The 141,960-nt window shown below is 50.6% G+C and overlaps 1 protein-coding gene across 3 annotated transcripts; it reads left to right on the forward strand.

Moving 5' to 3' along the window:
• Window positions 1-38,662: 38,662 nt before the first annotated feature.
• On the forward strand, window positions 38,663-87,755 carry RBM19 (RNA binding motif protein 19). 3 transcript variants are annotated; one of them, XM_085238351.1, is made up of 25 exons: window positions 38,663-38,813; window positions 39,553-39,735; window positions 40,433-40,564; window positions 40,788-40,826; window positions 41,495-41,711; window positions 42,201-42,475; window positions 42,953-43,033; window positions 43,843-43,921; window positions 44,642-44,713; window positions 45,386-45,586; window positions 46,081-46,211; window positions 46,921-47,042; window positions 47,649-47,745; window positions 48,252-48,362; window positions 50,448-50,648; window positions 51,530-51,647; window positions 54,010-54,158; window positions 55,416-55,476; window positions 57,211-57,290; window positions 59,012-59,067; window positions 60,331-60,447; window positions 76,002-76,107; window positions 80,455-80,575; window positions 84,041-84,156; window positions 87,482-87,755. In XM_085238351.1, exons 1-24 carry the CDS (start codon window positions 38,778-38,780, stop codon window positions 84,130-84,132), a joined length of 2,877 nt encoding a protein of 958 aa, XP_085094477.1. In that variant the 5' UTR covers window positions 38,663-38,777; the 3' UTR covers window positions 84,133-84,156; window positions 87,482-87,755. The 3 variants fall into 3 exon arrangements, with proteins under 3 accessions (XP_085094477.1, XP_085094478.1, XP_085094479.1); XM_085238352.1 differs by having other exon boundaries at window positions 84,041-84,152; XM_085238353.1 differs by having other exon boundaries at window positions 42,956-43,033.
• The last annotated feature ends 54,205 nt before the right edge of the window (window positions 87,756-141,960 follow it).

The raw sequence follows: 141,960 nt of genomic DNA on the forward strand, positions 1-141,960 counted from the left end.
GCGAGAGGTTCCTGTGACTCAGTGCTGCCTGCCTAAAGCCAGGGAGGTGCTGGGCATGCAGCTGTGTTGGTAGAGGTCTGAGCCCGAGTGTTTCCCAGTTACAGAGGAAACAAAAGGGGGACAGAGAGCTTTCATCAACCAAATCTGATTGGCTCCAGATCCAGACACCTCACTCATCCCTCTGAAAAACAGAGGTGCAGAATAATGCTGGAGAGTCACACAACTATGGATCTGGGTTAGGGTAAGGGATGCTGCTTGGTGCCAGTCCACCAGACTCAGTTCTTGGGGTTTCTTCCTTCCAACTGCTTCTGGGACAGTGCCACTCCTGTACTCCACAGCTGTCTCATGCTCACATAGTCACAGAAAGATGGCACCGTGTCTGGATCAGTCATGGCAAAAGGCACAACAGGCAGCAGAGAGACCAGGAAGCCACTGCTCACCTTTCCACCCCTACAGAGATGTCAGCCCCAGCATCTCAGGTTTATAACTTGGAACTCCAGCACTGTGGGGGCCACAGGCACTGGGCTCTGTGAGTTGAAGGCTCAGCTTACCAGCATACAAATGATTACAACGTGGTCTGAACAGATGACTGCACAGCCTGCAGCACCAGGAAGGATCCCCACTGCTGTGTACACCAGGAGTTTGGGAGTGGGCAGTGCTGTTCCTGTGCAGGGTCACACTCCTCCATCAGACACCCACCCTGGTGTTCCTTTGAGATGTTTGTGAGCTGCTTCAGCTCTCTGTGAATTCTGAAATTAGGGCTGGCTTTTAAACCTTCAGCAATGCGCTTTGGGGTACTGGAGGGCAGGGTTTGTTCAGGTTGAACACTGCTGAACTCTCATGGCACTGCCGAGGTGCTCCAGCCCAGTCTATCTGCACTGACCAGTCTCACTTTCCAGAGGCAGCTCTAGGATCTCTGTCACCATACCCATCTTCAAACCTGAATACAGACAAACTCAGTGCAGGGCTGAGGGTGTCACAGAGCCAGGAGGAGCTGCTGCATGGACAGAACCCATCTCCATCCATGACAAACTATCCTACACTCCACGCCCCGAATCAAACCCCTGCACGTGGTGTGCAACCTGCTGGATGTCCCTGTGCTCACACCGGGAGCAGGGAGGCCCTGCAGCCTGCCAGGGAAGCACTTCAGCCCCAACACAGCTCCTCCTGCCACGCTTTTCAACAGCTCTGAGCCCCCAAGCTCGGTGCTGCGCTGGTGGCCAGTGGGCTGGAGGCATTTTCCCAGCGCTGTAATCTAACAGCACCAGTGGGAATGTTTACAGCACACTGCCACTTGAGGGCTTATCAGCTCCTTTCCTATCTCTCACCGCTCCAGCCTGATAAACCGAGGTGCTGGTGGCAGCCGGGGGAAGTGCCCGCAGCTGGGGATGGAGCTGGAAGCAAAGCTGGAGGTGCTTCGGAACTTCCTTGCTTCATGGAGGGAGCTGAAGGAGGAGCTGAAGCCCTTGGGGCAACTGGGCTGACACCTCCTCAAGGAGTGGCAGAGAGCAAATTGTGCTTGGGAGCAACGTGCGTCCAGGCTTGGCGCAAAGGGAGAGTGCACAGGGGACGTGCTGCTTCGTGGGAGGAAGGGAGCACATCCATGTAAGGATTACAGGCGTGCTGGACAGGCTGTGATATTCCTCGCAAGGGGGAAGCAGCCACTGACACCTGCCTATCGCGGGTGGGAAAGGGTTTTCTATCATTAACCTCATAAGCAGGGGGCAAAAAGTGTCTCACCTCCCTTCTTTGCTGTAGGGGTGGCTCTGAGCCACCTGCAGTGTCCTGGATGCCGGCACGGACCCAGCAGCGGTGCCCGAAATGACCAGAGAAAGTTCGAAAATACCTTCGTGCCTCAAAGAAAGAAAAGATGCCCCGAGGTGTCCGTACGGACCGCGCGCATCCCCGCAGCCCGGCCGCGCTCCCGCGTGGGACAAACCTCTATTGCCCCCTAGTGGTCCCGGACCGGGCCCCACGCCCCGGGTTGGATCGCTTTAATAGTTAATTAGATGGTTTCCTCACTGCTTTGTGTGAAGCTCACCTGGACGACAGACCCCAGCACAAGCAGCGTGCCAGCACCTCCGGCCGGCTCGTTTCCCCGTCTGGTTTTCCCCAACAAGGGAAACTTAGATTCGAGATTTCTGAGAACAATTGGAACAGGGAACTTCTTAGAATGCTTAATTTTAAATGCATTTTAAGCCATCGTGATGAGAAATGCTGTGTGCTGGGAAAATGCACAGCCAAGAAGTCTGGTGCTCCTTGTGACGACGTGGCCAATGGAGAGGTAGCAAGGCTGTGCAGGAGCTGGGGACTGGGAAAACAGGGCAAGCTCAGGGAATGGAGGGATATTTGTAATGGAAAGGATGTGGGATTGATAGAGAGCTATTCTTCCGTGGCAGGGCTTGTGAAATGTAGAGGAAAGAGATGGGCTGGAAAGTCGCCATGCTGAGAATGCTGAAAGAACTGTGCAGGACCCACTTTGTCAGCATTCCCCTTGGATCACCCCTTTTATCTTAATACATAAGGACCCTTTGGAAACCAAAAATACCCTACTCTTCCTAGAGCATGTTCCCAAAGTGTCCTCCTGCAGTTAATCCATCCGCTAGCAGAACTGTGGTGGGGTGATGCTATTCTGGTCCCTGCAGGAACTGGAACAGTTTTGCGTGACTTGTCAGGACCTGCTTGTCAGGATCCCAGACATGAGATCACAGCTTCATTTTTCATTTATAAATAAATACATTCCTCCCAGAGCTAGATGCATGAAGTAAGCATGATCACAGACACCCTGTGCCTGCTGGCAGCCCCAGATGTTACCTCCTGGGTGCAAGAAACCCATCACAACTGTCCCAAAGGATTTCCCCTTGCTACAAATGCTGCAGGAGAGGATGGAAGTCGCTGTCAGACCATTCCTTTGGAGCTATCTGGAAGTGTCTGAGATCTTGGTTGGGAATTCTGTAGCTCCATGGGACCCCCAGAAGTATTTTATGGCCCAGGGCAGGTCCTGGTGCCCACCAATATCCACAGGTGATGGCCCAGCATCTGACAGAGGTGTCCTAGCCCTGTCTGAGACCTCCAGGCTGCAGAGCGAAGGTGTCAGGGTTGCAGATGCTCTGGGATGCCAGAGTCCACGATGTCCATGTGTGATCATTCCCTCTTGGAAGATGCTGTCCCCACATGTAAGCTGGCAGATCAGGACACATCAGCACCCTGTGGACAAGATTAAACTGCTGTTGATGGTCTCTTGGGTGGCCCTGGCTGACTGCAATACAGGGAGCACCCCTAGGACTGCTTCCATGGGCAGAGCAGAGGGAGCAGGGAGGTTCTGGTGGCACAGTAAAGAGCTGGGCAGGAACATCTCCAGCACACTCCTGTTCCATTTTTGAATTTTTACATCCCAGGACGGTGAATCCCATTTCTAAAGCTGTAGCATTTAATTCCTTTGTCATCTAGCTGGACAAGCTTCAGTGTTTTCCCTTTTTCTAACCAAGACACGGAGAGACCAATCTTCCCCACTCAGTCTCCTGTGCCCCCACTGCCTATCTGCACACAGCATCTCCCAGGCACCTCCACCACCCCAAATACAGATAGCTAATCCCCTACCCCATACCCCCAACTCTCTCCATTCCTCTGGGGCTAATTGGGGCACCCAGTGCTGGGCATCCAGCAGCAGCTCCTGCTCAAAGCCCACTTTGATGACCTGCCAGTCCCAAGCAGTGCTGAGGGCACCCACAGCACAACGGGTGCTGTGTGGCTGCTGTTTGCCCTCCAGGAACTGAAAGGAAACTTGGCACAGAGAAAAATCTTTAGAAGTTACCAGGAAGAATAGAGATTTATGTTTCACTCCTCTCAAGTGGAGAATAAAGGGAAACTCGAATGTGAGCAGGTATAGCAGCAGTGATGTAGGCACTTTATTTGTGAAGTGCCTATCTGAGGAGAGCAGCAAATGAGATTTGTCTCCATATATCCAAGAGGAGCGTCTGATGGTGCATATTTGTATTTTATATCTTAATAAATTTTCTTTGGCATCTGGAGGAGGCTGAATCTGCTCAATTGAGAAAGTGCTTTTAGTTTTCCACGAAGGGAGGAGGCTGTCTGGAAAAAAAAAATCTCAGCCCTGTATTTTTGACCTGGATGTCTTTTTCTTTAGATTATGAAGAACAGCAAGAAAGATTAAAACAAATAAAAAAAAAAATAAAAATCTCCCTGTAAAAGAGGGCATGGTGCATGTGTATGCAAGTTGCAGCAGCTCGGAGAACAAAAAGGCTGCTGTTGGGAATTTGGGCAGAAGTACAGAGAGTTTAGAGGAATGGCACACAGAGAGCCCCATTGCCAGCGCTCCCCGAGAAAGGACAACTCTGTCCCTGTGTCACTGCACCGGGCTCAGGCAAGATGAACTTCCCTGCAGCTGAAAAGCTGTGTTGTGGATTGATTTCATGCTCACGTTGCTGAAGAGCTATGTCATGGATTCTTCTGAGCTCTGTGGTTAAGCGCAGACCTTCTCCAACCCAAGTGCCCAGCTCAGCCCGGCTGTGCATGGAATGAGCCTCCCATGGTGCTGGGCTGGCCAGGCAGACTGCAGTGTGAGCTGCTCCAACAGCACAGAGCTGTCCTTCAGAGATGGGCTGCAGCAGTGATGCCATACTGACCGTGAGTCTGAATTTCCTTCTCACCATGCTCTGCCCGATGGTTCAGCTCTCAGAGCCCTGCTGTGAGCATCCTCAGCCAGAGAAAGGGAAAGTGTTTGCTACAGCATCCTGTGACTGCTTGCTGCAGTTAGATGGGTATGGTGATTTCTCCTGCTCTTTTCTGCCATTGCTTAGATCCACTGACATTTCCCACAAGGATCTGAGCCCCCATAACAAAGGGCTCTTCACCCCACAGCCTTGCATAGGCATTCTCTGCAGCCTGCAGGCTCTGTGAGGTTAGTCAGCTCAATACTTCATCTCAATCCTGAGCTCTACATGGTCAGGAGCCTCTGATCTAAGGACATTGGTCCCTAGATCAGGCCAGTGGTGCCCATCCATGCTGCTGGGCTCTGGTCTGTGAGCTCACCCTGCACACTGTGGTCTGTTGATGTGGTCAGAATAAGCACAAAAACAACATTTAAGAGCCGAGGATGGCTCCAAGCTGAGCTCTCCCAGCTGCAAGCCATTCTCACGAGCTGCTTGCATGAACTAACTTTTGCCACCAAATGTCCATATAATTTTATGGCCCTAGTCTATCCATCACGCCTAATACATGGATATATAACCCACGTTTAAGTAATGAGATATGACAGCTTGTACATTTCTTTGTGATTATGGCATGTGTCATAAAGCAAAAAGCTGAAGGCAATAATCCCCTGGAAACACATTGCCCTGGGGTGTCTTGTTACTATTATGAAATAAAATCACAAATGAAAAAATAATGAAAACATTCAAGAAACTTGTACACTTGAGCTGTAGGTGTGGCAGAACTGACAGGCAATCAAACCTCCAGCCCAGACTGCAAGGATTGCAGTCGACTATGCATGCATCTCCCACGCAGCCTGGCTATGGCGCTGTGGTCGCTGCAGTCAGGGGGAAGCAGCTTATCCTTGCTGGCTCAGGGGTTTCACCTGCATGCGCCTTGGCCTGGGCTGATGTTCTACTTCAAAACCCACAGAAACATTAAACTCATTTGATAGAAAGCTTTTTTTAAATTTCTTTTCCTCATTTAAGACACAGTATCTTGTGCATTCTTTGGGTTTATAATCTAAACCCTATTTAAACTAGGCTCCAGGCAGAAGCATTCTTACAGAATGGACCTTCTGTAGAGTGTGAGGAGTGTGGTATCACAGGATGGAACAACTGGGAAGCATTCACTCGGGTTTACTTTGATTTCTCTGTGGGGAATCTCCTCCAAACCTCTGATCCCACATATAATCATACAATCAGAATCGTTAAGGTTGGAAAAGACCTACATGATCACCCAGTTCAACCATCCACTTTCCTACCGCCAGCCCATTTAAACCATGTCTCCAGGTACACCTGCATGTTTCTAATACCTCCAGGGATGGTGACTTCACCACTCCTTGGGCATCCTGTGCCAGTGCATCACTGCTCTTTTGGAGAAGTTTTTCCTAATATCCAACCTGTACCTCCCCAGGTACAACTTGAGGCCATTCCCTCTTGTCCTATTGCTGTTACCCAGAGAAGAAACCAATGCCCACCTCACCACGATCTCCAGTCAGGAGTTACAGAGAGCAATAAGGTCTTCCCTGAGCCTCCTCTTCTCCAGATGGAACCATCCCAGCTCCCTCAGCTTCTCCCCAGAACACTTGTGCTCCAGACCCTTCACAGCCTTGTTGCCCTTCTCTGGACGCACTCTAGGGCCTCACTGTCTTTCCTGTAGTGAGAGGCTCCAGACTGAACGCAGCACTCATGGGACTCGGCCTCCTTATCCAGTCAGTAATCAGATGTTTTTCAGAGAAGACAGGGAACAACAGCTAGATAGCTGCCTGAAAGCACCGGGACATGTCTGTCCTGCCTCTTGTCTCTCTTACATATGTGTGTATGTATGCATATGTATATACACATAGTAGTGTTAACATGTCAATTTCCAAAGATTCTAGGTGGTCTGTCCTGCAGGACCAGAGAGATGTGTCAAGAACCAGAAGCAGTGTGGTGATGCCGGTGCTTGCTGGGCAAGGGCTGGAGCTCCCACCAGGCATCCAGCCCAGCTGCAAGCAGGAAGCAGAGTCAGGGCCCCAGCTGAGGCATTGTGAGAGTGGGAATTGCTCTCCTGCAGTGCTTCCTCCCAGCTCAAACTGCTGCTGTTATGAAGTCAGTGGAACATTTTCCAAAGCAGCTTGTCTTGGTTGTGTTGTAAAGCTAACAGCCAATAATGGAGAAAGAGGCTGATTGCAACTCCATCAGGGAATTCATCGTAGCTCTCCTAGTGGGTGAGTAAAGCAGGCACATCAGCCCCTTTCCAATAAAAACCTCACAGTGTGCTCTGAGGAGGCATGTCACGTGAGGTGACTTAATAATTACGTTGGCAGACCAAGAGTGACTGCACCCTCAGGTTATGTCCCTTGTTTTGCTTGGTGGTTGATGCATCATCTGGGATAAAAGAGAGGCGCCCAAGGCTGGTTAAAAGCACAGTGCTGCTGTGGGACCATCCTCTGTCCCAAGGTGGAGATGCAGAGCACGGTGCTGTGAGGTGCTTAGTGGTCTTCAGAGCCAAGGATCTCATTCACACCCAAGAGCACATCTGAAAAAAAAACAAATGAACCAATCAACAAAAAAAACACAAAACCAAACAAAAAATTCACCTATTGGTCATGAAGGAAAACTGTGGATATGATCATGTTGGGAAAGGAAGACACTTCCTGGGTTAGGGTTAGGAGAATGAGAAGCAGTGGGTACAAGTTGAGGTGGGAGGATATGACTGGCTTCAAGTAAAGCACTTTTACTCTGAGGATAACTCTTTGCTGGACCAAAGGAAGTGGTGGGATCTCCGTCCTTGAAGACATGTGAGGAACCAGCTGGACAAAGAAGACGTGTGTTTTTTTATTATTTCCCATAGGTAGAAACAAAAAGCACCAGCTAATAACCTTGCTAACCAAAGACCATGCTGTGCTGACTTCCATCCCAGAAGGGCAAAATATCTTTGATGTTTGGTATTATTCAGCATTTAGGGATGATCCAACTTTGGCCATCCTCTGCAGTACAGGACTGGAAATCTTTGTCCAACCTGAGTCCTTGTATCAAGGGGTACCTGGCACTCCAGATGAACACAGGTCTGTTGTACTTGCATACTTTTGGCTTCTGTGAGAAAAATAAATGTTTGCCACCCGTTCCATTTTCTCGGGTCATCAGAGACTGAAATCTCTTCTATCAACTGCCCCAGTGTTTTCATTGGTAACCCAAAAACAGTGATGGAAATGAATGTCTTTCTTTCCTTCTTTTCCTTGGAGGAGAGAAAAAATATTCCAAGAAGTTCCAGTAGCTTGAGAGTTGATTGAGAACTGCAGTTTTTAGCTGAAAACAATTGAAAAGGAAGTTTGCACATTCTGAAAAGCAATTAGAAGTCAGCATTTTTCATGCAGTAAAAATTGGACAAAAGCAAACAAGATTTTTGTAAAGCCTTGGAAGCTTCCTGACACTTATAAAAGAAAAGAAAAAAAAAATCCATTAGTTTAAATAAAAATCTGACATTTTAATATAAGAAAATATTTTGCTTGGGCATCTGTACACATACTTTAAATTTAACATCATATAATATATTTTTGCATTTAACATGCAATAATATGACTTCAAATATTTTAGTATCATTCAAACAAAATGCTCCAATGAAACAATGTCAAAAATAAAAAGAAACATTCCAGCACTGCCCTTGAAAAATCACAGTGAATGCTTTGACACTCTGGCTATGAAAATTTAGTAGAAATCAAAGACTTTGTGCAAAATGTTCTGATTTTTATCCAAATGTGGTTTTGGAAAGCAGACCTCCACCAATAATGCTTACCAACCACTTTTTGATGTGTGTTCTTCCAGTGCGACAGCTTTGCTGGACTGTACCCCAAATAAACCAGAGTCCATGCAGCTGGCTCTTATTGCACCTTGGCTTGGTATTCCAGTGTGTTGCAATGACCAGTCCCATTTTGCAGTGACGTTGATTACCCCAGCAAATTGCTGCACCAGCAACATTGTGTTGGGTGCTCTCTACAATGTTGTGTTGAGTGCTCTCTACAGCTTCGTGTTGGGTGCTCTCTGATGCTTGATTTTCCCATTCTGTGCTGTGAAGATGGCAGTGGGGACAGTACCGGCCTGGAGAAGACTCAGGGTTGAGCAAAGGTTGCATCCCGTCTCCTGAGGCTCTACTTGATCTTGATGTCTGGAGAAGCTTGCTCAAAATAACCTGACAATTGTCATTTGTCCCATCACAGCTGAGGTTTGTCCCATCAAGTTACCTTCAATGGATCTGCAGCGGATGGGGTGTTGACAAGATTTCTGAGAGCTGGAGCATGTGTTTCTTTTTTATTTTTAAAGTGCCTGGTACTACCGTGAGGAAATCTCTGCAGTACTCAGTACAACTAACCGGAATTAATAGCTTCTATTTCTGTATACAGAAGAGTTAAAATCTGATTGAAGCTGAATGAGAATGTTAAAAATCTGACTGATTTTTCTTTGAAATTTCTGTTAAGGACAAACATAGGGTCACACTGGTGCATTTCCCTACTTGGAAGGATAAAATCTTGATAACCAAACCCTTGCTGAAGACATTAATGAGCCAGTGTCAGCCTGAAGCTGCTCACGAATGTAACCTTCAGCACTGAGCCTGTCTGCGGTTGCCTCTCGACTGCCACTCCATGCAATCAATCTCAGCAGTGCCTTTTGGGCTCTGACCTTGGTCACGAGGTCCTTTGACCTCAGACAAACACGCTGGGTTTAGTTTGGAGAGACGGGCTCTCTGAGGGCACAGTTTTGGGTATAGCAGCACAGTGGGATGTTCTGCCTTCTCAAAGCGCCCATTTTACTCTTTGGAGGAGCCCAGTGCCCTGCTTGTTTTGTAGGGATCATGGTCCAGTGAATCCATATTTTCTGCCTTTGTTTTTATTTTATTTTTTATTTTTTATTTATTTATTTTGTAATTGTCCCTTTCTAATGTCCAAAGCACTTGTTGCAGTTTTGAGCCATGCAGTCACAGCAGCAATGGCTTGGAATGTTCATGAACTCAAAGCTGTGCTTAGATTCTTCACTTCTGACTCAACGGCTTTTGAGCAGCTTTGTGGGTTTCATGTGACATTAATGATAGCACAGTAACGAAATCAACCTTGCACAGAAACCCCTTATCTGTTCCGACAGGAGGAACATTAATTCCAACTTGTTTCTAAACATACTGACAATGGGCAATCTGGGAAGCAAGAGAAGCAATATACCTAGAATTTGGCCATAAATGAGGAATTAATTGAACACTTTCTTTTAATTTCCCCCCTTCCCCAAGGCTGAGCTGAACTCGCATCCCTTTGGCTGACAGTGTGCTTTCTGGTGGAGAGGTGTGTGCTGATTGCTTTTCTCTGTTGCCTGATGTTTCATTGATCCCTGCTTGCTTTGGGCAGTTCTTTGCTCCTTTCACAACAGCTCTTACCTCTTGGTGCTTCCTTCCCAGGGATGATAGAGCTGGGAGGAATATCCGAGCCACATTTTGTGGGTGCTGTGTGAAGGACAGCGGGGATCTGGCCCTGCTTTTATCTCCACTGCCTCAGGTTGCTCACTGCATTGCTCCTGACTTTGGGGAAGTGCATGGAGCCAGCCGTCCTGTTTTGCAGCAAAACTTGAGTTTACAGGGAGGAAATCTGTTGCTGGGAGACCTGGAGATTCCCTTTCCCTTTTTGTCTCTCTCTGATCCCCAACAAGTCCCTGCCTGGCCCCAATTACGGGGGACGAGGAGCACTTCAAACACAGCAAAGCCCCATCGTGCGCCTTTCCTACAAAGACATCTTCTGGCCTTCTGCCCTAATGAGAGCAAATTTTTTGTCCAAACATTTGAAGCGAGGAGGTGCCTTCTCTTGCCACCCCCTGCTGGGATTAATATTATTATCCCGTTTGCTCCAGTTAGAAATTAAAACAAGGGTATTGGCCTCTTTTAATGAGACGTGACAGTGGCTCCAGCACTTCAGAAGGGAATTAGACGAGGAGGGCTGGCTGCCGAGCCTGGCTGCACACTGCCGCATCCTGCGGCCCCACTGCCCCAGGATCAAAGGTCTCCTCCTGCTGCTGCAGCCTTCCCGGCTCCCCTCCTGCACAGGAGCAATAGCAATTACCCACTGCACTAATTCTATCTATTGCGCCTATTCTTTCTATTGCATTATTCCATCTAATGCATCTATCATATCTATTTTATCTATTCTACCCAGTGCCTCTACTGCATCTATTGCTTCTGTTCTATCCAATGCATCTGTTGTATCTATCGCATTTATTCCATCTAATGCATCTATTGTATCTAAAACATCCACCTATTGCATCTATGCTATCAGATTCCTCTATTGTATCTATTGCACCTATTCTTTCCAACATCTCTATTCTACCCATTGCATCTATTCTAGAATCAGAAATGCCCACCAAATGGTCCTCAAGACACACCAGTCCTATCATGGAAAATTAGTGATCCAAACCTGTCCTTGTGTTTGTCTCAGGATAGGTTTGATTAGAAATGTCAAAAAAATATGGGGCAAAAAGGTGGATTTTTAATCCCATTTTAGAGGGCCTTTAGCCATGCGTGAACTCCTCATTTGAAGTGCTGTGTTCAGATCTTCTGTGCTCCACACCCCACAGCCCGAAGAAAGGGTCCTGGCAGGAGCCTCTGAGCAGCAGCACTGGTTGCTGTGCAGAGCAGGACGCCACAGTGCTGGCTCTGTGAGCTGTGTACTTGGCTGGCATCTGGGACGTGAATAGAAAGTCAATTTACAGGCATGGCACGAAATATCTGGTTCTGCAGGGGTGTGAGGGATGGTGAGGAGCCATCCGTAGCAGTCTAAACCCCATAACACAGTCCTTGCGGCGTGAAAGCTGTTTGAACAGGCTGCTGGCAGTGATTGCAATGAATTCTGTTGTCTTTTTTGTGTGTGTGAGAGTATCTCCTAGCTGCTGTGTGAATGGTGGATAATTTTCTGTGCTCCAGTTCCACAGAGGATGCCTTTCACACAGCTGAACTGCAAGGCTGGTGTCTTATGAGCCAGGATCTTGCTGCCATTGGTACTGAGCTGGCACCAGATAAACTCAGCCCAAACCTCCCCCAGCTCGTGCAACGGTGCCCTTGCAGGGTTGAGCTCCACATGCTGCTGTTGCCAGCATGAAGCTGTGTTTGAGGGGGGATGCTGAGTGGTGGGTGGGGCCAATGCGGCTGGGGGCTCAGGAACACAGTTACCACTGTCCCCGTGGCAACAGGACCCAAGGGCAGGAAATAATGGTGGTGGCATCAGGGCACTGGGAAAATGGGAGCAGACAAAAATCCCTTACCCCTATATCCACCACAAAAGAAAATGTCTCTGCTTTGTTTTATTTTTTAAATGAAAAGAGGAAAATAAATGCAGTTAAAACTTTAGAAGGCTTTAGAAAGAGACACATTTAGTGGCATTGATAAGGACGTATCCATCCCTCACTCATCCCTGTGTGGGGCCGGGGCTGCTGGCAGCACAGGGAGCAGCACCACTGCACTCTGCAGCACAGCTCTGCTCAAAACAATCAGCCTGTCAGAAAAGAAGGGAGATATGTGTCAGGTTGAACTCGGTGGATTGAGCTGAGCTGTATGCATTCAGGAGCCCAGGCTTTGGGAAAAAGAGGCTGGTGCTGAAGGGAGACCAGCACAGAGACCAGGTCTGGATTTCTGCGGCTGCTACTGTCCTCTCCGTCACCTGTGTGCCTGTGTGCTGAGATCTTTTTTCTTTGGAATTATGGGGGCTGTTTTAAAAACATAAGCAAATATTCCATTATCAAAATTTGAAAAACTTTTTATGCAGAAAACATCTGAATATTTTGTGGATTTCATTTTAATGTCGTGTTTTAAAAAGGTGAAAAACATTCATGTCTAAATGTATGCTCCTAGCTAACCTAACCGTCAGTGAAAAGTGACAAGAAGTCATAATGAAGGCAAATGAACCAGCAGTGGCAACGCTCTCTTATGATTCCTCTGGCTGCAGCTAGTGGAGATAACTCTGCATTCAGCCTGGTCATTAAAGCCCAGCTTCTGAGATACTTCAGCTGCTTTTGATTCTGGAGAAATACCTGAACTCCCAGATGACAGACTTTGGCTTCTTACCCGGCAGGAACTTGTTAGACTGTCAGCCCCAAATGTTCAAACATCCCAGGTTAACCACCTCCCATCTTCATTTAATTACATATCCATACCCATACATGCATGTAAACGGCTTTGGAAGGACTGGGTGTAGGAGAACGCTGGTCTTTCCTTTTGTTCTTTGACCACCGGGCAGATGTTAAGCTGCTGATGAATTTGTTTGTATCAATGAAAGCAGCTTTTCTGCTTGCATGCCTGGTGTGTATGCAGGAGATGTGTTGAGCTGCTTAAATGTGGGGTTTCTTGCTTTGTTTATGGGTTTGACATCAAAAAAGGATGTGTTCTTAATTTTAGTGATGGTTTGGGAAGGGAATAAGAGGCTTTCCTGGTTTCAGAAAGGTGCTATTTTCACTCTTCTTTTTGTAATTTGTTGGGCAATCAGGAAGAGAGAACTCTGCGGTTTTGTTCAAACCAAAAGCAAATGGGAATATTATCAAGGGAAAGCTTCAGGTTTGCTTGGGTGGTGGTGGTTTGTCTGCATGTACATAATGCTGTTCAGTTAAGCCTTGCTTCTCCAGTGCTCAGTGTCTGTGTGCAGGAGGGGCAGTCACAGGCAGTGCACTTTGGGGCATCACTGCGCAATCCTGCCAAGGCCAGGGGCTGCCCAGGTTTTGGGGAGAACAGGGCAGAGCTTTGGCAGCCAAGCACGTTTCTTTTCCTACCAGCTGCCTGCATTGCTGACTGCTCCCTTCCAGCCTATCCCGTTCTGCAGCACGAGCCCAGCGATGTTATTTCAGCAATCAGCTGCAAGACAAAACAGCTGGCCCTGTCAGCCAGCGTGCAGAGGTGTGGAAAGTCCGCGGGGGGATTAAGCTGGTCTTACCATCAGTCCTCACTTGTGAAAATACAACCTACTAAGTTTGCCTAGATGATGCAGTTTTCAATTGCTTTTGTTTGCTTTGCAGACAGGTCCTAAATCACACTGTCAGTCTGCTCCTCGCCTGCCCCAGCTTCCAGGCAGAGGACCCGCAGTGCCTGTCTTGCTGCCGGCGCTGCCCTGGCCCTGCTGGAGGTGCACCCTGCCCTGCTGCCTTCATGCCCGATTCAAGGCGCCGTCCAAATTTCTGCTTTCACAATTCAGATCTGTAGCAAAGTGCAAAGTGCGTTCTCAGCCCCAAGCCCTCTCTTCACAGGGGTTTTCCACAGAGTGTTATCACAACTCTCATCCTTCTCCCTTGGCTGCTACATCCATCTTGCCGGCTGCAGTAGAGACCTGTGCTGTCCCATAGGCAGAGAAGAGCTGGCTTTGAGATCCCGGCCGGCTTTTTGTATCTTGACTAACGGGGGGGGGCAGGGCTTCAGCAGGGGAAGAGTTTTGCAAATTGAGAGGTTGGTGGGAGCCGCCAGAGAAGCTTTGTGTCAGTGGACACTTCGCTCCATATCTGTAGGTGCCTGAGCACAGTGTTGTCAGTGCCCGTGAGGGGAGGTGGTCCCACCTGCATGTGCACAGCCAATGCAGAGCAGTATAGGGATTGACTGCTTGATGCCAGAATGCAGAGTCTTGAGGATGGGTGTTTGGGGCCATGCTGGGTGTGTGCTGCATGTTTCCATGATCAGCTGGCGGCTCACAGCCATAGCAGGCAGCTCCCAGTGGCAGATCTGCAAATACCTCTATAAATCTGGTCTGAATCTTGTAAGCAGTCACGGCAACATCTCTTCCCCCCACCCCGGCCTCACTGTTCCAGGTGTTTTCTTCCGCCTTTGTCTCGTAACATAATACACAAAGGACAGAGCCCTTTCCAGAGCTGGGGATCTGCACGCCAAGTCCACTCCCAGCAGCCCACTAAATCCTACCCTCCATGTAATTTAAATCGCAGTCCTTGTGCCTAGAGGAAGGTGGGGGAGGTGGTTGTATGTGGACGTCACCTGATTACTGAACGTGCTGCAGTACTGTTTTCCCTCTGCCTACAGCCATGAGGACAAATACCAGGGCATAGAGTAGGATGGGGCTGCTGGGAGTGCTGCTTGCTGCGCCAAGCTGCTGACACAGCGCTGAGCGTGCTGATGGTGTGGAGTGGTGCTGAGGCACAGAGAGTGGGACAGCATAACAAATGTTCCCCAAATGATTTTGCTGGAGGAAAGGATGGGTATCTGAGCAGACTGAAGGCGTCTGAGGATGGGGAAGAGCTTGGTGTCAGCTGGGGATGTGTGGCATGCTGGTGAGGGGTGATCTTCTCTATGTGACCACAGGAAAACTACAGTGCTTGGCATGCAGGGGCAGGAGGAGGCTGCAGGATGTTCCTCCCACTTGTATGACCGATGTGTGCTGACTCAGATGCTGGAAAACCCTCGCACCTTCCTAGTTAAAACCACAGGAGCTCCTCACTCCCAGCCTGACACTGGTTTTACGCCTGGTTTTAGCCAAGCCAGAAGAGAATCTGCATCTTGGTGAGGCTTTGTTTTTCTTCTGTCTGCATGCCCCGCCAAGCAACTTGGGGGCAGTTGGAGTAAGCTGTGTCCTCCATTGAGGAGGTGGTGCTGGGACCAGACAGGACTCTTCTGCCAGGATTTCCATCCTGTTTCTGCAGCCCTGAAGGCCCAGAAAGACCCAGATTCCTGCTTCTTCGTTTGCATAGCCAGCAGTAAATCAGACTGTTCTGCAGGAGGAAGGAAGAGCTGTATGGGAAGATGGAAGTATCCATGCTGATAAAGCACTCAGCCCCCAGAGAGAAAGGTGTGTCAGCGCCTGGAACCATCTGGGTGTCTGCAGTGCACGCTGGTGCTGACCTGGAAGCTCCCTGGTGAAAAGAATGCCTGCTCACTTCTCTGCTTTTCAGGTGGAAATGATATTTGCAGTGGGTATAGATTTGGGACTTGTTCCTCTTGCAGTCCAGCAAGCAGAATGGCTGATCAGTGTCTGTGCAAAGCAGCTGGATGGATTACGTGAATGATATGTGGCTTTACAAAGTCTGCTCAGGAGTCTTTATGTATGAGCTGGGCAGTGGTTAGAATTAGAAGCACCTCGGGGGAAAAAAAAAAAAGAATTCCTCAAGGATTCCTCCAAAATAAGAGCCATGGGGATACCAAAGGGTTAAGGTTTGAGCTGAACTCCTCCTCTTTCTGAAGCCAGCCTCCTTGGGAAATAGTTTTTCAAACTGATATAGAAAAATAAAGAAAATGGCACACATCTTACATGTGAGGGGGATTAACCTCGCTAGGAGCACCCAACGCAAGCACTATTCCTCAGAGGGGCTCTGGCGGGGAGAGCTGGAGGGAAACCACACCGGGATATGTGCTGCACATGGCATTGCCCTCCTGCCTGCAGGGGATTTTGGAGTACCTAGAAGCAGATCTGGCTGGGAATTTTGGATAAAACATGTAGTGGAGCTGTTTTGGTCGGATGAGACTGCTCATAACTGCATGCAGTTTCTGCTGAATCTGGAAGAGCTTCCTCCATCAGAAAGAAAGAGGAAGCATGCATCCAGGAGAAGCAATGGCTTAGGGCAGTTGTGTTCAGGAGCTCCAGCTACTCCAGGCATGTTGGACCTGCCTACCAGTGCATGATCCCTGAACTGGTGCCACAACCCACCACACAGGGGCTGCTGCTGTGCCCTTCCCAGCACTGGATGCCAGAGCTTCATGCCCTGCTCGTGGCAGTGAGCTGCATTTTGCTTACCCCCATCTTGAAGCGTGCTCTTCAGCCTTAGCAAGGGGATGTTCTAAAAATCTGAAAATTCTTCCTCCACATCTCTTCGCTGTGCTAAGAGAGAAGATTTGTAAGGTGGCCTCTTCAGCATGGTGGTCAATAGGAAACCTTGGAAATGTCCCTCTCCACGAGGCCAGTAGTGTTTGCACTGCTCTGGGCACGGTGAGGCCGGCTGGAGAGCCTGTGCTGACAGTGAGCTCCCCTCCAGCTTCTCCTCTGGCATAAATCTGCCCTGCGAGCTTACCCAACTCATTAGACACTGCCTGCTGAAAGGGCAGTAAATCAGTTACAACCTCAGCCAGAACTGGCTTTGGCATGTTTTATGGCAGAATTAGAATAATGAATGTGGAGCTGGCTGTTTATGTTAGTTTTGGCTTGTAAGCAGCTTACAAGAAAAATCTTGGTGTTGAACATCATGATAAACTCTCCACACGAGTGGGCTCCGAGATTGTAAACAATCTTTAAAAGCTTCTGAGGGGCAGAGAGGGTGGAAGGCTGGCACAGCACGAGTCCAGTGAGCATGAGGGTTGAGACAAGGTGCCATGGGATGATCCAGGATGGGATGAGATCTTCTCCCTGAAGCCTGGGCACCTGCACTCCTCAGCTTCTCAGAGTTGGTTTCCATGTTCTATGCGTGAGAAGTAAAGTGAACTAACCAAACTTGTAAAAGTCTAGTCAGCTCCATGCTCAGCCTCTTTCATTTGCACCTCTCTCTTTGATGCTCTGGGATTCCACCATGCCTTGTGGCAAATCAACAACCATCTGCCTTCATTGGGTTTCCTTGCAGCTTAACTCTAATGTCATAGAATCACAGAATAGCATAGGCTGGAAAGAATTTTCAAGACCATCCAATTCCACCCCTACTTTGTGCTGGTTGTGCCTCAGAAGATCAGGCTGCCCAGGGCCCTGCCCAGCCTGACCCCAAGCACATCCAGGGATGGGGAACCAACAACTTCCTTGGGCAACATATTCCCATGTCCTCAGTTAGGTTCTGATGTGTAAAGCAGGCTCTGTGATCTGGATGTGCAGATGTGCAGGATCCAGACTGAATGTGGCTTTCCACAGCGTGTAACGTGGGTCTGGTTGGCTCATGGTGCATCTGGCTCATTTTCCTCTCGTTGAGGAAAAGGTTCCATGGAAAAGTGTGATGAGGGGTCAGTGGGGCATAGTCCAGATTCACAGAGCATGGAGCATTGCTGAGAGCAGCCAGAGAGGCGTTAAAGGGCTTTGTTATAGGGGTAGAAGGAGATATGAGATGCCTCCGGAGCACTCTGCTTGAAGCACCAGTGAGTCTGTGATCTGCATTATAGAAACTCTATTTATAGCTATGTCCTCTTCACTGTGCATCGCAATCCACAGGTGAGCACAGGGCTGCGCTGAGAGTTATTTCACTTATATTTTCCTTCTGCTTGGTGAAAAGAAACAGGAACCATCTTCCATTTCTGTACTGTTTTTGGCCAACTATGCCATTGGATGACATGAAACCAAGAAAGGGAAAGAGGACAGTGTGTGCTTGTGCCAGGATGGAGCACCTTGGGCCCTTCCCTCTTGTTTGCTTGTGAAGAAAATAAGGAAAAATACCAGCTCTTAGGTTCACACAGTAACCAGCTCAACTTGTAACTCCAGACCCTCTAGGCTCAGCTTGGGTTCCAATGCATATAATGAATCCAACATCTGCATCCCGACGTATCACTAACTGATATCCACCTATTTTCTTCTTGATTTAGTTTTGATAATGCAGTAAATTGAAACTGGAGGTGGAGGTGTGCTGCAGTAAAGTTTTGCTTTCATCGCTGCTTGGTTTCTTCCAAAGGGCTGTGATACGTCTGTCTCATATGCAGAACTCAGCATTCCCGGCTTTGTCATTGTTCATCCTGTTTGTTTTTTTTTTCTGTGGGACCTTTGAGCTTTGCATTCTCAAACTGAGGCCTTGTGGAAAGGCATTGTTAAGGGCTGCACAGAAGTCTTTTCCACAGGTTGTCCAGAGAAGATGTGAATGCCCCATCCCTGGAGACATTCAAGGCCAGGGTGGATGGTGCCCTGGGCATGATCTGATGGTTAGCAGCCCTGCTACGTAGGGGGGTTGGAACAAGGTGATTTTAAGGTCTCCTCCAATCTAAGACATTCTATGCTTCTATGATTACATGTGAACTAAGAAATGCAGCCCGTAGATGAAGTATTCCTGTTCATAGATGCAACTTTCATAGTGGGGCTGAATGCTTTGCTTAGAACGAATCTTGGAGCATAAACATTAATGTATTTGCTAACTGAATTCAAGTTCCAAAACCAATAAAGGCAGGAGACGTTTGTATGGCTTTCCATGTGCTGCATCTTCTGCAGATAACCTGGTGCAGATGCAGGATCCAGACCCGCTGAGCAGTAAGCATAAGCTGTAGGGATACAGCCACGATGCTGTCATAGGACAGGGCTGTGGGCTTTGAACCATGCTGTGCTCCATGCACAGAGCTGTAGCCCATACTGCTCCAGTTACCCTACTTCTCCCCTTGGCTGTCATCTCTAGACTGCAAAATGGCCCCAAAGCTTAACCTTCAGCCTGCAAACCATCCCCACCACTCCCTCCTGCCCATTTTTATGCTCTCCTGGTGCCTGCAGGGCTCGGCTGGTCTCAGGTAAGTTTATCCTGGGACAATTTTCCATGGCACCGTGGCTGCCGCCTGTTGGAGGGGTGTGAGGGCAGCCCTCTCCTCCAACTCTTTGAAGATGAGGGGCTTTAGCACATCTTCAAAGTGGATTTCTCCTCCACACCCCCCCTCTGTTTTATTATTATAATTGATGACCAGCAAACTTTTCCTTTATCTCTTAAATATGTTTCTTTACCCTTAAAAATGTAATATTTCTTTTAACTCAGAATATGGATGAGCCTGTGCCTAGCAGGGCCGCCTCCGCGTCATCTGTCAATGTGATCGTGTGAAGCCTCTGTTTTCAGCTGGCATCCAGTGCAGATTGCAAAGCCGTGACTCACCCGCTCCTGCAGAGTTAGGACTGAAAGTAAAGGTGAAAGAAAATAATGAAGGAGAGCCTCTTCAAGCTGTTAATTACTGAATTTTATTCAACAAGGTCCATGCGGGTGCTTATCAGGGAGCTGATCGCAGGAAGGATTAAAATCATTGCAGGATTTCAGGAGCAAGGATGGCAAAATGAATGGGTGCTCCCCAGAAAGTGTCAGTTGGAAAGTTAAAATGATTGCAACAAAGTTGGGAGGCCAAGATGCAAACTCTTTTATGAAGCATGAGACAGTAAAGGGGAGGACGTTCGAACCATTTGTAATGTAGTCAAAACATTATGCTTACATACAACGCATACGTGTGTACGTAGCAGATGGTTAAAACTGACACTTCTTTCTCTCTCGGCACACATCTGTACAAGTAGCTAAAACAAGCCCACTTTCAGAATGAAAAATCTGTTGATTTGAAAAACAGAAATCTCATTTTTGCTGAAAAGCAAGCACACTTTTCTGCAGACCCAGGCTGGGCTGGGCTGGGAGCACCCGCATGGCCTGGATAGAAGCAGGGATCCCAGTCCAGGATGCCGGGCTCAGCGTGTTAAGGAAGGCACAGCAGTAGTGCTGCTGTTTCTGAGGGGCTGCTCCTGTTTGGAGGCAAGAATTTTAAATCACCATTCTCTAGGATGATGCTGTAACAGCTTTACTTAGACTTTACCTTGTTGGTTTGGAGGTGGAGACAGGTGGTGTTTCTTGTGGTTCCCAGAGGAGAGCCCAGGTGTCTGTGCACCACAGGGTGCTCTGCTTCCCACCATCATCTGTTCTGCACTGGGACCCACCAAGTCAGAGACATAGTTTAGATATTGTACTGAGGACATGGTCTAGTGGGAAATACTGGAGATAGGTGAACGGTTGGACTGGATGACCTTAGCGGTCTTTTCCAACCTTGATGATTCTACGATTCTATGACCATGCATGGGGCTCATGTATAAGGCAGCACTGGTCAAGTACACAGACATGGCTCCAGCTCCAGGTTCAGTGCTTTGTTCCATCACTTCCCATCCCAAGGCACTCATTTGGTGATCCTGAGCAAGCTGGCTTTGATGTCATGCCTGCTCAACACCTTTGCAACAAGACATTTTTAAAATGGGATTTGCAAACCGCTGCTGATGGGAAGAACTTTGTTATGTCATGTACTTGAGAGCCGGGTTTTCATGGCTGTAGTCAGGAGCAAGGCTCTGGTTCGGGGAGCCATGAGGCAGCAGTGTGAGGTACACAGTGCACAGAGCCCAGCCCACTCAATTTTCCTTCTATCACTTGCTCTCTGTAATTATTCCTTCCATCAGGCACCAAAGGTCCCCAAAGTTCAATGTGTCATGGCACCTCTGGCTTCATCCTGCACCTGTGTACTGCCAGATGGGCTCTGCTGGGTCTGCAGCACACTGTGGCCATGTGAAACAGGCCCTTTTATGGCACTATGTCATCACCAAAGCCTCTTTGCTCAGGAGATACCTTGCTTGCCACCAAGTGCCTCCCAAAAGTAGTCACAGTGTTTTCCTAGTCAGCAGCTGGCTGCTGGGAAGCAAGCTCCATGGGCACGAAGCAGCATCTGCATGCAGTCCTACAGGCAACCCTAATGCTGCTGAGTTCTTGAAATTAGCACCTTGCCAAACCTCATCATCCATCACATGGCTCTGTTGGGCAGCCCAAAAAAAAGTGGAAAGTGTAAGATGGGGAAGGGAATGCCGGAGGGAAATGGTGGGTGCCCACAGGGCTCAGTGACCACTACTATAAGCCCCAGAAAGATGGATTCCTTGCAGAATATCCCGGTGCTGGGCTGTTTCACCCCCAGGGGCTGGGAATCGGAGTTTTGTGGTGACTTTCAGCTCACCAACAAACCCTGTTCCTGCATGGACGGAGTGGCTCAAAACCCAGGTGTGAGCCAGAGCTGGGCGCAGCCTAAGGTGAGCCCCCTGCCAATAGGCACCAGGGGCTCTGGGGCCAGCAGCAGCAGCTGGCCCCGCTAGCCCTGTGCCCATGGGTGGAAATGAGAAACAGAACTGCGTGTCCCAGAGCCCACCCAGCCTTGCACCCGGTGGGTGGGTACAGGGTATGCAGGGACCCCATTGAGAGTGGATTTGGTTTGTCTTGTGTGACACACAGAACCTGAGTTATTATTTGATCCTGCTCTGAGTAATAACCAGATAAATGGGCCTGCAGATTTCCAAATAAACATTTTAATAAATGATGGGTGAATTAAAGGAGAGCAGCTCCCCCCTTCCCCTGCTCCCAATATTAATGTTCAAACGCAGGCAGGCAGTGTCTAACAGAGCCCTGGGTACTGTAAATACATTTCTTGCACTGTCACACATAAACACTGCAGAGATGGAGATCAAAAGGTCTCGCTGCACGGAGCGAGGCGGCGTGATGGAGTGAGCATGGTGCTTTGTGGCGGGCAGGGTGCAGGGACGTTGCAGAGGAACAGACTGCCTGGAGACGTAGGAGCCCAGAAGGCCTGGGGGGCCTCAAAGGGGGAAAAAAAATCCCCGCTAGCAGCAGGAAAAATAAATAATTCCGTTATCTCTGATGAATTTCTGCCTTTGATCTGGTTTTTCCTCTCCCTCGCGCTGCCTTTGCACCCCCTACCTCCCCCCATCCCTCACGGTGTGATTTATCCTGCGGCCAGCCGAGCTCGGGGCACCTGATGGGCGCTGATGGATGGGCACTGCCCCAGCCCTGCACCATGTCGGGCACACACCCCCAGTGCCCCACATTCCCCACACCCACTGTCCCACAGCGCACAGTGCACAGGCTGTGCTGGGCTACCCTCTGCCAGGGGATGGATGCATGGAGTGCAGCTTTCCTGGCCTGGGGTTACCAGGCTTAAGTCTGACAGCTGCTAAATAATTGGGTGTTTCTTCCACTGCCAGTGCCTCCTTTTGGAGCCGGGGGGGCCACATGGGTGCTTCTGATATTTCCCTGCAGTGTTGCCAAAAAAAAAAAAAAAGCTGGAGTTCTGGAAGTGGGCACCAGCAGAGGAGAACTGCTGCTACTGGGAATGAGTAGGAAGGAATTACTATAGCCTTTGTGACGGTCCAAAGCTCCCTCCAGCCAGCAGCTCCTCAAGAAGAGTTGGCCTGTGCTTCCCTGCTCATGATATGCTGGGATGAGAGGGAATGGCCTCAAGTCATGCCAGGGGAGGTTGAGGTTGGATATTAGGAAAAGCTTCTCCAAAAGAGCAGTGGGACACTGGCACAGGATGCTCAGGGAGTTGTGGAGTCACTGTCACTGGAGCAGTTCAAGAGCAGTGAAGTTTTGGCATATGGGGACATGGTCAGAAGGCATGGTGGAGTGGGATGGGGTTGGACTTGGGAGTCCAAGAGATCTTTTCCAGCCTTCATGACTCTATTCTTGGCCACTGCAGTAAAAGAGAATAAAAAGTCTTTTTATAAATTTATCAATGGCAAAAGAAGAACCAAGGATATTTCTTATCCTATACTTGATGCAGCAGGGAATGTGACCACTGAGGACAAGGAGAAGGCTGAGGTTCTCAATGCCTTCTTTACAACTGCCTTTAATAGCCAGACCAGTCATCCGCTGGGCATTTTATGCCCTGATCTGGAAGTCTGGGACCCTACTCAGAATATACCCCGGCGATTCAGGTGGAGACAGTGAGAGAGCTTCTCCTCCATCTGGACTGTCACAAGTCCGTGGGACCAGATGGCTGCACCCTCGGGTGCTGAGGGAGCTGGCGGGGGTGATTGCCGAGCCCCTCTCGGCCATCTGTCAGTGCTCCTGGTTAACTGGAGAGGTCCCGGAGGATTGGAGGCTTGCTGATGTGACTCCCATCTTCAAAAAGGGCTGTAAGGAGGATCCGGAGCACTACAGGCCTGTTAGCCTGACCTCGGTACCGGGGAAAGTAATGGAGCAAATCATCTTGGGTGAGATCGCACGGCACGTGTGTGGTGTCCAGGGGATCAGGCCCAGCCAGCACGGGTTCATGAAGGGCAGGTCGTGCCTGACCAACCTCATCTCCTTCTATGGCTGGGTGAGGGAAGGTAGTTGATGTAGTTTACCTAGACTTCAGCAAAGCCTTTGACATGATCTCTCACAGGCTTCTGCTGGGGAAAGTGGCTGCCCATGGCCTGGACAGCTATACCCTTCTTTGGATAAGGAACGGGCTGAGGGCTGTGCCCAGCAGGTAGTGGTTAATGGAGTGAAGTCCAGCTGGCGACCCGTTACGAGTGGTGTCCCCCAGAGGTCTGTACTGGGGCCATCTTGTTTAATATATTTACTGACGACCTAGACGAGGGGATTGAGTGCACCCTCAGTAAGTTTGCAGATGACACCAAGTTGGGAGGTGGTGTGGATCTGCCTGAGGGTAGGGAGGCCCTTCAGAGGGATCCAGACAAGCTGGATCGCTGGGCTGAGGTGAATGGGATGAGGTTCAACAAGGCCAAGTGCCGGGTCCTGCACTTTGGCCACAACAACCCCAAGCAGCGTTATAGGCTTGGGGATGAGTGGCTGGATGAGTGTGAAGAGGAAAGGGACCTGGGGGTGTTGGTTGATGCTCGGCTGAACATGAGCCAGCAGTGTGCCCAGGTGGCCAAGAGGCATCCTGGCCTGCATTAGGAATAGTGTGGCCAGCAGGAGCAGGGAAGTCATCATCCCCTGTACTCAGCTCTGGTGAGGCCGCACCTCGAGTACTGTGTTCAGTTTTGGGCCCCTCACTACAAGGAAGACGTTGAGGCCAATCAACTCCAAGAAGCCCCACTGAGTGCGTTTTCTGTGAGGTATGTGGAGATTTGATTTTGTTTGGGGAATGGGGTGGGAAAGTGCAGTTCACTTATTTGGCCTGTTTTGGGGAGAAAAGGTTCTGCCCTGAATGCTGTTGGTGTTCAGTGTGCAGAGGGAGTGCCCTGCTTTGTGGATGAAGCTCTGGGCAGCCTGATCTGGTGGCCGAGCCCTGCCCATGGAAGAGAGTTGGAGCTCAATGATCCGTTAGGTCCCCTCCGACCTAAGCCATTCTATGAGTCCATGATTTGTGGGACCAAGGGGCAGCAGTCAAACTTTCTTTCTCCTCAAGCGGATTACCCTGAGTCACTCTGTCAGAAACTGTTTCAAAGCTCTTAAAGGAGAGCGCTCCTGTTCCAGTCAGGGCAATCCTGGAACAGAACCAGGTGGGTAATGTCCAAAGCTCAGGAGAGAGCTTGGCTGTCTCCAGAAGAGAAAGCAAGGAGGAGAATTGGATCCGGTTTTTGGATCTTTATTTTTCTCCTTCACCTTAAAACAAGACCGACAAGGAGAAAATAAGTTGAATAAACAGTTTTCAGGTAGTCCTGCAGTAGAAGTGGTGGGTGAAAGAACTCTAGTGTTCAAGGAGGTGAGCTGGGGGCTGATGTAGGGCTGCTGTGGGCAATGCTCTGCTGCCCGCACCTGCTGCACCTGGTGGCACCTGGTAGAGCGCTGGCCCCTCTGCCAGCCTTAGGAGCAGGGTGGGCTTGGGCGAAAGCTCTGGAATGCCACCGGTGAAGGAGAGCTTAGTGGGTAGAGCTCTTGAGGTTAGGAGCAGCAGTGAGTGCCCTGTACAAATAAGCTCTACATTGTAGGTGGCTTGTTGGGGGATGGGGTGTACATGAATAGCAATGGGAGGGTGACTTGAATGGCCGTGTGCTCCAGCTTTGGGCAGGAGGCTGTGGGTGCAGCACGGCTGCAGGAATGGGTCTGTGCTGTGAGTGACGTGCAGGAACAGCCCAGGCTGTTTCCTCCTGCAGTGCGAGTGCGCCACAGCCTTATCTCACCCCAGACATCAGAGGAGCAATCTTGCTCCTGAGGCCAGGACCTGACAGCCTTGTTCATTAGCACTTTTTAAAAGTGATGTCCACTTTTGAAATAGTACCTGTCCCGAGAGTGGTCACTTCATTTGACAAATGCCAGTGATGACAGCTGGACACCGTGTTACAAACTCCAGCCTTCTGCTCGCCCAGCTCCAGCCATCACAGGGAGTGGTGCACAGGGAGCTGTGTTCTCCTTAATGTCCAGATGTGTCCATTGTGCCTTTGCTGAACATGCAGCTATGCTCCAAGGTCAGTTTGGATCTTGGGCTTGGGCTGCTTGCCTGCAGGGCATTTGTGTGGAGCATTACCAGAGAGGGAAGCTACAGATACGTGTGGGTTTTCCCAGAAGGATGGTGGCGTTTTGCCACCCTCTTCCCAGTGTCTTCCCAATGTGAGGAGAAAAGCAAGCAGAGAAACACGCTGTTTTCTCATTGTACAGAAAATCTTGCCTGAAAACTTCTGTCTGCAGCTCCTGAACTCATTGGTTGTGCCAGTGGTTGCTGCAGAACCTCTGCAGAGCTGTGTTTTTTGCTTGGAGCCCACAGGGATCTCCCCAGCACTATGGGGCTACTCCAGGCTCTGTACTGAAAATCTGAGCCAGAGGGGGAAGGGAGACACGGCAGAGGCTCCCTGTGACCATGCAGCTGAACTGGAATGGAGGGATTGAGCTCTCTGCCTAAGAGCCCTTGTGGGGCTGCTTGGGGAACCACTGTAAGAGTCACTCCAAAGACCTTCATTGAGATGACATTATTGAAACAACAAGTTAGGACTGCGCAGAAGCTGGGAAAAACTGGAACTGGACTGCTGGAGTGAGTCATGTTCTAGAGAAGTACAGTGAGCTGTGTTGGTTTTTTTTCCATTTCATGAATCAAAATGTGTAGAAAGGAAGGCCAGAAAGCTATGAACCTACCTTTGCCACTCTCCATCACTTGGTCCCACCTCACTCTGCTTTGCACAGCTCTCTCTCCCTTCTTTAATATAAGTCCTGTTGGAGTCTTGGGGTGACTGGGTTGCTCAGACATGGTGCTGGGCACAGGGACAGCTGTCTGCAGGCAGATGGCACAGGGCATGCCCCTGGGGAATGGGGCATCGTGGCCCACTTGCTTATAACTTTTTGGCAATTGTGTGGAGAGAAGGAACAAACAAATCAGATGAATTCTTTTTATTCTTTGAGTGGTCCTTGGGTGCTTTTCCCAGCCAATAACCTGATCCTTTCTGGCTATGCCTCTGCTGAATGCCTCCTGGTGCCTACTCAGCCCCGTAGAGTTCGGACAGATGGCACAGCCCAAGCTGAGCCTGCAATTTCCTGCCCTATAAAATCTGAGTTTCCTTCAGGCCCAGGTCTCTGTCAGGTCACCCCCACCCAACTCCTGCACCTCTCTCCATGGTCCCCTTCCCACCCCCAGAATATTTCATGAGCTTGGTTTTTATTGCCCCATATGTTGGAGATCACATTGGAGAAATCCCCATAGTGGGGGAGTGAAAAGCCACCGAGTTTATGGGGTGTTGCAAATAATCTGAGGCAAAACAAATGTTTAAAGCCGACCCTGCTGCCAATTGTTTTAAACATGGAAAAATGGGCCAAGGGGCAATGGGTAATGGGCCAGTAATTTTCTTCCTTTCTGGACACCCCAAAGCAACAAATATCAAATATTCTTTGAGAATGGAGGGTGGGGGTTTTATTGTCTGTACCTAGGGGCAGCGCTGGCTCGCCCTATAGAGCAGGGCTTTTACAAGCAATAACCCATTTGTGGAGCCAGGCTGGGGGATTAGCGTTGGTGCTAACTTTTATAAGACACTGTGGGGGCTCGCAACAGACTTGCTTTTTGTAAACCAGTCCATTAAACAACGCAACCTGAGCTAAACAGCGGCAGGGGACCGAGCCCTGGGGACCTTCTGAGCCGACCCCTCTGCTTCTGTAATAAACTCAGCAGCATCCCACTTCCAGCAGAGCGCCTGCACAGAGAGCCTAATGTACTGCTGCAGAGGAGGTCAAGAACGAAAAGACCCAAGCTGGTTTTTTCCACAGTGGTTGGTTGTTGCTTCAGTGGACAAAATGCTGCCAGTCTGTATGGTTTTAGTGCTGGGCCTCGTCTTTTAGGCTTGTGGGATGCCATTCTGGGAAGGTTATCCTTCTCCAGGATTTCATGGGATGGTTACAGAGGTTGACAGCCCAGGTTTGACCTGCTGGATATTTGTCTGCTCCCTGCCCGGGATGGGGTGGCAAATGGCCCACTGTAGAAAATGCCTAAGGCTTGCTTGTGCTAATGCTGGGGCTGGTGCTGCTTGCAGTTTTCACCAATGTTTGTAGCTGGAACAAATACAGACTTGGCAATAGAGGCATACTGTGGGCATTCCAGACCCTCTTGTACATTGATTTAGACAAATCCGTTTCTCACTGAGTCAAAACTGCATGCCTCTCTGTATTTCCAACTAGTCCTGACATTTATCTGGCTTGGATAAATCTTTTCTTTTAAAACTTTATTCCTTTTATTTCACTTAATCTGAACAAGAACCTCAGAACCTGTATTAGAGCAGAATATCTCATCAGATCTGTAGCTTACAGAACTTTCCAGTTTACTTATAAAAATAGGATATATTGTTCTAAGTCAGGGAGATACTACTCAAACTTTGTGCTATTTCAGCTGAACATCTCCCAGCACAAACCTGCTATTATGTCCCTGAGCCGCAGAGCTTATTCTTCCAGCTTTCAAGCTGGCTTCTTTCAGGCCTTTGCTGTCTAGGTTGCAGCTCTCTGATGTATGAGGACTTTAAGAACAATCCTCTGACTCCATGAGGGGGAACAGGACTGGGACAGAGAGCACCTGCACCAACCCTGGCCCGGCACTGCTCATCGGGGATGCTGCAGGCAGAGGGTTTCCACGGAGACGAACGGATGCTGAGCTGGGGATGCGGTCTGGTGTCCCTTAATGCTCCGGGAGGATGAGGTGCTGAGGTATGAGCACCCCAGAGAGGCGGGGGGGGCCCAGGGCACGTTGCCCTCAGCCCACTCCACGCTCAGCCCTACGGGGCCTCCTGGGGGGCTTCGGGCGAAGGGTGCGGGTGACATCTGGTGGTGGCGGCTCCTCTGCAGGGCTGTGCAGCAACGCTGCTGCAACAGCAGAGGCTGCTCGGCCTTTTCGGCTCAGAACAGAGCCTGCAGAGGAGAGCACCTGGAGATGCAGACAAGTGTGCTGGGGCATCGCTGCCAGGCGTCCCTGCTGGCTGGCGTTCAAACCTGTTGTCCACGGTGTAAGGATGAGGCAATGGGAAGTGCTGAAGGAGCTGCTTGGAGCAGGGAGAAACCACAGGATCTGAGGCTTTCCCAGACCCATGATTTGCAGGGTGTGCCTACTTCAGTGATGCTCTTCAGTAAGGCTTTGTCCAACTCAAGTGAAACCCATGAGGACCTGTAGTTAAATCCAAGCTCACAGCTTCAGGGTGCCATGGAAGCTAGGTATCTCGCCAGATTCTAAACGGGCTGGAAACCTTGAGGAAGAAGGTGGATCTCTAGCAGATGATGTGAAATACTTGTTTGGAGAGAACTCCGGATGTCCCCAGACTGCTGCCCACCACCAGCAGCTGAGGCAGAAGTAACTCCATGCATGCATTCCCTACCCACCTGCCTGGGTGGCCAATGCTTGCTGGTATAAGGAGGAGGATGCTGAGTGAGCTGAGTATTTGTCTTGAGCTCTTCTTGCTGGTTTTCATAAATTATAGTCATTGGAGACACTCTCCTGCCATCATCACAGCCCTGCAAATGAAAGAGACCTGCCTCCTCCCAACTGTGGAGCAGCCCATGGCAATGCCCAGCACACCCTTGTGTGGCAGTGCATCCAGCTGCAGAGCAGATCTCATAGTAGGAGAGGAGTGCTGGGACCACATCTCTTTTTGGTGATCCCTAGCTCTGACATCCTTTCATTCAGCTCAGTCTCAAGTCTGCAAATCCTGTGCTGCTGCTTCCTTGCTGCTGGTGTTTTAAACATTTGCCCAACGTGAATCTAGCATTGTGCATTTTTGGGGAGTGGTGCAAAGTCTCTGAGTCCCAACAGCTTTTTTGGAATAAGACCCTTGAATTCATCTAGCTCTGAGTGCAAGCAGGACTTGAGATGCAGCTAGGATTTTCTGTATGGTGGAGCTGTAGATACCACAGTACTTTAGTTAAATGGGTTTTGGAGCACTGTAGGGTAGGAGATGAGGGTGAATCCCCATCCTGGGGGTCACAGCTCTCCTCTCCTCCCCATGGATCCATCTGAGGTCAGATACAACCCACAGCAACCCCTGAGAGCCCCTCTCTGGGTGGCTGAGCTGCTGGAGGGTTAATGGGTCGAAAAGGCTCCGGCTTCCTCGGTGGGTGGAAAGGTTTAACTCTGCCCTGCCACAGCCACCATTTTTCTGGTTGGGTGGGCAGGAGGCTTAAAATGCCACTTTGGCTGGCAGAAAGATGAGGGCCAGGAGAAGGGCAAAGTAGAAAGCTTTTTACTTCCAAAAATAACTCTGCAACAAAATGAGGAGGTCAGGGGGTGAGAAGAGAAATGGAGAAGCACCTTCCCTGGGGACCAGCACTGAAGTTTTTACTCTCAGAGTAAATGAAGAAGGAAAGCTTGGCTACATGAAAGGCTTTCCCTTCATGCTAGGGCTGTAACGAGCTGTAAGGGCTGGTGTGAGAGTGGCTGGGAGACAGCATCCCCCTGTCCTTCCTTCCTGTTGGCCATTTGCAACCATCAAACTGTTTCCCCACCTTGTCTAACTGCAGTCTTCTCCTTTGCATGGCTGGAGCTGGGACAAGGTGAAGCTGGGATGTGTTGTCCCAGCCGCACATCCCAGCTTGCTGTTTTCCCAGGAACTGGCTGATCTCAGGATAGGTGCACTTGTGGTTCTCCACCAGGGCAAGCTTTAGAGATAGATAACAGACTGGGGTCTGCCGTGCATGAGCCCAGGCAGAGGCATGAGGACATTGGGCCAGGCACGATCCCTTGGCTGGGGACTGACATGAACAGGGTTTGGTGCAGAAAGCATCTGTGAGGAAAGTCCATCTGCAAAAGCAGCATGCATGGGGCCCTCCTCTCAAGCAGTTGGTTTGCAAAAAGAATGCCTCACGAAGGGTGTTTCCCAGAGTGAGTGTTGGGTGGGCATTTTATCGCTGGTGGTGGCCGACGTGCCAGGAAATACTGTTATTTCTTCCCTTCCTGAGCTGGGAGATGATAAACACTGGGCTCTGCCTGCATTCAGCTGTGATCCATCAAGGCAGGGAGGGGGGACTTGGACCAGAGCGTGGGTGAAGGGAGGTCAGTGATTGTGTAAACAGGCACTTCAGGGTTCACCCGAGCTGGTATTACTGTAATTCATTAGAGATGTCAGCCCTCTTTGTAGTCCTTGCTTGGAGAGCCTCTCGCCTGGCAGCTCCTAACATCCAGCATTGCCAGCAGAAAAATAAACGGCGTGAGGTGTCCTTGTGGGAGAAGAGGGCCTTCCTGCAGCTGTGGTGGGGGGACCCCAGTCTCACTGGTGCTTCCTTGCAGAGACACACCCAGAGCAAGGTGCTGGGACCAAGCTGCTTGCACCAAACTGGTGATGCTGTTCCACCTGGTGTACATCACAGGATGGTGCAGGGCTCGAGCAGGCTACGCACTCCTGTGGCTTGATGCAGAGCTCCTTATCTTGTGCTAGCAACTGGGGATGGAGTGGGGCTCTACACAGAGTCTGCTGATCCCTAGTGCCAAATGAGGGCTGCAACAGCTTGTTCTCATCCCCAAACCACTTGCTCTACTGCAAGGAGCACCAACACTGTGCTCCCAGCAGCCAGGAAGGCTGTGCTGTACATAAACCCTGGGGCTGGTGCTGGAACAATGTGGATGGAGCTTGGGGAAGTGACTGAAGTACTTGAGGCTGAGCTAGTGCTGCAAGATCCATCCTGTTCTCTCCTTTATGAGTGGGGTGACTGTCTCAGATATTATGCTGCAGCATAGGGATGCCCATGCACACCCTTGGGAATGCAGAGGGATTATCAGAGCATTGAGATCTGATGCATTCTAATCTGGTCCTTGCAAACTTAATGGCCAGCACTCAGTTCCTCTCCTGGGCAGGACTGCAGCATCCTGGTCCAGTTCAGCATCATTTCCCAGAGTTCCCCTGTGATGTGAAAGAAGTGGGCAGATAAGTGCAGAGAATACAAAACCGCTCCCAGATGTGGGGGCCTGGGAAAGCCCTCTAAGGAGGGCTTGCAGCTTTTCACAGTCAGCTAGTGGAAGGCATGGGAGATTTCTGGTTTGCTCTGCATCACAGAGTTGAACCAACTTTCTGTTTGCAAGGAATGGTTGGGATGCACACAATGTGAGTGGTAAGTATGGAATGAGGAAGAATAAAACTCATGGCAGAAATGTGAGATCTGACATCTCTGCAAAGCCCAAGAGGTCAGAAGCTGTCAGAGAGGGGTTGGGCTAGGGAGGCAAGCATGCAGTGCCCCTAAATGGTTCTTTATTTAGTGTGAAACTTTCTGTCAGTATTCCTGAGGCTTTTCCTTTCTTTAGCATTTCAGATTTGTGTGTTTTCAGGCCAAGCTCTGCTGCACCAAGATCGGACCTCCTGGTCCTGAATACAGACTGCCCTGGCCAAGAATACAGGGTTCACCACAGCTGAAATTACAGGATTTCCTTACGAAAATAAGCATGAGAGCATCAGATGCACTTTGGCTTTCATTATGTTGGCTGACTGCTGCAAGTCTATGGAAGTGCTTGTGGCTGGTGCACCAATCCCAAGGAGGTGCTGCTAAGGAGGGCTGTGCACTGGCTGAGAGGAAGACCCTGGGATGCAGTGGAGCTGCTTTGGAGATCTCTGTGCTGGAAGATGAAGTGTTGGTCCTTAGCTCTGCAGCTGCTAATAAACCATCTGGCATTGCTTATTTTAATTGCCCTGTGCTCTGGTTTAGGGCAGGTGAGCAGAGAGGGTGCCCTACATTCTTGCAAGGCGGCATTTGGTCGGGGATAATTGTGCTGGGTGAATATAGGATCCGGCACTAGGGCCTTTGACTCCCGGCCAAAGGAGGCAGGTGCTTTCAATATTAGCCCTGTTAAGTGTCTCTGACAGAGAAAGGTGTTTGCGAGATATGTACGGTGGAGGAGAGGCTGAGGAGGGGGTTAAGTTGTAGGAGCGGCCCCGTCCTTCACTGTGCCCTGCCCTTGCCATGCTGCCTGCCAGTGTGTCAGCAGTGCTGATGTGCCAGTGGTGGCCTGTCACCCAGAGCATCCCGAGCAGTGACAGGCTGTGTCACACACCCCATGCTCTTTTCTTCCTTCCTACAGCAGTGTGCTGGGCTGTTCCTTCCTCTGCTCTCCTGAATCATTCATCCCTCTGTGCCCAAAGCCTGGCCATGATTTGCCTGGATGGGATGGGGGAATTGGGGGGAAAAAGCACTTTGTGGCCTTTGGGCTATTCTGGCAGGTGTTTGGTAGGTAGTTTTGGGGCGATGGGACTTGTACAGGGCTTGGATCCCATGTACAACCTCTCCCTGGCTGCCACCTATCCTGCTCTGGGCACATCTCATTTCCCTGCTCGCCATGGCAATGCCATCATGGTGCAGAGCATCACTGCTCCAGAAGCAAGCAGGAAATGTATCCCTTGCACTGCCCATCCATTCACACTGTTCTTCCTCTCCCATGTTCCTTCCCACAGCCTTTCTCTGTTCTGGCCCATTGGCTCCCACACCCCAAGACCTCCATCCTTGCACCAGGGCTTGTCCCTGCTCCACCTCCCCAGTCTGGCAAATGAGAAGACACCTTTATGCCTTGATGTTCCCAGGGTTTACTGATAAATGCTGTCTCCACAACCCCAGCCTTCACCGACTCATTATCAGGACAAGCACTGCTAGGAAGCAACCCATGACCCTGCCCAAGGACGTCTCAAGGGAATTGCCCCTATTGGCTCTTTCTAAAAGCTTCCCTTTTCAACATGACAGAGGAGTCTTGTTCAAGAAGTGTCCAAATAGAGATGGGGCAGGGAAAGGCACAGGGTGCTGTGGGCAACAAGGGATTCTTTTGCTGTTTGCAGAGTGGGGCTGAGGTTGGGAGAGCATCCTTCCCTTCCATTGGAGGGGCCAAACACTGGGCAGTGGGTCTTCACACTCTGCCTTGCTGGCCAACCTTCTCCATGCAGATGGGTTTCCCAGCTTCATGCCCAGGGTTATCAGGGAAACAGACAGCAAATAAGAATGTCTGGGGCAGAAGGAGAGGTGGGAATGTCTTGGGGGGCTGCATGCAGACTCACTCAACTGTGGGGTTTCCCCTCTGAAAGGGAGGCTGGCTGTAACTTCTCCTCCAGTGACCTCTGTTCACCCTTCAAGAAGGATGATCCATTCTTTTCCTCTAGAAGCCACCTTTCAATCCAGCCTCATCTTTATATAGGTGACATGTTGGGACATTGCTGTCCCGTTTTCCCTCTGTTCCGTCTTCCCTCTCACTGGAGCAACCAGCTGTGTATAGTATTTCTGCTGCTAAAAGGCATGGTTGGGTTCAGGTGCCAACAATGAATTTTGGAGGCCACTCTCCAGCTTGGCCTCCCATCTCTTTTGACGCATCAACTTGTCCATTTTGATGGGCAGGCAGATGGACTGTGTGGGTTGATGGTCCTACCTCCAGCTCCCTGCTGGGGATTAGCAGGGATGGGCTCTTGCAGGGTCCAGGATGTCACCGACTTCCCACCTTTGAGTCAGCATTCCTGAAGTGCTCCATTTCCCACATGTTGCACTGATCAAAGGCAGCTGTTGCCTGGACCCTCACCTGAACCCATTTGCACACAACTAAAAATACAGAAACATGAAGGAAACCAAAGGAGGTGGAGATGGTGATAGATGGAGGAGACAGCAGGCAAGGGACAGCAGCAGGCAGAACCCTTCCCCTCATAGAGGGTCCCATATGTAGCCACAAGAAGGATTGCCGGTAAGCCTTTGTGGGTCAGGAGAGATGCTGAAGTCTGGCTTGAGGCATGCCAGGAAGGGGCTGGACTTTATCTGCCACCTGAAAGAAATGCTGTCATTGCTGGATGGCAGTAATTGCTTGGATCAGGAGCAGCTGCATGGTCAGCAGGATGCAGCCAACATCTCCCGTGACTTGGTGGGTTCAGGAGTGATGCCAAGTGATTTTAGCCTTAAAGCTGATCCCTTAACCTTAAAGAAGTTTGTTTGCAAGGTCCCTTACAGTCTCTCTGGATGACCATAAGTTGACCTCTGCTTGGCTGATATGCTGCTGGAGTCCTGTATGTCTGAATCTCTATGTCCGATTGCCCCATGGCAATCCTGGTTGGTGCCAGGGGCTCCTCTGAGCTCAGTACAAGCTCTCCTGTCCTTATCCATTCTCTCACCTGTCTATTGTTATTCAGAAATACAATTTAGCTTTCAGACTCTGGAAAGACACATTCTGCTTCAAAGTTGCAGATAGGAAGTGCAGAAACCAGGACCACAGGGCACATTTGCAGACCAGGTGACAATTTGTCTGGATGAAAGGTGAATTCTGCCTATGATGATGATGCAGCAGTCAGCAAGCAGGAAAACATCCTCTCCATGTAGCAGAGGATCTGCCCACTCTGGGTGATGCCCTTCAGCAAGGCAGTATGTTCTGCTCTTCCCATGGGCTCCATCTTCTTGTGCAGTACGAGGGAGATGGATTCATTGGGCACCACACTTTCAAGATCTTGATGTCCTTCCTCTGGGATCAGGTAGGACAATTTGCTCATATGAGGTGGTTCCAGCCATCTCTGCTCTGAAAGATCAAAGTCTCCTGCAGGCTGGAGCTGACTGCAGCAAAATCAAACTTAGGACAGCATTTCCAGCAAAGCTGTTCCTGGAATGTTCTCTGCACTCACAGAGTGTCTATGCAGCAAAATGAACTGGTGATTATTGCTGGGTCATGCTCATCTTTGTCCTTGTTAGTACCTGTGGATTAATTAAATTAGGTGAAAAAGGTCCTCAGCCAGCTCACAGCCCACTGTGGGAACACCCTGAGGCTGAATTTTGCTCATTACCCACATCTAGAAGAAAAAAGAGGGAGTGGAATACTGCCAGGGAAGCTGAGCACCTCCATTACCTGCTGTCCTCCAGGGCTGCAGGCATGCTCAGCACCCCTGCACAGGATCAGGCACCCTAGAATTCCTAACAGCATCCTGCTGTTGGTCCAGTGAGGGTGACCCCAGCTCCAGCAACCCTCACCTGCCCTGCACTAGCTGTGGACAAAGTGCCCCTGCTCAGACAGGCATGAAGGGCTGCCCTCAGCTGTGCTTGTCCTTCTCAGGCAGGAGTGGCAGCAGGCAGGGTGGGCAAGCTGTAGGTGATCTGGGGCAAACCTCTGGTGCCCTTTTGGACACATGACAAAAAGAAGCATCTCTCCAAAACTGTGGTAGGCTTTGCATCTGACCCCTTCTTGTATCCAGGGATGGACAGGACCTGCAGCAGCAGCTTCTTCCTTTCTCTCCTCCAGCGCTGCTTCCCAAAGTTCAGCTTCTTGGCTGCAGGCAGCCCATAGCAGTGTTTTACAGCAAGGTGACCCCTGCTCTTTGCTTGCTGTGCAAGCCCCTGTCCGTCCTGCTGATGAGCCGTTCGCCAAACACACTGTGACAGCTCGGCTGGAACCATGCAGGGACCACGTCTTCTGCTGTTGGCGGTGGGCTTGGACAAAGCACTAGTTACTGCCAGGGACCGGGGGACCTTGGAGAAGGGGCTGAGGGCACAGGCAGTGCCTGGATCCTGCCACTAGCATGACAGCCCTACACAGAGCGATTGGCAGAGACAGGAGAGTAGCCCTGCTCCTCTATCTGCGGACACCCAGGTTGGAGCTTGATGGCACATCACTTTTGCTGGGTGCGTTGCCCACTGGGTACCCTCCTGAATTTGACTGAAAGCAACCCCCCCAGGCATGTGCATGGGATCATCTGAGAACAAAAAACAGGATGCATTCAGTCTGTTTCTGAGGCTGCTCTGGTGCAGTTTGGGGGTTGAGCTGTTTGTCCTGCACCCAGTGCTATGCAACACCCAGTCTGTTCCCTACCCACACCATGTGCCAGCAGCAAAAGGGCTAAAGACGGTCTTCAGGACAGATATTCAAGCACTATGAGCAGCTTTACAAAGCCTCCTTTGAGCCTTCTCAAGCTAGAGCCTCAGGTTCCCTCTCACCTGTCTGGTGCTGGGGTCTCTCTTCAGAAATAAGCCTGCCTTGGGCCTTGCTTGACAGTATCTTTCCTTGCTCATACAGCCACATATTTTTGATGCCCCAGAAGTCCCAGGTTTTGCCAAAGCAAAAACTTAAAAAATAAAAGTTGTTCTAGCTCTCACACTTGCAAACATAAAAACTGGATCCAGAGGCATTCTTGGGAATAAAATGAGCAAAGGAAATCAACTACAAAGTCAATGTTTTTAAATCTTGTGCTTCTGTAGCTAGATCACTGCATCTGGGGAAGCTAAAATACATTACTGCTAAAGAAGGAGGGTTAGCAAAGGTGTACATTTCTGTGATTCTTGCAAAAGCTATGTTTCCCATATGGGCAGTAAGAAACCGGATGAGGTTCAACAAAAGCAAGTGTAGGGTCTTACACCTAGGGAGGAATAATTGCATGCACCAATACAGGCTGGGGGATGAGCTGCTGGAGAGGAGCTCTGCAGAGAGGGACCTGGGCGTCCTGGTGGACAACAGGTTGGCCGTGAGCCAGCCCTCGTGGCCAAAAAGGCCAATGGCATTCTGGGGTGCATTAAGAAGAGTGTGTCCAGCAGGTCGAGGGAGGTGATCCTCCCCCTCTACTCTGCCCTGGTAAGGCCTCATCTGGAGTACTGTGTCCAGTTCTGGGCTCCCCAGTTCAAAAAGACAAGACAGTTCTTGGAAAGAGTCCAGCGGAGGGCCACAAAGATGGTGAAGGGCCTGGAGCATCTCCCCTCTGAAGAAAGGCTGAGTGAACTGGGTCTGTTTAGCCTTGAGAAAAGAAGACTGAGAGGGGACCTGATCCAGGTTTATAAATATCTGAGGTGTAGCGGCCATAGCAGTGAGGTCAGTCTCTTTTCAGTGATACGTGGAGACAGGACGAGGGGAAACGGACATAAGCTGCAGCATAGGAAGTTTTGCACGAATGTGCGTAAGAACTTCTTCACGGTGAGGTGATGGAGCACTGGAACAGGCTGCCCAGGGGGGGTGTGGAGTCTCCTTCTCTGGAGATATTCAAGTCTCGCCTGGACGCCTACCTGTGCGACCTGGTGTAGGGAACCTGCTTTGGCAGGGGGGTTGGTCTCAATGATCTCTAGAGGTCCCTTCCAACCCCTACAATTCTGTGATTCTGTGATTCTGTGATTCCCCATGGATACTGAGGCAGCCCAGAGCTCAGCTGTGTGGAGGACTTGTCCCTGGTATCACCCGGAGCTGGCTTTTCGTGACTTGAGCCCCTTCGGAGGGGGCACAGACAGCAGAAGAATGCTAGGAAAGAGCAACCCCTGTTGCAGCCTCCTGCAGCTGTTGGGAGAAACTACAGCTCCAGGTGAGGCTGGGGCAGGAGATGTCCTGCATGGCACAGATCAGCTGATCACTGCCTGGTGGCAGCTTTGTCCCAGTAGTGTCTGCTTAGGACAGAGCTGTCCTGGGCACAGCGTGCTGAAGCCGTGCCTGCCGGCGGCCACAAGCAGCAGGTGAGAAGGAGATGGGGAGGGATAGAGGGGGGCAGACATCCCAGCAAGGACAGGAGTGACAAGGGCACGGTCTGGATGTGTCTGTGATGGTACGTAGGGCCCTGTCAGTGCCAGCCTGTGTCCCAGTGACAGGCTGACAGCCTGGCAAGGACAGCAGCAGAGGGCAGGAGGAGCAGGCCCTGCGCTGATATCTTGTGCCGACCCCTGCGAGGAGCAGGGCGATAGGAGCAGGCACATCTTCTCCCAGGCTACAGGAGGAAGGCTTCATGCTGCGTGCTTTCCCATAGAGCAGAGCAGCAGACAGCCATCCTGAAGCATCCTGCTCTCTCCTTTCTCCTGTGCACTAAGCTTGTCCATCCCTGGAAATGCAGGTGTTTCGCTTCCTGCTCACCGGGGTTTATGCTGCACTCCCCAGCTACACACCTGCTCTCTAGTCCTGGTGGGATGCAGCAGGGCCCTTCTGCCATACACTGCCTGGGTTCAGGGGATGGAAAAGCAGAAGAGCACCGGGCCCAGCAGCAAGCCCAGAACCGCCGCCGCCGCCACCACCCGCACTTCTTCCTGCGGGCAGGGCTGGAGCTGCGCAGGAGTTCAGCCTCCTCTTGCAGACGAAGCCCTCTGCACGAGGCAGAGCTGGGCTGCGCAGTTGTAAGTGAGAGGAGCCATTCCCCAGTTCCGCCCCGTTGCTAAGGCCCGTTGCTAAGGCCTGCCGCCAGGGCCCCGCTTCATTGCGCCTGCGCGCTGCCTCTCCGTGCTCACGTGATGCAGCGGGAAGATGGCGGCGCCCAGGGACGGCGTGCGGGACTCTGAGGCAGGTTGGGCCTAGTGCCGTGTTCTGTCGGACTGCTCTCTGTTGCCGACATGTCTCGGCTCATCGTGAAGAACCTCCCCAACGGGGTGAGTCTGTCTGCGACCTTTGTGTGATAGCGTTCGGGGCCCAGGAAGAGAGATGAGTCTGATGGCTGCTGGGACGAGAGAGGGCCGGGGAAGGAGAGGTGCCCCACGGAGAGGCCTGGGAAAGGGCCCACGGGGCGAAGAGCAGGTGGAGGTTCTGGGGGAGCGGGCGTTTTCCGGGTGAGATGGCCGGTGGTGGTTATGAGTTGTGGAGGTGCCCCGGGGCCTTGTGGAGGAGCGAGGAGCTGCCCTGGGGATGGAGGGCTCTGCATGAGGAACGATTCGGGTTCTGTGGGGTCAGGAGGAACCCTGCAGCTGCCTCCCAGCCCGTGCGTCTGCACCCAGGGTACATCCTGTATCTTCTAAGGTGGAGGAGAGGGGCAGTTTGTGGCTCCCTATCCTTCCCTTGTTCTGAGGGAGGCAGGAGAGGTGTGAATGGTGCTGCTACCCCCTGGGGATACCAAAAGTTACTTGTGGGTGGACTCGATGCTCCCCTGAGGGCATCCCAATGCCCAGGTGCAGCCTTTAGCTATGGAGGCACAGAAGAATACGTGTAAGGAATTTGTGAGGAAGAGGACAAACTTTCATAGCTGACATGCATTTCTTATCAGCCTTGCCACAACATAGTGAGATTTCTTCAGAAGTCCTCTGTGTTAGTAAATGTTTTGCTTTAGACTTATCTGTAAAACATCTCTATAGTTATCTTGCTGATCTGCCTTCCTTTTCTCCTTCCCTTCGCCAGATGAAGGAAGATCGCTTTCGGAAGCTGTTTGCAGCCTTTGGCACACTGACTGATTGTTGCTTGAAGTTCACCAAGGATGGCAAGTTCCGGAAATTTGGCTTCATTGGCTACAAGTCTGAAGATGAAGCTCAAGCAGCACTGAGCCATTTCAACAGAAGTTTCATAGACACCTCCAGAGTCACTGTGAGTTGATATATAAAAATACCTTCTTTTGATTCTTAAGAAACTTAGTCACTGGGTCTTACAGATGAACACCTACGGGCCAGAAAAGTCTGAAGACTGAGTCCTTTGCAGCAAAACTCCATCCCTGCGGGCATCCAAGGCCAGGCTGGATGTGGCTCTAGGCAGCCTGGTCTAGCAGCTGGCAACCCTGCCCATGGTAGGGGGGTTGAAACTCGATGATCCTTTTCAACGCAGGCCATCCTATGATACAATTCTATGAAAACAGCAAAGCCTGATGCCAAGACTCATTGCTGCTGTTTCAGGCAGGTTCTTGATACGAATGGACTGTCTTCTGTGCCCTAGAAGTGATTTCAGTATTGGTTGGAGCCAATGTCAAGTTTTGAGCTGTAATAATCAGAACTTTTCAACTTGAGCTTATTTTTTCTTTCATTTAAAGTGATTTCGTCTTGCTGTACTGGACAGGAATTTTCATTCATGATAAGCAGGAGAGCTTATTTGATTCTCTGTAATTGAGCATAACAAACTCCAATTTTGAGTAAGTATGAAGCTGTATACTTAAGAACGTCCTTAACCTACACCGTCCATTCTGTCTGGATTATAAGAAAGATTCTTGATTAAGATGCCTCCTGCAGTTTCAGAACAAGACTGTTGAAGATGAGGTTAATTAAAAACTTGATTTTTTTTTTTTTCTTCTCAGGTTGAGTTATGCAAGTCTTTTGGTGACCCTTCAAAGCCCAAAGCATGGAGTAAGCACTCTCAGAGAGTCCCTGCCTTGGAAGAACAGCCTGAGAAACCTGTGACAATTGCAGCTCCTGCAAGCACAAAGAAAGTAAGTCTTGCTTTTTTCCTTGAAGATCTGACACGTGTCAGTGACTTGGCAGAGAGAAGGGTAGCCTGGCGTGTGGAAAAGGGGACAGCTGATGTTGGAGTCCTGATTCTGGCATTTTCTGCCTTAGGAAATTTACTTATTTAACCTCTATCGTTAGGTTACCTGAGAAGTATTACTGGCTCTGCTTCTAATAAGGCTTTCTAAAAATGGCTTCTCTTCCTAGGATAAAAAGAAGAAAAATCCATCAGAAAACTTTAAGGAGGTGAGTAGAGTTTCAGTTCCAATGCCTACATTGTTGATAAGTTGTATTAAAAGACAGAGTTGAATAGCCCTTTTCTGTACTGCTATCACCATTATAATTTCAGCAAGATGTATGATTTTAAGAACTCCATAGCAGTCCAATTCTACTGTAACAAATCATGATTTTAACAATCTCAACACTGAGAACTGATATATAAATATATATATATATATATATATGTATATATATGTGTGTTGTGTGTGTGTGTATATATATGTGTGTATATATATATATATATGTATGAATATGTATACATTTTATCTTTTTCTTAATCATTAAATACTTGTCCATGAGTAAGCACTCTATCCAGGACAGATCTTTCAGCAGTTGTGTAACATGCAAGTTGCATCATGTCTAGTTTGCACACTTTTTTCCTTCTTTAATATTTTCTTGTCTTCTTTAAAGTGTTTTCTAAATATTAAGTACAAGAAGGAGTAGGGCTAAGAGACTGAGAAGATGTTAGTGACTAAGTGCTCACCTTGTGAGTGTAAAGTGGACTGCTCTTTATGGATTTTTTTTTTTATGGTACTGGAAATGAGATTCTCTGAATTTTAACATGCCACTACTTCAGTTTTGTTTGTCTTCATGTTTTGTTGTTTTTTTTTTTTTCTTGGTTTGTTTTTCAACAGCTGGAAGAAGATAAAACATTCCAGGAATTCTTGGTGGTTCACCAGAAACGGTCTCAGGTGGCCACTTGGGCTAATGACACTTTGGTGGAGGAGCCCAAGAAGGAAAAATCAAAGCCAGTGGCTGATTATCTGAACTTTGATTCAGATGAGTCTGAGGATCTGAGTGAGGAGGAGAAGGATGGGAGTGAATCCCCTGAAGATGAGGAGGAAACCAAAGGTACTAAAATGGACTATCACCCTTTGCTTGGCTTTGTCTTGGTGAATGGGAGAGCAAGCATGCTGATGGAACTTGATTCAGTGTCCTGCTTACAAACAGAGTGTAATCAGAAGGGTAGTTTCCCCAACATGTAACTCATTCTGTGCACTGTGGAAGTGTAGATGGGAAACACTCTTTCTGGTATTAAGGGGGTGGCATTTGTGCTTTCTCCTGGGTCATTAATTCAGAGCCTAGGAAAAGTAACAGGGCAGCCCTCTCCAATTTGTTTTACATGTGAATTGTTGCTTAAAAGAAAGCAAGCAGGAATCCAGGCATGTTAGTGTAGAAGTGTTGGTTTAAAATTGCTCTACTGTTTTCTAGATTTCTTTTTAGGTGGAAAGTGTAGAGTAGAAGGTCATGGTGATTGTGCCTATTCTCAGCTTTAACTTGGCTGGGGAGAGAGCAGCAGTATCTGTGCAGAAAACTTCTTTGGTCTCTCCTTTCTGACAGCAAAGAAACAACAGGAGAAGAAGGCAGCTACAAGAGAAGACCTCTCAGATATGGATTACCTGAAATCTAAAGTAGTGAGGGATTCCTCCTCCTACTCTTCATCCAGTGCAGAGGAAGAAACAGATAGTGAGGAAGTAGAAGAGGAAAGCAAGAATGAGGATTCAGGCATTACAGAAAATATTGGCACCCACACAGAAAAAAGGAGGAAGTCAAAACCCCAAGAAGCAGAGCAAGAGACACCAGCAGAGGAGAAGAAAAAAAGATCCACACTAGAGGTAGAACTGAATTACACTTCTATCACACTTAAAGCAGGAGCTTCATGGGATAGTTTGTGTTGTTTGGTCACTCCAGGAATGTAATTGAGAACTTGAAGTCTATGAGACCCCTAGGTACCAGCTTTTTTGGCTTACTGGGTGGGACCCATTTAAAAAAGAAGTTTGTCAGATCTCCTCTCAAAGCTAGTTAAATTCCTTTTTCTGGAAAACAGAACTTCCTAAGAGGTAGTATTAGTGCCCCTTTCATGGGCTTTTCTCTCTTCTTATGCATGTCTGCAGGGAATACTTTTGCAGAGCTTGTTTTTAGCATCTAGGTTTGATCATCCCAGTCAGACTTTGCACCCTTATCTAGGTCCTCCTGCTCAGGCTGATGGAATTGTTTTTCCTCCTCCACTCTTCAACCTCCTGGTTGCTATTCAGAATCACCTAGTTGTGTCATGACTTCTACAGTTTCTTTTTTTCCAATCTTCTGTGCAGCAGAAGAACCAAGTCAGCTCAGCAGAAGCAAGCACACCACACACAGTGAAACTGTGTGGTGCCCCGTTGAATATCACTGAGGTAAGCTTGGTTCCTGAGCTGAGAATTCCCAGCTTGTAACTCAGCAAGGTCTTTGCAGAGGCCCTGTTTTCACTTGGTTGAACTGTGCTGAGGATTTTATGGGCAGTTGGGGAAACTTTTTTTACCTGGCTTTGTGCAGAAATACTGTACAGGTGCTGCTCCAAAAGTAATGCCTCCCATTTTTTTTTTCCAATGTTGGCCCATGATATTAGAAGTGGATGTTGGTATGGCAGTAGGAATTGGCCTTTCTCACCAATATTCCTTTACATTTTGTTGCTGTGCAACAGATGGCAGCAGAGGGGAACTGACAAAATGGTATCTGACATGGAAATGCATATGAAGCAAAGATGAGGAATTGAGTTTCTCCTTGTGAGAAGAATTTCGCTCGTTGACATCCGTCAATGCTTGCCGAACATTGATGGAGACCATACAGTGGATGTGAGCACAGTGAGGAGTGAGTGGTTTGTTTCAGCAGTGGTGACAGTGACTCTGGTTTACCTCCTCTGGTGCAGATTTTTACAAGCGGAGCATCTAGGCTCCTGTTCACTGCTGGTGAAAATACAGGGCTAATGGTAGTGACTATGTTGAAAGATAGTATTTTATAGCTGAGAACTGTCTCTATCAGATAATATTATGATGCTCTTTGTATCTATTGTAGATTCCAAGGAAATAAATAGGAGGCATTACTTTTGGAGTGAGCTACATATATTACATGTGGTGTTTTTATGGTGTTTCTTTAAGAAACAGTTGTCTGATGGCCGCTTTCTGTATCCAATAGCTCATTGAAGCAATTCTTATTCTTCCTGCAGCAAAAGATTCGAGAATTCTTCTCGCCTCTGAAGCCAGTGGCAATCCGGATAGGAAAAAATGCTCAGGGGAAAAATACAGGTAATGTGTATTTGTGGAAGAGGGCTGGCTCTATGAGTCAGATGACCTCTCAGTCACACCTTTGCTCTTTCCATCTGTAGTTCTACATTACTGGCCTGTGTCCCAATTATTACTGACCTTTCTGTGACTTTGCAGCTCACCTGCCCTAGTTGCTAGCCATAGGATGCTGTGGACAGAGTAATGTTGGCTGTACTCCCTTAGGGCAATGCAGCAGCATTACAGTAGCAGGAGCCTTTTCTTTGGTTTGTCTTTGAAGCTTTCCTAAACTTCCCAAACCATGCCAAGGAAAGGCCCCTTCCTCTGGAAAAAGCTGCTGCTGCAGATCTGCCTTTAGACAAGGAGCTCTCCTGGCTGGCTGTGACTACTGGAAGTACCCATCAGAAGGTGCAGGTCCTTAGAGCTGGCAGGAAACTTAGTTATATGCTTTCCTTTCATAGCCTAGAAGCAGATGCACAGTTTCTTTGCTCTTGAAGGCACCTGTGGAAAGCCTGCTTCAGCTGTTAAGACAGGCTTGTTCAGTTTATACATAGGGAATGAGTTATTAAGAGGCAGCCTTCCAGTCTGCCACAGCCATTTTCAGGCTGGATTGAAAATTTAATGGGAGCTGAATGTCTTATTTGTAGGAATCTATATTTTAAAAAGCCTGATTCACCCTTAATTAGCCTATTAGTGACTGTGTTTCTTCGCATGATGCTCAGCTGAACCTTTGCTTCCTCCAAGGTTATATCTTTGTTGATTTGAAGAGTGAGGCAGAAGTGCAAAGGGCCTTGAAGCGGAAAAAAGAATACATAGGTAAGTGCTGTTTGTTCCTTCTTGTTCTGATGTCAGTGACAGAGTGCTCAGGTGTTAAAGTACTCCCTGTGAGAGAATCTCCCATTGCTTCAGTTTCTCCCAGGCAAATGGTGGGGGAGGTTTCCTCTGCACAGCTGTTGTGGGATAACCAGTTGCCATGTAAGTGCCATCAGGAGCAGCTTAGAGTGGCTGACCTATGTGTGTTACTCTTTGGCTCTTGGTATTTCTCATGTGCCCGATGTGTATCTTGCTTTTGGTAAAAAATGATACTGTAAAAATCAAGTTGGGATAGTGCAGGGGATTTGTACAAATGATGCTCCAAGCCTTCATTCGAAACCCATTCTTAGTGAAGTCCTTGGTGAAGCTATTTATACTTGGAAAAAATCCCGTGTAAGGTGGGAACATAGACTTAGAAGCCTGTGGATGAGGTTGACAGAATCAGAAGGATTGAAGCTTCTGAATGGAAAGGAGTCTGAAGATGACTAGCAAACATTCTGCTAATCTCTTGAAAAGAATTGTCATTCTTTTATTTAATCTGACAGAATTCTACTCAGTTCTTTTGAATTGTGATTGCTTTTCTCACTGCTGTAAACCTAGACTCTTAACACATTGATATTGATAGCCCATGGCTTCAGGAAGCATCTAATGTGCCTGTGTATGTTTGTTGACTAGGTGGGCGATACGTTGAGGTATCCCGATGTGAGAATACCCCAAAAGAAACTGTTACAGCAAAAACTCATGACCAGCCTTGGCAACGAATGAAGAGGGATGATGAGGAAGAGGAAGACTTGTCTGAATCGGGGAGACTCTTTGTCAGAAATCTTCCTTTTACTAGCACTGAGGAGGACTTGGAGAAGATCTTTTCCAAGTATGGTATGTACTTGCTGTAGTACTGGACTTGCAATGCTGTGTCTCCTTGCAAGCAGAGGTTTGCTGGGTGGGAATGGGCGTATGAATCTGTGCATCTCACACCTCTCAGACACAGACAGACTCAAATCATCTTCACTGCCTGGTGTGACAGCATGCGGCTGCTTGGTATTGAAACTGATGCTGTACCAGTTAGCTCAGATGTGTTGTGTATGCATCTGCCCTCATTCCTCGTATCTCCAATCCAACAGTCGAAGCCATGTGTGCTACAACATATTGGACTTTGGGTGCTATTGCAGGGCCCTCCTTGTTGGTCTACAGACTAGTGGCTCCTCACCCAGACTCATGGTTCATCACACACCTTCCTGCAACATTCAGACCTGCTCTTTGCTCTCTGGCTCCTTTCCTAGCTGTGACCAGGGGATGCCTGTTCAGGGTGCTGTTGGGGAGTGTGGTGGCTGTGTAAGTGATCTCTCACAGAAACGCCTTTTCTCTTGCAGGGCCCCTCTCAGAGATCCATTTCCCTATCGACAGACTGACAAAGAAACCCAAAGGATTTGCTTTTATCACCTACATGATTCCTGAACATGCAGTGAAGGCCTATGCAGAAATGGATGGGCAGGTGTTCCAGGTACAGTGACTTGAGTCTCATATGCTATCAGCCTACCTGGTAAAGGTGGTTATTAGTGAAGCGGACAGGTGTTTGCCCCTATGTGTTGCTGAGCAGAATTCCTTTAGGTGCTAAGGGGTAGAGTCAATTCTGCTTTACTATCTGGGAACACAACTGCCTCTGGCAGAGCAGTCTGGTCTGAACAGTTTGACAGATACTGAGGACTGAGTCTGTCATGCTTTGTATGGTTACTCTTAGCTGCAGTATGCCTTCTCTAAGAAGGAAGGTTACCTACTTCCACCTGGTTCACTTGACTAAGAGAAATGTCCGAAAGTTTCTTTCCTCTGCTTTGTTCGTGAACTTCTGCGAATTATTTCAGAGCTTCAGATCAGTGTTTATAAATATGTGAAGTGCAGGTGTCAGTTGATGAGGGCAGACTCTTTTCAATGATGTGTAGCGATAAGACATGGAGCAAGGGCCAAAAACTGAATCATAGGAATTTTCACATAAAGAAGAGCTGCTTTACAGCGAGGGTGGCAGAGCACTGGAGCAGACTGCCCAGAGAGGTTGTGGAGTCTCCCTCTTTGGAGATATTCAAGACCCATCCGGACACTTACCTGTGACCTACTATAAGAAACCTGCTTTAGCGTAGAGGTTGGACTCAAAGATCTCTAGAAATCCCTTCCAACCACTGCAGTTCTGTGATTCTGAATTTCATCTTTTCTTCTAGGGTAGAATGATGCATCTTTTACCCTCCATAATCAAAAAGGAAAAACTTGAAGATACTGATGCAGAAGAATCTTCCTCCTACAAAAAACAGAAGGAGGCCAAGGACAAAGCCAGCAGTGCCAGGTACGGAGGTGTCTTGTAGCAGGGTAAGACAACACAACCTGCCAAATTACCAGATGGCCAGAATGCATCTTTGTAGGGGCTGTATAGATTACCAAAGTCAGTAGAGAATTTGTCGCGCAGCTTTCTGTTTCCTTTCCCTCTTACCTACTTAATCCCTCTTTCCACGTAGCTCTAGTAGTTCAGCAGGTAGCATGTGCGGAAAGAAACGTGGTTTTCATTGCCTTGTGTTTGAAAGTTGATAATATTTTCAGACTTTATGGGCAAGGCATGCAACTTTCCTTGCATAGGATTTGTGCTTTTAGGAAACCATATGAAAAAAAAAACATGTTCCTCTGAGCCAGCTTCCAGCTATAACTGCATAGCTGTGGCCACTCACATGCTAGGGAAGAAGAGCTAAGGTGCCAGCATTGCTGCCTTTGTTTGCTCACCAGTCATGTTTCTCTCATGCTGTCCATTCTCTAAGGATGTTCTACTGTTATTTCCCTCCATCTTATCCCTGTTACTAGTGGTGGCCTTGAAAGCTCTTCTTTTCCAGGACCATTGAACAGAGAGATGTCAGTGGAAGAAAAAACGGCAAGATTTGAACCTGTCTCTTTCTCTTTCCAGCTCTCACAATTGGAATACGTTGTTCGTGGGGACAAATGCTGTGGCTGATGCTATTGCTCAGAAATACAATGCTTCCAAAAGCCAAGTGCTGGATCATGTGAGTTGGGTTACTGATGAAATGGGGTGGGAGACCATTTTCTGACCTCTTTGCTCATGGCTAACATCTGCCTGGTCATTTTACACAGCAAAAGCTGCTGCACAGTCATAAGCTCCACACAGACTGAAAGATCAGTGGTCCTCTAGCCTGTCTGTAGGTGACAGTCTCTGAAACTAGAAGTCAAAATGACACTCCTATCCCTGCTCTTTCCCTCCTAGCTAAGCTTTTCTGTGGCTGAAGTTTGTATTTGCATGTGACTAAAAGTTGATGGGAGTTCACAGACTAAAATTTAAGATTGTTTCACTTTCCTTGAGAAGTTCTCTAGCTCCAACAGCAAAACTCCCAGCAGCTTCAGAGGAACTGGAGCATTTTATCTTCAAGTTCTCTGCTAAATTCCTGTTGCTTCTAAGAGCAGCAGGAACAAGTGCTCAGCAAATTCCTGAATCAGGCCCTTTGTTTCTGTTTTGAACACTTAACATATTGTTGACTGTTATTCTTGCCTGCAGGAGAGTAGAGACAGCGTGGCAGTGAGGATTGCTCTGGGAGAAACCGAGCTGGTCCAGGAGATCCGACGGTTCCTCATTGAAAATGGAGTTAGCCTGGATTCCTTCAGTCAGGTGAGATGCCTGCCACGAGGCTGCAGAGTGAGCCTGGTTCTTCTGCCCAGTCCTGACATCTTACGCTCTTTTTAAGATTTTTAATTAACCCTCTGCATTGTGCAGGATTGAACTATTACAACAGTTTTGAGTTGTTCTGAACTCTTAAAGATGAAGTTGTCTTGGGATAGTTGAAGTACATGCTATAGTGTGACAAAATGTTAGTAGCAGAGATCAAGTCCTGTGTCTGTAGCAGGATGCACAGAGGAAGCAGTCCAGGATGTTTCTAGACTGCGTGGAAGATAGCTTCCTTATGCAACTGGTAGGAGAGCCCACCGGGGTGGTGCCCTGCTAGACCTGGTTTTCGCTAACAGAGAAGGACTGGCAGGAGAAGTGAAGGTTGGGGACTGTCTTGGGCAGAGCGACCATGGAATTGTAGAATTCTCTATTCTTGGAGAAGTCAAAAGAGTGACCAGTAAAAGTACTTTCTTGAACTTCCATAGGGTGGACTTTGATCTGCTCAGGGCGCTCATTGTGCAGGTCCCTTGAGAGTCGTTTCTCAAGGGTAAAGGGGTCCAGGAAGCCTGGATGCTCCTCATGACGGAAATCTTACAGGTGCAAGAACAGGCTGTCCCTGAGTGCCGTAAGGCGAGCCGTAGGGGAAGACGGCTGGTATGGGTGAGCCGGGGACTATTGATGAGACTCGGGGAGAAAAAGAGAGTCTGTGTCCTCTGGAAGAAGGGGCAGGCCTCTTGGGGGGATTACAAGGGAGTGGCTAAGGTACGAAGGGAGGAAGTCAGGAAGGCAAAAGCCCAACTTGAACTCAGGTTGGCCACTGCATAAAAGAGAATAAAAAGTCTTTTTATAAATTTATCAATGGCAAAAGAAGAACCAAGGATATTTCTTATCCTATACTTGATGCAGCAGGGAATGTGACCACTGGGGACAAGGAGAAGGCTGAGGTTCCCAATGCCTTCTTTACAACTGCCTTTAATAGCCAGACCAGTCATCCGCTGGGCATTTTATGCCCTGATCTGGAAGTCCGGGACCCTACTCAGAACATACCCCGGCGATTCAGGTGGAGACAGTGAGAGAGCTTCTCCTCCATCTGGACTGTCACAAGTCCGTGGGACCAGATGGCTGCACCCTCGGGTGCTGAGGGAGCTGGCGGGGGTGATTGCCGAGCCCCTCTCGGCCATCTGTCAGTGCTCCTGGTTAACTGGAGAGGTCCCGGAGGATTGGAGGCTTGCTGATGTGACTCCCATCTTCAAAAAGGGCTGTAAGGAGGATCCGGAGCACTACAGGCCTGTTAGCCTGACCTCGGTACCGGGGAAAGTAATGGAGCAAATCATCTTGGGTGAGATCGCACGGCACGTGTGTGGTGTCCAGGGGATCAGGCCCAGCCAGCACGGGTTCATGAAGGGCAGGTCGTGCCTGACCAACCTCATCTCCTTCTATGGCTGGGTGAGGGAAGGTAGTTGATGTAGTTTACCTAGACTTCAGCAAAGCCTTTGACATGATCTCTCACAGGCTTCTGCTGGGGAAAGTGGCTGCCCGTGGCCTGGACAGCTATACCCTTCTTTGGATAAGGAACGGGCTGAGGGCTGTGCCCAGCAGGTAGTGGTTAATGGAGTGAAGTCCAGCTGGCGACCCGTTACGAGTGGTGTCCCCCAGAGGTCTGTACTGGGGCCATCTTGTTTAATATATTTACTGACGACCTAGACGAGGGGATTGAGTGCACCCTCAGTAAGTTTGCAGATGACACCAAGTTGGGAGGTGGTGTGGATCTGCCTGAGGGTAGGGAGGCCCTTCAGAGGGATCCAGACAAGCTGGATCGCTGGGCTGAGGTGAATGGGCTGAGGTTCAACAAGGCCAAGTGCCGGGTCCTGCACTTTGGCCACAACAACCCCAAGCAGCGTTATATGCATCTTCTAAACAGAAAGCCTTTGCTAAGAGGTTGTTGTCAATTTTGGATCTTGGAAAGGTGTGACATGTCAGGAGAGAGCACATTGTGTTGAAAATGAGATCTTCAGTTAGTAAGAGATTGGTTTTTGCTTTCTGAAGTCCCATGTCTTCTTTCTCCTCTTCTCCCACTGAACATGTCAGGCTGCTGGTGAGCGGAGTAAAACTGTGATCCTGGTGAAGAACCTCCCAGCCACCACAAGCACAGCAGAGCTGGAGGCTGTCTTTGGCAAACACGGCAGCCTGGGCCGGGTGCTGCTCCCAGCCGGAGGCATCACAGCCATTGTGGAGTTTCTGGAGCCGACCGAGGCCAAGCAAGCATTCACTAAGCTGGCCTACTCCAAGGTGGGTGTAGCCAGGATGTTGGCTAATTGTGAAGCTCCTGGAAAGAGTGCATTCTAAAATGTGAGATAAAGATGGTTTTGAGGGAAGTGAGCTAACAGCGTTCACAGAATGGCCAGGGTTGGAATGGACCTCAAGGATCATGAATTTCCAACCCCCTGCCACATGCAGGGCCACCAACCTGCCCATGTAACACTTAACCAGGCTGCCCAGGGCCCCATCCAATCTGGCCTTGAACACCTCTAGGGATGAGACATCCACAACCTCTCTGGGCAGCTGTTCCAGCACCTCACCATTCTCATAGTAAGAACTTCCCCCTGACATCCAACCTAAATCTTCCTTCCTTCAGCTTAAAACCATTTTCATTAAAAAAAACATAAAAACCCTCAAAACCGTAGCGTTACTATGTTATTCCCTCATTCTTACATTTAGGAAGATGCCCAATGCATCCATGTGCTGCAGTAGCTGACTAGGACTCTCAACTTGCAAAGAAATAAAAATTAAAAAAAAAAAAAAAAAAAAAAAAAGCTGGAGAATTGGAGCTGTGACAAGTGTCCAAAAACCCTCTGGCCTGGGAGAGGGTTTCTGATGCCTTTTTTTATAGAGGAGTTGGTACTGAAGCCTGGAGCTCTCCTTAGGAGGAGCCCTTTCCTACCTGTGGCCTTCCTTGTTCCTTGTCCTCTGGTTTCAATAGACTTATCCTGTATGAGGTTGGATACTGACTCACTTCTCCAGTGAAAGATGGTTTAGCCAAACAAAGGTGCTGCATAGCTTTTCTACTCTTTTCCATAATAGGGTGTTTGAGGGGAAAATAGAGCTGAGAGCAGACTTTTCTTCAGGCCTTAGCTTTTGCTATTCAAATTTCTCCTGTATTCTCTCCACAGTTTCACTCTGTGCCATTGTATCTGGAATGGGCTCCAATGGGTGTCTTCTCCAGCCCAGCCCTTCGTAAAAAAAACATAGAAGCTCTGGAGAAGGAGGGAAAAGAAAGGCTGGTACCTGGTAAGAGCTTTAACTGTGTCAGAGGAATCTGTCTTTGTTTCCATGCTCCTTTCCATGTAGAGTAGCAATGCTGACATTCCTGAACTTTTTGATGCACTGGAACAGGTTGCTCAGAGAAGTTGTGTGAGTACCCTGGAGGCATTCAGGACCAGGTTGGGGCCTTGGGCAGCATGATCTGATGGGTGACAACCAGCCCAAAGCAGGACAGTTGCAACTGGATGAGCTTTAAGGTCATTTCCAACTTTCCTTTTTCCTTTCCAATGGCAGCAGGACCAATGCAGTGAGGTGTTACAAAAAGAAGGGTGCTTATCTGCCTCTGAAGATCTAGGCTTGCAAAAAGATTCCACAAAGGAAGTCTAGTAAGCCCTAGTCAGCCCTTAAATGAGGTCTAAGAGAGGTGCAGCCAGGCTCCCCCCCCTTCCAGTCACACAGCTGAATTGCCTTCACCTGTGCTTTCAGGGCTGACCCAGTCTTTTCTCCAGGTGCTCAATCAGTGGTTCAGGCTGTGACTCAGCAGTTCCCTTAGTTACAGAATAGCTTAGGTTAGTGTACTTTGGTACAGAACCAGCCTCATGACATTCTCTACATGGTTCTTAGGGTCACCTCACTGTGTAGTGTGGTTGTCGATGTTCCCACATGAGTTCTGGGCTCAGTCCTGTCTCACTCCTTGCTTCTTGGATGAGATGTGAAAAGTGTGGTACTGCCCACCGTACACCAATCCAATTTGGATTGGAGCTGATGCTCTGGGCAATGGCAGGAAACTTTTGGTCCGTTTTGCTCTTGGCAGCAACAACTGAGAACTGTAGATACTCTGTACACCAGCCCTCACCCCCTGAGTGCATGTGATCACATGCTCTGCAAGGATACCCTCCTTTGCAAGAGCACCTGAGCTTCCACAGCAACAGGAGGATCTGGCAGCTGACTTGCCAATGGCAGTCTATGGGTCTCTTCTCTTCTTTCTCTGTTCCTCTTGCGTCAGTCCCTGCTGTGTGCTTTGTCTGGATGATTTTCCACTGCTGCAAGGGCAGAGCCTTCCCTCCACTGGAAACTCTCATTTTCCCCATCCTGGGGGCTGTAAACATTAATTCTCGTCTGTATATTTAAAACCTTTCAAGACTTTCAAAAAAAAAAAAAAAGAAAGAAAGAAAAGAAAAGGTTGTCTTTATATAGGTTTGTTTCTCTAGAAGCTATTTCAGGACTGAGATTTTGGAAGGGGAGAGAAAAGCTGATGAAAAGCCTCTTTCTGGGCTGCTGTTCTGCACATGGGTCACAGAGGATGGCTGGAGCCCGAGGGAGCTGGGGGGGCTGCTTTATCTCCCTGTAACCGAGACCCTCACCTCAAGATAAAGGGCTTTAAGCACAGGAGCTCCTGGAAGGCTGCTCAGGGCTGATAATGCTCTTTTCTGCCAGCCTCTGGAGCTCTGCATCTAGGAAAGGAGAGGAAAGGGATGTGAAATAAACTCATCGCCTCGTTCACAAAAGGGCTTTGGGCGGCAGCACATGGCCTCTTATTGTGCCAGCCACAGATGGATGCACCTTTTTCTCCTGCCCTGTCTCACTAAATCTCTTCCCTCCCGTTCTTCAAACGACTTATCTTCAAAGGCAATGAGTTTTTTCCATACTGTGTTGGCAAACACCCTGCGGGTTGGGGCAAGGAGGGTTTGACCACCCGACTGGGAATGCTGTGGTGCCAGGGGTAGGGAGGGCAACTGGATGGAGCCTATGGGGAAAGTAGGCTATGGAGGTAGAGCTGGGAAGTGTCTAAGCACCCCTGGCTCCATGCAGGTTCTCTTATACCAAATGAGAGAGCACTAAGCCTAAAAAAATCATCGAGGGGATGGTGGTAATGCCAGAGGGAGATGCTTAGTTTGGTCCCCTTGAGCACAGCATCAGCTGTGCTGTTAGGGGCTGAAGCTGGTATGGAAAACAAGTTGTCTAGGAAGGGAAGAAGTTGGAAAGCCAGTGGATGACAGCTAGTGTGTCTAACAACGGCCTTTGTGTGCTGATGGGGAAGTGTAACAGGTATGTATTATCAACAGATGAGGTGTTAGATCACTGCAGAATTGTAATTAAGCAAGTCCAGGGCTCCTTGCCTAGTTCAATAGGTGTCTGGCAAGGATTGATGTGGGGGTGTTTAAGGGCTGAGGAGCAGGTTTATAGAGTTTCTACATTCAAAGGATTTTGTTTCTACAGGGACCTGTTCACATGTGCATGCTGAGTCTGCCTCAGTCTCTGTTCACCCAGTAGAGGAGTGGTCTGATCTTGCTGAAACAGTGACTGTCAGCTGGGGCAGGGGGCAAGCTCACCCCAGATTTGGCTTTGTTGTGTCTTTACGGCATTGAGTTTTCTCTTTTTGTATCAGATGGTGACACAACTGTAAAGGTTTCAGAGGAAACATCAGCACAGGATGAGGAAGAAGATGAAGACGAAGATGAGGAAGAGACTATTCCAGGGTGTACCTTGTTCATCAAGAACCTCAACTTTACCACCACTGAAGACACGCTGAAGGAGGTAAGCCATAAGCAAGGAGTGGAGTCTGGGTTTTGCTTAGTATAGGCAGGCTGCTCTGATGGGATAGGAACAGGTTGAGACCACGCTGGGCCCCTTGTTGCTGGAAGGCCCCTACTCATTGCATGGGCTTGAAGAAAGGGCTCACCTGTGTTGCAGAGTGCAGGGAGAAAGGTGTTCTCCACCTCTGATGTGCTAAAGATATGGTGTTGAAAGGAGTTAAATTGTCAGTGGTATGGCCTTAATGGTACATGAGGGAGCACTGGGGCAGGAAACCTCCACTTTTGAGTTTTAGGCTTCAGTTATACAAATGTATCTGAAACAGTTTTGATGGATTTGAATACTACCTTGGGACAGGTGGAGGCAATAGGAAGTCTTTTAAGACTCTTCGTTTCCCATTCTTCTCCTTGGGATCAGCACTTGTGCAGCTGTAATACTGCATGGCATGCTAAGGCAATAAATGATTATTTCACTGACATGTGCTTAAATTTTGTGCCAGTATGGAGCTGTCTGTGCTACTTGACCTCAGCAAAGCACTTGGGGGAGATTGTAGCATTTCTAAAACCATGTGGAATATTAATAGTGAGGCTGGGAAAAAACAGCTGGAAGTTCTCACCTCTGCCACTCTCTGTAGCCTTGTGATGTGCCATATTTCCTGTCCAAGAATGGTGGTGGGATGTCAGTCCATCCTGGACCTGTGCTGCTCCATCTTGGGATGGAGGTTCTGGTATAGATCTCATCCTGCTGGCTGTGGGGACAAACGTAAATGTTCAGAGAAGGACTGGGACTTCTTTTTTCCTTTTTTCTTTCCTACGTTCCAGTTGCAGTTTTACAGGGGAATCATACAAATGTTGTGCCACTGTAGGACAGCCCATGCTGCCCTGCAGCACCTCTCTAACGACTGTGGAAGGCGCTGTTTTCTTGGGGGCATCACAGGAGTTACCTGCAGTTGAGTCCCGGCCTGGGTGCAGACAGCTTGTAATCTGCTGTGGTTCCCCACAACAGCCACGGAGCTCAGCGGTTTCTGAGGAGTGGTGAAGGATTTCTGGGAACGTCTGTGTTGATCTATTTACAAGTCTGTGTGTGTATTTGTGCAGAAATAATCTTGTAGGAGAAAAAGCAGCTGTACTGCCTGCTTGTCATGTGTGCCTGGCGGGGAGGTAGGCTTGCAAGCGTGTGTCTCTGGCTCTGAAAGAGTGCTACACTGTCACTCAAACTGAGTTATAAGCCTCTGACAAAGGGTGTCTGAATTCCTTGCAGACGTTCTCCAAAGTGGGAGCTGTGAAGAGCTGCACAATATCCAAGAAGAAAAACAAAGCAGGTACTCTAGATGTTACTGTTCAATTCCTTCCTGCAGCTGGTTGCTGAGGGCTCAGGTGTGGCACTGCGTTAGCATTCATCTGGATGAGCATTTGTTATTTTTGCATTGGCAAAATCTTCAGTGTTTCTAGAAGTATGCCTGTTGAAATGGCTGAAAACAGCAGCCAAAAACACACTGGAGTTCAGTCTAGAAGGTTAAGCTGAATTGTGGAATTTGTGGAGATGTGGCCTTTTTCTTGAGATCAGGACAGAGAAGCCAACTCCTTCAGGATCGTAGAGCAGGATGCAAATTGAAAGGGACCAGTGCACTTAAATGATTGAACGTGTGCACAACACTTTATCCACAACAGCAGCCACAATCTTCCAGGGTGCCTGGCTGAGTACTGTGCTGAGTGTTGTTTGCTGCCTGCGCTGATCCCAGCAGGATCTCTGCTTCCCTCCCACGGGGTCGGACAGGAAAGGGATTGCATAAGGCAACCATGGCTGGATGGGCTGCATCTTTCCAGATTTTAGGCTAGGGACTGCACAGCTCTGTGGGATTTTGCCTTGGGGAATAACTCCCTAGGCATCCTTTTGCATGGGATGCTTAAAAACTCTGATTCATTGAAAGAAAAAGAATAAAATCAGTTCTTCAGTGCTGCTGACGTGTCTGGCATGCTCATGACTAGACAGCAGCATTTGAATCTGGTCTGAGCTCATACTGCCTACCAGAACTATTGGTTTCTGGTGCTGCAGGGTGATCTCAGTATCCTGCTGCCTCTCAAGTTCAGAAGTTAGAAATTTGGTGATGTGTTTTTGCTTGTGGATTTTTCCTTTCCTCTCCTAGCTTTATTTATGGACTTGGAAATTGCAACTGCCTTTCTGGGTTCACAGAAGCATATTCTGTTTTTTGCCTGCCTCACAGATGTTCTGTCTCTCAAGTGTTGGGCTTTTGTTTTGTTGTAGTGGGAAATCATCCCATTACTTGCACATGACAGTTTGCATTTAAACAGATCTCAAATGCTTGGTTCCCAGCAGTGGTCATTAAGTGCCTATTTGCCGTGTGTTAACCAAAACCAATTTCTGAATGGGTTGCAGATTAGAAAAGCCTCATCTGGGGACCAGACTGCAACCTGCATATTTCTTTCCCACAGCAAAAGTCACATTTACGTCTGGGCTGTTTACAAATTTCCCCAGTGAAGGTCTTGTTTTGTACATGAGGGAAATGTCCTGTGTGTAAGCAGAGGCTTGTGTATCTATAATAGGATCAGTCACCCTGGCTACAAACAGCGGTTGTTCTATAGGACATACAGTTATTGTTTTATTTATGGAAGCTGTGCTGAAATCTCACAAAGCTAGAAATCAGTTTGGCATACAATGCCATCTCTGATATCAGCATCAAAACAAGCTCTTCAAACTGAGCATCCATTCTAGAGCAGTATTTTGTTCCATGCAAGCTGGTAAGGAGTACTAATGAGGAATATGACAGTCAGGGCATGAACAGGCTGGCCCCTTCTTCGGTGTATTAGTTTTTGCTCCCCCCCAGTGTTAACAGTCAGAGATTCAGAGAATTTTTGTGCTCACAGTTGTCCCTGGATCCTGTTGGGTACCGCAGTTAATGGTATGAATCCATGTAATGCTGTGGCAGTGTTAGTAGTTAGTATGTAACAGCACTTTTTTCTGGTTTGTTTTTATATTTACTTTTTAGTATCCTTGTTTCCTGCTATCATAACAATTTTCCTTTATCTTCTTATAGGCACTTTGCTTTCCATGGGCTTCGGATTTGTGGAGTACAAGAAGCCAGAGGGTGCTCAGAAAGCCTTGCGACAGCTCCAGGTAAGCTGAGATGTTGCTGGACCAGGTATATTTCCAGAGATAGTGGGCAATGGTGTAGATAAACTGTAAGGTTCAAAATCTAGTTGAGGAAGAGGGATATCTACCCTCTTCCTATCAGTACTTAGAAGGGTATTTCATACTGAAACCTGAAGGAAACCTACAAGAAAGCAGGAGGGGGACACTTTATCAAGGAATGTCGTGATAAGACGAGATAATAGCTTTAAAATAAAGAAAAAGGATCTAGATAATATATTAGGAAGAAATTCTTTACTCAGAGGGTGCTGAGTCACTGGAACAGATTGCCCAGAGATGCTGCGGATGCCTCATCCCTGGGGTGCCCAAGGTCAGGTTGGATAGGGCCTTCAAGAACCTGATCTGGTGGGAGGTGTTCCTGACCATGGCAGAGGAGTTGGAACTAGGTACTTCAAGCTCCCTCCTAGCTCAAGCTATGGTTCTGTGCAAGGGGAAATAGCTTGAACAGAAGAATGTTTACTAGCACTGATCCTATGCAGAGATGGCAGAAAATGTGGAATTATTAAAATTCAACAAGTTTATTCTGCAAGGTTTACTTTGCAGCAGTTACAGAGACCCAAGCCCCCACAGAATAAGTATAGCTTAGTATTTGTTGTGGGGTTCAGTTTCATCTTCTGTGACTCTGCCAGTGCTTCAGGGACTTATAGCCTCACATTTTCTCTATCACACTGCCATAGGGCTTGGATGCTCTTCAAAGGAATAAGTCATTTCTGCTGCTGCTAGAACACCCTAGTGTCTTGGTCCACATTACCTGGGTGATGCAGGCTAGACAGCAGGAACACTCCTTTTCTAGATAGACCTGGAAGAATTGCTCTGTGTATAATGGCTGTTTGCTCCGTGACTGCAATCCATGGGTGTCACCTTCAACAGGTGGTGATTTTGCATTCCACAGCTGATGTAGTCTTGAGATAGATGGGCATTCTGCATTGTGTTGAACAGCAGAATCCTGGGGTATAAGTGTAAGCAGGACAATGGAGATTTTGCAGAGGGAGTGGGCGGCAGGGCTCCAGGTTCCCAGCATAAAGCCTTTGCATGTCCTGTGCTGTTTCAGGACTGATTAGGCAAGAGGCGGTTTGTTTTCTGTGCTTTAATGTGTGGGTAGCAGGGGACTTCTGTCTTGGCTACTGACAGCAAGTGAGTCATCCTTGGCTCATTCCAGAACAAGCAGTAAGGTGCTCTCTGCCTTGAAGAGTTTGCAGTCCAGAAGGAGAAGAACTAGTAGCCCAGGGCAGGGCAGTGACTTGCCTTTGGCAGATTAGTGGCAGAGCTGAGGCCAATGGGCAGACATGAAGGTGCTGGCTGATTCCTCAGTTGGTCAGACTATCTCCAGCTTCATATCAGAACCTTGCCTTGTATGAATGGGGAAGAACTTTAGTGAGGAGAAAGGAAGGAATATATGGGAAAGAACAAAGATGTGAAATGTGAAGATTGTGCTGGAACAGCTGCCCAGAGAGGCTGTGGATGCCCCATCCCTAGAGATGTTCAAGGCCAGGTTGGATGGGGCCCTGGGCTAATATTAAATGGGGAGGTTGGTGGCCCTGCATGTGGCAGGGGGGTTGGAGATTCATGATCCTTGAAGTCCGTTCCAACCCTGACCATTCTGTGATTCTGTGAAATGCTATGCTTGTATCCTGGAAGCTTGAATGCTGTTGTGACTCACACTTTTTTGTTTTCATTTTAACTTTAAGGGCTGCATTGTAGATGGCCATAAGCTGGAAGTCAAAATCTCTGAGAGAGCTGTCAGGTAAAGCTGTCTTCCTTCTGTAGCATGGTTACATTTAGTCTGTGATAGATCTTGGTCGGTTCTTCATTTCTAAGCTAGTATCTCTGCTTCATAAGGATGTGTGGCCAGTAGTGCTTTGGCTGTCTGACACATCAGCCTTTGTTCCACATTGCGTGGAGTCACCTCAGTCAGTACTTGGAAAGGAAGAAAGAAAAAAGGAGAGGAAAAAAAAAGCAGATGTGAAGGTGCTTGCTTACTAAGTGACTGACATCCAAGTGAAACCTTGAGCAGCATACACTGATGGGGTGCCAAAAGTGGGTCCAAGGTGAGAACCAGGCACGTGATACTTGTTTCATATTTAAGGAAAAGGCTTCTCTAAAAAATGCCTAAAGTTCTTTTGGTGGGGAGACTCAGAAGCAGACCTTTCTGTGGAGTTACATTTCCTGATGTCACATAAAGAGGGTGACTGACTCAGGTTTATAGCCTTACAGTTGAAATCTGTGACTCATGTCCACGGGATTTTGATGATCTGTATCTACGAGGTTAAAAAAAAATAAACCTAGTGTTTGAAGGTGGTTACTGGCACCCTAAAAACTGTCTTGTACACACTTTGGAAATGCTGTGAGAAGAGGTGTCTCTTAAATGGCATAATTCCTTTGCAAATCTGGTATTTGGGGCCCAGAAGGCTGACAGTTCACTATCTGCACTCTGCATTTTGTGGCTTTTTTTTTTTTTTCTATAAAGCATTCATACCCATTCTGGATTTTAAAATCCAGCTTGTAATGTAGAATGCTTTACTCTAAGCTGCTGTTTTTTTTGTATTAGGTAAATTTTTATCTTGTTCAAATGCAACACAACCTGAGCAAAATAATTTAGTTTTGTTTACTGTTTTCTAAGTCAGTAGGAAAAAGAATGAATATTAGCCTGCAATAGACTTCTTGTTTAAATATGTGCAAATGGTTCATCACCTTATACTGAGTAGACAACATTTGAAGTCAGAAGAAAAGTTGGAGGCAAATGTGAGTACAGGCCTGCTGCCTGAGCTCCGTTGTGGCTGCACTCAGCAAGCCAGAAGCTCTGATTTTAAATTTGGGATTTAAATTGCTTGCATTCATTCCTTCTCTATGTAGCCAATGAAATATCCATTGTCAGCAGTACGAAACTGGCAAAGATGTCGTTGTGAGCTAGCTGGCTAATTCTGATGGCTGGCATTCAAGCAGACAACATGCCCTGGGTGTGTTACTCTGCAGTGCCCCTTACCTGCCCTGTCTGTTCACCTGCCAGGCCTGCTGTGAAGTCCTCCCGAAAGAAGCAGACGGTCAAGAAGCAGAAGACTTCCAAGATCCTAGTCCGAAACATCCCGTTCCAGGCCACCGTCAGGGAGATCAGGGAGCTCTTCAGGTAGGAAAGCATTCTCTTTCAGGTCTGGGCAATGCCCTGCTCAGGAGCCAGCAGGGTTTTAATGCAGGATCTCGCTGTTGGAATGTAATGATTGTAATGATGAATTTTGACTTCTTTGTGGGAGCAAGTGAACTTCTAAGTAGAAATGATATAACAGGTTTTTCTGCTATAGATATGCTGTCTGTGAGACAGATGACATATGCCAGAGTTTTAGCTCAAGTGCTCTGACCTGCCACAGCTGGGTGGCCCATCACTCTGCAGTAGGCATGCACGAAGGATGGACATCTCCCCCTATCCAACAGATGACACAGCCTTGGATATTTTTTTTCCCTCTTGTTTGTAAGGCTTGCGGCAGCATTCCTGCTGCTTGGCACACCTGGCTGGGAGGAGCACCGAGAGTCACTGCAGACAGCTGGTGTGAGAGGTATCAGCTCGGGCTGACTCCTTCCTCCATCTGCCCTGCATACACAATGCTATAGCTCCTTCCCAGCCTGCAGGGAGCACATAAATCTGGCTCTGCCTTTGCCGCACCTGGGTGTGTACCTCATGTGCTTGATGCTGTGCATCCCTGTGGCTGCAGGGATGTGAGGTATGCAGCTTGTCAGAGTCCCTCCAGCAAAAAGTACCTCAAGCCCTACCTGAGCGATGAGTAGGGATTTCAGGATCCCAGCCTGCATTCTGCTATGTACTGGCTGCTCTCTTCTCTTCGTATCCTCAGCCCAGTTGTGCATACAAGGATACAGTAAGCCTTTAGTGTATCCCAGAAAAGAGTTGCAGCTGTGTAAAGTGCAGCTTATGCCATCTGCTGATTCCAGGGTAAGAATCCAAGCGGCGGGCCCAGGCCATGCCCCCTGCTGTGCTGCTGGCTTACTGGAGGAATCTGGGAGAATTGTTGTCCAGCTCCGTCCATCCATTTTGCGGTCAGCAAGATCGAGGGCGACAGCACCCATCCGCAGGATGTGAACTCCTGAGTCAGAGGAAGCTTTACCGTGGAGTTGGTGTTTGTCTCAGCAGCAGGCAGTGGTTCTGCTGGGTCAGGGTTGTGCTGTTCCATGGAACCACTTTAACCCTTTGAAAGTTATCAGGCCATGCACCAAGAACTGCCTTGCACAGAGCCACAAGGCTTTGCTGGGAGCAGGGGAAGCTCCTTTCCCTATATACCCCTCTAGGAGCTGTGATGCTCTCCTGCCCTGACGGTGGTTAGAACAGTGGGACAAGGACAGTAGGTCCGTGCTGCTACAGCCTGTGTTCTTGTAGGGTAGAGGAAAGCCGTGGTGGTGACAAAAGCTGTATTCTGCAATGCTGTTTTGGAGTGGGGTCTTTGGTTTTAAGTGGGTGCACGCCATGACTCAGCCCAGATGTGTTCAGGAAAAGCATGGTGTAAGGATTCACGTAGAAGAGCAAAGGGATTTTCGTGTTGTGCAGGTGTAGCCTGGATGCTTTTGTTTCAGCGTTGCCCTGTGAGCCCCAGTGGAAACAAGGCCCAAAAAAGCCTGGGGCTTTCAGAGCAGCATGCTGAGGGAGCATGTTAAGTACTGCTCATTCAGAACTCAGCCTGTGTGGTTGCAGCCATGTCCCTCGTAGCACCAGAGCAAACAAAAGCCTGGAACCTATTTGACTTTTTGGGTGCCGAGCTACGTTCATGGCGCGGGGAGACTTGTGAACATCAGGAGAACAGATGAGTCCAGCAGAGAATGAGGGCTTTGCTGTGTGTTTTATTCTTCTCTTGCCTTGTCTGGGCACCTGGGACTGGGGAGAGGCGGGGCGGCTGTGATTCACAGCGCAAGGAGCACATGGCCTCCAGCAGCACGCTGCTGCCAGCGCTCTGGGGTGATGCGCGAACATCCATTTTGTTTATCTGGACTCTGTGGAGAGGGGAGTTTGGTCCTCAAAACAACAGCGGATGGCCTGGGGGGGTCCATAATCCTCCCCACGCCCAGCCAGCCCTCCTGGCCTGCTGAGAGGCTGAAGCCGAGCACTGCCATGTGCTTTGTGCTCTGAGATGGCTCTTTGACGTCAGGTGCCTGTGCTCTGGAGCTTCTTGCGTTTCCGTGTTTAGGAACCCGTCTGATTTTCTTGTTGATTTGGAACCGCAGACAATAGTTGGGCGGCAGGGGCGGCTCGGCCAGCAGGGCTGCAGGGGGCACTCTTAGCCTGCCCAGGAGAGCAGCGGGGCTGTGCGTGGCACCGCCAGCCTGGGGACGCGGGGACGCAGCCCGGGCACAGCCCCAGCGCTGAGCCGAGCCGGGGACCCTGCACGACTAGCTATTGTTTCACGTGCTCCAAAGCCCCAGAGCCCTGCAGCTGAGGTCTCTCAGCCTGCTCCCTTCTGTGCTTGCTTTCTTTTTTTTTTTTTTTTTTTTTTTTCCTTTTCTCAATTGCTTTGGCAGGAGAAAATGCATGTGTTTTTACCCCCCAAACAAATATTTACATGTTTTGAGCTTTTTTGAGAAGCTCTCTTCATTTCTACATCTCTCACGGGTGGGCGTTAATGGCGCTGAAACAGCAAAGAAGGGAGCTGGATGTTTTAAATAGCACATTGTGAAGGCTTCTGTACACCGCTCGGGATTTCCTGAGCTGGCAGTGCTACCCCACTTGTCTTTATGCTTTTTAGTGTCAATGATTAAGGATCTGTGGCTTGAACGCTCAGAGCTACGCAGCGCTCATTCTTACAGCAGATGACAATAGATGTGGCTGCTGCCTTCCTCTGACTGCTGGGCGTGAGCAGGGCTGCGCTGCCGTGGGACTCCGTGTCCCAGCTCCATGCTGCCCATCCTGCTGGGGCAGTGCAGCTGTGCCTCACAGAGGTGTGCAGTGCTGCTGCAGAGCTCTGCCCTCCCATCCCCAGGTGCTGCCCTCTGCCATCCATCGGGGCTGGTTTTGTGAGATCTGATGGATGTTATTTTCTCCAGCAGGAGAAATGCTTTTCAATTATAGGGGCAGCTTTTGGGCGAGGTGTGAAGATTTAGCTTTTGTGGGTGTGTTTTTTCCCCATTTTTGTTCTTTATTAGATTCTAGTCTTATCTTCACTACCTGGAAAAATAACAAAAGATAGACGGTCCTTCGTTCTTCCCAAAGAGCCATAGTTAGGGGGGAGAGACAAAGGCACTGATATCCCATGAAGACTGCTAATTTTTGCTACCAAATTGGGGGGTTTTTATGGTGTGACTTTTTTTTTTTTTTTCCCCCAAAAGGAACTTGAGATGTGGCAGGCTGAATTGGAGATCTGTGAAAGGCCACATTTTCACAGATTGGAGCTCTGGCAATTTCTGAAAATTAGTCTCCTTTAAAATCTATCACATTAGATCCGTACAACCTTCATTGGATGTTTCAATTAACTGTTTGTTTCACGGAGTGCTCTGCCATCCTCCTTCCCTCCACCTGCACCAACTTTCATGGATATCAAAGACGTGGCTGATTTGCAGCTGGCCCATAACATTTCAAGGAGACACATTTTATTTTTTTGCCAAAAAGGACGCGGTTAGATTTGGAAAGAGTTGTCTACAGATCTGTGCCCAATTGAATGCTACCCGAGACATAGATGGAGACAGAGAGCCTGCCTAGAATTGGACATTCCTGCTGCTTTTGCCACCAAAGGAACTGCATCTTAAGTTGCATGTTCTGAGGCTGGCACTGTTTCCTTTTAATTTCTTTGCAAAGTACTCCTGAAAGTATGGAGAAGGGTCCTAATGACCTCTGCTATCAGCCCTCCTCCGCCAATTGGGTTCCCAAAAATTCTGAGCGCTGCTCAAGGTGAGGTGTCAGGGCAGTTCTGATTTTCTCCATCCTAACAAAAATGTGGCAGTTAATGCATCTGGCAAAACAAGTGCCTGAGCCTGATGAGGAGGAAGCAGATCTCTTCCCCCGACAGAGGGCAGAAGTGAGAGTAATGGTGGAATGGGGCATCAGAGTGAGAGCTCTGCTAGAAGGAACATCTCTGAAGAGAGATGCAATGGATAAACTGGCAGAGAATTTTTTTTTTTTTAAAGGCAGTCTTTATGAAGTTAATTTTATAAGATGATGCCTTTCACTTCTTTTGACCTATTATAATAAAGTGTAGTTATCAGAATGGGCTTTTCATTTCCCATTATGAAGGATGCGGTGGTATAATGAGTCCGTCTGCCAGACACACTTGCTGTTCACACCTTTCTCCGAGTAATGGAGCCTACATGACTGCAGACAATTTCTCCTTCCTGGAGTAACGAGTAACATTGTCCTGTTGAAGCTTGGAAATCTTTGCTACTGAAAAGGCAGAGAAGGGAAGAAAAGAAAAAAAAGAGTGCCTTCATAAACTTGTGAGTTTGTTAAGCAACTGCTGGGAAGTATTAATTAGGATGCACAGTGGAAATGCCCTTGGGATGCATGGCGCTGCAAACATCACTCTCTGAGCTGTCCAATGTCAGCTCATTCTGTGTGATATTTTGCTTTTAAAGCCTAGTTGTTGTACTGGAAAGATTTCAAAATCTATTGCTCTTCCTCCTAGTTCCTTCTATTTCCATCTCAGTGATTTGAGGAGCAGAGATGGGATTGCTAGCTGTGTAGGCGCTGAGTGGGCTGGACCCCACTACTGGGGCAGGAGAAGGGGAAGTCATCTCTCCTTTGTAAGAAGGCCTCCTGGAAGCTGCTGGGCTTGTGCCCTGCTTGCCCGGGCTGTGTATGTGAGCAGACTGAGCTGCATTTCTAGGCAATTGTATCAAGGTGGTCCAACAGTCAGCATGCAGCTACAGCCGGTCTGAGGGACTTGTGCACTGGGGAGGAGGGGATGGGTGTTGGATAGTAACAAAGCCAAAGTGAAACTCCTTCTGTCCTATCCGTGGTTGCTTGCTGGTTGGAAGCCAGCACTCCTGCTGCCTCTGCAGCAAATGCAGAGCTGTTCCTCAGGCTGTTTCTGTCCAAACAGAGCCTCATGGTCCCTTCCATGACCTGGTGGGCAGGGGAGTCCCTTGGTGCCCTCAGATTGACAACCCTTCTTCTGGCATGGTCTACAGCAGTGGGGAAAAAGGCTTATTATCCTCACTAGTTTTGTATACTGGGGTTTAGGTGCATTGCAGAAGCGAACCCTACTACTGAAATGAAAAGAGATCAGTATATGAAATGCTTGAATGGATGCTGCTGTAGCAAGGCCTGGAGGTGTCTGTGCAGCTGAGCTCCAGCTACTCCACAGTGCCTGTAGTCATGGGGCCAGTGCTGGACACCCCCTGCCTTGTCTGGGTGCTGGGACAAGCAGCAGGAGACATGCAATAGGTGCTCTCAGGTGGGACCAGGAGGAGCGGCTGAGGAGCAAGAGGTGGAACTTGATTGCAAGTGTGATTGCTGACAGCTGTGATGAGGCCTTTGTGTTCCTATTGGAGTTCAGTGGAATTGCTGAGTTATGTCCTCAAGGAAAGAAGTAAGCAGTTTAAATAAGCAGTCAACCCTTGAGAGCTGCAGAGCAGTCATAGGTGCCTGTGTGTGCCGTGGTGCCCCCAGAGTACCCTGGGTTACATGCTAACAGAGCTTTTGCCCTATTTTGCTGATCTTATGGGGAAAAAAAAACATGCTGCTGATTCAACTTCAAAGAAAGTTTCCTGAAACCTGATTGCTGCAGACCTGGGCCTGGAGTGCTGTGGGGCTGCGTGCCCTGGAGAAGCAGTGGAGACTGGCTGAGGGCCCCGTCCTCACGGAGTATAAGAGCAGGGGCGTCCAATGATGCTAGCAGATGATGGCACTTCTTTAATGCAAGATTGCAGCTCGCTCTTAGGATGTGGTGTGCATGTTGCTGGCACCCTAGGGTGTCTGTGTAGGGCTACTGGGGCTGCACAAAGCTGCTCTGAGGTCAGTGCTTTCAGCCTAGATGCTCCCATTGCAGCTCAGCCCCTCTCAGCCCTTGCTGTGCAGACACCATCTGCAGGTGAGATTGGACAGCATCTGGAAACGGTGCATCCTTGGTGCAGTTAGGGATTAGCTTGAGTGATGGCTGCCTCCTTCCTGGCTGAGAATCCTGCCTCATGGTGCCCTGCCCACATGCAGGGCTCTGGGCACTGCCGTGCAGATCTGTGTGCTGAGAGCTGCTGGGATCTGTGGGGCTGCTTTATTTCTGGCGCTATCTCAAAAAGCATAAATTAATATATATGTGTATATATTTTTGGTCCTTCTTCTTCTGTGTTGGAAAACCAAACGCAGCAGTACTGGGCTGCTATTCAGAGAGTAGATACGTAGCCGGCTGCTTTAATTTGACTATCCAAAACAAGCCATGGGGTGCAGGAGAGTGAAATAGGTTTTCGGTGCTGTTTTTCAGTTTGAATCAAAAAGGTGTTTAACATAGATAAGGAAATATTTAACTCTGTGTTATCTTGGCAGGGCTGCTTTAAAAGGTGGATCTTCCCAAGAGCAGAAGGAAGATTTTTCAGTACATCCCTTTCCTTGCCTTGAATATTCATTTCAGCACTGGATTTTAATTTTTTTTTCCCCTCTCCCATGCTCAATGTGCTCCACACCCGCAGGTCCCTGAGCCACAAGGAGCTCTGGTTGCCTGTCCTGCTCAGTCCTGTTGCCCAGTGCCATGCAGGGCTGTGCTGGCGGCTCCCCTGCAGCAGTGCTTCTCATCGAGCTCCATTCATTTGTGGTCATCAGCGCAGAGGGGCTGGGGAGGTGAGGAGAACTGGCAAAGGGGCTGCGTGTCGCACGTGTGTCAGATGGGATTGTGGTATTCTGCTCTGGGGCTTTTGCAGTTTTTCTGTGCCATTGAAGACTGGCACAGGTGCGAGCACACGTGTTGTTTTCTTGCTCAGTAGGAAACGAGCAATGCAGCCCATAGAGGAGATGGCAGCCAGGGTTTCTGAGTGACCCGCTCTTACTGTTAGTATTATAAGGTCTTCTTTTGTCTGAACTACTCAGAAGTTTATATGCATGTAAGGAAGTGAAAACATGTACAACAAAAAAGTAGAACTGTAGCTGCGTTGCCCGTTGGTCATCCCTCTGGGGCTGGCAGCAGATTTGCGAGACGTAGGAAGTTGCAGTGATGCTGGCCTAACTTCTGAGCTTGTATCTCAGCTTTTAGGACATGGAGCAATCAAGGTGATCGTTTTCTTGATTTTAAAATTCTACTCTGTGTCATTTCTTAGCTTGATGTTGGCCCAGCCACTTTCCATGTCTTTTGCTAGCATATGTGTGAGTATTTTTCTGTCTCACTTCACAAGAAGACCCTGAACGAGCCCCTAATGAATCACAGTTTCCAGCTCATGACAACACTGTGTTCTTTATTTGCATGTCTACTTACATTGCTGCCCTCTGCAGTGTTTCTTCCTCTCCCTCTCCTGTGGGTTTCCAGCCCTGGAGCTGGTCTCTTACTGCTCTGGACAGGCCCTGCCAAGCTCTCCCTGTGCCCAAGCACTTCTGTTGGCTTCTGCTGCCCATGGCACTATGAGCATTTGTCTGCACTCCCACCCACACGCAGCTTTTCCTGATGAAACCAAGCCAAGGCAGAGCCCGCTGCCATCTGCCTTCTCGCCTGCCTTTGCTCCTCCCTCAGCAGTACCTGAACCAGCTGAGCGCTTCCAGGCATCAGGCAGAGAGATCTGAAATGTGACAGCCTGATCCAAGTGAGTGCAGGCAGCTCCTGCGGCTCGTCCTCCTGGGAGCAGGGTGCTGGGGAACCCTGTTAGGCATCCAGCAGCTCACATACCACCCCTTGCTTGCTGCCTGTTTTCAGACCAAGGTTTTGTTAGGGCATGAGGAGCTGGTGCTAGGAAGACACTCTGCTTTCTGCATACTCAGTGGTGGACAGACTGCTGCTCCCTCTTCGCTTCTCCCCAGCTTGGGTCTGACTTCTTGTCTTCTTTCCCTTTCGCCACATGGCTGTGCCAGCAGCCGAAGGGTTAAATGAGTTCGGGGGCAAGGGACGGGGGTACAGAGCTGAGGTATTTCAGATGCTCATTACTCACTGCCAGCTTCCCCCAAAATCATATTAATTTCATGCTGTCATGCAGGACTGCGCTGTCTTTCCCGTCAGCATCCAGGAAGGGGGGGTGCTCATCTCCACCTGCCGTGGGGCTGCTTGTGAGGAGAGCTGCAGCCCCCGTACCCAGGCCGTGCCCCTCTCAGCAGGGCTGGGTTCCCACTGCCTTTGAGGGCCCAGGGGTCTGCGGTGCTTCTCCAGCCGCCTGCTCCTGCTGATCGTTTTCCACCCTGCTGCTTGTGCAAGAACCCCATGAAATGAGGTGTGCTGCAGCAGGAGGGAGGGGAGCAGCTTCTGCTGTCACTGCACACCACCAAAGCCCAGCTCTCCTGCCACCTCTGCGCTGCCTGCATCACCTCCTTCACTTCGTGATATTCTATTTTCTTTTTTTTTTTTTTTTTCTCGTGGGTTTAAGCTAAAAGGGTCAGGCTATCTCCTCCCTGCCTCCCATCGCCCTCCCACTGCTGTGCTCCTTGCAGCACATGGCCCTCCCAGGTCACAGCACCTCGATTTCCCTGTGTGCAGCAGGCTCAGAAGAGCGGCTCTGCCCGCCCTTGGGTGGGAGCTGATGCTGGCCATCCTGCAACCTGCAGGACCTGCGTGCTCTCAAAAGCCATTTTCCTGAGGAAACAGGGCTCTCCATCTGCCCACATCACATCTTACCCCTGAGGCTGAAGAGGGTGCAGGGCTGCTGGATTCCGACCAGTAACACAGAGCTATGGTGGTGGATGGAAAATGGTGCACAGACTGCTGCTGCCAGCATGCAGTGCTTCTCATTGCCAGTGCTCTGATACCATTAACCAGCTGAGTGGCGATGAGTCCAGCGTTATTTCGTGTTCTTCAGTCTTCCCGTAAGCATCTCGCTCGTGCTTTCCCATCTCCTTTTGAGGTCCCTCTTCCTGTAGATGCCATCCTCTGAGGTGTGCCCTGCAGCGCACTACTGGCACAACAGCTGTGGTCTTTTGTCAGCTCCAGCCCTGCGGGTGCCCCTGCTCTGCTCTCCCCCCAGCAGCTCTCAGGGAGCTCCCAGCTCTCCTCAGCTAAAACACTGCATGCAGCAGCCAGCAGAGCCGAGGTGTATGGTGCTGTGCGGGGATGCTTCAACTTCTTCTCCTGTAGAAGGGAGCTCCTGCTTGCCGGCGCTGCTCTGTGCTGCAGATGGAGCAGGTAAAGGGAGGAGAGCACACCCGGTACCCCCAGCAGAAGCCCTCACCTGCCCTGTGGATTTGACGCATGGGGGGCATCATCACCATCTGAAAGCAGGAGCACTTTAAGGGTGCCCACTTTGTGCCTGGTGTTGGAGCATGGGTTCAGGGCAGGAGGAAGCAGCACTGCTGGGTTGTGACATACACGGGCTGCTCCTGAGCCTGCAGCTGTGTCAGCATGGAGTGCTGTCCCAGCAGTGCAGCATTGGGGTGGTTGGTTCCCACCCAGGGCTCTGCTGCTCTCTTGGTTGTTGCGGTGCAAGCTGGGGGAACACAGAGAGCGTCTGGAAATATTCCTGTGCTTGCAGTGCTTCTGCAGTGCATCCAGCTGCATGCAGCATGCAACTGGCAGCGGTGCTGCTGCTGAGCTGTGCTTGGCTGCACATCCTTTGTCTCCTCCTGGTCTGAGGAGCTTGGATGCAGCTGTGAGAGCTGTGTGCACTGTGCTGTGCTCAGATCTCACCATCCTTGCTGTACTGAGGCACCAGAATACAAGTGCTTCACCCAGGCTTCTGCGTTCTGAATGCATTTGCATGCATTTGATCTTCCCTACATGCTTCTCTTTCTTCCTGATGAAAATAATTAATCTGGTTGTTTTTCGAAGTCATCCTGCAGCTTTACAGGGACAAGGCTTAAATAAGGATTCTCTTTAAAGCAAAGCTATGTTAAAATAGCTTTCTGCCTATAAATATCTCCTTGCTTCTATATTTGTTCTCCGGCTCGGTGCAGGAGGTTGTGCAGCCGGGTCTGTGCTGGTTTCTGCCTGTAGGTACAAGGTTGCAGCCAGCGTCCTGCAGCATTGCTATTTTCCACGCAGGGTGCCCTGTGTCCCTTTGGGGGCTTCAGGGTATGGCTGCATCTCCCTTCTCATGTTTAGTGCTTTGCCTCTTCTCTCTTTGAAACCAGCTGAGTCATAAGGAGCACAGAGCAAAGGAGATTTGTACCAGGCCCTCCTGCAGGCACTATTTTTAGCATAACTTATTTCTGACCGTAGCTGCACTCTGATTTTCAAAAGAACCATGAAGAGATAAATCCCCAATCTCGGTGCTGTTTGGGCTGTGGGTTGCTTTGAAATCCCCACATGCAGGAGGTGGGTGCGGGCTCCGCCGCTCCTCAGCCCTGAGGAGTGCTGTGCTGGAGCTGCGTGGCTCAGGAGCTCCGCAGAGCACTGTGGGTGTGAAGTCTGTCCACAGATTCCAGTCCCTGGGTTTGGGATGTAGGGGTGTCGGCCTGTTCTCCTGGTGCCTGCAGTGCTGTTCAGCTGGTGCCGTGCCTGTCCCAGCGCTGCGTCTTCCCTTTGCCACCCCGAGCACTGGGATGGAGAGGTGCAGAAGGAGATCCGTTCATGCTTTGAGTAATGAATCTTTAAGCGTGAAAATAATTGCAGATAATGCCCAGGTGTCCGCCCAGGGGGTGTGAGCGTGCTCGGTGAGTCCTGGGCACTTCTCTTTGGTCTTGCCAAAGAGGAGGAAAAGTGCCTCCAGCCGTGACGTGAGGCAGACCCCGGTAAGGAGCCGCATCCCAGCACCGTGCAAAGCCCCGTGGAGCGGGATTAAACGTGACAGCGTTACGAAACCAAACCCAGTGCTAGCACCTGTTTAAGAATGACTTAAGTGGAGGGATATTAAAATTTTAAAACCTGCCACTGTGCTGCTGATGGAGGATTTAAAAAATAATAATTACCGGCCTGTTTTTGTCCCTCTTTTTGCTTGGTTTTCAGAATTGGTTTCTTTCTGTTTAGCATGCAGCCTAATTGCGTAATTACACGATAGACTGGAGTAGAATTTAGTGCGTGTAATACCAGTTATAAAGAAGAGCCCTAATTATGTATATCTTCTCAGGTAAATAATACATCAGGGGCACAGAGTGGCCTAATTACTGCTCTGAAAACCTGCCTAATGACTAATTTACTTGGAATTTCAGAAAGCTTTTGATAAGGTCCCTCATAAGCAACGTTAAAGAAAATAAATCGGAAGGGGTAAAATGTTTTGCTACATTTTTAAGCAAGCAGTTGAGGCGAGGAGCAAACAGCCCCCATGCTGCTGTCGTGTGTCCTTGCGGGAAGGGAAGCCCTGGGGCTGCTGAGACTCCCGGAGCAGAGCCTGAGAGCCCTTAGCAGGAGCCTCAGGGTCCCCCGGAGCCGTCATGGGGTTCCGTGTGAGCACTGAGCTGCTGCAGGGAGGAAGGCAGCAGGCAGCAGCCCCGTAATAGGGGTGCAGAGGGGCAGAGGACGTTTCTCCCAGAGCACCACAGCCGCTGGCTTTTGGGCTCCCCATTCAGCACAGCTCTGCCTTGTGGGCGCTGTGTGTATCCTGCGGGGGTCAGCCAGGTGACAGCAGGCTGTCTGCTGTGCCACCCTCTTTGCTTTTGGGTTTCCTCTGTGTGTTCCCAGCTGCAGGATCCAAAGCAGAAGGAGGGAATGAGCACAACAGGCCCATGCATGCTGGGCAGAGATGAAGCATGGGGATCTTTGTGCCTGGCTGGCGACGTGCTAATTGGCTTTCTTACCTAGCAAACTTTGCAAATGATGCTCTTTTAGTTGTCAGCAAGATAAACAGTTGCTGCAGCAGGTGTGCCAAAAGCACCGTCTGGATGTAATTAGGCATGCTCACCAGAGAGCACCCAAGAAATGCAACAGAGCTGCTTGTCCCAGTCATGTCTGGGGGTAGGAACAGGGCTGGCAGTGCTTTCCTGTGAGCTCAATGACAATAAGGCCTAGGTCAGAGGTGGATGCTGCTGGTGCTGCATAGCACAAACATACGGAGCCCCTCTGTGCATCGAGAGTTTGCATGGCACAGGGAGGGAACAGCCTCCTGCAGGGCCCAGAGCATCCCTTCCCTGTGGTACAGCAGCGTGGTGCTTGTGGACCTTGTGCTCTCGTACTGGATCTGTGTCCTGAGCGTGGGTACGCTGCTCTGCATGGCCTGGCTTCAGCACCTGCCTCCTGTGCTGCTGAGGTGTTCTTGCAGCTGCCTTTCTGCCCTGGATGCTGTGCACAGGGTCTTGACTCTGTCCTACATACTGAATGCTCAGGTCATGTTGCAACATTTCTTTTCTTAATCTCAAACGCCTTCACTGGCTGACAGGCTTTGTGTGTCTGCGTGAGGCTGGTAAGCAGCAGCCGCCAGCTCAAGCAGTGGGCAAGGGTTGGCTTTCCAAGTCGCCAGGGCAGGGAGCTGAGCCTGGTGGCCATCTCCAGACTGCAGAGCCTTCGGAAGTGCTGCTGGTGAGCTTCTTCCATCAGAGTGAGTCAAGGGTGTTCCCTGTGGAAAGGCTGGCTCCAGCACCTACCTCCTGGAGAAGCCTGATGTGGCCTTTCAGCCCCTTCATTCCCTCACAAGCAGCGTCCCAGAGCTCCCCAGGACCGAGTGCTGGGGCAGCCCAAGGCTGGGAGCCGTGCAGGCGGCACCACGCCAGAGGTGTCTGTGGTGGCATCGGGCACTGCCATTGCCCAGGTACAGGACGGGGACAGCTGCCACTGGCTGCAGACACGGAGGGCTCCGGCTGTTGGTGGCTGGCTGTGCCTTGGAGCTGCTGTACCCCTCTGCAGGTGCCCCCCTTGCCCTGTGTGCTCCTCCATCCCCAGCTGCAGGGTTACCGAGGAGACGGCACTGATGGTGCTGGTGATAACGGTAATGGGGGAGATAGGTGGCAGATTAATTCCTGAACTCCCTAACAGGATTTAAGCTAACAAGAGAGGAGGGCTTTTTTTCTCCCTTCCTTTCCCTTCCTCCTTTCAGATATTTCCTGTGCTGGGGATAACAACACCGAGGAGTGTTAAATTGGCTCTGAATGTCCACCCCTGGCTGTCCACATTCTTGTAACGATTTCATTAGCTTGAATTATCCACGTTATTTTCTTGTAATGGGATTAGCTGAAGTGGAGTCAGCCCCAGTCCTGCAGCGGGGGGCGGGAGGGCCGTCCATGCGGATCTCATTAACTCCCACATGGGGTGGGCCAGCAGCTCACCCAGCACAGCCCCTGGCAGGGCCCTGCTTCCAGGGTGGGGGAACAGGAAGGAACATTCTTTTTTTCCCTTTTATTCCTTTTTCCTCTGTAATCAGCACATCAGCACAGAAGCAGAGGTGGGCGTGGACATAATTTACTGGGGGAGGAGGAAATGTCCTGTTTGAGGGTGAAAGGAGAGGGGAAGAAAAAGCAAGGTGACAGTGACTGTTGTGCATCGAAGGAATGAGTTTAAGCAGAGGTGCACTGCAGGGACGTGGCTCTGCGAGGGGGAAGTTCTCATCTTGCTTGGGCGCTGTGTCCCCTTCCAGAGCCATTGCGGTGTGTGGGACCTCTGCCCAAGCTCCGTCCTGGACTGTGTCATGCATCCCCAACCAACTTCCCATGCCATCATTGGCATTGGGTTTTTTTCCTGATTTAGGACCATCCCATGCAGTGGGACATCAGTATGTATCTGAGGACATAAGAACAGTTTGTTTTGCACAAGGAAGAAGATGGTTCCTGCAGAACACCCCCTGAGCCCATCTTCCACGTGTGGCCTCCAGAAAATGAGCACAGCCCAACACGCAGTGTGCTGTCACCAAGTGGGAGTCTGCACCTTCAGTGGTTATCCTACAGCTGGTCACAGCCTCAGCCAGGACATTGCTCTGTCTGGTGCTCCCATCGGAGGGCTGCAGGTTACCTCCTTGCATACCATCTGCTTCCTTCCTTCTTGACACCTCATGGGGACAAACTATGTCCCTGCCCCGCTGCCAGCACTGCTCCCAGGGGCTTTGCAGATGGCCCAGCCCAAGGAACCTTGCTCTACAGGAAGTAATCGAGTTCCCCCGACTCTGCTTCTCTCCCCCATCCTCTCCAAATCTGGAGGAAATAATTGGAAAAGAGAGGTGTGAGCCTCTGCCTGGCACTGGAGAGGAAAACATTAAAGGCCTGGGCTCTCCACTTCATTCACAGCTCCTAGGATGGTAATTGCTGTGTTGTGGTTTCTAATTAGCACCGCAGCAGGGGAGTGTTTTGCTTCTCAGCCGGGAAGGGCCAGCCCTGTCCCCCACTGCCCTGCTGAACATTGCAGTGCTGCTCTGAGTGCTGCTGTCCTGGATCAGCTGCCCCACGGCTGCCCCACTGTCACTCTGATCCCACAGACATGTTGCTCCAGGTTTGGACCCCACTGTTGGTTTCTTTGCAGCTAACTTCTTCCCTCTGCTGTTCTGCATCCCCATGGTTCCCCTGTGCCCCCCGTAGCCACCCTGCTGCCATTCACCGTGCAGTTCTGTTGTTCCCTGTGCTGTGCATCAGCTCTCGGCACAGTGCCCAAGGGAGGTTCTTCGTGCTTTCGTGCACAGAGCAATGCTGTAGCACTTCAGCCAACATTCTGTTCCCCCATGCCATACATCTCATTTCCCACAGATAATGCATTGAGGCTCCCGTAGTGCATCAGGTGAGGGCTCAGTTCTGAATTCTTTAGGCCAGGAGCCCTTTTGTTGGCCACCCCTGTGCCCCCTCCCCAGGGTACCAAGCACCCGCAGAGACACAGAGCTCTGTGCCCCATGCACAACCCTGCAGCCGAGGCCATGCATCTCCTCAGGGGGTTTGTTTGTTTGTTTGCATGGCAGTGGCCCGAAGGGGGCATGAGGGAGGGAGAGCTCAGGCAGCCCCGAGGAGGAGGCGTGCAGATTCATTTTGAGGCTTCATCATGGTGCATTTACACAGCGCGTTGCCTCAGGAAATTGGGCGGATGGATGCCTGGTCATGCTGCCAGAGCGCAGGGTTAACTCCCAGATTTAGCTTATATCATTTCATGAGAGCATTTACGGCCTTTACTGTGTTTATTCCCAGGTGCTCTCTGGCACTGCTGCATCCCAGGCTCCTTTTGTATGTGCGCGTGTGTGTGTAGATTTTCAAATAAAATAACACATCCAGTCCGACCTGGTCTGCATTAAATATTTATTGGTTGCAGTTTGTGCATATGTGTTTGATAAATGGAAGCGAGGGGAGGGGAAGCAGGAGCTTGGACACAAGCAGAACATGGGCGTTATCCTGGATTCTCAGGAGTGGCATGCAGTGAGCTGTGCTGGAGTCATGCTCCTGGGACTGGGGTGGGGGCTGCAGGGTGCCCATACCTCGGATCTGGATGCAGGCACAGCCCTGCCCGAGGGCCCTGCTTTCTGCACATCTCCTCAAAGGAGGGGAAGTACAGAAGTTAAAGCAAGGGAGGTGTTTGCTCTGTGAAGATGTCGGCTGGATAGATGCATGGCCTTTGGGATCCAACAGAGCTTCCAGCTGTTATGGGGTGCTTTGGGGGTGCTTTCCCTTGCAGGAAGTGGGTGGCCTCAGAGCATGGATTGCGCAGCCTCGGGGCTGCCTGTAGCTGGAAGTGCCATGGTCTGGGAAAAACATGGCCTTCCCATCAGTCTCGGCGTCCTCACTTCTCCCCCCTTTATTCACAGCACCTTTGGGGAGCTAAAGACCGTCCGGCTGCCCAAGAAGATGGCAGGAACAGGCTCACACCGCGGCTTCGGCTTCGTGGATTTCCTCACCAAACAGGATGCCAAGGTGAGGCTCACTCCCTTCCCAGCCCTTTCCTGGACCAGGGGGATTTGGGAGCTGCCTGCTGGGGCTTACCCCAGGTCTGACATGCTGTTGGACTCACCACAGAGCTGCGATGGAGCCAAACCCCAAAAGTGGGCAGCCCCCAGATGTGCTTTGTCTGCATTCAGGACATTGGCATATTGTCACCCCCTCTGAAGCCAACACTCTGAGTACTCTACAGAGGTGACTTCTAAACAGATCTTCTCTGTGGCTGTGGGGAAGTCCAGGAATGCCTGCTGGGACAGCTGTGCCTTGCAGTACCGTGCTTCAGACCTGCAAGCCTCTGCCTGTGGGAGGAATGGCTTACGGAGTAGTGCTAACAGCCACTGGACAGTCAGATGTGTGCTGTTGTTATGGAGCTGACACCCAGGGCTGCTGGGGACAGCTGGCTCTGGGACATGGCATGGGCTTCACCCCCAGAAAACAAATGGTCCCATGTGGTCTTGCTTGAGCTGGGTAACCAGAGGTGGCTCATGGGAAGGAAAATAAATTCCATCACAATATCACTCTTTTCAAAGTGCTTCCTGGAGTACCTTGCAGGAGAAAATCCTGGGAACCTGAGCAGTGCTGGTTGGGACTGAGTTCTGAGCAAGGAGTACCTGCTCAGAGAGCAGTGTGACAGCAGCTATTTCCCAGCCCCTATCCTCCAACACTCCCAACAAGGAGAGTCAGCCTTGGGGAGGGTTTGCTCCTACCAGCACAACGCGTTTGCAGGAGGCAGGGCAACACCTGGTGTGTTGGGCAATGCTTCCAGCCAGCAGGTAGCTCCGCCAGGACTGCAGGCTGTGCTGGGCAGCTTTGTTTTGTGGTGTGTCACTGATGCAGTGGGTGCAAGTTGTTGTGAAGGTGCTGTTTGGGTGTCCCTGCTGCTGGTGATGTGTGGGATCTGGAGGAGGAGCGGCTGTGGGTATGGGCCAGGGTCATCACTGTGGTGTTACTGCCTGAAACCAGTCCCAGTTTTCAAGACCATGAGCAGAGGTGATAGAGGGAGGAGCAGGGAGCAGGCATAGCCTGTGTTTATATTTTTAGACAAGATCCACTGATCCAAGATCACAAGGGACTATTAGATCATCTGTTCCAGCATGACCTCCCCTATAGCACAGCACATGGGGTTTCTGTGTTAGTCCTCTATTGATCCACATTCAAACCTCCTTTGACTCAGCACCATGCTCCCCTCCGGGCTGCGTACCTCCAGGACAGCTCTGCTTGGTACAGCTCTGCTCATACAAAGCCTCTGCCAGCCTCTTTCAGGAGCAGCTGGCTGCAGGAGAGAGATGCCCTGCTCCAGGTGCTCCTGCTGCCAGCATCTAGCAAGGACCAGCACTCCCCTGGTCCCACAGACAGGGAGCTTGAGCCCTGAGAAAGATCACTCCAAGGGTTCCTCTTCTTTTCCAGCAAAGCGGCTTTTCTTCCTTCCTTCCTTTTTTTTTTTCTTTTTTTTTTTTTCTTTCCTTTTTTTCAACCTCTTTTCTTTTAGGGATTTAATTGTCTCACAAGTGGCACATCAAGTACACTCCATTGGCCGTCTGGAAAAGGATGTGCTATGTATTGATGAATAGGATCCTGAATATTGTAAACACAGCCATAATTGTCTGAGAGTTTATTGCTAAGTGAAATGAGAGAGGAGGGGAGTGGGCCTGGAGACCTCTGAGCTGAATGGCTGCGGACGATCAATGACTTTTTTTTTCCCTAAGAGTGGTAATTTGGAAATTGCTCATAAGCGTCTTATAAAACACGATGCTTCTATAATAGAACAGTTACGGTGGCTTTGTTGGGTATTTAAAACCTGTGACCTCCCCATTTGTCTTTCTCTGAGCCGTGACAGCGCACCTACAGAGGTTCTCCAAAGCTGGGACAGAGGTGTGGGCTCCCACTGCAGTCCTGGGGCTGAGCCCATGAAGTTTGCTTCCTGCAGCTGTCCGTAGGGCTGTGGGATGGACCTGGTGTGCACCAGCTGGGCACCGTGTATGCAGTGTCAACTCTGGGTACAGAAGCATTAGCCACGGGATACGTTTCCTGAAGTTCCCCACACAGAATTGTTGTGGGATTGTTTTTATTTTTAAACTATTAACTGGGAGCCAAGTTTCCACTTTTCTCCCTCGTCAATATAAAAATACATCTGGTCTCCAAATAGAAATTGCCCTTTTGGGAAAGACAGCCAGCCCTTTAGAAATGAGCACACATGGAAGGAAAAATCCTGTGTGCAGCTGGCAGTGCCGCAAGCATCCCCCGGTGGGACTGCTTCTTGTGAGGAAGGGAAATGTATCAGTCTCCTAATGGTGGTGACCCTCTGTCCCTCCAGTGCCGCCAGCCTGAGGCTCTTCAGCTTGAATGTTTTACGGAGCAAGGCAGGGGGCTGCAGACAGAGCAGCCCTGTCCTCAAATTAACAGAGCACGCAGGGATGGCTGCAGTACCCCAGCCCAGCTGTCCAATGCAGCACGGTGCTCAGCCCACAGCGGGTGCAGCCCCCAGGAGCATCCCGTGCCCACAGCCCGTCTGCTCGTCCTCCCTTTGCACTTTTCCTGTTCAAATGTGTCTTTCTCCTCCTTGGGTTTTGTTTGTTTGGTTGGTTGGTTTTTGTGCAACAGCAGCAGTGGCACATTTCCCCTTCTTGCAGGAAGATGTTGGGCCTTTGGATGCATGGGGGAAGCTTTACTCCTCTCCACCCCTTTGTCTCTTAAATCAATGGCGCATCCTCTCTTTTCCCTGAGGTAGTATGGATCCCACTTAAAGCAGCAAATTCAACTTGTTTGTTTTCAGTGGTTCCCAAAGGAAATGACGTTGGGTGTTTTTCACCTGAAGCACACAGCTCTTCGTCTGCAGCCCCAGCCTGGGGAGCCCTGCAGCACTGGGTGCTTTGCTTCTCCCATGTGTAGGAGCACTGGGACTGGGCAGGAGCTGTGCACCTCCCGCGTCCCACCAGCAGGTTCCTCCATCACACAGCAGCCCTCTGCATCATTGGTCCAGAGAATGCTGTATGTACCTATGCCCTGTCCTACAGCCTCCTCTGCCTGGTGCTGCAGCTTGTGAGCAATCCAGAAGTCAAAATGAACAAATGAGAGCCAATGGTGAGCGCTGCCGTTGTTTGCCAGGCAATGGCAATGGCTCTTTGTGCCAATGCAAACAGCCATCACAGCTCCCCACTGCTGCTCCCCCTGAGTGTTTGTTTAAGCCAACACATTGCTCTGCTAATTGGATCCCATTCTGAGTGGAAAAGGGACTTTAAAACAACAGCAGCGGCAAATAAAGGCAGCTGTAGCTGCAGAAGGCTGCAGCCTCTCATAGGGAAGCACACCCCCCCAGAAATGAGGCCTGTGTGGGACTGTGGGAGTGGCAGGGTGGAGAAATGGAGAGCACTGATATGCCAGCAGGGTGCAGGGAATGGGAGATGTGTTCCTCTCTTCTGGATTGAATGGGAGTTATGGGAGTGATGGAGAGTCAGAACCACTGAATTGTTAAGGCTGGAAAAGAACTCTAAGATCACAAGTCCAACCCCAACACATCCCCACCGTGCCCACTATCCATGTCTCTCAGTGCCACATCTCTGCGGGGCTTGAACAGAGGGGTGTGTTTCTGTCTGCTGTGCCTAGAGTGAGTTTACAGACTTTATGAATTTACTTAATCCTAATCTTGGCTGAGGGTTTTTAAAGAGCACGCTAGATTCTTTGCTTTGTCCCATGCCTAGCCATGTATTGCACAAATGTGCTGGCCAGCTTGCTTGCATTCAGTGTCAGCAAGAGATAGCTGCTGTATGGCTGATTGTGAAGACAAAGGGAAGTCAGGGAGAAAGCAGGGGGAAGGTAAGGGGAAGGCAGACTTCCTGGCACAGGCTGAGAGTCGTCCTGCTGATAGATTCAGAGCAGCTTCTGCTGATGTTGGGTTGTGCTATGCTGTGCCAGCATGGAATGGGAGGGTTCCCAGGTGCACCAGGCAGTTAGTTGCATCTTCCTTTCCCTTCTCAAGGGCACATGCTGCCGCAGTGCCAACAGGGATCAGGTGTGACCTGACCCCCTGCGCCGTCCCCCACCTCACCGGGTGGCAGCAGCGCTCCTGGTCCCAGGGCTGCACCCAGAGCTGAGGAGCTGTGAGGGGCTCCTGCTACAGCCCGCGGAGATAGTGGGTGGTGATTGCTCTTTGCAGGTGTGTGGAAGATAAATGATCAGGCCAGAGGTGCTGATGGAGACGAATCCTACCCAAAGTGCTCAGAGCAGGGTGTTCTCTCCCCTTTAGATTCAGGGTGGATGGAGGGGCATCTTTGTTTTTCCTTACTTCTTATTTTCTCCTTTTTTTTTTTCCACTTTGATCTTCAGAAAGCATTCAATGCCCTGTGCCACAGCACGCACTTGTACGGCCGCAGGCTGGTCCTGGAATGGGCAGACACAGAGGAGACGGTGGAGGCCCTGAGGCGGAGGACAGCTGACCACTTCCACGGTAAAGAATCCTCCTGGCTGCTGGCACACCCAGCTGGCACTGAGCCACTGGCACATAGCCACGCTGCGCCGGCCCTTCCCCACCCAGGAGAGGTGGGCACACTGCTGGGAAACTGCTGCGCTCAGGCAGCAGAGCATGCAGCTCTGTGCAGGTCGAGCAGAGGGCTGCAGGCTGGCTGCTTCATCTGACATGGCCAGGCATATGTGCCAGTTACCCACTGCACTGGCGGCACCGGGGCTTTCTGTGCCAGCTGCAGGCTCTGCTGTACCGGCACCCTGCAGTGCCGCAGAGATGGGAACAGCAGGGGATGAGCAGCCCTGTTGGCACTGTGCCACGCAGAAAACCTTCCAGCAGAGGAGTGTGGATAGGGATGGGCACTGGGAGGGTGATGGAGTCACAGAGAAGCTCGGTTACAAAGAACAAGTAATGTGACCATCGGGTGGGATCCAGAGAGTGCTGTTTGGATCAGGTGCCCGAGAGTGACAGCTCGGTAGATAGCAGCACTGCAGGCTGCTATTGACAGCCATTGACAGCGCAAACGCTTGGCTTGGCAAATATTTATGTAGGAAGGGTTCCCCTGGGCTGGAGGCCTGAGCTGGAGATCGATGCTCTCCTCCTGAATCTGCTGCAGCATCCCTTAACTCTGCCGCACACCTGCCTGTCACCGGGGGTGGCACAGCACCGTGGGGTGGGCAAAGCACTGTTCCCAGTACTGGAGGCTGTGGATGACGGGGAAGAGGTGGGTGGGAGCTAGATATGTGGGGGGGGGGACGACATGGGCTGAGCACCAGCATGGGTGCTGAGAAGACCTAAAGGAGCCTTGTGATGTCTGCCATGTATAACAGCTGCAGGCATGCATGCGGAGCAGGGAGGACAGGCACTGCCTAGAGATGGATGCACCCTCTGGAATGTAGCTCCCAGCAGCGGTGTGGAGCCAGGCTCCAGGCAGCACAGCTCATGGCACAGCCCATGGCCAGGCTCCAGGAGCACAGCTCCATGGCACAGCTCATGGCAGAGCCCATGGCCAGGCTCCAAGTGGCTCAGCTCCAGGTGGCAGAGCTCATGGAAACAGCCTTTGGCCAGGCTCCAAGTGGCACAGCTCGTGCACAGCTCATGGCACAGCTCATGGCACAGCCCAGGCCAAGCTCTGTGCAGCACAGCTCCATGGCATAGTTAAGAGCTGCTTGCCCCTCAGCAGCTCTGGGGCAGTGTCAGTTTGGTCTTAGCACAGAAACGCTTCCCTGAGCCCAGATGCTGCAGGAGATGGAGCATTCCTCATTCCAGCTCCACCTCCCCTCTGCTGCAATCATGCACCTTGCTTCTGGACACTGCTTATACAAATTTGACCCTTCAGGTCTTGTTTGTTAGGTTGGAGAGCTCTGGACCTCAAGTCTCGTCTCTTGTCATAGGCATTTGTCATAGCAGTCAGGTCACATCTGAGCCATCATTTCCAAAGATCCAACAGACAGAGTAGGATGGAGCAGGGCCCCTTCCCTCACTGCACAGCACCTGGTGCTCTGCAGTCCCACTCAGAACTATTTGTGTGCATTCATGAGCATCCTCCTGTTCACGTACTGTCAGTGTGCAAACCTACACATCCATCCATCCATCTGTCCGTCCATCCATCTGTCCACCTCCTTTGGTTTGTATCCCTTTCCCTCCATGCCCACCGCAGGCAGTGCGGCCACACCACGTCCCGCTCCCATCCTCCCCACTGCCATCGACCGGTGTGGGAGCACCGTGCCAGCAGGCCGCCGGCCTCCTGCCAGCGCTAACGTGGGCGCCAGCTGCGCCGGGCGCTCCTCCTGCTCCTCGCCATCGATCAGAGAATTAACTGACAGATGGGAAATGCTGCGCCGAGCACAGGAAGGGGAAGGGCTGGCTTCTGCCGGGGGGCGAAGCGGTGGGAGCCGTGGGGCTGGGGTCCGGCCCTTGTTTGGGCAGGCGAGGGCGGAGAGAGGAGGGCAGGGGCTGAGCCCCTGTTTGCTCCCCCCCTCAAGCTGCAGGCCCCGAGCTGCTGCTTCCCCATCGGTTGTGGCTCCCTTTGTATTGTCTTTCTTCCTCTTTTCTTCCTTCTTTCTTTTTTTTAATTTTTTTAATTTTTCTCTGAGAGCTCGTCTGTAACTAATGCAAACACATGCCGTAGCCAGAGAGTAAACCCCGCAGGATTAGCACGGCATCCGCAGCCCCGCCACGGTGTAATCCCGCCGTAATCCCTGCCGGCCCGCCCCCGGCTTTGGCTATTGTTTAAAGGGAGTAAACGGGATCGTTAGTGGCAAACCCTAACCAGCCTGAAGCAGCAGAACGGACGTCCGACCGATCCACTTCCACCCTCCTCCTTTTATGTTATTTCGTTTCTTTATTCCTCTTTCACCTCCCTGTTAGGTGGCCGTGGGATGCCTGGTGGCACGGTGTGGGTGCTTCTGCACGGGGAGCAGGTGACTGCACAGGGCAGTGCACAAGCTGCAGTGCGCCTCTGGGGGCTGCAGGGTCAGGATGTCCCTATGCCCCAGGTTTGTGTGCAGAGGATGTGGGGATCTGGGACCATGCTTGGCGCTGTCTCACCTCAGCTCGGGGCAGCAGGAGCTGGGTTAGCGCCTTCCTCTGGCCTCGGCCATCCTTTTTTGCGTCTGTAAGTGCCCTGATGGGGCAGAGCTGTGCAAGGGGCCTGCGGTGGCAGCCGCACCCCTTCCCACAACCCCCGAGAGCAGGCGGGCCCTGGCACTCTGACAAGGAATTAATTGAAAAATAAAATCGTTAGGTGGGAACTCCAGAAATGCAAAACTGTTCCAAGCTAGGGGAGGCAGAGGAGGGGAATGTGAGCTTTTGTCAGGTTAATTTCTCCTGTATTGATGTTTTGTGACATTTACTTGTTGTTTATCTCCCGCAGCAGCTGTAATACTAAAAGAAAACGCACAGCTTGTTCCATTTATTTATTTTACACCTTTTCTTCAGTCCTATGGTATGTTTGTTTGTTTGAGAAACCCGGCGAGGCTTTTGATGTCTGAGGCAGGATTCAAACAGCTGTTCTCCATGTGCTCTGCAGCCGCTGGCAGGGGGGGGGGGGCAACTTCTGCGGAGGGCACTGTGCGCCTGGTGGGGGGATGTGGCACCGCCATGCACCCGGCATGGGGCAGGCAGATCCAGCACTGCAGGCCTGCAGCATCATCTGAACTCCACTAGGACTGAGGTCCAGCCCCAGGGGACCAGCCTGGTGTCCGGACAGCTCCTGCGGCCGCTCTTGGACGTGGGATAAGTGAACTGCATTTAAGGGTTGGCATTGCCATGTGTTGGCTGGAGATGGGCACGTGGCTTCCAGCAGAGCTTTGAAGTAAAGGTGCTGTGGGTGTGGAGACAGATCCCCAGTGGTGCCCGTGGGGTGGTGGGGCAGGAGTGGGCTGCATGTTGTGCACGTACTCCTTTGTGACCCTCACCTTCATTTTTCTCTCACCTGTGCCTCTACAGATTCCCCAAAGAAGAAGAAGCGATCAGAGGTGTTGGGTGAGATCCTAGAGCAGCTAGAAGAGGAGGAGAGCAACAAGGATGAGGCCCTCTAGCCAGTCTCCAGCATGGTGAAGTAGGTATGGCAGAGCTGGCCCTGCAGGATATGCTGCTGTTGTGGGGGGGGACAGCTCCTAGAGGCGTGTGGCAGGGACATGGGTGGCTCAGAGCCATGCTCGGTGCATGCTTTCTTTCCCCCACAGGGACAGGAACAATTCCAGCAAGGCTGCATGACTGCAGGAACAATCCCAGCAGGGTTACATTGCTGCCCACCTCACGCAGCATGTTGCAGTGTGTGCATGGCCTCGAGATAGCTTTTGTTCCCTGAAGCTGCTCAGCTGTAGGATGCATCCAGCAGTCAGCAGCTCTACAGCATGCAGCTGGAGAAGGGGTGGAGTGGCAGTGTCCAGAGCCAGGCAGACCCAGCTGTTTGGACGCAGCCTGCCCCAGCTCCTGGATGCAGTTGTGCCACTGCCCACAGGCAGCGTGTGCAAACCTCCCCAGCTCTACTCTGCTACTGGAGCCGGTGCTCCCAGTTCTGCTGCTGCTTCCTGGCACCACACACTGCACCTCTCTGCCCCCAGGAGCCAGCATTGCAGGCACTGGGACTGACCCCAAACTCATTCACAGGCTGTGGGATACTAATGCCTGCCCTTTGCTGCAACCCCAGCATGGTGCCCAAGCCTCAGCCTTGCCCCAGGACGGGTATTTGTGCCCATTGTACATCCATTGTAGATGGATAAACTGAGGCACGTGATGGAGCAGCACTATCAAAGCGGCTGTCAGTTGAAGTAGGGATGAGTTCACTGCAGAGTGCTGGCATCTCTGGGGTTTTTTTGTTGTTTAGCTTTTTTTGCCCAGCATTGATGAGTGACAATCCTGGCGGGGCTGGGAGGGTGACAGCAGGGGAGCAGGGTGGGCAGCAGAGCCCTGTGTGTCAGGGGGGGAAAGAGACATCTCTGTGGATGTCTCAGTGAAAGATGGGGAGGGATGGGAGGCACGTGGCACTGCAAGAAAAGATGAAAACCATCCCAAGATCCATGGGAAGAGTGCTGCAGGGTAATAATGTATATATAAATTGCTAGGTAAAACACAAGGGTCTATATAAATTGCTAGGTAAAACACAAGGGTCGGACAAGGATGCTCAGCAAGAGGGAGGTACTGGCACCGCAGTGCAGCCAGGACTGAGCAGGGCCCTGCCCACACACTGCCCCCAGCACTCAGTTTCAGCAGAGCCTCACAGGGTACAAGTTTGGGTTGGATTTTCCTGTGTTGGTTTTCTTTTCTTTTTTTTTTTTCTTTTTTGTCTTTTTCCCTCCCTTCATTGTCTTCTGTGGCAGGGCAGGGTTCTTGCTGCGCATCTCTGAGGTCTGCAGCGGCGGCGAAAAGGATTAGCGCAAGCTGAGCATGTAGGCTTTAGAGAACAGAGCAGAGTTTGGTTTCAACATCTAATTCAATTTGTTCTGCCGAGATTGAAATATGAAATGGTTGCCAGTCAAATGTTCAAAGGGGGAGGAGGGAGGAGAGGAGAGAGGGAGCCTTCCAAATTTAAATTTTAATGAAAATTAATTTAACCCTTTGATATGTTTTAAAACATGTTATTTCCCTGTCTGGATATGGGCTGGAAAACATTCACAAGGGTTTTTTTCCATACCTTCAAACGTAATGAAGGTTTTCTTTTTCCCTTAATGATACTTATCTCGTTGAGCAGTTCGACACTGGTTAATTTTTCAGGCAATTTGGTATCGGGGAAATCTGTTTGATGTGTGCGGGTGGGGGGGGCTGTGTATGTACACAGCTCTGTGCCCATACATTAATTATGGAAGTGCTGATCGCAGCTCTGGAGAACAGTTGGAGTTAATTCCCACTCTGCAGGCAAGGACCCGACTTCTTTGTTGCATGCGGAGGATCCCGCACAACGCACCCTAAAATGACAGCAGGTGTAACAGCAGAGTTCTGAGCTGTGGGGCGGCTCTTGGGTACTGGCTGCAGCTGTGCTGGGGCAGGGGCACGAGCTTCTCACCTCTGCATGCATTGCTCAACCCGCTGCTGCTGGGCACAGCCAGCAGCCCCTGCCCAGCTCTGTGCCCCAGAGCACCGCGTGACACAGACGCGCTGCCTCCTGCTTCCCGAAATGTATGCATCTGAGAGGGGGAGAAATCGCATGGCAGGGCTTGAGATTTCAGACTTATCCATTCATGAATAATAATCAGGCTCAGTAATTCACAGTAAATGGGTATCCAAATTGGCTAATAAGGGAGGCTTTCACCCCAAACTGGAGCTGGGAAGAGAGGCAGAGAGAATATCAACAAATGTTGGCTGAGGCATATGTGCACGATGTGACCTGAATTGGAGAAATATACAAAGCAATGGGAGCGGGAGCACGGCTCTGCCAGGGGGTCTGTGGGGCAGAGGGGCAGCAGCAGCACCCTGCACCCTGCCTAGGGCCGGCGCCTTCCCATCACGTGTTCTAGCAGAGCCTTGCAGGGCTGTGGCTTGAGGTTGGATGTCAGGCCCATGGGATGGGTCGGTGCCTGTGACTGTTGCCGCTCACTGCACACTGGGGCTGTCCTGAGGGCTGCAGGACCTGGCAGCAGGCACAGAAGCTTTGCCTTCTGCCTGCCATGGAGCCTGCAGGTGTTCAAGGAGCAGCTTGCGAGCATCTGGGTGCATGCAGGATGCAAGAGAAGGAAAGGGGGAAAAGCTGCAAGGGGCTTTGTGGGGTGGAAGGTGCTGAAAATGAAGGAAGCCACACACACACACACGAAAGGGAAGGGAAGGGAAGTGGGAAAGCAGAGAAATTGGTGCATGAGTATGAAATCAGGTGGATGCTCGGGGCAGTGAGCCAGGGCCGGCTCCTCCTGCCTGGAGCTGGGCGCTGGGACGCAGGAGCAGGCATGCCCTTCCCAAACCCCACACTCAAGCACTGGCAGTGCTGTGCCCGGCCCTGCAGGCGGGAGGCAGAGCTGTGGCTTCGTTAGGATGCAGCCCTCAGATCTCTGCTCTCCCTCTGATGACTGAGTGTGATTGACACTTACAAATTACCCAGCCAAAAGTGTCGAGTCTTTGACCCCTGAGTAACATCTTTGGCAAGCCTGAGATTTGCCAGCATTTTGTCATCTAATTACTACAAATCCCTTGAAAATTCTCTGGCTGGTGAATTTTTAATGCGGGACAATCTCAGTGTGATGCATCGCCCAGATGGGCACACACACACACACGCTCCTGCCATTCCCCTTCACCCACCCACTCTCATCCTTTCCCTTCCTTCTCCATCACCCCCCTGCCCCAGCACTGCAGGGCCCAGGGCTGCACCTCAGCTCCTCCAGCCCCACCACCTCCTGCAAACTGTGAAACAATGACTGGTGGCTGCTTCATGACATTGCCTTTATTCTTTTTTCCTAGGGCTGATGGAGAACTGATGGATTCTCAGTGAACACTCACCTGTTGTGTACCCACAGTCCATCCCTGGAGCGCAGAGCTGTGCTTCTGTCCCAGGACCCCTCTCTATCCACAGCACCATGGCAGGAGCTCAGCGCTCAGACTCCAACACTGAGGTGGCAGTCCTCGCCAGCCCTAAGCAGTCTGGGAGATTTGCTCTTCATGTCTGAAGTAAATGATCATTTGTATACATTAAAAGCCATGCATGTATTTTTAATAAGAGTTTTACAAAATCTCAGGGTTTGCTTGGGTGTATTTCTGAATTCGTGGGGTTATTCTGTCCTGATGGGTGGATAAGGGTGATGAGGGAACGGGGCGGGGGCCGTGCTGCTTTCGGCTCTGCCTGTGTCACTTCTGTCCCCTCTCACAAGCAGCTGCCTCCCGCCCCTGCCTGGCTTTCAAAGGGAAAGAGGCTTTGCTTTGCAGCCAGGCTACCACGTTACATATGTACGCAGCTGATAAAGTATTTTCACTTCGCCCCTTTCCCCTTTGGGAATCGCTGTCTTACGGCAAAACTGTTTTGTCTGACAAGGGCTGAACAGATTACACGTGTTGGCTGCAAACACGGGGCCTTTTTTTTTTTCTTTTTGAGAACTGCATACCTTAAAAAAAAAGATCCTTGCAGCACCTCGGTGCCTGGGGTGCCATGCACACTGCCTATGCATCTCTTCAGATCTGTGTCTGCCGTGTGTCTCATGTGCTCCCATCAGAGCCCCAGGCCACTGAAGTGCCCTCGATGCCATTCAGCGCCTGCATCAGTCTAGCCAGGAGTACTGGCTGCAGTTTAGGGGAAGATGTCCCAACACCCCTCATCTCCACTGACAGCAGTGACATGGTGCCCTCATGAGGAAAGCATAAACGTTTCTTAGGAATTACTTAGGAACAATCATGTTAAACGTCAGAATTACCCCACTCCATTGCAGCAGTGCAGCCCATTGGGTCCCACGGGCTGTGTGCGTGGCCAGCGGTCCCTGGTCCGGGGACCCCTGAGCGAAGCACAACCAGCTCTGCTCTGTGACTGCGCTCACTCTTTTTTTCCCAGTTTCACTGCATGTGAGATCCCATGGAAGCAACAGGTCAAGGCCTTGGGAATGCTTTGCTTCCCCCAAGTCACTTCCGGAGATAATTAATTGTGTGCTCCCCCGGTTGGAACCCACTGTGGCAGGGCTCAGGGAGCCCAGGTTGTGCAGGAAATCACTGGAGTCTGAGGGCTGAAGCTCTGGGCTGGATAGGCACTGGGCCCCTGCTCCTTGCCTCAGTCTCCCCTGCTCTTTGCCTCATTTTCCCCTCCCAGGCCGCTTGCAGGGGACTCTCCATACACAAAGACACGTGGCTGCAGCCCCCTTCAGAGAAGAGCGTTCATGGAAAATATTGAGCCTGGGGGGTTGCACTGGTAATGCCTAAAAAGGAAGCAAGGGGAAAAGTGACGACTGTGTGCTCCCCCCTGGGGAGTGTTCTGCTGTAATTCAGATCTTAAAAATTCAGGTGAGAGGAAATGGGATTGAAACAGCACAGCACCTTTGGGATGATTGAGAGCTCGAATACAAGCAGTGGCTGAGGAGGGCCTGGGCCCCTTTAAGTCCCTCCTGATCACTGCCCAACGTGCCCTTGTGCCCTGCTGGTCCTGCCCTGTCCACTATGAAGGCCAATGGGGCAGCCGTAATGGGGCTGAGCAGCTCTTCTTCCCATCCACACACCAAAAGGGAAAGGGAGGGAGAGAAAAAACAGGAGGGTAAGGAAATGTCAAATCAATCATATTTAAACAAAAGCCTCTTCGGCCCAAGGGCCCTTTTAAAAGCTGCTTATTTAATTGAAAGTCCCATTTTCCATATTTATGGCTCTTATTCAGTTAAATATTAACCGCCTGGGCCAGGGCTGGTTAATTCTTCGGGAAGAGGCAGCATTGGAGTTCATTAGGAGTTTGTCAGGTGGCCGGCACACCCGGCAGATGGAGAGTGGATGGGTGGATGGAGGGACAAACAGACAGATGGATGGGTGGGTATATGAGTAGATGGATGGATGAGTGGGTGGGTGGATGGATGGATGGATGGATGGATGGATGGATGGATGGATGGATGGATGGATGGGTGGATGGATGGGTGGGTGGATGGATGGGTGGGTGGATGGACTGACAGACAATTGGATGGATGGGTAGACAGGTGGATGGATGGATGGATGGATGGATGGATGGATGGATGGATGGATGGATGGATGAAAGAATGAAAGGATGAATGGACGGGTTGATGCAGATCAGCGCATGAGTACACAAGAACAGCACCATCACTAGCCTGACTCACCAGGGCCATTCCTTGTCACCTTCCCAGCTGCCATTCTTAAGGTGGGATACAAGGGAATGGGAGGAGAAATGGAAATTTTGGCTGTTTGGCCAAATCCTCTTGAGCTGAGCAGGAGGCCAGAGGAGGTTTGGATGTGTGTGGATGGGGTGGAGGTGGAAGACATTGGGGTGCAGGGACCCCAGGGAGCAGAGCAGGGGAGGTGGCCGTGTCTTTGGCTCTTCAACCAAGGTGACAGCACAGCCACATGTCCCACACTGAGCCTATCCCAGGGGATCTGATGTGATAGAGGCCACCATCCTTTTTCCAGGAAATGTTCAAGAGGGTTTTTAAAAGGTCATAATGGAGAAATGAAGGGGCCAGTGACTGGCCTTGGAGAGATGCAGGCCGGGAGCTCAGTGCAGGTGCAGAAGAAACTCACTGTGTGCCAGCATGAGAAAGAGCTGAATGCAAGGAGCTAGCAGTTCCTCCAAACAGAGTGGCAGCACAGGGAATCTGAAGCTTCTGTGGGTTCCTCTTGAGGAGAGGAGACGTGGCTCCTGGGCTCAATTAGATGCACCAAGGAGCAACAACATGTCTCGGCTGTGACAGAAGCACTTGCTACATGTCCCGCTCTTGCTGCACAAAATACCCATGTCCTTTCTAGTGAGCATTCTCCCTGCTTTGGCTGTCTGTTTTGGCTGTCTCAGATGAGTGCTTGGCTCATCTTGGTTGTGACCTTAACGAGAGCTGTCTGCTGCTTTGCTGATGCCCAGCTGCTTTAACCTGCATCTCCATGGCACAGTGGAGAAGGCTAAGGGCTCCTCCTAGACTCTCTAGTGTGTAGATAGTGATTAAACACCTCTCGTATGTCATTTTAGAAGACAGTTACAAAGTCAGAGGGATGAGCTGGCCTCCATAGTCTGGCTGGAAGCTGCACTGGTGGGAGAACGTGGCACAGCATGGCCAACCTATGGGGTGTGCAGCAGGTGACTGCAGTGGAGAAGAGCCTTGGGAAGGCTGCTGGGAGCAGGGCCCACTTGGGCAGTCACAGTACCTTGGCACAACCCCTTGGTGCTCAGCACATCCCCCTGTTGCTCTCTGCCTGTGTTTTAGGGAACATGGCGTGTCCCCACGCAGCCCTGGGTACCACCATGCCGATGTGGTGATGCAGCAGGGTGGCTATGGGAGCATCTCCCTTTCCGACAGACGTGGTGCTTGTGGGGTGGGCAGGGGGAGGAGGTGTTCTCCAGGGATGGCGGGCGAGGAGGGGGAAGGCTGGCGCGAGCTGCAGGGACGGCGGCGGGAGAGGGAGAGCCACCAGGTTATCAAAGAAGTGTGAAGACAATAATGCAATCTGACATTTCTGAAATGAGACCCCCTGGTTGCCCTGGCAACGGCTCACGTGGGAGCAGTTCCCGGGAGACGGCTCCGAGATGTACCATAAATGATGTTTGATTAGAATTTAAATCATTTAGGCGGAGAGAAGATAGGCCTTTTGTCAGCGAGGGACCCGCGGGGGTCAGGTTGCCTCCCACCCCCCTGCCACGAGGCTGGGTGAGCATGGCATGTGTGTGCTGCAGGGAGGAGGAGGAGGAGAAGGAGGAGGAGAAGAAGGAAGAGGAGAAAGATGCCTTCGTGCCCTGGGAACGGGGCTGGCACAGGGGCTTGGCTGCTGTTGGCAGCAGTGCTGACCCTGATAGGAGGTGGGTTAAGCCCAACATGAGTCCGAGGGGTCTGCTCTCTGCACCCCTGGCTGGGGGAGTGGTGCCGAAGGAAAAGCAGAAGCTCTGCACAGAGTTTCTTCCTGCAAAATTAGTCAGTGGCTCCTTCATGCTATGGTTTGGGTTCAGAGAGCCTGCAGAGCTTGCTTCTCAACTTCCAGCAAATGCTATCTGATCATGAAATTAGAGCTAAACTAATAAGTCTCCACAAATATTAATCTAATGAATTTAGCTTCTCTCTGTTTGTGGGCTAGCAGTGAGGGAATTGCAATGTTCGTACATGTAGTAATTGTTTGAACGTATTCAAAAAACCTTTCTTGACTGCTTCAACCATATGGCTTTAGTCATGAATATTCCAACTACAAGTTTTCTTTCCTGGTTGTGATCACCCTGTAAACTGGATGACAAACACCCTTTGATGTGTGTTAAGAATTAACCAAGGGAAGTGCTGAGTCCTGAATGCAAACCACAAGTTCTGATGGTGGCTTTGCATCGCTGGAAAACCTCTGCTCTCCCATGGTATGCATACAGACCAGAGTCCTTATAAGCACATGGGGATGGACCGGGACCAGGGAGAACTTGGGCAGCTGGAGTCTCTTTTCCCTGTAACCAAGTGCAGGTTCTGCAGATGAAGTGAGGTTTGGAAGGTTGACATCATGCAAGGTGTGAGTTTGTTCCGCTCACGGTGCCCACAGAACATCTCTGAGTGGGCTGTGGATGCTGTGGATGCGGTGGATGTAGAGGACACAGGGGATGCCATGGAGGCAGGGGATGCTGTTGTCAGCTCTGGAGACCTAGCTGTGGTGCTGATGGTGACATGCTGTTAATTGGCACGTGCTGCAAGTGCAAACCCTGTACAGGACAAGGCTTGCCATCGGCAGGCACTGCCCAGGCAAAGTGCCCCCTGACTCCCTGCACACCGCATCGGGGTGCCGGTTGCTGAGGCTGCCAGCAGCAGAGAGCTCTGCATTTGGTGGGGCTGCACTGTGCCAGTTTGAGCACGCCGGAGAAAGGGGCTTGGGAATGTGTTGCTTTTTAAATTAGCGCTGCGTTGATTTGGGTTGGGAAGCAGGAGCTGCTGTGGGGCCCCACTCCACTGCACGCCAACACTGAGACGTGCAGGATGGAGGCATAGTTCTGGAGCCCGGTTCCAGAGTTCTGCAATGGGGGGGAAGGATGCTCAGGCTCTGCGGTGCTCAGTGCTCACCCGTTCTCCCTTGGCAGCCACTTGCAGCTTACCCTGCTGCTACATGGGATGAAGGGAATCGGAGTATTTTAATCGTTCCGTCTCCACAGGGAAAATAATGGTGCGGGCAACTGAAGGAGCCAGCAGCTTCTTTTTCACATAGAGCTCTTGACTTTAGCAGAGGGAGCTGCTGCCTCTCGCGCTGGTATAAAAACAGGGCCTGTGGTGACAGCTGCCAGTGGCTGTGGCAGTGTCACACAGCAGCTCTGCAGGGTCGGGATGCTGCGGGTCCTCCGCACCGTCGTGGCAATGGCTGTCCCCAGGCCTCACGCTTTCAGGCCGAGGCACCAAACACCACGGCCTGCAGCCAGAGGCTGCCAACCTGCAGTGATGGTGGGAAGAAGAGACCGCTATCCCTTTTGTCCTGCTCCTGATAGAGGTGGAGGAGCGACGGATGGAGTGGGGAGCAGTGGGGAAATGCTGCCAGATGGGCTTGAGGAGATCTTCTGCTCTCTCCCTTTCCCCTCCAACACCCATGTTTTTGCATGGCTCTGTGCTTAACCCCAGCAGCGACATGAGGAATCCACCCTCTGAGTCCTCACGTCTTTGGTTTTTGCTTTCCCTTGTCTCTATCTATTGCATTGCCTTGTGTTAACAGAGCAATTAGGTCTGAACCTCACCAGACAGGGACAGCGGGGACAGCCAGGTGTGACATTTGGGGACACTGCCAGGCTTGTACAGATTCCCACACCTTGTGCTGGTGGCATATGGTTGGGACCAAGCACGGACATCCCCAGAGGGATCTAGTATAAAACCAACCTGGAGGCCAAGGATCACGGTGTGGGCCCTGACCCCACTCTCTGCCTGCACCACAGGGATGGACGGAGCCCGGAGGGGTGACATGGCGGGGTGTGACTGTGCAGCCTTCCCTTCCAGCACCCTGTGCCTCCTCCTGTCATCCCATGCTTGTTTTATACCTGTTCCCTGCTTCACGCACTGCTTGAGTGGCTCTTGTCTGTTTATTTTCTCTAATGGCATTGGGCTACAAGTGGCTGAATGCTTAAAATGAACACCATCAGGCTTTTTTTCTTGCATTCGCTCAGGAAGGGGAATCTTTGCTTTGCTCAAGTTCCTAGGGAAGATGTCAGCCCTTCTCCCGTCCCTCTGTCTTTCTCTGAGCCCAGCAACCCAACTTCTGCCAAATTCAAGGAATGTGGAAAGAGCTGGGCACAGAGCTTGCGGAACCCAAGGGACCATCTTCTGCAGTATGCAGGGCCAATAGAAGCACCAGCATGAAGCCCTACGGAGATACATAATGCTGCCATCCCACATCCTTGTGCCATCTGCTGCTGCTCTGTTTCCCCACTATTACCCCAAAATCGTGATGGATTTCCCAGCCATGAGACCTGAATGCAGCCACAATTCAGAGAGCGCTGAAGCCGGAGCAGGCAGGGGGAGGAGGGAGGGCAGCCAGCGGCTGAAGAGCTCCAGCCCCACTCGGGCAGTGGGGAGCAGCAGGCAGCAGTGGGATGGCAGTGTGGGCTGATGGCATGGCCATGGGGGGCCATGGGATGGCAGTGGGTCGGCAGTGGGGGACGGAAGGGTGGCAGTGGTGTGCAGTGAAATGGCAGTGGAAGGCGGTGAGAGGCAGAGGGGTAGCAGTGGGAGTCAGTGGGGTGGCAGTGGTGGCAATGGGATGGCAATGGAGTGGCAGTGTGGGGCAGTGGGGTGGCAGTGAAGTGGCAGTGCGATGGCAGTGGGGGGGAAGAGGGGGGCAGTAGAGGACAGTGCAGGTGTCAGTGGGCTGGCAGTGAGGGGTAGTGGGATGGCAGCAGGGTTCAGTGAGATGGCACTGGAGTGGCAATAGGATGGTAGTGGGAGGCAGTAGGGGGCAGTGGGGCTGGGCAGCTCCACACCCCAGGGCCCATTCTGTTGCCCTGCACCTCTCCTCCCTCCGTCCCTCACAGCTGCTTTCTCCTTCTGCTCCTGCTCCCTTCTTGCTCCCTCCACTCTGCCTCAGAGACACACATAACTCTCCTGTGAAATATATACAGTGTAAATATATAAAAAGCCAGCGTTTGCCTGCTGCTTATGTATTCATGAAATAGTAAATAAATTTTATGGGATAATGTGAAGGCTGCCAGGGAGCAGGAGGATAAAAACTAACCCCTAATGAGCCTCCGTGTCAGTTTGGCACACTTGGGATCGATCTGCTGTTCCCATTTAGCACCCGTGTGTGGGGGTGGAGGTGATGCTTCCTTGGTACAGCCCTGAGCATCGCTGGGCACAGGGTAATGGGTGGGACAGGGTGATGGTTTGGGAGTTGGGGGGCTGCTTTGGGGGGAGCACACAGGTTTGCATGGAGAGATGAAGGCAGGGATGTAGGATTGCACAGGAGGAATACTGGAAGGAATGGAAGCAGGGATGCAGGATTACATGGATGGGATGGAGATTTGCATAGGAGAGATGCAGGAAGGCATGTGGGCTTTTACAGCAAGAATACAGGGAAAGAAGCAGGGAGGGATTCAAGCTCGCACAGGAAAAATGCAGGTTTGTATGGAAGGGATGCTAGAAAACCTAAGGGTTTGTGAGGGAGAGAAGGAGAAATGCTGGTTTGCAGAAGAGAGATGCAGGAAGAGATGCAGGAAAGGGTGTAGGTTTATATGGGAGGGATAGAAGGAGGGATACAGTGAGATGCAGGTTTGCAGAGGAGTGTTGCAGGTTTGCATGTGAAGGGCAGTGCAGAATTTCTGGGGTTTCAACAGGATGCTTTCCTTTGCAGGCAAGCCAGGGCTGAGGCTGGCAGGGCCAGCCAGGAGGCCATGGTGGGGGGGACAGCCCAGTGGCAGCCAAACACCATCTTTCATGCAAGGGCTCCCAGCCTGCTGCTTTGGGTGGTGCAGGCACCGGGGATCCATCCCAGCACTGAGATGCTCCCTAGCCAAAAGGCAGCTCCTCCAGCTCGCTGCCATCCCTGCTCCTTCCCTGCAGTGTGCCCAGTGCTCCTGCCCCAAGACATTGGGTTTTCCCCATCTGCTCTCAGTCTTCCCAGGCTGCAGCTCAAATCCATCCTCACTTGTCCTGAATAAAGCCAGGAAGCATGCTCTTCCCCTCCTCCCCTGCAGCTGGTGATGCATTTGGAGGCATTAACCTCTCCGTTTGGGTAATTTTCAGCAACATTTGCATCCACATGGTGAAGCCAGCAGGGTGTGGGTCCCACACACAGGCAGAAGCATGCAGTGCTGGGAGTGATGCTGGTGGGGATCCCGTGTGGGTTGGGTGAGTGTTCTGTCCAGAAAAACATTGATTCGAGTCAATCAAAACACTGATCTCATCAGCATTTGGGAGAGACGGTGATGTTTGGAGGGCTGGCGATCGGGGATGTGTTTTGCCTCCACCATCATCTGCTGTGAAATGAGGAGATAACACACATGGGACGCAGCAGCTGTGACAGAGGCAAAATAATGTGGTTCTTGCACTGGGTGCTTCCACTCTGGGAGGGCCCCTGCATCCCCTCGACCTGCAGTGCTGTGCCCGGGGCTGCAGCTCCCATCCCTTCCCTCCCCCCTCGTATCCTTTTTTATGGAGGGAATGAGATGGAGAAGTAAAAATTATTAACCCCGGGGTCAGCACTGGCTGCCTCATTCCTCTCTAGCTTCAAGCACTTTCTCCCTCATCTGTTTCACAGGCAGCGATGTTCGGCTCAACACATTTGCATATACTTATTGCATTTTTTTCTTCTTTTTTTTTTTTTTTAGTCTTTATCTATTTATTTATTTTTAAAGAGACAGCGCCATCCTTGGCTCCATTTTTTTCCCCTCCTGTGAGCTGTCCCCAGCTGCTGGCTCCGATACGGATGTCCGTGCTCTCAGCAGCACCGCTGGCAGAGCACAGACTCGCAGTGCGTGCTGTCTCCTCCTTCCCTGCATCCCTCTGCTGCTTTTTGGCCTTTCCATGGGATGCCCCTCTGCCATAGCCAAGCACTTGTAGGTGCAAATCCAAACAATGCTTCCATGCAAAGCCGTCAGCAAACCTGTGCTATCATTCAGGCGTGCCAGCAGCATTCCGCTTTGTCTTCAGAGACTGACCACAGCAAAGGCTTTCTCCTCCCATCTGCCCTGAGAAGATCTAAAAATAAATAAATAAATAAAAAATGGGGCACGTTATATCCGAAGCTCAGCATCTCCCAAAATCACTCACAGATATTCATAATGGTCCGGCAGCTATTAGAGGCGCAAGAAGGAGGGAAGGGAAGGAAATGAACACCGGGCAAGAGGAGAAAATTCATGGCCCCGCTGATACGCCATGATAAATAATTATGAGTTATTAATTTTAAATTACATCTTTAATGTGTTGCATGATTTTAATTCCCACCACAGTATTAATATAGGGGCGGTGGGTTTGATTAATTTGAAGCGGAACAGAACAGTGTCGGTTCCTGGGGCTGCCGGCACCCACCAGGTGCAGCCGTGGGCTGTGTGCGGGAAGTAGCCAAAGCTGGGGGGTGGGGACAGCTGGTGCCTGGGGTGGGAAGCAGCTAGGAGTGTGTGAGAGCAGTGGGGTGTTTTGGGGCTCTGTTGTTTTGAGGGGGATGCTGTGAGTCACTGCATTGCAGTGCTGGGCACCACTCCTGCATCGCACCGGGCATGCTCATGCACCAAGCGTGGAGGAAGAGCACACATTCTCATGTTCTCATCGCCTTCACCGCTCTATCTGAAGCCTTTATTAACAAAGCCTGACCTCCCCTCCTTGCACTGCCCCAAAGCCACTTGCCACACCCCACGCTGGGCTCTGTGGGGCAGGAGGCCGAGCATCCATATCCCCCCAGAATGGGGCCAGGAATCTGCTCTAAGTTTGCTTTCCGAGTAAACTTCCCTAAGTGTGACAATCGCTTTAGCTTCCCAGCAAGGATTTACCGGGCTTCTGTTATCTCTTTGAAAGTCGGGAGTTCTCCAAATGGGCATGAGAGAGCAGCCGGAGAGGTCAGAGCCGGTTAGGCTGCACAGCCGTTCAAAGCCCCCTTCCAAGCGGCATTAAAGACGGGATTAAGTCTAAGAGGGTTATGGAGGGAGGAGTGAAACAGCCTTGTCCTGCACAGAGTGCAGAGATAAGGCTCTGTTCTGGAGGTGTGAACTCCCGCGTGTGTGAGCCCAGGCACTCGGGGGGCTGCAGCAGGATAATTCCAGAGGCGGCGGATCAAGCTGCAGCCGGAGCGGCCTCCTTGTGGGGCGGTGCCGCCCCTCAGATGGGATTCTTAATCTGGGGAGCGGTGGCACAAGCAGCCCTGATTTTCCACTTGGTGGGGTCATGCTGGGTCCCAGCCCCTCAGCTGAGGCTGCATTTGGAGACCCATGTCCTGTATCAGGTGCTGGAATCAAAGCCAGCCTGGTCACTGTGTCCCCACCCTCGTATGTCCTCAACCTTTCCCCGACCCCTTGTGTCCATAACCTCTTATGCCACCAAGCTCCTGGCGTCTCCAGCTTCTTTTGTCACCAACCTCATGTGTCCCCAACCCCTCGTTTTCCCAACTCCTTGTGTTCCCAACCTCATGTGTCCTCAGCCTCTTATCATGCAACCCCTTGTGTCCTTGACCATTTGTGTCACCAACCTTTTTTGTCCGAACCTCAAGTGCCCCCAAGCTGTTGTGTCCCCAGTTTCTTGTGTCATCAACCTCCTGTGTCACTAACTTCTTATGTCACCAAACCCTTGTGTCCCTAGCCTCCTGTGACTTCTCCTGCCACCTCCTACAGGAGCTGGAACACTGCTTGGATCAGCAGTCACCGCATTGTCCTGCATCCCCAAACGTGTGCTCCAGATGGTGGCTGAATGCTAATATTAATATTTTTATCCACTTCAGTGTGCTCAAAGAAGCAATGCGGATATGCCATGCAGTTAGGGAAACTGAGGCACAGAGATACCCCATCCTGCAGTGACCTGGGTGCTTGCAACATGCCATGGAGCAACATCACCTTCCTGGTCTAGAGCGCGTGGTGGGCACCAGCACTCTGCCAGATTGTGAAAGGGATGGGATGGGGATGGATAGGGTAGAGATGGATGGCATGGGGATGGATGCAGGTGGATGCTGCCGCTGCCCCCACAGACTTGCAGTGCCCAAGGGCAGGGCTTGTGCTTTTCCTTTCTTGGCTGCATCCCTAGGCCGCTCTGCAAGGAGCTAAGTTCCAGTGTGATGTCTGCATGTTCAGAGGCTGTTAAATTAAACAGTTTAGGGAATAGGGAATTAGCTGCATGCCGCGAGCTGCAGCAAACATGCTCGCAGCCAGAGACAGCTGAATTTGCTCCTTGCCAAAAAAAAAAAAAAAAAAAAAAAAAAAAACCTACCAAGAAAAGCAAAAAGGATAAGAAAATCCCCCCCCCTGCTGCATAGGGCCTTTTATTTCTCCTCCTTTCTTCCTGACTTCTTGCAGGGTTCCTGTGGATGCTCTCCGCATCCCCTCCTCAGTTCTGGTAGTGCCGGGGCTCCGCTTTCAGGGGCTGCCCCTGAGATGCAGGCAGCTGTGTCGCCGCGCCATGCTCGCTCAGCGCCAGCATCTTTCTTCTCGATTAAAAACCAACCCAAAGGGGCTGCTCTAAGGTTTGCTCTGCAGCCCAGCCTGCTCCAGCTGTTCACCAACCCCCACCGTGAGACTGCAACAGGAGCTTTGTGCAGGGCCTGGGCAGGGGAGGGGGCTTCTCCTATGCGCAATTTCCAATGCTTTTCATGAGCATTTCAGTGCACAGAGCATCCCAGTTCTGTCCACATGCATGTGATCCAGCCGGTTTGCTTTCATTTTATTCTATTTGCAAAGGAAGTTGCTGGCACTTTCCTACTTATTTATTTTTATCTAATGCCTTATCTGCAAAAAGCAAAAACAAAACAAACACAACAGAATGAAAAGGAGGAATGCTCTCATAGCCATGGAGATAAAACTGTGCCCAGCAGAGCCCAGAGTACTCCCAGATCAGCCAGACCCCTCGATGAGCACCCATGCAATGTGCATGCAGCTCTGCAGCCTCTGGGAAGGACTTCCCACTCAGAAAGCCTGCATCTCCCATCCCGTCTGGACCTCCCACCCCACTGCTGCATGTGCCACATGTGTGCCTCCTGCTTTCCTCCTCGTACATGGAGGAAGATGCTCAAGGATCTGGGGCAGCCCCATCCCCACTGCCTTGGCTCTGCGCTCCCATCTCGCCAACACCAGCATCGTCACACTGCTGTCGGGAGGAAGATGTAGAGCAATCACAGCTCTGTGCTGCAAATATTAATTATCCACTAACTGCTCTCCAGGCAGCCATTAGATCCCCCTCTCCAACAGCTGTTCCCGGTCGCCTGCCCGAGGGACACTGCTGTGGGGAGCAGGCAGGGGACAGCGGGACCAGGGGTGGCCGTGGGGAGGGGTTCCCATTCCACAGCACCCGGGGCTGGAGGATTTTAACCGGGCACTATTATTGCCCTGCAAAATTGGTTTATTTTAGGGACTGCTTTCTCCCAGCGGGGACACAGAGTTCATGCTTCCCCTTTGCACAGCCCTGTGCGGTTTTTGCTCCACCCCAGCGGTGGGAGAGCAGGAAATGGGAGAAATCCGCCTTTTTTTAATTGATTCCCTCCCACCCCCCCACCCCCCCCCTCATCTCCAAAACCAGGCATGCTGGTGGGAAGCTGCTCAGTGCAGACAAAGGCAGTGCAGCCGGTGCCATGGGCAAGGGAGGGATTTGTGGGTGGGCGCTACTTGCAGACCCACTCTGCTCTGCCCCAATTCAGGCTGCAGAGCTCAGCTCAGCAGCCCCACACCCTATGGGGTAAAGCAGGGGAAGGAGTGCACGGGGCAGGCAGAGCAGGGGGAAGAGCACATCTGCACCCCTCTTGTCTCTGTCACCCCATGGCAGTATGGGGTTGCACCAAGCAGAGACAGTTAACAAAATAAATGAGCGAGGTAGGACTGAGCACATATAAATCTCTCCAAGATAACATTTAGATATTCCATATTTGAGCCGGCCATCATTTAAATTACCACTCTGCCTCCCCTCAACCTAGCCCTTCATTACTGGGATTTTAATGCTCAGGGCTTAATTGCTGAGGCTTAGTGGGAATCACCCGCCTTTGCCTGATTAGGATCCCAAAGTCTGGAAGGATCCCAGGGCTCTTCTTGGAAAAATCCTGCCTATGGGGTCAGATGAGGGCTTTGAATGTTTCCCCACAGGTGTCTGTGTTTCTGGGGCTGGAGAATCCCTGGAAAAGCTGCTGCAAGGAGGCTGAGCTTTGGTGGTGGATTGCAATCCCCTCTGCACCATTTACCTTCTCGTCCTTCCTTCTGTAGGAGTACAGAAAGGGTTTGTGCGACACCAGTGCAAAAGCAGGAGTGGGAGTTTGCTGGAAGAAGAGCGATGAGATCAAATGGGAATGGCTCTGCTTCTGGAAAATGAGCCAAAAGATGAGCCCATGAGAGATTCCAGAGAGCTCTCAGGAGGTTTTACCATTCACCAGAAGTTAAGAAATAAGGTGGAAATGTATTTAGGGAATAGCGCGTTTGTTGGAAAACAATACATCCTTGCTACTTAGAGGGAACAAGGAAGACCTTGAAGTTCAGCTCAGCTTTGCCAAATGGGGAAAATCACATCTCCAGCCAGAGAAACCAGGGCGTGGGGCAACTGGGGGCCAGGGCAGTGCTGTGCCCTGCAAGGGGCCAGCTCCATAATTGGCAGCCCCTGCTCCACTACCCCTTCTGCTGCCTGGTGTTTAATTGCACTGGCTAACAGTTCAGGGGCAGAGCTGCTCAGGGGCCTTATCTCTGCTTTCACCATTTTTCTTTCTGGGAAATGAAGTTAAAAATCCCTTCACAGCAGCTCCAGCGGAAAAAAAATTAGTCCCATATCACTATTTAACATGCACTGCTAAAAACTAGATAAACACAGGCCGTCACTTGGAGATTAGCTCCTCACATGACTAAATGATTTATTTAGAAGATTCCTTCTTTTCTCTCTCTCTCTCTCCTTCTCCCTCTCTCTCTTTTCCTTGGCTAAGAACATATTAATCAGAAATTAGAGGCAGGCTGAGGGATAGAGAACAACCTGACAAAGAGCAAATGGAGATGGAGAAGGATGGGGGAAAGGAGGGAAGTGGGGACAGGGACGGGGACGGGGAAGAGGCAAAATGCACAAAAGGTAGGAAAAATGAAGAGGGAAATACAGGGGGTAGGAATAGGGATGGGAGGGGAAGCATTTGTTTTAGAAGGGAAACACAAAGAAGAAGAACAGAGATGGACCTGGGATGGAACCAAGAGAGGGCCATGCGTGGGGCTGAGCTGCCCCCAGCGGTCAGGCCTGCTGATGAGGGCACTGATGGGGTGTGCAGCCCCCACGCCCCGTTCCCTGCAGGTGTGGGCGATAAGAGCATCCCAGTGCTGCTCAGGCGTGATGGGGCCGGGGATTTGTAGAGGGGGATAAAAGAGAAGCGGCACCGGCTGATTATGGGGCTGTGTGCTGGGGTGGGGGCAGCGCTGTGTCCCTCCCCGTTATCCGCAGTGATAAGCAGCTCCGAGGCTGAGGCCGGCAGCGATAAGGAGATTAGGCAGTCAGCTCTCAGTAGCGCTGCTCCTGCGGGATTTCCTGCTCCTGTGGGCTCACCAAAGGTTATCTGCTGTGCTGCACTTGAACCTGCCTGCAGCCCTGCCCGGGGGTGCTCCCCAGCCCACAAAAGCTGAGGATGGTTCCCAGCCCACAAATCAAAGGATGTTCCCACTGCAGAAATAGGAAGGATGCTTCCCATCACACGAATGGGAAGGACGCCTCCTATCCCATAAAGCAAGGGATGCTCCACCCACGAAGGCCCCATTACCTTTACCCCATGCCAGTGTAGAGGGGCAGGTTGGGATGTGCAATGTACCCCTGTGCCCGCAGGGCATGATGTTAATGCACCATGATCACCCTGCAGCAGGGCCAGTCAGTGTGAGCCCCTGGTGCCCAAAGCAGGGGAAAGACTCTCAGGGCCCAGGGGCCATGCTGGCTGCGTGGTGTGGAGACACATCGTGATATACTGCCCTCCCTACCCCTGCACCTCTCTGCTTATCTACACCCATGGCTCCAGGAGCCTGGAAATGATGTTTTTCATTTCGCCAGCCTGTTTCCCCCACGCTGCTTTCCCTCCTGCACAGTGCTCTGCAGGCTGACAGCCGCCCCGCTCCCCCCAGCCCCTTCCCAACTTGCCCCCTTTTTCTTCGCATTTTTTCCCATACACTCCTTTCTCCTTCCTCTTTATTTTATCTCGATTTGCCACAAATCTGTTCCCTCACAAAGCAGCTGCCATCTTTGTTCTTTGCCATTATCAGCTGCGGCACACGGGCCCGGCCAGGCTGCCTGGCAGACAATTGCTGACTAATAGACTGTCTGAGAGCTATTGTGGAGTGTGTCCGAGGCAGATCTATCACTGTGTCCTATCACCCATACCGCACTGACACCAGGGTAGAGCGGCACGGAAGGGGGAATGGGGAAAGGGATGGGAAAAAGAAAAAAAAAAAAAAAGAAGAAGGAAAAAAAAAACAAACATTCTTGCTCGGCACAGCGCATCGCTGCTCCCTGGACCAGGCAGGAGCAGATGTGGTCAGCATCTCCGGTGGGCTCCATCCTGCCTCCATCTGCTCCTGGAGGCTGCTCTGCTGCAGGGGGCTGCTGTCAGAGATCTGCAAGGGATGAGGGGCTATAGGGGATGGGGAGAGCTGGGGGCACTGGGGGGTGAGGCTGCTGGTGGTGCAGTGGGGTAGCAGGTCACTGGTTTACCTTGTGCTCTGGTGTTGGAGGAACCCCTGGGAGCCCAAGGAATTAGGGATGCAGCGCCGGCCTTTCCTTCTGCTCAGAAGGCAGCAGGGATGATGCTTGGGGTTCAGTGCGGGAGAGCTTAGTGTATGAGGCCACAGCTGAATATTCAAGCAGGGGAGAATGGCTCAGAGGTGGGCCCCCATTCACACACAATTCTCACTGCTGTTAATGAGGTTTGAGTACCCAATGTAAAATATGGTGGCCCAGAACCATCACAGCTCCTCATTCTGCCAGTGAGTGCCCTGTGCAACATCCAGGCTGCAACCTCAGCCCCACAGTGAGCACTAGGACCATGTCCCCAGCCCTGGCAAGAGGGATATTGAATGAGAGACTAGGGTTGAATTTTTGAATCTCGGTTCTTCATTCTCTTATCCCTTTGTTGTGTTGGTCTTGCACTGGGGAAGATGCCCAAAAGGCTGCTGTCACTGCTCGGTGTTGGCTGGGAAGGACTCGGAGTCCCAGCAGATGGGGACACAGCCACAGGCACGGGCTGCTGGAGTGGGGCAATGTGCGGGTGCTGTGAGACCCCCAGGCCCTATGGGGCCGTGGACAGTAGAGGGGGCTGCAGGTCAGCGGGAGAGGTGACATCTGCGGGCACACTTTGGGGACAGGAATGGAGCAGCCTGGGACACGGGGTGAGGGGGATCAGGGCCAGGTCAGGAGGCAGCCGTGCTGTGCTGGGGGATAGGGGGATGCTTACAGTGCATCACCCCTCAAAGAGAAATGAGCCTCCTGTGCTGATGTGTGACCCCAGAACAGCACCTGTGGGTGATGTGCAGCCCACGGCTAAAGTACAAAGGAGTGCAGAGAGGGAGGCAGCGGGCTCTGTTTTCCCCGGGCTGTTCTGCCTGATCTATGCGTGCACACACAAGGTGAGATGAGATGAATAGTTAATGTCCCCAGTGGGTTTTGCTCCTGCTCACTGCAAAGTTGTGAACAAAATGACCGGCCATGCATTGAACGGGCTTACATCGCTCTCCATATGGAAATGAAGATAATCCAGGGCCTCGCTTTGTGTTCTGCGGGAGAGCGGGTGGCAGCGGGGCTGGGGGGATGGGGCCAGATCCTGCCCGCCTGGGGAGGACACAGAGACCCCAAAGCCTCAACCCCATCCGCATGCACATGAACTACAGCCTCATGCCTCACAGCTGCCTGGAGCTTCTGCACAGCTCTGAGATGCGCTGGGGGCCACACTCTGCCTCGCACCCCCCTCCTCTCCAGACTCAGTTCTGCTTCTCTCAAATCAAAGTGACAAACGATGGTTCTTCTCAAACTTCTGCTAATGAGACAATCTTTCAGGAAAGTCCCCAAAGTGCTGCTAACAAAGACTAACTTAAGGGGATAAGAAAAAAGAAAAAGAAAAAAGAAAAAAAAAAGAAAAATTATCCCCCAGATTAAATCTTCCTCCACTGGGCAGTTTTCAAGGCTTCATCTCGTGCTGTGCATCTGGTTGGCTTTTTGGCAAGCCCTGCAGTATGTGCACTGCTTGTGATAGATTTGAAGTTCACACACCTCCCGTGGTTCCATTCCCCTTTTGTTTCTCTGGCTCCGGACGGAGGATGGAGGACAGAGGTGGGGGATGTCGAGCAGAGAACCAGCAGGGCAGGGTTTGTCCCCAATTTCGGCTGTGCCCCCTCCACATGGTGACGTGGGGACCCCTGAGCGGCTGTGGATCCCCACAGAGCGCAGCAGCAGCAGTGGGCGCTGAGCACACCGCATAGCTCGATGTCATGGCTCCCCCTGTAGCCGTCGGGAGAAAGGCACTGCAGCACGGGAGCAGAGGGGAGCCCCTCCACCAGCCGAGTTTGTGGGGGCCCTGCCAGCCCATAGTATGCCACTGCCACCTGCACTGCCCCATTGCGGAGTAGTGGTGAGTTCGAGTCGCACCCAAATGTCCCCATTTCAGGGTGTCCCCATAGGGCATCCTCCCTGGAGCAGGAGGGCCGGTAGCTGGAGCCATGCATACACCATGGCACACATTGCAGCTGGGCATCGCCATGCACCTCTGTAGGACCGAGCAGGGCAGGGATGTAAGCCCGAGCTGTGCTGGAGATGCCCCACGGGGCATGCAAACGGTAGTCCTGCTGCTGGAGATATCTGGTGCCAGCGTGGTGCTCGTGAGCCTGGTGCAGCAGGGATGCACGCAGCCAGCAGAGAAATGGGGACAGCCTCTCGATCACACCACGCAGAGTTGGCAAATTGCCGTGACTTAACAAATTCCTGCTGCCGAACTGAGCCGTGGAAATCACTCCAGCATGCACTGGCGGCCCCTGCACTTGTGCAGGCTTTGCTTAAGCCACATATTCGTCTGCTGCCAGGTAGGGCAGGGTCCAGCCTGTTCATCACAGGGCCGTCCCTATCTGACCCAGCATTTGGGATCTCCCTGTGTGCCTCAGTTCAGGCTATGAAGGCTTTCCAGATCGGGGTGATCCGATGGCCAACCTCCCCCACCCTGTGCCAGCTACTGTCACTGGGGAAGCAGCAACCCAGATGACTCCCTTGACCACTGCAGTGGGAGGAGAGCGGCAGGCAGCCTACAAGGGCTGGACAAATCGCCTCTGATGGGCAGCATCAGACATACTCCATGAGCCATTTGTTGCCACTCCTGCCAGGGATGTGCACGGAGCGGGGGGGAACCATTCCCACTGGGGACCGAAGGGGCATGGGTTGCTGTGGAGGACAGATGAAGCCCAGTGCTAAAAGGATGAGTTTCTACAAACTGAAAGACAATACTTTGTGCTCCAAGGATCGAGCATGGCAGGGACCAGAGCTCAGTCCCTTTTGCTGCCCCAGTGCTGAGGCCTCGGTAATGGGGCCGGAGATGCAGCCCAGAGCAGGCTTTGGGCTACACTACCCGTGTGACATTGTGGCTGTGCATTCAGCCTCACTGGAAAATCAAAACCTCGCTGGTTAATTAAAGTCTTGGGCCCTGAGATCTGCTTATTCCGTTCTGCAGCAGTAATGCTATAAAAGTGTTCCGCACAATTTCAGCCGCAGTGGCTACAACCACAGTTAGAAACCAGTGGTTTGGGGCAGGAGCAGCTCTTCTCCTTATTCCCCAGGCATCACTTTGCATGGACAAAACCACAGGAAAATGTGTGCTGCGTGCACACATCCCCACGGCAGCACATCTGCCTACCTGTGCTCGATGCAGGGGGTGGTCCTGCCATGTCTCCATCCCAAATCTCCACCTTTTGAACCCAAAGCAGTCTCATACGCCCCATCACCACCCAGCCGGCTGCGCGCGGGCAGCCCAGCCCCACAGCCCCGCAGGGCTTCAAGGTGGGGGCCAGAGGGGAGGGGGCCATGCAGGCGGGTATATGCTTTTTATTTCAGTAATTCTTTTATCTTGTTCTTGCACCCTGAACAGTATGAGCGTTCATCAAAGTAATTGACGCGGATGAAATTAGCGCTTCCTGCTATGTCGGACAGATAAACTTTGCTGAATATTGATTTTGCACAAAGAAAATGACATGTGCTTGGTCCTCACCCTTTATCTGGACGGAGCAGGGAGATGCTGGGGGAGGTGAGGGGGGAAGGAGGCAAGCCTTCGCTGGAGAAGCATCCATAAGAATTACTTTTATCTCTTCTTCCACAAGAAGACAACAGAAGATAAGGCTGGGCGACAGTGCTGGGGGAGGCTAAGGGGGAATAGGGGAGAGGAGCTCAAAGACCTCTGCTGGAGCTGGACGCGGGGCTGGGCTGGGGGCTCTTTGTCAGCCGCAGGGTTTGGCATATAACAGCTTCCCAGGGATGTGCGTCACAAAGAGTGGAAAGGAGTGTGGGCTCCCCCTCATCCCACCCGCAAAATGCCCTCAGCAGGGTGCCCTGCCCTGCAGCCTCACGCCCAGCCCCCAGTCCAGAAGCTCAGCTCCATCCTTGTCCCCAAGCCACCATTCCCCACTCCGATGTTTGCGCAGAAGGTTTGCAGGATGCATTCACCCAGCTGCTGGGTTTTGTGTTAACACCACGCTCTGCAGAGAGGGGATATGGGAACAAAGCTTGTACATGTGCTGCTTTTCCCAGAGCGTCATTCTCTGAGACTTGGGGCGACCTGAGCTCTGCACACAGAGCATCTTGTGGTGTAAGCAAGCAGCCATGGGCTTTTCAAAGGCTACAGAATGTATTTATACACGGTATTCTTCCTGGCACAGAAGCACAGTGCAGACCCCTTCAGATGAGAAAAGCAGAGGTAGCCCTGACCCAGGCTGATGGCTCCTGAATCACTAGGAAAACTAAGCACTACCTATTAACAGGGACTTGTGGCTGTTCTTGCACAGCCTGACATCCTTGTCAACATCAGCTTACATAGCAAGTGGTTGGGAAATTTGAGGAGTGTTTAGAATCACCATGTCCGAAGCCCCGAGAGATACAATGCAAGAGTCGAGTCAGGATTATGCAGGCCAGGGGCAGCTCACCAGCACTAGCATGGGGATACAAATGGAGGTTTTTTAAGACCAAAACAAGACGGTTTAGAAGGCGATGAACCTGAATTCCCTGAGCTGTGCTGGGACGGGCTGGGCATAGAGCAAAGGCAGTAGGGACCTTGGGGATGAGTCCTGGGGGCTCTTCAGCCCTCTCCTGAGTGCATCTCCTGGTGGAACCATCAGCAGGGTCGGCCAGCAATCTGCTCTCCTTGTCAGGTTTAGGAACTTCATATACTAGTGGATACTTGGTGCCAGCAAGGGGGTAAAGAATGGTGCAAAGGAACTGATGAGGTCATGGGGGGTACTTGCTTATTTGGATTTTATTTAGACATGTAGATGTGAAACACCAGCAAGCTTTGCAGCAGACAGGTCTTCCTGAGCAAGGCCATCTTGGTCTTTCACTATTTCCTATGGTGGACAGAAGGTGGGATCTGCTCTCAGCTTCCTCCCAGGAGCTGGGTACTGTACCTCATGGCACTGAGCATGGGAACTGGGCAATCCATGGAAAGAGGCCAACACTCTTCAAATGCCAGGAATGTGAACCAGCCCAGCTCTGCACTTGTTTGACTTCCCAACATCCAACCAGACGCCTCAACTAGAAGAGTATTCCTTGCCTCCTGTATTCCTTGACAAAACTGAATCCAATATTAATTACTTCCCATCTGCAGACTTCAGTGTCATTTCTGTGTCAGTTTTTCTTGGCTAATGTCCACTGATGAAGGCTTCATTTAAGCAGCATGTGCTTCTCCTTCATCCTCCCACTCACTCACACAGGGATCCAGTGCTCTCAGCACGTTCTGTGTCCCGCTCACATCAGGCTCTCCTGTTTTCTTCTTGGGTAAGGGGAAGCACAGCCTCACATTTGTTGGATTGTTACAATTTCTAGCATCTCTTTCTTGATTTCCCCCCTCCCCAGACATACCAGACCTGAGGGGATAAAAAATAAAAAAATAAAAAATAAAAAAAAATCAAAGCCTTTATTTTGCTGCTTGTACTTTCTAGATACCATGCCCTGACATTGGGAGCAAACAGTTATTAAATAAATGCATTGTTAGGCATGCTTTTAGTCCTGACACCTCTGGCAAATCTGCATTTGTTATTTAGTGAATTAAGTGGTTTTAAATCAAGTTATAATCGGTGGGTGCCCTTGTAAGCGGTATTTTATATCCTCCTGAGTGTGCTTTGTTTGCAATTTCTGTACAGTTTCTTTAGGTGCATTATATACTTTCCTTGAAATAGCAGCATTCTGTGCTACAGTATCCAGCTGCATAGAAAACTTCCTGCCATTAGCATTAGCCCTTCTGTCACAGCTCACCATCCCAAACCTTGTCCACATGGGTGCAGTGTCTCTGTCTTGATGTGCAGCTTTTGGGGTGCCCATCTCAGCTGGCTGCTGCAGCAGATCCCCATTTGTCATCCCCATGTCCTCAAGGAGGGTGTTCTCTGGGGTCTCATTGCCCACTCAGCTTCTCTCTAGGTGGATCTGCCAGGGTTTGGCATGGATCAGTGCTTCCTGCACCAGCTCCCACTCTGTGCTCCCATATAGGCAAAGCTGGTCCTTACACTGCAGCTTATGGCTCTTCTTCCTTGTGCTGTGATCTGCTTCCCAGCCTTAGCCAAAGTGAGGTTACATAGTGTCCAGCTTGCCATGATGTGGTCACCTCCATCTGTCCATGGCCAGGTCATCTTTGTGGTCATCTCCATCCACATTACAATCACCTCCATGGTCACATCCATGACAGGGCCATCTCTACCTCGTCACAACACGGTCTCACCTAGAGCTTAGAATCCTGATCTGACACTCAACGCAGCACTACTTTCTGTGGCAAGGACCAGGGTGGAGAGCCTCTAACTTTCTGGTATCTTAAGTGAGCTTGAACTAGCCTTATGAGCCCAACACTGAAGGCCTTAAAAATTCAGAAGCTGGGCTTGACCAGTCCTCAGGCTTCCCAACAGCCATGCAGCAAGCCCTGCTCACCATCCCATCACAGGCAGCAGCGGTCATGGCATTGCCCAAGTGCTGCCCTTTCCTTGCTGCCCATCCCTATCTTGCCCCAGGATGGCATCCACCCCACCCCACCCCACTCCCAGTCTGTTTTCCCATTTATCTCCTCTGCCTGGTGAATATACATAAATATGAGCAACTGTGTCTGTGTGTGACCTTACCTGCCCTGACTAAATTCATGTAGTGTCTGTGAAGATAATTCTAAAGCCATAAGAAGATAATAAAAAAGGAAAGATTTAAAAAAAAAAAAAAAGGGCAAGCATTGTGGTTTGTGTTCTCTTATCTAACCTCCTGCAGGCCCGGGTGAGAGCAGTCCCTTGGTATTTAAAGGGATGCTGCAGCTGGGAACACAGCAGCAAAGGAATGGGGATGGATACACTGGGGACAGGTCCCTGCCCTCCCCGTAGAACATGCAGAGACCTGGGGTAAGGGGAATTGGCCACAGGGAAAGCCCAGTGGCTGCATCCCCCAAATATCTGCCCGGCTTGATCCTTCAACACAACACCTACAAATGGTGGGCAATGGGAACAGATGGGGTGTGCCTAGGGTGGCAGCAAGTGGATGCATAGCCCCATGGGCAGCTGACCTCAATGAGCTGGGGAGACCAAGCTGGGAAAAACGAAGCTCCAGGTGTGATTTTCCATCTAAAAATACCACTGCAGCTGCACGCAGCCTTTGCATGAGAGCGCATCGATTGCAGCAGCAGAGGAAATTATCAAAGGGTTCATCTCAGCGGTGTCATCGTTGAATGGAGCAGGTTGTCAGATAAATGTGAGCATGCAAATGGAATGATCAGAAGAGAAAAAGTGTGGCAGCCTCCTCAAAACAAGATTCCGAGGAGAGGGTGAGATGTCTCCAGTTGTCCACCAGCTCTGGAGATGGGGGCATGATAAAATGTCAGAAATCCAGGCATTGGTGATTGCTTTCTCAGAGGTGTAAATATCTGTGCACTCTGAGCTCGGAAGGCACAATGCCTGGGGGAAAATAAACATAAGCAAATTCTGAATGTACCCAAGCTTTGATCAAAAGCGCTTTCCTCTCTTTTTCCCCTTATCTGTACGGTTTTTCATGACTGGGATCTAAATGGAGTAAGCCAAACCATCATAGTCAGTAAAAATACTAAAACGGTACAGAAGAACCAAAAAACACCCTGAACATGTGCAACGACAATGCGATTATTGGGGTCACCACACCTGTGGGTCTCCCCGCCGCCAGGGACACACGGTGGCACGACATCCCCAATGGGCAGGCTCCTGTGTGCGGAGCGGCTGATGGCCGAGGACAGCCACAGTCAGACACGAGAAGAGGGACACCAGCCCACTCCCCCCCTTTTCCCTCCTCCCTCCTCCCCCCCCCCTCCCGGTACATGGAGAGGGCTTTCTTCTGCCTTTGTTCGGCATCTCCGAAGTGCTGTAGCCACAATGGCCGAGGTGAAAGGGGTTAATTCGGGGGACAGAGGTAGGATGTGAAGATGCAGAGCAGGACAATGGGCTGCCTTCCTCTTTTGTCAGTGCAGCCATTGTGCCGCGTGTGAAAAATGAAATCTGTTTCATTTTGCTTCCAGATGCGATCGGGCGCCTCTATTTAGAAGCCATCAAAAAAAGCCATCCGAGTGCTGGGGGGGACATGGCAGGGGGAGCACAAGCCAGCCAGACACAGGCACAGCCCAGCCCCACCCTGGAGCAGCTTTTATTTATTTACTTGGGATTTAACACTTATTTAGATTTAACCCACTCCCTGCCTCTTGCCATTCAAGTGGCTGAAACAATCAGCAAAGTCAGTGGGGAGAGGTTTTAGTTGGAGAAGAAGTATCCTTCTGCCAGAGCATCCTCCACCCAGAGCATCCTTCCAACAGAGCAACATCCCACTGGAGAATCTTCCATCCAGAGCATCCTCCCACTGGAGCATCCTTCCATCCCAACAGCAGTAAGCTGAAGGCTGAGGTGAGCCCCAGCTCATGATGCTCCTCATGCCCATCCCATGGCTGAGTGCTGTGACAGCTGCTCTTAATGTCCTACCTCACCTCCAAGTTTTGCAGGAAGGATGGGCAGCTTTGGCATCATTATTCATCAGCATTTCCCCTTGTTCCCAGCACTTCAGGTGACAGTGTAATGAAAGCCAGGTCCGCTGCTCTCCCCCTCCCTCTCCCCAAACCAATCTATGGGTTTGCAACCAATGCGAGAAATTTTCACTTCCAGGGAAGGTGTGAAACTTGGCAGTTTTGTTCACTCCAAGGGGAATTACAACCCTTGCAGAATGCAAACAAACAAATGCAAATTAACCCTAAAAAACTTGTTTTTTCAGTGCACATCTTGGCCTTTGCCTCAAATTAACAAATCCAGCTGGAAACTCTCAAGATTTATTTTTCCCATCCAAACACACAGTTGTTTGTCCCCCAAGATGTCAGTGCAGGGAAGAGACACCAGGCAGTAGGTACCAGATTTTGACAGTGGGCAGAAAAGACCCAAATCTTCGTGGACTTGTGCACTGGGAAGCCCACTCCTGTCTGAGACCCAGCAAACTCACTCCAGCCATGGTTGGGTAGTACCCTGGGCAGTGGGGAGAGTGCAGTGGGAAGAGTGCAGGACAGCACTGCCAGCATTGCCCCAGGCAGCCCATGACCCCCAGGCCCACTGTCCCCATTGGCCATGTAGGGATGGGGCCACTCTAGTCCTCTCTTCTGCATGACCATTCCATGGCAGATGGGCGGTCCTGCCACTTCAGTGACCACAACCCAACCCCAATCCAGCATCATCTGCTGGCTAACTGCCCCCCTGTTTGTGCCCACCACCACATGGTCCCCCCCAGCCTCCTAGCGTCCCCAGCGAGTGAGACCTCCCTGCACAAGGCAGGCAGGATGGCAATGTGGCAGTGAGACCGTGGGTGTCACATCACATAAATCAAGCTCCGGAGCCTTCCTATTTAACACACTCTTCCCCTTCGAGTTGTCAGTGAAACCGTTAATTAATTAGCTAATCCTGCAATGAAGTGGATTCTAAATGGGTCTCCCCTCCCTTCCCCCCATTTAGGTAATTACTGCTGAGGGAGCTTTTGTGAGAGTAATTTTCCAGCAGGGACAGCCCCGGATGGCTGAGGAAGATGAATTTAAAGAGGGGGGAAAATAATAATGTGGGGGGGGAGAGGGGGATAAAGGACTCTTTCTGCAGGGTGGCATACACCGGAGACCCAGGCAGAGACAGCAAAGTCCTCCGTCACTGCATCGAGGCATTAGGATCCCTGCATTGGTTCCTGCTTGGTGGGACCTGCTCACCCCACATCTCCACTAGCATCTCCCACCTGCAGCATGTACACATCTGGTTGTAAAGCGTTTTCCATCACAAGATATTCTTCAGGAGGAATGAAGACAAAACCCCAAAGCCCTGAGGGGAGGTTCTTTTCCAAGCCAAACAAAGCAAAAGGAGATTGGCTTTCATGGCTAAGCAGAGAAATATTGAGCAGTCCTCAGGCCAGCACCTCTTGGAGCATTTATTTCAGAGCCAAGACACCAAGGCAGCACCAGAAGCAGCATTTTTCCATCACATTTTGCTGTTTGCCTGCCCCTGAGCAGCTTCAGACCCTTTTTTGTTCCTTACTATGTCAAACCCAGTCTCAAAATGAAGATTTTCAAAGGCACACACTTTTAGATCCTCAGTTTTGCCTGCACAAGTCCTGCCAAGTCCAACAGAGATATGGTACAAGCGGTGCAAGCTGCCTGTTGCAGCTAAGCGTCCTTTGAACCACCTTGCATCACTCACAAAAGCATTCAAAATCAAAGTCTGTGCCTGAAATTCATGGCCTGGGTGCTCTGGGTGCAGACACCCACCACAGCTGCAGACCTTGGCCTCCAGTTCCTGGTGGGTGATAAAAGTCAGAGTCCTGGGGACATCCTCAGCATGGGGACTGTGTTGTAAGAGCCTCCCTGGAGGTTGCTGCATGCTGGGTTGGGTAGGAAGGCGCAGGTTTGGATGCCCAGTCTTCAAATGAGCTCACTGTCTCAGGGCAAGAAGATGGGTTTGCTGTGGGCATGCTGCTCTCATTTTAACAGCTGTCTGCAGCTCTTCTGTATGGGAAATACTTCCAGAGAGTTTGGGATGACTTGTTCCCTCCCCTTGAAGAGGTTCACTGAGCCACCAGTGGATTCCCCAGATAGGCACACTCTCCATCCTCTGCCTGTGATGCAGAGCAGCAGTGTCTCCTTTTGGCAGCTCACTGCACACCACAACAGGCTCCCAGAGGAACATCATCACCCCCGAGGCGACCTGAAAGAAGCAGGGATGGTGGAGATTACTTCCCTCTGGGCCTGAGGACATGATGAGTAGGCTGCTACAGCAGTGGCTTAATACTATTTTCCTAAGGCTCTTCCCAAATACAGCTTGGAGAAAAGGGGGAGGCACTTCTGCAGCTTACCGTTGCCTGCTGCTGCTGGTGCAGCTGAAGCATCCTCCAGGACTCCCCACCCTCATCTTTTTACATGGATCATTCTCTTCCAGCTGTCTGCGAACAGAGACTGCCAGAACAACTCTCACTTGCTGCCTCCTCCCACGAAGTAGCCTGAAATCCAGTGTTTCATACTACAGCCTCAAGATAGAAGTGTGCTGGGGCAGCCCTGCGAAAAACTGGAGGGCCCTCTGAGCTGGGCTGGGAAAGGACCTGCTCCAGGGCTACAGAATCAGAGAAGAGACCCTAGAGGTGATGAGGAAGCCACCAGGGTCCTTTAAGACCTTGGAGGATATTTCATAAGATGTTGTGGAAAATGTGTAGCCTTTCTGGGTTTTGAGATAATGCTGGCTAAGTTGCAAGGCTGAGGAGGATGGGGTGGGGTGATGGCTCAGATTTAGGGTGTAGCATTGAGAACTGAAGTGACAAGAGCTTAATGCCACATTCCAAGGGATGCTCTCTTGGCCACCACAGAGTGAGATGGTGCCATCCCTCCACAGCAGGCTTGGTCCCACCAGGACAGCACGAGGAGGGGGACAGCCCAGCACACCTACTCCTTCCCTCCATCTTCCTGCAGCCGCAGCACCAGCACGGCTCCCTGCAGCCTGCATCCCCCTCCTTGCCTGGCCAGCAGCAAGTGCACTCGGCTGGAAAATTAAAACCCAGGGTTGAACCCGGAGGGGCACAGCTCAGGGCCAGCAGGGATGGGAGCAGTCAGCCACAGCCCTGTGGCACCGCTGTGCCAGCCCCACTCCCCAGCCTGGCCCCAGTGTCACTGTCACCCACCCTGCGGCCACAGTACATCATTGGTGACAGCCTTGGTGTGCGTGGCACAGCGCACGCGTGCCTGCTTGCTCCCACAGGCAGCTGGCGCAGGCAGAGGTCCAAGGTCAGTTAAGTGTTTAATGGGCCTCCTGCGAGGACCTGTGATGAAAGGCAGGCGAGGAGGGAGCATATGTCACCGGCAGAGCTCCAGGGCTGGTGTGAAGTGACAGGAGGATGCTTCCCATGCAGATAGGCAGGCACAGAGCATTGCTTTTCTGAGCATGTATTCTCCCTCCAGAGTGCTGAGAACATCAGCACCCACGTGCCTGCATCCCAAGGGGTGAGGGACACCTGGGTGCCCACAGCACCATGTCCTGCTGGGACAAAGAGACTGCTGTTCTCACAACAGCTGCAACAAAAGCCAGGATACAAAGCAAACTCAAAATGAGTGATCAAAGCCTACCCTGAGTTTGAGGTTCTGGGTCATATTGCCTAATGCTAAGTTAGAACATGCTTTGCCTCTTCCCTACAGATCTGATTGCTCCAGAGTCCCACTTTACTCCTCACCCAGCTGCACATCCTCTCTGCCAAAAGCAGCGCCAGGCAATGACATCTCCTGATGGCACAAAAAGCCTGCAGGATGAACACCCTCCCTGTGACAGACCCCAGGGGTTGTGGACTTACCTCTGTGTGCCTACATCACTCTGAGGCTCAAACAGTCTCATTTCAGGCAAGAAACCCAAGGGGCTCACGGGGGCTGCCTTCACAAGCCAAGGTTTATTTGGATGAGAGGGCTGTGCAAAAGGACCAAGTGTGGGCATGTTTGCAGCACTGGTTTCAGGTGTGAGCAGGAGAAACACAGGAGAGCAACTGGGGGTGAGCTACCCAGCAAGAGCACCCTGACTGTCCCCTCAAGGTATTCATCCAAACACACCCAGACCCAGGTAGCCAAGAACACCTCCTCACTTGAGAACTGCTAGTCAGCATGAATACAAAACCTGTCTTGGAAACTCATCCCAAGCTCCTGTTCAAGCCACAAGCAGAAGTGAATGACAATTTCAGCAGAATATTCTCACTGCACTCCCAGAATAAAGAGAATGTCATCCTCTGACTCAAACTCAACATTTTAGAGCCGGTGGGATATTTTGGCATCTGAGTGTTTGGCATGTGAGTGAGATTTTGATCTCTCCACGTCACCTCATTGCATCCTGTAGTGATTCCTCAGTAGGCAACGACTTTTCAGTGCAAGACTTTCTGGGCGAACATGGGGATTTCTCAAGCAAGAGAACTGCTTCTCACTGCTGCAGCCAAAGGAAATGTAGGGGCTCAGCCCTGTCCCTGGGAGAGCAAATGGTTAAAAGGAGACATTCACAAGCAAATGAGGTGCTGTCCTGCTTCCTGCAGACAGGACTGCAGCTCCCATAGCTCCTGTAAAACCTCTTGCCTAGATCCAAAAGGAAAACAAATCACTACCTCTGTCTCATGCCAGCTTTCCCTCTTCTACTTCCCCACAACGTGGCTAAGGACCAAACCTGCACAGGGACTTCACCAGCTTGCTTGTGCCTGCTGCTCAGGCAGGGGTGGCATCCCAGCAGAGCACTCTGGGCCAGCTTTTCTCTACATTTGAGGGCTGACAGCCACCAGCAGCAGGAGAACTTTGCTCCAAGGGGTGCTTCTGCATCCCTACCAGGCATGTGCACCCCAACCAGTGCACATCCCAGGTGTCGGGGAGGTGAGCTGGGCTGGTGCCGAGCAGCACGTCCTGGTGAGGAGGGGAGGGAGAGGAGCCTGCTGAGGACGTGGGAGGCAAGGTTTGCTTTTGCAGACTGAATCAAACGTTGGAAAGCTGGTGAATTAGCAGTGTTTGCTGAGCAAACGCTGCCGGGTGGGGATAGACAGAGGAAGAGTGTTTAAGCACACAGTCCTTTATTTGCAAGCAAACATCTCCTGCTCCTCCTCTCCCTCCCCTGTTCCTCTCAAGCGTTCCTGAGTTTGTGCTCCAAAAAGGCAGGATGGTGCATCCCAAGGCAAGGAGGGGTGAAATTCCCAAGAGGAGAGAAAATGTGACAGAAGCATGGTTTTGTTTCATCAGCCTGTGTGCACCATAGAAACCAAGGGGGGGGGGGGGGGGGGGAAAGCAATTTTATCTAAAACCTACATTAATCTTCAGTATTGTTTATTTTTTATCTTGCTTGAGCTGCACTCTGGAGAGCAAAGACACTGAGGACACTCCAGAGCACTGGGTATCCTGCCAGGGTTAGGTGTCATTGCAGAGAAGCTTGGGACTTGGTGCTGCAAAGTAGGAGTACTTGCAAGCCAAGGCAGAATGCTTTTGGCCTCACTTGGCTCCTGGATTTCTGGTGCTGATCTCAAACTCTCTCCTGGCTGCATCCCCAGGGTGAGGAGTTCATCTGGAAATAGTCAGGAGGTAAAGCAGGGGGTGCCATGTCATGCAGCATGCGCATTCTCAGTTGGAGGGGTCCATGCTGAGGTTGAAGTGGCAGACCCACGTCCAGCTGTAAGCTGAGACAAATCTCATCTCACTGCACTGCAGCTAGCAGTAAGGATGGTGGAACTTCAGGGCTCTGGAGAGAAACTGGTGAAGGCACCAGAACAGGCTGGATCACACCTCCTGGCCAGAGTTCATCAAATCCAGCTCACTGGGAACTGCTAAACCTTTCTCTTGGCTCCTTCATTCTGTCTGGTCTTTAAAGCCTGCATGCCCAAGTATGATCTTCTTCAGTCACAAACTCCTTGATGAGATTTTGTTTATTCTTTGGGCCCAAACCTACACCTTTATGGTATGGAAGCAGCACCAGACCTGGAGCACACCTTTGCCAGCCATCTGAGCTGCTGCTGGTGACGTTCGATGGATTTGGCTCAATGGACAGGACAGAAGACAGGAGATGTGAACTCAGCCGTTTCTGACTTCTAAGCAGGTCCTGATAGATCTCCTCTGGAAAATCTAGCTGAGGAACTATGCTGTCTACCCACATGTTGATGCTCCATGTCACTCAACTGCAAATCTTCCATCGCTTGCAAACTACTGCAAAAATGCTTATGTCCTGGCAACCACTCCATTCATTCCCCTCTGCAACTGCTGGATTGGCTTTTATGGAACAGCCTTAATGTTCCTTCACCCTTTGAAGGCCAGGTGCTTAAACAGCAGCCATGCTACACGCTGCTGTGTGAATTACTCATCACTGACAATGCATGCATCATTCATTATTAAACTGCTTGTGTGTTTGGGCTGCAACTTAATCCAGTGTCACCACAGCGGCTGCAGGAGAAATCCAGCATTTTCTAAGAGCAATAGCAGCCCCATATCCACCTCTGCCAGTGCTGGCACTGCCCTGGTATTCCCACAACACACCAAGGGGAAAGGATTAGAAAGCAAAATACAAAAAATTAGTGCTCCTCAAGACACAAATGGTGATGAGGTGATGAGAAATCTTCAGTTGCTGTAAATCAACAGAGCTCTGCTGCAGTACATGAAGCATACTGATTTACACCGCACAGCAGCTCGGTCCAACCTTTGGGGCTTTGTCTGGGATTAGTGGGAGGACTTGTTGGGGAGGGGAAAAGGCTCATTACCTTGTCCTGCTCAGTGCTTTGCTTTTCTCTGGTGCATGTTGTTGTTGGGAGCTGGATCTAATTAGTTACTACAGGAAATGCCTCGGCTTCTGTCCTGCACTACATGGGAGGGGAGGGGGGCTAATGCTGGCAAACGTGGGAACGAGGGCTGTTGCAAAAAGCCCTCGGTCCCCTGACTTGCTCTACACAGAAGCACATGCCTATGCACACAGAGTCTGCCCAGCAGAGAGGGTGCCCGCCAAACCCCTGCAACAGCCCCAGGCAGGGTTAAGGGCCTGAACCAGGCCCAGGGGATCCCTGACCAATGGGGGCATGAGATAGGGCTGGATGCAAACTGCTTAAGCTAAAGGGCCAGAGAGGGGCCCAGCAGTGTTGAGCTTTGGGTGGGGAGATGGGCGGGACCCCAGGTAAGGCTCATCACAGTAATTAAGGCCAATTAGTGCCTGCCGGGCTTATCTCTGCACATTCATGATTCCCTCCTGATTGGAGTTGGCTTTAGTCCTCTTCCATCAAGTATCCACTGCAATAACATTGTGGACCCCCAGGCGACACCCTAGTGCAGGACACCTGGCCTTGTCCCTGATCTCTGTTGCACACCCCAGATGAGGCTTAGGATGCTAATGAAGATGTGTTTCTTTGCAGATGGAGCTCAGTGAGTGCTTTGTAGGCTGTGGAGGGATGGACATGTGAATGTCATGTTCTGCAGATACAAGGTCTCTCATGGGGATAAATGAGTGTTAGCAGGACCCTGAGCTCATGGCAAGCTTTTTTGCCAAATCTTACTGACTGGGGTGACCTAACTCCTTATGACATCAGGGATGTCTTCCCCAGCCCACAGAGCTCTTCAGTTGAGCTCTGGCATCTGGCTTTCAGCTCACGTGCTTGCTAGGTGTAGTCTGTGTAGCTCAAAGTACCGTGCTGGTGGTAAATGGTAAAAGGGCAAAGAGGATCTCCTCCCACTGAAGAGGGCAGTGCAGTTCAGTGCAATGCATTTAGCATTGCAGGAAGGCACGGGACTGATTTACAGTGAACCCAAAAGGTGGGATTGAAGGAGAGGGAGGAATTACCACCTTCAGCAGCTGGACCAGTGCTGGAAGATTTCTCCATGTGTCTCAGTAGCTGCAGCTCACCATCTGAAATCCCACACAGCTCCCTTCCTGTACCCCAGAGAATCGCCTCCAGCTTACCTCCATAAGCTGAGAGATCCTACAGACCAAACCCAAAGGCTTCCTGTGGATAAAACTCATTTCATGGCTGTGGGCTGAACCACGGAACACCCCTCAGCAAATTTGATCTCTTCTCTGTTCTTGATTTACAGTAACTGAACCTTTGGCTTGAGCAAGGACAGCTGTCAAAATCCTCACTGCCTTTTGAAATCCTCATTATTCAGTTATAAAATTAAAAGAGCAGAAAGACATGAGCTGCTCCCAGTGCCTGATGGGGACAATCATCTACTGACCCTGAGACCAGTCCCATTATGCCAAACCCAGGTCTCCGGCCGGGCCCTCAGCCTCCTGGTTTGGTTCTGGTGACTCAAGTGAACATGGGAAGATCCTTCCTAGAGCCCTTGACTGGGGAGCATTGGGTGTTATACCCCTCGACACCTCCAGCTTTTCTCCTGAAGGGACCTACTACCATGTCCCTTACACTTGGAGCTGAATAGGCCATGCATAAAGCTTTCTGGGATCAAAAATCACATCCACAATGTCAGAGGGAGATGAAAACCTGTAGCTGGGGCAGGTGACACACATAATGATGCACGTGCACACACAAATGCACCGCTCCCCGTCTCCTCCTGTTCTTTCCATCTCTTTCATTCCTCTGAAAGAAAACTTTGCCATTCCTGGGCTTTGTTGGTGGCAAGGAGGACACTGGATAAAGAGTCTGAGAAAGAGAAAGCGCATGGCTGCAGAAGGAGAAGGAGGGGAGAGCAGGAGAAGGAGGGATTCTCGGTATCTACAAGGGAATTAAAGCGCTTTTACTGAAGTGAAGAAATCAGCTAAAGAATGGCAGGCGAACAAAAGCAGCAAGGCTATGGACAAGTCCCTCTGAATAGATCCAGATCCCCTTAAGTTTGTAACACCCCCTACACACTTCTTTTTTCCCCTTCCCCCCCTTAAGCCTTTGCTCCTCACTCCTTCCAAGAACAAATGCAGAGGGGGGAAAAAAAAACTAGAAAAAAAACCCACGAGGGAGGGGAGGAGTGGAAGAAAGCTAAGAAAAATCAAATAAAATAAAAGGTAATCCTCAGCCACTTTGCCCCTCTGGGGGCTGCTCTGGGCCAGATTAAAGGTCCGGTGTGAAACCATTCTGCTATTCAGATGCGATAAGCAGGATTTACAAGCAAAGAGAAAGAGAGAAAAGAATGGGTGAGAGGAGAAAAGGAGAATTATTTGTGTCTCTTAATACTTGTTAAGCACTTCTCTTTTGCTAGACCAGACAAGACACAGCTATGCTCAAAGTCCATGCACAATCCTGCCCGCTTGTCCAGCCCCCCCTTCCCCTTTGGTTTGCTTTCCCCCTGCCCCCAGCCAAAGCAAGCAGGCAACACTTTGTTGCTACTGAGCTGAAATTGGTCTCCTCTCCGAGCGGCACACAAAGAGAATGGCAATTAACCTTCCGTTCCCTGGTGACAGCGATCTAATCAGCGCTGCACCAGGCCTGTGCCAGCAGCTCTCAGCAGTGAGCTGCTCACATGGGGGGGGGCATGGCACGAGGAGGGGACTCTGCCCTACAGCTAGGATGGAATGGGTGCTCCACGGACAAGGAAATAGGAATATTTCAAGCTGGACTGCTTGAGTAGACAAGAAAAGCCCTTTGGTGAGACCTTGGTGGATGCAGGTGGGAATAGGGTGGGAACTACATGCCATGACCAAGTGAACCATGAGCCCTGGCCAAGTGCATCCCTGAACTAGGTCGACAAAATTACTACAGAAGTCAGAGGGAAGCAGCAGCATGATGCTCCTTCCATCAGATTGTGTCCTGGGGATGATGTGGTGCAGCCCCAGAACGGATGGTCCATATGGAAACAAAGCATGGCACTTTCCCCTGCACCAGTACTCACGGGTTAATCAGTTCTCATTTTTTTCTGCATGTGCTCCAAAGCTGGGTGATGGGAGAACGCCAGCTCTGGGAGAAGGGAAAGGCCAGCTCAAGCTCCCATCACCAGCACTCTACTCCGGAAGAGAAAGGGTGTTTTACATCCAAGAACTGCATGCTGAGACCTGCAAGTGTAGTCCTTGGTTTTAAAACTTCTGCATGGGCTTGTAAGCTTTTTTTTTTTTTTTTTTTTTTTTTAATAGAAAATGGGTTTGTTAGAAAAACCTCAACTACCCCTCACAAAAGAACCACTACTCATCAGTGACACTTTTCAGCAATGCTTCTCCACTCCATATTTTTCCATTTTTTTGCAAGAGCTGAAGATGAGAAGCAGCTAGCATCTTGTTAAAAGACCAAGATGTAAGTGTTGCGTTTGTTCAAGGGAGAAAAGTGAACCTTCTGGAGGTCAGCTGGAAATTGAGAAATGCTTTCTTTTTTTAAACCTCCAGAAAATACAGCCACTGGCTAGTTCTCTAATTATGACCATGAACCCAAGAAACTGAAGCAGAAATCTCAGAACCAGCCATTTCCTTGTTGGTGAGCCTGGTTTCAGATCCCAGCAATGTTGGAAAATGGTAATGAAATGTCCAGTGGAGGAAAAGGGAAGAAAAAAAAAAAAAAACAACTGCTTTTTGCTTTTTTTTTTTCTGTTGCTAGTTCAGAGAAGAAAAAAATGTCACCTTAGTACTACTGACGGTGTTTTCTCAAGATTTAAAATTCATCTGTTCCTCAAGTGTTACAATAAAAATTTCCTGCTGCAGCTAAGCAGGAGACCCATACCTACATCTCAAGGATGTCATGGTGGGAGATGGGTATTAAGCTTGGCAATTTGACATCATGTCCCACAGGAGTTCCTCCACTTTGGCTGAGTTTCCTTACTCACTGTTTCAAGTGTAACAGCGCACTCATTTTTATTATCTGATGGTCTTTGTTCAATACACAATGGCTTTTCAGGGACGAAATTCATATGTGAACCATTGTCTATAACCAGTTGATTAAAAAACAATTCCTGCTTGTGTGTGTGTGCCACAGAGCCCAAAGTTTTAGTCCTTGTGGTGGCGAGGGCTCTTCTATTGATCATTTCCAGAACTGGGCACATCTCAGGATGCATTAGCATGACCTCCTGGCAGAGCTTTGTACTCCAAAAAGGTGTCAACACCTGTAGCTTCCTAACTTGCCTAGGGACCTCCCTGCTCGGATTTAGCCCTAGTGTGCCCCAGTGACAAGGAAGGAGTTGATTGTGGGAATCCTCTCATGAGCCCACCTAGGGCCAACCGTTAGGAAGGTGATCGAGTCACTATCCTCAGCCTCTCTGATCTACAGTGCTTCGGGGGATAATTGCATCTACCTCAGATAGATAGGCACAAAGATCTCAATTACACCTGAAGAACGAGCATAATTGAGCCTGAATTGATTCAAACAGAGGCAATTAAAGCAAAACTCAGATCCCTGCTGGGAAAGCAAAGGCACGGATTATTTTTTACTCACAACCACCACAACAACAAATAATAATAATAATTAAAAAGTGGCATTACACGCATTCCTTTCAGCTGGAAAGGCAGAGTGAGAGAAACCAACGTCAGGGCCGCTCCGGAGCGCCCCGCCCGCCCCGAGCTCAGAGCCGCGTTCAGCACCGCGGACAGCGCCACCGCTCGCCCCACTGTAGCGCTCGGCCCCCGCTGTAGCGCCCGCCTCACCGTCACCCCCATCCTACCATGAAGCTTACCCCAAGTCTTCCGAGCTCTCCCAGTTTCTGTCCCAGGAACTGCCGGCCTGTCCTTCAGCTGCCTCCATCTCCCAGCCACACCAAGCCAGGAGTGACCCAAGCATGGCTCTGTAACTCAGTCACGGCCACTGGGAAGGGCTGGCTAGGTGCGTGATGATACTTCCCCTATCCTTAGGTGAAAAACAAGGGTGAGGTTGGATCAGCATCGCTCCATATGCAGAGCAAACAAGAACCATCAATTAGAAGTAATTACCATCCCCTCCCCATAACTTAAGAGGCTAATATTAGGCTTCATTTTTAAGAAAGGTAATTTGACGGCCATAAATTACAATTATAAAAACTTCATTAGAGTCGGTAGTAATCCATCCACCATTGTTCTAATTACACACTGTAGGAGTAATGAATGCTAATGGTTTAATGTACAATAATTACCACAATTGAAAAATAATAATAATACAGAAGAACCTCAGTTATCCAAATGTCACAGGGGACGTGAAATAGGTTGGGGTAATCATGGTTTCAGATAACTGAGGGGCTCTTCGGTGTGATTAATAGGTGATGTGACCTCTGTGTGGGAAACGAGGAGATTTAAATGACTGCAGCATGTCCAAGTGAGGTGAGGCTCTGAGCAGAAGGTAAAAATCAGGCACCTTCCATCTTAGCTTTGGATTTTACAGGGCATTTTATATATTAAGTAAATCTTGTTTTTCAACTGAACTGTGCCACCTCCTGATGATTTTTGGGTGTGATTGGAAAAGTTTAATATAAAAATAGAGGAACAGTGCTCTGAAATCCATTCATATCCAATCCTACTCTGAAAGTGTTGAGGTCCATGACTAGCATGATGGGCAGATCAGAAGAGGCAGTTTCAGCCCCTTGCAGCAAGGCAACAACTCATAACTGTTGGCTATTTCAGGTGCAAAAGGAACTTGCCCTCAGCAAATTCAACACTGGGTTCAGGCTGAGCTGCTTCCAGCTTGCTCTTGGACACCTCCAAACAGCGATCCCTCACTTACCTTGTCACTCTGCCACCCTGGCTTTGCTAGGTTGGGACACAAATTCAACACAAAATAGTTTCAACTTCTGTATGTCAGTGAGTGGTGTGTGAACAGGTCTTCCTGACAAGGCCTCTCACCACCCCCTCTTCACAGCAGAAGAGGGATTATGATAGAAAATCTGTTTGCTGTTTCCATTTCCTCTGACACAGGTTGCTCAGGGAATATGAAAATATTACAGACTGCAGAAAGCCATTGACAATTAAAGAAAAGAAATAAAATTTCCAGAAGAGAACAGAACACATCAGTTGTCTCACAAAACAAAGCAGACACTAGAGATGCAGCACAGCAGCTTGCCACATTCGTGTCTCCTTGTGTCTGTACAAGTTCAACACCCCAATAGCCCAGTGATGCCATGACAGGCAGAGTGCATGCATGCTGAAGAACATCACTGGATCCCTCCTCAGTGCCTTGTAGCATGGCCCCATGTATCGTTGGTGCTTCTGAGCCTCAATAGCATGTGCAAGGGATTTGGGAGGCTTTTTAAAGGGCCAGATTTAGGCTTAATTCTCATCTTAAACGGCCCAGTAGGAAGGGAAATGGTGGGAGAACTCAGACTTCCCAGTTAATTTGCTCCAGGGACTGGAACATACCACCTTCCTACTGTTTTTCTAGCCTTGACCGAAGTCCTGTGACTGAAGGATCTTAGTTAAAGTTTGCTGATAAGATATCCCTCAGAAACAAGAGGCTGAGGTAAAAAAAATTATTGGCCCTGGGGCTCTTCTTCACTAATCGTGCCAACATTACAAGGCTCAGAAAGTTCACTGTCACTAAAGTGTGAGTGGGCATTCTCTTCCCGTGGAGCTGAAAGCAGCCTAGTGCCTGTAAATCAGCCCTGATCCCATGTCCCACAGCCTGGCTAGGAACAATGAATTCTTGGTATGCTTCCTGTCTAATAGGATCCTAATTTATAAGAATGCTGATAATATATCAATGGAAATTAACTTCACACTCTCCTTACCCTGGCAGGTTGAGCTGCAGGTGAATGCAATGTAATTAAGAAATTAAAAGGTAATTTCCACATATGTTTTCTGCTAATCTAACTCGGCAATCATTTAATTTCAGCAGGGGACTGGCAAGGAGGCAAGCCAAAATAAATAAGATAATACCACGTTTAATCACTGGGTGGAATGACGATGGAATGGAGGTGCGATGAGAGGTGCAGTGACCCTCAGGGCAGAGGGCTGAAACAAGGCTTGTTCTGAACATCACTTCCATTTGGGTTCAGGATTTCACTCACTGCTATCAAATTTCTCCAAGTTCTGATAAAAAAAAAAAAAAAGTTAAAAAGCTCCTCTTTGCAATGATCATTCTGTAATTAATTGTTTTCTGGTACCTGACAACATTGACTTCCTGACCCATACAGAGAAGTGAGAGGCTGCTCCTGGCTCTCTGGGTCATTTCCCAAGCTCTCTTTAGCCAGAGACAAAGCTGGTGAGTAGAAGGCACTGCACCTGGGACCTCTTGGGGAAACTGAAGCATAGGATTACCCCCAAGCATTGCACCCCCACATCCAACCCACAGCCTTCTGGAGGGGAACTGGTTGGGAGGAGGGGATGAGAGGTGCCACAGCCAGAGGGAGTTGGCCATGGGCTGTGGGCTGGACACTGCGGGGGGATTTGGGAACACCTGGAGCCATGCATGCCGCAGCCCCTCAATAGGGACAGGCACCAGCCCCGGGGCCTCAGCAGGGGATGCTCCACATGCAGCTCCGGCTTTTTGTTCCACAGCCCGCCCCGTGTGGGGCAGGAATGCCTCCTAACTCCATGTCCCCTCCTCCAGCCTGCATGAAGAGACTCAGATGCTTCCTCTCTTCCCCCCTCGGATGGAGGAGAAGCATTCATATGGGAGCTTAATCCCCCAGAGATGTACAACAACGGTAGATGGGGCCATCCCTGCTGCCAGGCCCTGCCCTGTCCCCATTCGTGGAGCACTGACCCATGGCACACCGGTGGTGCCACCCCTCCACCTGCCCGTCAATCATTCATCGGGTGAATCTCCACCTACTTTCACCAAATGAATTATTCACGGCGCATGGGGAGGTTATATTTGTCCTCTTCAGGCAGCTCTAGAAATGGTCACATACTGTTTGCCCAGCAAATCGTTAAACGGCAACTCTCCTGTCACTCAGTGAGTACATCATTTGCAGAGCTCTCATTTGCTCAGCCCAAGCTGCTTGCTGCCACCCTGAGCAAGTGGGCAAGGGGTGACACCTCGTGCTGTGAGAAGGAAGGGGTCAGACTCTTCAGGAGGGTCTGAGGTGATAGGACGAGGAGAAATGGTTTCAAACTAAAAGAGGGGAGATGTAAGTGGGATGTAGGAAGTTCTTTACACTAAGGGTGGTGAGGCACTGACACGGGTTGTCCAGGGAAGTGGTGGTGTCCTGTCATGGACACTCAGGCTGGATGGGGCTCTGTGCACCTGATGGAGCTGTGGGTGTCTCTACTCATTGCAGGAGGGCTGAACTGGATGGCCTTTATGGGACCCTTCCAGCTCAAACAATACTATGAATGATGAGCAGTGTGTTGGAGGGCTATTCATTTGTTTACCTATTATTTTTACCAGTGCACCTCTTCTTTAATCTTGGGTCCCTGGAATAGTAGAAATGTTACTGAAGGACTGCTCCTTCCTCTCCTACTGCTTCAGCACAGAAGTGCCCCTTCAGAATGTCCTTGGCTTTAGCAAATGCTGCTGGGTGCTCCTGCCAGCTAAGTAGGCACCTTCCTCCCAGCTGCACAGAATGCTGGCAGAAAAGGGATCATCAAAATCCCAATCATGGAAACATGTAGAAAAATGGTATCTGCCCCACCGTGCTTTGGGTAACATGAAGGCTGTCCTGCACCACTTCCCCAGGTACTGGGAGGGGAAGGGCAGGGAAACACATCTGGGAAAATAATGGAAATCTGAAGTAAGAACATCAGGAGAGGTTTTCAGAAAAAAGGAGATTTCTCACACACACACATGCGTACACACATGTACACACACACACACATATGTGCGCACCCTTCCGCCTCCCCAGCCCAGCCCTATTTTGTATGCATGGCCTGGGAGGGCCAGGGCTCTCCAGCCAGTAATTTGCTGATTGAAAAATGTTCCAGGGAAGGGGCTGAGGACCAAGAAAGGGGTGGGGGGAGTGGAGGTGGGAGGAGTGGGGAGGGATGAGATGGGAGTTCTCAAACTGCGAGTCCTAATACTAAGCATGTGGCCATATATTATTTTAATAAAGCCAGCACATCCTGCACTCACAACAGCTGCTGTTCCCTTTCTCTCATCCTGTGAATCTCATTTATTCCTCATTAGCAAAATCACCTGTTTGTCAAATAGGGACAGAACTGTAAGACATTAAATCGTGCTGAGGCTGGAGGAGTCTGGGGAGTGTGGGCAGGAGGGAGAAGGGCCAGGAACCTCATGAGCCAGAACCTGGAGCCCTCCTGAAGTTTACAGTGCAGAGGAGAGTTTGGGGGAGCAGGTGGTGTAGCATCACCACACTTCCCTTTTCTTGTTTCATTCATTCCCAGTGCAGCAGGAAATGTTGCTCTGAGCAGCGCCAGGTGCTGCACTGGGGTGGGTCTCAGCACCCACGTGCAGGATGGGCAAACCTGCTCCCTTCCGACCTGTCTGAACTTCTCTGTGGGGCCACAGAAATGGCTTCCGATGGTTCTGTAGATGTCATCTGTTTTCACCATAAGTAGCTGCACGCTTCCTGCATTTTGGGCAAGCAGCAAATTATTTTCCCTTTTGGAAGAGATAGGGCACAAAATGTCATCTGACTTACTGTTATTGGTGGGTTTTCTTTAAATGGAGTAAAAAAGTTGTTGGGACTAACCCGTTCTTTCAAAGAATTGTGGTTTTGATGAATCAGGGCTTTCCACTAACACTGGGGAAAAAAAAAAATCTCTAGACTGCACTAAATTAAGTGTCTGTCGCCCCACAAGCCTGGCAACGGAGGCTTTTTTCTGCTAGTTTTGCAGCTTACGAGGTGCTTTTTCTAATGCCAGCCCTGGCTTTTCCCTTTATCAGTTGAATGACACTAGCAGAAACAGTTGGCTGAAAATCAAGGCTTCTGGTGTGCTGAAAATTCTCCCTGGCTCTTTGAGATTTAGAGTTTTGGTTCAAATTGGCTCTAAACCAACTGCATGCATGTGGGAGATAGAGGGAGGAACTTGGGGAGGGCAGGGAGACCTCAGCCCCTGCACAGCACCATTCTCCTGCCAAAACATGGGAAGGGAAGAGCTATGGAGCTTCCTCACATCACAGAATCATAGAATCATAGAATCATAGAATCATAGAATGGCCTGAGTTGAAAGGGACCATAATGATCACCTAGTTTCAACCCCCCTGCTATGTGCAAAAGTTCAATAAGGCCAAGTGCAGGGTGCTGCATTGGGTCAGAGCAATCCCAGCTATTTATTCAAACTGGGAGAATATTTCTTTGAGAGCAGCCCTGCGGAGAGGGACTTGAGAGTTCCCTTAGGCAAAGCCTGAAACCCCAGATTTCCAGAGCTGCATCCTGGAAAACCTCAGCCAGTGTCAGGTGTTTTGAGCAAGAGCACTGAGCCTGAGCACTTGGCGAGGTTACCCCATGTGCCACAGGCAGCCCAACCCACCCGGGAAGCCAGGTGGGGGTCTTAGTGGGCTCACCAGCCCTTGCAGAAGCTACCCTTAAACGTGGGGGGAACAAAAGGCTGGGAGGAGAAGGAGAGCATGTCAGTGCACATTTTTCCTATTAGTTCTCTTTTCTCCTGTTCCATTTTTTCTTTCCCTGAGCATCCCTCTCTGAGTACATCTTCTCTCCCTCCCCTCATTCCCATGCCTCCCTTCCTCAGGCTGCTCTCATCCCCACCTCCCCACCCACTGCCCATGCCCGGCTCCACCCCACGGGCACTACAGTGCGTCCCATGCCCTGAGCTGGGGGTCTCTGTGGAGGCAGAAGACAGGGATGTTCTCTGCGGGACTTCTCAGAGGGACACAGAGGGGACCATCTCCAAACCAGAGCCCAGCCCACAGCCGAGGGGCAAGAGCAGGGCCATGGCTGTGGCAGAGCGGTGGCCGCTGGTCCTGCAGCATCAGCACAGCAGCACGGGCTCCATGGGGCGGCCCCACACCAGTACCGCGTACCGATGCCACATGCCGCCGCCCCTCCCTCCCCCCCCCCCCTGTCCTCGTCCCCCCCTTCCCTCCTCTCTCTGAAAGTCATCAGGCCTAGCGAGGTCTTCTCCCACTTATGCAGCTCATGAATATTTAACAGCATCTGCTCTGGAGGCGATAAAGCCTACCAATCCTTGACAAATATGGCCTAATCTTTTCAATTTCGGGGTGCAAATATTCCTTCAGAGTCCTGTTTGTCACCTAGATTAATGACTGTGGCTCCCATAATCCTTTGGTGCTAATTCAAGTGGTGGCTGCCGGGGCCGCGCATGGCGGAGGGATGCTGGGACACATCTGAAGGAGAGATTACCCGCTCGAGGGCCTTACTGCAGGTTTTGTTCCTCCCTCAGCAGTGGGGCGGGGGAGGCTGCTCTCTGTCTTGTTTTTAACCAGAGGCAGTGGCTGAATTCATTCCGGGTTCAGCAAGGATGGGACGCAATGTGGCACAAGCTCACTCCAGCCCCAGCTTCCCACTTGCAGGGAGCCATGCAAACAGCAGCTGCAGGGCCACCATGCTGCTGCCAGCAGTGATCCAAGCTGGGATGTGCCTCAAGGGTGGCTCCGTGCAGGAGAAGCCAGGATGTGTCCTGAGCAGCACCAGCTCATGGAGGACTTTGCAAATGGATGAAAATGGCAAAGGAAATCTCCATCCTGAATTGCCACCCATCTCAGGAGGGCATGGGGCTGGAGGTGCGGCGCGATGCTCAGGGCTCCCTGTGGATGGAAGAAGTGCAGCATGCTCCTGCCCAGAATGCCCTTTTTGTGGGCTGCCAAGTGACAAGCTGCAGCCCAGGCACATGGGCCAGCCGCACATACTTACGTGTTCCCTGACCAAGAGGGAAAAAATACAGAAGAAGGGGTGGGAATCAATGTCAGGGCGGATCAGCAGTATTGGCACCTTGGCCACAGGGCTGGCACTACATCCATCGCCCACTGCCTGCGCGCAGCCGCTCTGAATGCAGCCAGGTGTCAGCAGCATTAGCAGCCAGCAATCGAAGACTTGTTATTACCTCGTGCTGGAACAATGCCTGGCTGGGTATATTCATCACGGTACGGCCTTCTGGAGTGGGAGTGACTTGAGACTGCAGGTTATTTATTTATACTGGGGAAGAAGGGGGTGCTGCACTTCGGGAAGGAGTTTTGATCTGGGAAGGCTGAGTTTGGAGGAATAGGGCAGCCTCAGCAATGCATTCCACCTCGCTCTGCGTACTGGCTCAGCACACACCAACCATGGGCATAGGATCACCCTGTGATCTGAGGGCTGAAGCAGTTCTGGGTGCACTGGGGGTATCTGGCCCCAAGGAAAACGTCCCCTGCTTGCCGGATGGCAGAACTTCCATGCAACACGAGGAGACATGGAGTCTGGTTGTGTAGTTTTTAGTTTCATTTCACAATTTTGTGGCAGAAAATGCTACCTCAGGCAGCCAAAAATACAGTGGACAAAGTGAAAGTAGAAAAGCAACATATTTGTGAGCAAAACCAGAAAAACTCAGGAAGGAAGGAAGCATCCTCTGTGGTAGGGAAAAAGCAATAGAAGCGAAGTTTTGCACAAACAAATTATTTTTGTTTGTTCCCTGCTCAAAATCAGGAGGAAAACCTATCAGTCCATTCCCTTCCTGGAGTTTCCTGTGGGATTTGCAGCCAGCCCTGGTTTGGTGCTGCCCTTGTTTTGTCATAGCTGATTCCTGCACCTGCCACAGGCTTTTGGGGCCAGTGTGTTGTAGATGGCTGATGCGTGCTGGGGATTAAGGGTGGTATTTGTAGCCCCCAGTGTGCCAGGGCCAAACCCACAGACCCACTCCTCCGTGCCTGGGGGCTTTGCATTGAATTGGGATCGGTACTCCAGGAGAGAAGAGAGGCTGGGGGGCACTGACGAAAAGCATTGGCCCCTCCTGTGCTGGCATCCTACTCCCTGCCCCGTCTTCCTCCCCTTTTTTTCAGTTGAGCAAGCTCAAAAAGCAAAGCTGGTGCCTTTGTAATCCTGAAACTTCGTTAGGGCCCTCGTCACACTGGAACGGGGAGCAGCTCATTAGGCGGTGGCTTTGAAGTGGGCTCTGTTTGGGGTTCATTTGTATGCCGGCAGAAGGGAAACCTCTGTGTTTCAAGGATGTTTGTTGTGTTTCCAAGAAGCCCCTCCAGAAAAAACATGACCCCACGCTGCGCTTCCGCAGACCACATATGCTGGCGGGAGATGAAACGCAGGGCGAGGACAAAGGCAGCACAGACACAGCCCCAACCTGTGAGCAGAGAAGCCCCAGCCCCAGAACACAGCTAGGTTGCTGCAGCAATGGCTCTGTATTCTCCCATCTCAAATTTCTCCGAGCAGACCCAACACTGCTGGATACACACCTACAGGCATCACAAGTTTTCCTCCACTGGTGACCCAAAGAGAAAGGAATCTTGAGCTTTATAGGGTCTGGAGAGATCTCAAGAGCATTCTTCCCTTCTCTTTGGCAGCTCTTCTTGCCCCACAGGGCTGCCAGAGCAGGGAACACACAGGGAAGGATGGATGGGAACACCATGTGAGCTCAACCTTTGGAGGTCAATTGATCCCATAGAGTGCCAATTGCCATCAGCTCGTAGGGAGGTGAAGTCAAAGGGAACCTTAGGATCACAATCCTTCCCCTTCTCTGTGCAAACCTGACTGAAGTCACCTTCTTCTTTTGCAGCCACAAGGGCTCACCTCATTGTCAGGAAGAACAGCAATTCCTCTGGGATGCTGTCCTGTCCTTCAGACAGAAAGTTAAGTGGGCTCCAGATTGGAAGAAAATCTGATTGATTATTTTTTAAAGACAAATTTTTCATTCTTCAGAATGTTTTCACAGAATGATTGAGAAATTCACCTCAAAAATACAAAATCTTGTCAAATCCGGAAAACCAGCTTAGCTAAACAAATGCTTCTAACTGGTAGCACACAGGAGAAGTTGAACCACTTCATCTCAATGCTTTTAACTTTGAGGTGAAACAAGTTCATTCACTTTGATGAGAAAGAAGAAAAAGAAAACCCCTGTTGGTGTGGAGGGAAAAAGCCAATGGAAATAATCTCCCTGGAAAGCAACCCAAAAGGCACCAGAACAGGGGAAGGAGCATGGGGTAAGAGCCCAAGATGTCACCACCTGCATGCCTGCCAGGAGACGCTGTTGGAAGAAAACAAGAAAGAAAAGCTGCTTGAGAGACTGGGCAGGCACAGCCGCCTGGCACCAGCTGCTGAATTTGCAGCCAATTCCCAGCAAGCAACCTGGGAGCACGGGCTTTCAGCTGAGCACAGGGAGGCTGGTGTCCCTTCTAATCGCCGTTAGATGTCTCCCAGCTGCAGTGTCCCTGGATAAAGGCAGCCTCGCACATCAAGGCTTGCAATGTGCTCGGGAGTGAATCTGTGTTAGCAGATTCAGGTTTGGGGGCTGATTCCCCTTATCCCAGCAGGAGTAGCCCTGTGGCATTCCTCTCCAGAGGTACTGCAGGTTGAGGGACGAGCCTGGGAAGGGGGCTGGGGATGCCATCGTCCTGCTGGAGCTTGGTGGTGCTGGAAGGCAGGATGGAAAGCTGCAAGAGCCTGTCAGCCTCGTTCACACATTATCAGATGGGGGAAGCCCAAAGGGCTGAGCGGGAGGTAATTAATCTTGCTCAGCACAGGAAGGCTCCAGGAGAGGAGGCCCTGTGGAAGGAGAGGTGCAAGCCTGGCCAGGACTGTAACGCATTTTTGCCCCAATGCAGAACTCACCTCAGGTCTGAAGGCACCTTTGTACTTTCCCATGGCTTAATATGGGCATTTTATTTGGGATCATCACTTTCTCCTCACCACAAAGCACACCATCTATACAATCAATGAATTGATGAATACAGATGATGTAATATATCCAGGAATTTGGCTGATGTAATTATTATCCTAGAGTAGGAAAAAAAGGACTCTCACCCTATCCTGGGCTCACATGATAGACTCCAGTGGAGCGGATCTCCAGAGAGATCCTTCCCCACTGGCAGCCAGCTCTTCAATGGCTCTAGGAGAGGTGCAGCCAGGCTCCACTCCTTCCTGCAGCACAGGTGATTTGCCTTCACCTGTGCTCCTGTGGCTGACTCATTGCTCGCCTCAGGTGATCAATCAGAGGTTCAGGCCGTGATTCAGCAGCCCCATACACCATCATCACTGCAAAACATTTTTATGACAGATTTATCTGATTACCTGAAAGCATTTAATCGGCGTTAATTCACTAGGCTTCCCCACAGCCACAGCAGGAGGAGCAGACAGTGATCAGACAGTGGGATCCTGTGTCCCCAGCCTCACCCCCAAATCTAGCCCTGAGAACAAAGAACTGGGGCATCTGCACCTCACAGGACTTTGCTGCTGAAGCAGAGCCTTGAACGCCCAGAGGAAAGTGAGATGAGCCAGCAAGTGAGGGCACGGGAAGGGCTGTAACACAGGATCCCCCAAAGCCCCCAGAGTGTGGGGCAGGGCCAACCCGTCTGTGCCCTGTTTTGTCTCTCAATTAGGCTCCACTTCCAGCATGCTCACTGAGCTTCATTGGTTTCCAGTTCATATTCCTCAAAGTTTTCAGTCACCATCACAGAGCAGCTCTAAGATTTCCATCTGCAGAGAGCCCTTGTTTTCAGACTTGGGACATTTTGTTCTCTTGTTTTTTTCCCTCATTTTGTCCCCCAGCCCATTTGAGCTCTGCTCACCTGGCCAGATCAGAGGGGAACTGCAGCTCCAGCTGTGCTTGGGCTCATTCAGGCTGTCCCCTCTGCCTGTGTGTCTTCCAGCTGCTCACAGCCCCTCTGCAAAGCCTCCTGTCAGCATATCTGTTCCTCCCCCACCAGCATCTGCTGCTGCTTTCAAGTTCTCCGGGCTCAGCATCATCCTCATCATCACCTGGGGATGGTGATGTGCTCCTCTGCACATCCCTCTGGAATGGTTTTGCTCTGCACTGCTTGTGTAAGGATACAGTTGCCCATCGTACAAATTTCATACATGCTCAACACATCACTTGCATCTCTCGATCAAACAGGTGATTCTGGCAAGGAGAAACTTTAAATAAATTAACAGAAAATGAGCACGTGTGTAGGTTAAGCCTGTGTTAGTGTTGGCAGGCTGCAGAAGCAAGTGGAAACTCCCTCCTTATTTTAGCCCCTTGGCCTTTACTTCACTGCCTGGATGGCTGTGCAGCTGCATCCAACCTATCCATCTTTGCATCCCAAAAATATTATTATTTAATTCCCTTCACAGCCACCTGCAGATCCTGATGGCCAAGCAGTTCTTCTGCTGATAAAAAGTTGAGCATCAGTCAGTAAATCAGCAGCAGCAGAAATGCTGAATCATTAAATCTTGCAGCGTGATCTATTTTAGCTGGGCTTAGGAGTTGCTGGGAGAGCATACCTGCAGGAGGAAAGCAACATTTCTGTCTGGAGCACTGCAGCCATTGCATGGCAGGGAAATGAGTGGTGGTTCATCGGCTCCTGCAGAAGTAGATCAGCAACTGGCCAGCCTGTTCTCTCCTCCTTCTCCTCTACACTCCTGCCTTCAGCATCAGAATTACACTCTAAATGAACAAAATCAGAGGTGCTACAGGGCTGTACTCCATAGGTGAGCAACATGCAGGTAACTCAAAGACACTTCTTGAGCCCTGTCTACACCTGAGGCTCAAGAAAGTCAGAGCACAAGCCTCCAGAGAGGAACACTGCCTGATCAAATCAGAGAGATGTAGGTAGGGCATTTGGACAAGGCACAGTGCCCCCTATAGACACCCTTGATAGGACCTCCTTCCACATCCCATCGCTCCCATTCTTGCATGCCCTCCATGCTTTGGTACCCAGAGCTCTGTCCTGTTTCTTGGAGGCTCACCAACTGACCTTCAGTAAGAACTTCGGCAGAGGGCCCTTCCCATCAGGTCCCACTTTGTGTGCCACAAGACTGAAAACCAAAACTCCACTATTTGTTTCCTGACCAGCTTCATGATGAGGTGGAGGACTGGCATCCCACCAGCTTCACCATCAGCTTCCCATCCAGCAGCTGTAAGGCAGCACCCAGTTTGGATTATTGTAAGAAACCTGCTTTAGCAGGGCTGTTGGATAAAACAATCTCTTGGGGCCCCATCCAACCCCTACAGTTTTGTGATTCTGCGATTGATTCCGTGAAATGCTCCAGCAAAGTCACTTCTCCCCCACACCAGAGTGTCACAAGTGCTTTTCTTGCTGTTGCCAAGGCAAATGTCCAATTGCTTCCCTCATTTTTCTTCTTTGCTGATGTCAGGAGTCAACAGTGAGCCAAGGGTCTCAGTCTTGCCCTGGGCTCTCCCATCTCAGTGATGTTCAGCATCTCCCAGTTTGGACCCTACCTCTGAGCGCATCTCACTCCCACAGTAGCTTCCTCATAGCAGTGGTATTTCATTGGACAGTTCTAATTTGTGAAGATCCGTTTTGGAGAAGGAAGGGCTGGAGTATCCAGCAGCTTCTTGGGGGTCTTCCTCATTGGTTAAGGATTGCGGGGTCCTCAGATGTGTGCTCATATTAAAACCTACCATCTGAGACACAGGCAGATTGAGAGGATGGACAAATGGGTGCTTGATGATAGAGGCAAGAGAAGGACGGAGGGTGGTGGGTGAAACTGTGGACAAATACACGCTGAGATGAACGGCACCATGGGATAGCTGTGCTTGCCTGATGCATTCACTGGATAAGAAGAGACTCCAGAGAAGTGGATGGGGATCTGCAGGGCTGTTCAAGCTCAGCACAGTTCCCTGGCAGCCCTCGCTATGCCCAACTCTCCACCTCCTTTGACTTGAGGGTTTGCGGAGCCACCACTGGAGGAGCATTGGTAGGGGGGCACTTCTGATCACCACTGACTTTGCTCCCTCTGGCACATGGCTGTCCCCACTGAGAGGCATCCAGCCCTGCAGATGGCCAGCCCCAGCAATAAGCTCCACCACTGCATTGTCCCTCCGAGATGCCTCCTACCCCCTCCCTGCTGCTCCTGTCTCTCCTGGCAAATTCTCCCCCTCCTCCTGGATCCAGCCGCTCTCATAATAGCATCCTTTTCATGGAGACAAATTGTCCAGCCGGGGGCTGCACCTGAGGGCTTTCACCCTTTAACAAATAGCCTTTTAATTTTCTGCCAGAAGGGCATGGAAAGAGGGGGGGGACAGAGAGGGGAGAGGGAAAGAGGGGGCTGGAGTGGGGGTTGCACAGAGGAGAGAGAATCAATCAGACATCCATCTTCATCATTGCTGCCAAGGGACCATTTGCACTGGCTAGAAGTCCCTGGGGGAAGTGGGGTGAAAAAGAGAAGAGGTTGGGGTGAGGGGGAGGCAGGAGGTGACGAGAGTATGAGGGGCGGTCACAATGTTACACTTCTGAAAGCCATGTGGAACAATTGCCCTCGAGGAAGATAAACGGCAAACCTTGGAGCCCAGGGAGCAGCACAGAAGACCCTTTTCCTGCTCTGCTTCTGCTCTCTGATGAGCCTGGGTCTGATCTGGAAGAGGCAACCCTGGCTCAGGGCGCACAGCTGGGGGGCACAGGACAGCCCCTGTAGGCTGAGAGCTCCATGTGAGGAACAAAGAACCTCAGAGGTGACCCCAGCAGTGCCTTTCCTAGCAGCAAGGACAAACACTGCACACTGCTTCCATCCTGGACAGCTGAGCCTGAAGGTCTGTTCTCTTCAGTGCCTCCCAGCAAGGAGCACACCAACATTTTCCTCCCCTCTCCTCCAGATCCTCTGTCACGCGGTGAGACCAAGCAGCAGTGCCAGCTTTGGCTGGAATCTGTCACCTTTCCCAACAAAAATAAGCAAAGAGGTTAATTAGATGTTTGCAATCCAATTTACATCTTGTTTGTGAAACCAGTATTTCAGCTGTAACCCAGCCTGAGAGCCCCTGTGCCCTCACTCTTTTGCTAAATTTATTTCACAGCTTCACAGAACTGGCTCGGCTGGGTCAGAACTCTCCCATTATCATTTTATCGTCGCCTCTTACTCTGTAATTACAAGCTGCTTTTCTCTCCCCTCTCCCCAGCCCCCTCCATGTGTAAAGTGGAGATGCTGGCATTGCTTTAAGCTTTTGCTTCGACTTGCCTCACCCACCTAGGCAGCTTGGCCCTGATCTCAGTAGATAAGCAAAGGAAGGTGGTGATGAAAGAGAGGAACTCTGCTCACATCCCCAAGGATTGTTGTATTCTAATTCACCAATAAATGCAACCAGACACAAAGAGGGGAGCTCACAGGCAGAACTGTGTCCAGAGATGCAGCATTTCAGCAATGGGGATGTGTCATCGCACGATATAAAAACAGTGCCTGGGGCAAAAATGGGCACTGGCAGAAAGGACGCTGCCTGGATGCAGGTGGACACAGCCAGCAGTGCCGTGTTTTGTTGCAAAAATTTGGCTTCTTTTCAGTCACCTGTGAGTATAAATCAGACAAGAACTTGCAGGCAGCATGAATGCGCACACACACAGCCAGCTCAATTGCCCAGGCAGCCAGCTCCCTGGATTAGGGGAAGGTTATGTTCCTGGGGCAAACCCATGTGAGGAAATTTCTGCAGGAGTGCTCCCGGGAGCAGGGAGCACTTCCCAAAAATGGGATTTCAAGGGCAAGGAGGAAGGAAAGACATAGCATGGGCCATCCTCAGAGGAGGCAAGGAAAACCTTTTCCCAGACAAATTCTTGCTGGATATGGAATGAAGGTGGATACCAGTCTCAGCAGTAGGCTGGGGACAGCACTGAACTCTGATGTCCACCACACACCATGCCTCTGTCACGGGTGGGCAGCTGCAGCACAGTTCCCCACCCCCAGCTCTGCTCCATGCACACTGATCACCTGGAAGCACATCACCAGGCAGAGTCACTTCAGTGCTCCCCTAAAACAATGACCAAAGCTCCCACTGTACACCAGTCACGACCAGGGCTGAGGATACCACCCCTTCCTTGCTGCTGGAGGAACACTGACTCCCCATTAACCAGGAGATGTTATTCATCATGAACAACACCCAGCGGGGACAGCCGTGACGTCCGAGCACCCAGTCCCCCCAGCTCCACAACACGGGCACAAAGAAGGTAGGCTCATTTATAACCCACAGAGACGCCAGCTCCAGATAATGAATTTCCTCCACATTGCAAAGGAGGAAAGGTTTGCCAAGACTGGAAATAATTACCCTGAGGCAAGGCAGGCACTGTACTCCAGGCTCCTCTCCCCACCGCAGATGATAATCCCCTTTGTGACTGGGTTAAGGGCAATGCAAAGAAACCACAATTTATCATCTGCTTGAACCACATCCATCCTCCAGAAGATTTCCAGCTGTGTGGCAGAGCACACCCAAAGAGAGCGATCCCAGGCTGGTATCAGCCTGGGAGCCTCTCCCTTTGGAGACCTCCTCAGGACAGAGAGGCATTTGCAGGCATTGGATGCAGCAGGCACGAGCAGGTTAACACTCCGAGAGCACAGCCTCCTCCTGAATGCATGGAGGCTGAAGCCCCATCAAGTCCGCATAGCTCCGTGATATTAAAGCTTTCTCCTCATGCATATAAGCAAGCAGGGGGGCTAATTGCTTCTTATGACACTATAATGGCCGGACTATTTACAATAGATTAAAATCCAATTCATAATAAGGTATAATAACTTTGTAAATGCCAGGATTCATCAAAGGGTGAGAAGTGCCATGAAGAGTCAGAGCTGAGCAGCTCTGGACTTGGGGTCTGAGCACTAGCCAGAGCCCTAGAGAGCTCTTGCCAGGATAAGGATGTTTTTTGGTTGGATTCTCCCTCTTCGTTTGCTTTTCACCACAGGTTTAGCACAGGGATTGGAGGAAAGGACCATGGTGAACAGAGACCTGGCACCCAACACAACGAAGGGAAGGAGAAATGCACAGTTCTGCAAAGCTACCAGAAGGAGGGTGAGCTGCTGGTGTGTGGCCAAGCACCTGGACATCCACAGAGCAGCCGGGTCTTCACCTGCCTCAGCAAAAACAGAGCACCTTTCCCTAAACACAGATGCTGGGAAATCCTCCAGTCACACTGAGACCTAAGGTACCCTTGGGACCAGGATCCAGCACCCTTATGGAAAAGTCCCATCAGCCCACATACTGGATGATGCACAGCATGCTGCAACATCAGACCTCCTTGAAACCAACTGGCACAATCAGCCCTTCTGAAACACCCTTATTCAACCACCCATCACCAAGAGAGGACATGAGCAAAGGCTCTTGGGCTGTTCCAGTACTTTCCCAGGTTCTATCCCTTGTGTGCATGGTATACTCCTGCAGCTGTGGGGATTTCTGTCCTGCAGGAGAATGAGGGCTGAGATTGAGTCCTGTTCAGGTTTGCTTCCTGTCTCTCTCACATGTTTATGGGTATGACCTTGAATGAGCCCAGCGACACATCATTCCTGACTTGTTCAGAGGAGGCATTTATTTATTCTCTGGCAGTGACATGGGCTGACAGTGCCCTCTGAATTTCAAATAGGGTTCAGCTCTATTTTCATAGTCTGTGTGGCTCTGCTAACAAATAGCCACATGGAAAAGAGTCCAAAAAGCTGAGACTGAAATGGCCAGACACCAAGCTAGGAGATGTGGTGAGAACTCTGCACAGGATAACTGGGCTCTCCAAGCATGCAGTCACTGCCCCGCTGCCTTCCCACAGCATAAAACCAGATCTCTGCTAAAAAATGTGATGGCAAAACCTCTGGAAATCTTGTTCTTCAGTTCAGAGTGCTGTGAAGGTGTCACTCATGCTGCTGGACACTCACTATCCCCAGCTTGTGGCTGCGAAGTTGCATACATTGGGTTGAAGAAAGCTAGATGCAATATTTGATTTCCTAAAGGATAAAGCCTTCTCTTCTCTATAGAGTCTTCCTCAGTAGGATCACTTAAATAGCTACCCCATGCATGGGAACATAATAGAGGACTGAATTGTAAAAGCAGCCACAGCTGTAATATTCTTCATGCTTAAAAGAATGTCAGTCAAGCCTCAGATACAGCAAAGATAAACTGAGATTTGCCAAAGTCACGTTCACATCAGCAAAGGGCTCTGCCTGGCAAAGGCTCCACAGTGCTGCCCATTGTGCCACCATACAGCAGTGCCCAGGGGCATCACAGGATCTGTCCCACCACCTCCAAGCCAGCAGTAATGAGGCAGATTTGCACCTGGAAATGCAAGTCAGGGTCAGATCCAGCAGCACAGCCCAGGGACCAACAGGCAAGTCTCCAATGACATGACAGGCCCAACACCACAGCCAGAAGTGGGCTGATGCCCTCACCAAGAGGGTCTATTGCAAGGGATAGGCAAGGCTGAATAGGTGCACTCAGAGCAAAGCTCAGAAAGTGAGAGAAGGCTCTGATCTGAGCTTCAGCAGAAGATCCCAATGTGGACAGAGGGTGTTGGTGCAGGTTGAGGTGAGGCTAGTCAGGGTCTTTAAGGCTTTTCAGTGCCCACAGAGACCAGCAGCTGCCTCTGTTCAATGGTATGAGTGCACCAAATGGGGGCTTTGTTACAAGATGGGCATGGTGTTTGCTCAGCATCCATGCAAAATGAAGAGGTGTTATCTGGTATGAATAAAGGTACTGGATCTCAGATGGACATTGAAGCTTTTGGAACCCCAGAAAACTTGTCTATGGCAGCTCCTGGAAAAGTGACTTTTGGTAGACCCAGAATTGAGGTACCCTGTCCCTTTGGATGGCACTAACCACTGCATGTCACTGTGGAGTCACAGAGTGCAGAGAGAGCCTGGAGGAATTCCCATCAAACACAGCAGCCCCCCACTGCCACCACACAACCGGGGCTGAAGCCCAAGGGATGCCAGGAGAGTCTGGTGCCTTGGGGAGGAGAATGAAGCTTTCCTCCTTCTCATCCCAGCAGGAGAGAGGAGATGTTCATAATCCCAATCTGAAGCACAACACACATGTTGAGGCTGAATCGATATGCTCAGGCAACAAAGGAGATCTCCAGGAAGCTGACATGACATCTCCTGCACAACAGATTGACCAGTGCCTGAGAGCATTTGGCCACATGGCAACTCTTAGCACTGGGATGGGACAAGGCTCCTTGGTCAGCATCTGAACCAATTACCTACACAGTGCTCTTCAATTCACCAGTACCAGGAAGAAAAACAATTTTCCCCATGCTGGTTTGGTTCGAGGATGAGTGGGAGAGAGCTAGAGCAAGCATCAGGGCTGAAGTGCGCTGAGAGAGCAGCATTGTATCTCGATTGGAGGGAGC

Source organism: Meleagris gallopavo, chromosome 17 (genome assembly GCF_905368555.1).
Source record: "Meleagris gallopavo chromosome 17, MGAL_WU_HG_1.1, whole genome shotgun sequence".
NCBI classification, from domain to species: domain Eukaryota; kingdom Metazoa; phylum Chordata; class Aves; order Galliformes; family Phasianidae; genus Meleagris; species Meleagris gallopavo.

Coding starts and splice junctions, on each gene's coding strand:
- RBM19 (XM_085238351.1), top strand. CDS start 38,778: ATGTCTCGGCTCATCGTGAAGAACCTCCCCAACGGG. Junction 38,814..39,552: donor TGAAGAACCTCCCCAACGGG/GTGAGTCTGTCT, acceptor TCCCTTCGCCAG/ATGAAGGAAGATCGCTTTCG. Junction 41,712..42,200: donor AGATGAGGAGGAAACCAAAG/GTACTAAAATGG, acceptor CCTTTCTGACAG/CAAAGAAACAACAGGAGAAG.